The 110,735-nt window shown below is 42.6% G+C and overlaps 2 protein-coding genes across 4 annotated transcripts; one reads left to right on the top strand and one right to left on the bottom strand.

The window, feature by feature from the left end:
• The first annotated feature begins 28,391 nt into the window (after positions 1 to 28,391).
• On the top strand, positions 28,392 to 99,954 carry LOC139423243 (unconventional myosin-VIIa-like). Of its 2 annotated transcripts, XM_071175046.1 has the most exons (47): positions 28,392 to 28,534; positions 30,725 to 30,909; positions 31,124 to 31,245; positions 32,152 to 32,294; positions 32,433 to 32,546; positions 35,275 to 35,428; positions 36,809 to 36,885; positions 37,004 to 37,123; positions 37,346 to 37,488; positions 37,953 to 38,163; positions 38,667 to 38,802; positions 39,174 to 39,280; positions 39,746 to 39,787; positions 45,158 to 45,295; positions 45,474 to 45,632; positions 45,886 to 45,978; positions 46,114 to 46,208; positions 46,565 to 46,649; positions 46,903 to 47,121; positions 49,759 to 49,956; positions 53,479 to 53,598; positions 54,543 to 54,746; positions 57,501 to 57,680; positions 65,812 to 65,910; positions 66,227 to 66,354; positions 67,491 to 67,617; positions 69,441 to 69,560; positions 71,428 to 71,601; positions 71,812 to 72,039; positions 73,760 to 73,930; positions 74,297 to 74,414; positions 74,569 to 74,695; positions 76,264 to 76,433; positions 76,722 to 76,915; positions 77,196 to 77,320; positions 77,418 to 77,575; positions 80,305 to 80,458; positions 80,618 to 80,773; positions 81,179 to 81,284; positions 81,486 to 81,599; positions 82,500 to 82,587; positions 83,767 to 83,873; positions 86,598 to 86,783; positions 93,291 to 93,407; positions 93,862 to 93,945; positions 95,669 to 95,788; positions 96,728 to 99,954. In XM_071175046.1, exons 1-47 carry the CDS (start codon positions 28,424 to 28,426, stop codon positions 96,818 to 96,820), a joined length of 6,420 nt encoding a protein of 2,139 aa, XP_071031147.1. In that variant the 5' UTR covers positions 28,392 to 28,423; the 3' UTR covers positions 96,821 to 99,954. The 2 variants fall into 2 exon arrangements, with proteins under 2 accessions (XP_071031147.1, XP_071031148.1); XM_071175047.1 differs by lacking the exon at positions 39,746 to 39,787.
• A 1,368-nt stretch (positions 99,955 to 101,322) lies between these two features.
• Positions 101,323 to 109,430, bottom strand: LOC139423247 (glycerophosphodiester phosphodiesterase domain-containing protein 5-like). 2 transcript variants are annotated; one of them, XM_071175053.1, is made up of 15 exons: positions 109,196 to 109,430; positions 108,288 to 108,391; positions 107,842 to 107,935; positions 107,541 to 107,600; positions 107,100 to 107,198; positions 106,912 to 107,005; positions 106,301 to 106,446; positions 105,277 to 105,359; positions 104,728 to 104,878; positions 104,122 to 104,346; positions 103,285 to 103,442; positions 103,051 to 103,198; positions 102,622 to 102,704; positions 102,342 to 102,421; positions 101,323 to 101,928 (listed from the first exon to the last, which is right to left on the bottom strand). In XM_071175053.1, the coding sequence occupies exons 1-15, from the start codon at positions 109,376 to 109,378 to the stop codon at positions 101,825 to 101,827; spliced, it is 1,812 nt and encodes a 603-aa protein (XP_071031154.1). In that variant the 5' UTR covers positions 109,379 to 109,430; the 3' UTR covers positions 101,323 to 101,824. The 2 variants fall into 2 exon arrangements, with proteins under 2 accessions (XP_071031154.1, XP_071031155.1); XM_071175054.1 differs by having other exon boundaries at positions 106,301 to 106,443.
• Positions 109,431 to 110,735: the final 1,305 nt, after the last annotated feature.

Here is a 110,735-nt window from a genome sequence, read left to right as displayed (position 1 = left end):
GGAGCGTAATCATCGCCTGACACTAATTAGCATAACGCAATGGACATAAATATCCCTAGAAAATATTTATATTCATGAAAATCACAAATGAAATATATTGAGACACAGCTTAGCCTTTTGTTAATCACCCTGTCATCTCACATTTTCCAAATCTGCTTTACAGCCAAAGCTAGACAAACATTTGTGTAAGTTTATCGATAGCCTAGCATAGCATTTTGTCCAGCTAGCAGCAGGTAACTTGGTCACGGAAATCAGAAAAGCAATCCAATTAAATTGTTTACCTTTGAGCTTCGGATGTTTTCATTCACGAGACTCCCTGTTAGATAGCCAATGTTCCTTTTTTCCAAAAATATTATTTTTGTAGGCGAAATAGCTCCGTTTGTTCTTCACGTTTGGCTGAGAAATCGCCCAGAAATTGCAGTCACGAAAACGGCGAAAAATATTTCAAATTAGCTCCATAATATCGACAGAAACATGGCAAACGTTGTTTATAATCCATCCTCAAGGTGTTTTTCAAATATCTATTCGATAATATATCCATCGGGACAATTCGTTTTTCAGTAGGACCGATTGGAGTAATGGCTACCTCTGTATTTTACTCGAGAGTCACCACTTGCGCAATGTAGCCTCCTACGGCTATTCTTCAACATAAATGCGTAAAACAACGTCACAATGCTGTAGACACCTTGGGGAATATGTAGAAAGCGTAATCTGGTTGATAGCTCATTCACAGCTCAATAGGGACTCATTGGAACGCAGCACTTTCAAAACCTGGGGCACTTCCGGATTGGATTTTTCTCAGGCTTTCGCCTGCAACATCAGTTCTGTTATACTCACAGACAATATCTTTACAGTTTTGGAAACGTTAGAGTGTTTTCTATCATTAGCTGTCAATTATATGCATATTCTAGCATCTTGTCCTGACAAAATATCCCTTTTAAAACGGGAACGTTTTTTTTCCAAAAATGAAAATACTGCCCCTAGAGTCGCAAGAGGTTTTAAGACATGAAGGTAAGTCAATCCAGAACATTTCAAGAACTTTGACAGTTTCTTCAAGTGCAGTCGCAAAAACCATCAAGCGTTATGATGAAAATGGCTCTCTTGAGGACCGCCACAAGAAAGGAGACCCAAAATCTTCTGCAGAGGATAAGTTCATTAGAGTTAGCAGCCTCAGATTGCAACCCAAATAAATGCTTCACAGAGTTCAAGTAACAGACACATCTCAACATCAACTGTTCGGAGGAGACTGCGTGAATCAGGCCTTCATGGTTGAATTGCTGCTTAGAAACCACTACTAAAGGACACCAATATAAAGAAGAGACGTGCTTGGGCCAAGGAACACAATCAATGGACATTGGACCGGTGGAAATCTGTCCTTTGGTCTGTTTAGTCCAAATTTGGGATTTTTGGTTCCAACCGCAGTGTCTTTGTGAGATGCAGAGTAGGTGAACGGATGATGTCCGCATGTGTGGTTCCCACCGTGAAGCATGGGGGAGGTGTTGTGATGTTGAGAGGGTTCTTTGCTGGTGACACTGTCTGTGATTATGCTACCACAGCATAATACAGCGATACACCATCCCATCTGGTTTGAGTTAAGTGGGACTATCATTTCTTTTTCAACAGGACAATGACCCAAAACACACCTCCAGGCTGTGTAAGGGCTATATGACCATGTAGAAAATAGTTTAAAAAAATAAAAACCCTTGAATAAGTACAGTGGGGAGAACAAGTATTTGATACATCAGAAAAGCAGAACTTAATATTTGGTACAGAATCCTTTGTTTGCAATTACAGAGATCATACATTTCCTGTAGTTCTTGACCAGGTTTGCACACACTGCAGCGGGGCTTTTGGCCCACTCCTCCAGATCCTTCAGGTTTCGGGGCTGTCGCTGGGCAATACGGACTTTCAGCTCCCTCCAAAGATTGTCTATTGGGTTCAGGTCTGGAGACTGGCTAGGCCACTCCAGGACCTTGAGATGCTTCTTACGGAGCCACTCCTTAGTTGCCCTGGCTGTGTGTTACGGGTCGTTGTCATGCTGGAAGACCAGGCAATGACCCATCTTCATCTTACTGAGGGAAGGAGGTTGTTGGCCAAGATCTCGCGATACATGGCCCATCCTCCCCTCAATACAGTGCAGTCGGGCCTCCCGGGTGGCGCAGTGGTTAAGGGCGCTGTACTGCAGCGCCAGCTGTGCCATCAGAGTCCCTGGGTTCACGCCCAGGCTCTGTCGTAACCGGCCGCGACCGGGAGGTCCGTGGGGCGACGCACAATTGGCCTAGCGTCGTCCGGGTTAGGGAGGGATTGGTCGGTAGGGATCTCCTTGTCTCATCGCAAACCAGCGACTCCAGTGGCGGGCCGGGCGCAGTGCGCGCTAGCCAAGGTTGCCAGGTGCACGGTGTAGCCTCCGACACATTGGTGCGGCTGGCTTCCGGGTTGGATGCGCGCTGTGTTAAGAAGCAGTACGGCTGGTTGGGTTGTGTATCGGAGGACTCATGACATTCAGCCGTCGTCTCTCCCGAGCCCGTACGGGAGTTGTAGCAATGAGACAAGATAGTAGCTACTACAACAATTGGATACCATGAAATTGGGGAGAAAAAGGGGTAAAAAAAATAAAAATAATAATAATACAGTGCAGTCGTCCTGTCCCCTATGCAGAAAAGCACCCCGAAAGAATGATGTTTCCACATCCATGCTTCACAGTTGGGATGGTGTTCTTGGGGCTGTACTCATCCTTCTTCTTCCTCCAATCACGGCGAATGGAGTTTAAACCAAAAAGCTCTATTTTTGTCTCATCAGACCACATGACCTTCTCCCATTCCTCCTCTGATCATCCAGATGGTCATTGGCAAACTTCAGACGGGCCTGGACATGCGCTGGCATGAGCAGGGGGACCTTGCGTGCGCTGCAGGATTTTAATCTATGACGGCGTAGTGTGTTACTAAAGGTTTTCTGTGAGACTGTGGTCCCAGCTCTCTTCAGGTCATTGACCAGGTAGTAGTGTAGTTCTGGGCTGATCCCTCACCTTCCTCATGATCATTGATGCCTCACAAGGTGAGATCTTGCATGGAGCCCCAGACCGAGGGTGATTGACCGTCCTCTTGAACTTCTTCCATTTTCTAATAATTGCGCCAACAGTTGTTGCCTTCTCACCAAGCTGCTTGCCTATTGTCCTGTAGCCCATCCCAGACTTGTGCAGGTCTACAATTTATCACTGATGTCCTTACACAGCTCTCTGGTCTTGGCCATTGTGGAGAGGTTGGAGTCTGTTTGAGTGTGTGGACAGGTGTCTTTTATACAGGTAACGAGTTCAAACAGGTGCAGTTAATACAGGTAATGAGTGGAGAACAGGTGGGGTTCTTAAAGAAAAACTAACAGGTCTGTGAGAGCCGGAATTCTTACTGGTTGGTAGGTGATCAAATACTTATGTCATGCAATAAAATGCAAATTAATTACTTAAAAATCATACAATGTGATTTTCTGGATTTTTGTTTTAGATTCCGTCTCTCACAGTTGAAGTGTACCTATGATAAAAATGACAGACCTCTACATGCTTTGTAAGTAGGAAAACCTGCAAAATCGGCAGTGTATCAAATACTTGTTCTCCCCACTGTAGGTGTGTCCAAACTTTTGACTGGTACTGTTTGTAAATGAGATATGTCTGTATTTCATTTACAAAAAAATATATATATTCTAAAAACATGTTTTCACTTCGTCATTATGGGGTATTGTGTGTGTAGATGTTATTTTTCACCCATCTATTTAAATTAATTTTGAATTCAGGCTATAAATCAAACGGTATGAATACTTTCTGAGGGCACTATATATTACATTACAATGTGTTTTGTGGGACAATAGGTGCAGGATGGAGGAAGGTATTGGGCGGAGGAGAGCAGATATGTATCTTGCATCTAGCCCTGCGTCTAAGCAGCCAAGTGACCAGCCCTGTCTGTTGCAACTCTGACTAGTCTGGCACCATCTACCACCCCATGACATCTCAGTCCCCAGCCTCTTTCTCTTCCCCCCTCCTTCCCCCTTCTCCCTTCCGACCGACTGGTCACTGTGCCTGTGTGGCGCACTAAGCCCGCCTCCCTGCTAATGGAGATCAGCGGTCTAACTGAATGAGCTAGAGAGGGGCTGTAGTCACTCTTCTACCAGACAGCAACAGGTACCTCAGAGAGAGAGAGAAGGAAAAGGGGAAAGCATGTGACAGCGTGAGAGAGGACAAACAGAGACCGAGACTGCAGCAAGTGGAAAGATTTCAGGAGAGCTTTTCTTTTGGTCACCCTGCTTCTTCCCATTGATTCATCTGCTATCTGGCTGTAACCAGTTACCTGGACTTACCAGAGTGGAAGAGAGGGACAAGGAAAGAGTAACGAAGCGAGGAGACAGAGGAACTGGAGTGTCTTGAGTGGTAAGTAAGGAAGTAAATGACGTAAAGCAGTCAGGGCTGAGGGCTTAGCTGTCCCAGGGCACGGTGTTGGCGCCTTTCTTCAGGCATTAGTTACCCAAATCCTCTTACGGCTTGCTCGCCGCTCAGCCAGCTCAAGCTCACTGCATGCTCCCTCCGTACCAGGCCTCAAAGGGGACCATTTATACTCTGACTTAGAGAAACAGAACGTGACTCTTTCTGTGCGTGTGTGTGTGGTGGTTGGGAGTGTGTATGTTGCCAGAATTTGTGTTCAAGTGGATTTGTACTTTTTTTATTAAATCATGTTGGTAAAATATGATTAAATTACCCTAGTAAAGAATAAACTGGTAGGATTGTGAGTGAGAATGAGAAAAGGTGTTTGACGTTGGTGCTTAGAGGTATCTAAATTCTAGAATTCCTTGTGCATGTTGTTTTTTAACCTCTACAGATCCGTGTCCCTAAACCGGGACGGTTGTTGCTAATGTGCACCAATGTGACTAGAATAACGTTGTAAACAACAGCCAACTTTCCGGGACATAGACATGTCTTATATGGGCAGAAAGCTTAAATTATTTTTTATCTAACTGCAGTGTCCAATTTACAGTAGCTATTACAGTGAAAACATACCATGCTATTGTTTGAGGAGAGTGCACAACAACAAAACACTTATCACAGAAACTGGTTTGATACATTCACCTCTGAATGTCAATAATGTACTTGTATTCAGTAATCTTGCTCTTATTTGTCATCCTGAGGGTCCCAGAGATAAATTGTAGCATAGTTTTGTTTGATGAAATCAATTTTATATTCAAATGTAGGAACTTGGTTCTACAGTTTGAACCACTTTTTGTTTGTAATATATTTTACCAGATCTAATGTGTTAAATTCTTCTACATTAATTTCACATTTCCACAAACTTCAGTGTTTACTTTCAAATGGTATCAAAAATGGAAAAAATGGAAAAATCCTTATTAAGGAGGACATCGGCCATTGATCAGGGAACTTTTTTTTGTAACATCTTTGAAATGCAAGAGAAAGGCCATAATATATTATTCAGCAATTTAGATGTTGGCCAATAGATGGCAGCAGTGTATGTGCAAAGTTTTAGACTGATCCAATCAACCATTGCATATCTGTTCAAACAACAGCATGGTATTCTTTCACTGTAATAGCTACTGTAAATTGGACATTAGCCTACATTAGCTCAACCGTCCCGCGGGAGAGACACCGATCCCATAGTGTTTAAAGAAGGATTCTTAACTTCTTGCGACTAGCAAACCCGTATCCGGGAGCGTAATCATAGCCTCAAACGCATTACCATAACGCAACGTTAACTATTCATGAAAATCGCAAATGAAATAAATATATTCAAACACAAGCTTAGCCTTTTGTTAACAACACTGTCATCTCAGATTTTCAAAATATGCGTTACAGCCAACGCTAGACAAGCATTTGTGTAAGTTTAGCATTGCATAATGCTATGCTAGGCTCTGCTGGCAGCAGGCAACATTTTCACGAAAATAAGAAAAGCAACCAAATTAAATAATTTACCTTTGAAGAACTTCAGATGCTTTCACTCAGGAGACTCCCAGTTAAATAGCAAATGTTCCTTTTTTCCAAAAATATTATTTTTGTAGGCGGAATAGCTCCCGTTTGTTCATCAGTTTTGGCTGAGAAATCGACCGAAAAATACTTAAACTATAACGCCAAACTTTTTTCAAAATTTGCTCCATAATATCGATAGAAACACGGCAAACGTTGTTTAGGATCCATCCTCAAGGTGTTTTTAACATATATATTCGATAATATATCCGTCAAGGCAATTGTTTTCTCATAAGAAGTGATTGGAAAAATGGCTACCTCAGTATTTTACGCGAGATTTTCTCCGGGAGACACCATGTGACCACTCGCCAAATATGGTCCCTTACAGCCATTCTCCAATGGAAATGCCTAAAAAGACGTCACAATGCTGTAGACAGCTTGGGGAATGCGTGGAAAACGTAAGCTCATTCATAGCTCATTCACAGCCATATAAGGAGTCATTGGCATGAGGCGGTTTCAAAAAATGCGTCACTTCCTGATTGGATTTTTATCTGGGTTTCGCCTGTAACATCAGTTCTGTGGCACAGACAATATCTTTGCAGTTTTGGAAACGTCAGAGTGTTTTCTTTCCAAAGCTGTCAATTATATGCATAGTCGAGCATCTTTTCGTGACAAAATATCTTGTTTAAAACGGGAACGTTTTTCATCCAAAAATTAAAATAGCGCCCCCTATATCCAACTGGTTAAGCCTTGAGACAATTTTTTTTTTATTTTTTTTTTATTTCACCTTTATTTAACCAGGTAGGCTAGTTGAGAACAAGTTCTCATTTGCAACTGCGACCTGGCCAAGATAAAGCATAGCAGTGTGAACAGACAACACAGAGTTACACATGGAGTAAACAATTAACAAGTCAATAACACAGTAGAAAAAAGGGGAGTCTATATATACATTGTGTGCAAAAGGCATGAGAAGGTAGGCAAATAATTACAATTATGCAGATTAACACTGGAGTGATAAATGATCAGATGGTTATGTACAGGTAGAGATATTGGTGTGCAAAAGAGCAGAAAAATAAATAAATGAAAACAGTATGGGGATGAGGTAGGTGAAAATGGGTGGGCTATTTACCAATAGACTATGTACAGCTCCACAATTGGATTGTGTTTGTGTACTATTCAGATGTTGAATGGGCAAGACAAAATATTTAAGTGCCATTGAATGGGGTATGGTAGTAGGTGCCAGGCGCACCGGTTTGAGTGTGTGAAGAACTGCAACGCTGCTGGGTTTTTCACGCTTGACAGTTTACCGTGTGTGTCAAGAATGGTCCACCATCCAGTTTCAGACCCCACTGTACAGTGTCTTCAGAAAGTATTCATACCACTTGAATTATTCCACATTTTGTTGTGTTACAGCCTGAATTCAAAATGGATTAACTCGATTTTCTCTCTCACCCATCTTCACACAATACCCCACAATGACAAAGTGAAAACAAATTTCTAGAAATGTTGACAAATGTATTACAAATGAGTGCCCCTGTAGCCTAGTGGTTAGAGCGTTAGACTAGTAACCGGAAGGTTGCAAGTTCAAACCCCCGAGCTGACAAGGTACAAATCTGTCAATCTGCCCCTGAACAGGCAGTTAACCCACTGTTCCTAGGCCGTCATTGAAAATAAGAATTTGTTCTTAATTTAACTGACTTGCCTAGTTAAATAAAGGTTTTAAAAAATATATGTGTTAGAATAACCTTTGGTAGAGATTACAGCTGAGCGTCTTACTGGGTAAGTCTCTAAGAGCTTTGCACACCTGGATTGTACAATATTTGCTTTAAAAATATTCAAGAGCTGTCAAGTTGATTGTTGATCATTGCTAAACAGCCATTTTCAAGTCTTTCCATATATTTTCAAGCCGATTTAAGTAAAAACTGGAACTAGGCCACTCAGGGACATACAATGTCATCTTGGTAAGCAACTCCAGTGTTTATGTCCTGCTGAAAGATTATTTTGTCTCCCAGTGTCTGGTGGAAAGCTGACTGAACCAGGTTTTCCTTAAGGGTTTTGCCTGTGCTAAGCCTTATTTCATTTCTTTTTATCCTAAAAAGCTCCCCAGTCCGTGCCGATGACAAGCATACCCATAACATGATGCAGCTAACACTATGCTTGAAAATATGAAGAATGGTACTTAGTGATGTGTTGTATTTGTCCCAAACATAACACTTTGTATTTAGAACATAAAGTGCATTTCTTTGCCACATTTAAACAAAGTTTTACTTTAGTGCCTTATTGCAAACAGGATGCATGTTTTGGAATATTTGTATTCTATACAGGCTTCCTTCTTTTCACTCTGTCATTTAGGTTAGTATTGCAGAGTAATGTTGTTGATCCATCTTTGTTTTTCTCCTATCACAGCCATTAAGCTCTATAACTGTTTTAAAGTCACCATTGGCCTCATGGTGAAATGCCTGAGCAGTTTCCTTCCTCTCCGGCAACTGAGTAAGGAAGGACGCCTGTATCTATGTAGTAACTGGGTGTATTGATACACAATCCAAAGTGTAATTAGTAACTTCACAATGCTAAAGGGATATTCAATGTGTGCTTTTATTAAACAAATCTACCAATAGGTGCCCTTATTTGCGAGGCATTGGAAAGTCTCCCTGGTCTTTGTGGTTGAATCCGTGTTTGACATTCACATACAGATAATTGTATGTGTGGAGTACAGAGACGAGGTAGTCATTCAAAAATCATGTTAAACACTATTATTGCACACAGAGTCCATGCAACTTATTATGTGACTTGTTAAGCTAATTTTTATTTAGACTTGCCATAACAAAGGAGTTGAATACTTATTGACTCAAGACATTTCATCTTTAAAATGTTATTTAATAAGCAATCATTTCTAAAAACATAATTCCACTTTGACATTATGAGGTATTGTGTGTAGGGCATTGATGCAAAATCTCAATTGAATCCATTTTAATTTCAGGCTGTAACATAACAACATTTTTGAAAAAGCCAAGAGGTGTGAATACTTGCTGGAGGCACTGTACAACAATGCTGGGCAGACCATTATTTTGGCCATTATTTTTGCTAACATGGCTATGCCCCCATAGGATGACAAGGCCCCCATCCATAGGGCACTAGTGGTCACTGAATGGTTTGATGAGCATGAAAACGATGTAAACCATACGACATGGCAGTCTCAGTCACCAGATCTCAACCCAATTCAATTCTTATGGAAGATTCTGGAGTGGCCCCCAAGAAACACCAAATGATGGAATTTCTCGTGGAAGAATGGTATCGCAACCCTCCAATAGAGTTCCAGACACTTGTAGAATCTATACCAAGGTGCATTGAAGCTTTTCTGGCTCATGGTGGCCCTACTCGCTATTAAGACCTGTTCGTGTCTCCTTTATTTTGGGATTATGTGCCTGAAAAATGTACTGAGATGTCTAATTTGACAGAACTTTGTTAGTGTGGGTGGGACAGGTTTTAAGGTCCTGCTCTCTGGTTCTTCCAATGATTTAATGTTCGATTAGGATCAATGCTCCCTCTAATTTCAGGAATGCTGAGCGCAAACTTCAACATTGCTAAAAATCTGTGCAACTTCCAGCACGCATTAACTGAGGCGATACGTAAACTGAGGCGATAAGTAAAACATTAACTGAGGCGATAAGTAACATTTTTAAGAGTGACCAAGTAAGCTACTGTGGCTATTTGATCATAATGTAAGCCTACCAGATTGCCCTACCATCAAAAACAATGGAGAAAATGCATCCCATAACATTTTAACATGCTGTTCTATCATTCAGCCTACAGTAGCAGCCAATGTGTGGTGTTCAGTGTAGGCCTGCATGACACTGGCCCCTGGATAAAGAACTAAGATGGCAATGTAAATCAGTCAACTACACCAGGGCTTTCCTCCTATTCATGGACTAGAGGGTTACTGAGGTTGGAACCAGGCCTCTTTGACTCACAACATTACAATATAAGTCAAAACAAAACCAGAATCTACTTTTAACATTTTGTGATCCTTCCTTCCTCGATAGATTCAGGACAGATCCAGTGAGTTTAAAACAGCTTTTTTAAACAATTAGAAACAGCTAGCTTGGTCTTAGGTCCGTAAGATTCAGCAGTTTCACTGAACAATGTGGGCTAAATCAACAAAGCCACATTTGTTCCACTTAGTCATAATCATTTAGCTTTTTCAACGTGATCCCAGTTTGGTTCGTTTTCCTGTACTCTGACATGGGAAGGACATTCTGCCCAACTACCGTCACTGAGTGTGTCCAAAATTAGTTTAAGAGCTAGGTTGGAACAAAAGCCTTCATAACCACATCCATAGTCCTCCAGAACCAGGGTTGGTGGCCACTGGGTTAAATATGGCAGAAAAAACATCCGTCCTCCGAGAAGAATAGATTGAGTTCCTATTGCTGATGGCTATTGAATTATTTAATATCGGCAAGGGTAGAGGTTAGGCCACTGCATTGACTAAGCGTTTTTTGTCTCACATAATTGGCACGACCAAAACAAAACAAGTTGTGAATACCGTAGATTTGTGCAAAAAGATATTTGTAAGTAAATGCTGCTACAATTGTGGTTTTATTCAAAAAAGCATCTCAGAGTTCTAGTGACGCAACTTAGGAATTGGCTGCCTAGTTCTTCATACTGCACATCGGTTGGGTATTTCCCCCCCTAAATTCAAGTATTTACTCTGAGCATTATAATAACTTACGCAAAATGGAAAAGGGGAAAATAGGAAAAGGTTGCGGAGCTACAACAACAGCCTGTAACAAGACAGCAGAAGATGTAATCGTCGATGAACCCGAAATGGCTAATGCTAACACAAATAAGATAGCAGCAGCAAAAGAACCCTCATTTCGTGAGGTGATAAAAGAGGAATTGCGCGAGGCGCTCAAAGGCTCGCGCAAGGGAGAAGATGTAAGAAAGGAACTAAATGAGTTCAAGAAGGACATTAACCAGAAACTGAAAGAAAACAAATTAGAACTTCACAGCATATCTACAAGAATGGGGGACGCAGAACACTGCATTGGGGAAACGGACACATGGAACTCCGCAGTCAAAGAAATACTTGAACAGTCACTAAAAAGCCAACTCACACTACAGGCAAAAGTGACAGAACTTGAAGGTTTCTCACGTCGAAACAACATTAGACTTTATAACGTAGTAGAGGGCGCAGAAAAAGACTCTATGCCCAACTTCGTGGAGGGTCTATTCAAGGGCATACTTGAAGACGACACTGACCTGGGAATTGAGAGAGCACACCGAGCTCTGGCCTCAACACCCCCCAGCGGCGCCCCACCAAGATCCATAGTAGTACGGTTCCTAAAATTCTCAGTCAAAGAGAGAGTCTTACATGCAACCTGGAAAAAGCCTGTTAACTTCCAAGGCCAACAAGTGTTCTTTGATCATGACTACATGGGAGAGATACTGAAAAGAAGGAAAGAATACACCCCCATTAAGAAAGCACTTAAAGAGAAGGGTATTTGCTTCCAAACACCATACCCGGCAAAAATGCGGGTATTTCTGGAAAATGGCCCGGTTACATACGAGCATACAGATGACTGAGGACCTGAAGTCAAGGGGCTTCCCAGTGGAGTGTACCGTCCTGGCGACATCACCAGCGGAAAGACTCGAGCAAGCTCTGCTCATGGATCATTGTTGACAAGCAGGGTCATGGAGAAAGAGGACGTTCACATCCGAAAGAGACTCAGGCATTTCCAACGGGAAGATGTAAGACACTGAATCGGATTTAACAGAATTAATAGTTACCGCGAGCTGTTAAGACTGTGTTGTTACGGTTGACATTGCAATAGGTAACATGTTTACCCTATTTTCCCCCTATGCTGAACAAGGGTGAGTTGCCAAAAGCATGTGTTCTTTATGTAACGGATGTGAAACAGCTAGCTTAGTTAGCGGTGGTGCGCGCTAAATAACGTTTAAATCGGTTGACATACTATTCTGGCAGGAAACTCACTTATCCACACCTGAACACGAAAACCTGAAAACTCAAGAAAATGGGATACAGGAACACTTTTTTTTTCTTCTTACAAAATGGGTAGAAGGGGAGTTGCAATCTTGATCCGAAATTCAGTTAATTTTGAGTTGATGTCAGAAATAAAAGACAAGGAGGGTAGATTTATACTTGTTAAATGTAAACTGGATAACAAGGAAGTTACATTATTTAATGTGTACGCACCCCCAGGGAGTGATATGGTCTTCTACGGGAAGGTGTTTCATTTAATTGCCACAGAAACCACTGGCACTCTTATCTGTGGAGGGGACTTTAACACAATTCTAAACTCAAAACTGGACAGCACAAACCAAAATAGGAAAATGAGCCTAGTTGCCAAAAATATCAATAGGATACTGCAGGATCTATGACTGCTCGATGTATGGCGTTGACACCCACAAGACCGATAAGGAATATACTTTTTACTCAGCCCGCCACACTGAATACTCCAGGTTAGACTACTTTTTTTATGTACAGTGCAGATAGACACAGGCTTAAGGATTGTAGGATCGGGCAGAGCGACTTATCAGGTCATAATGGAGTTTACCTAACTCTACACTTTGATAGTAAACCAAGATGATGATTGTGGACTTCAGGAAACAGCAGAGGGAACACCCCCCTATCCACATCGATGGAACAGTAGTGGAGAGGGTAGCAAGTTTTAAGTTCCTCGGCATACACATCACAGACAAACTGAATTGGTCCACTCACACAGACAGCATCGTGAAGAAGGCGCAGCAGCGCCTCTTCAACCTCAGGAGGCTGAAGAAATTTGGCTTGTCTCCAAAAGCACTCACAAACTTCTACAGATGCACAATCGAGAGCATCCTGGCGGGCTGTATCACCGCCTGGTATGGCAACTGCACCGCCCTCAACCGTAAGGCTCTCCAGAGGGTAGTGAGGTCTGCACAACGCATCACCGGGGGCAAACTACCTGCCCTCCAGGACACCTACACCACCCGATGTCACAGGAAGGCCATAAAGATCATCAAGGACATCAACCACCCGAGCCACTGCCTGTTCACCCCGCTATCATCCAGAAGGCGAGGTCAGTACAGGTGCATCAAAGCTGGGACCGAGAGACTGAAAAACAGCTTCTATCTCAAGGCCATCAGACTGTTAAACAGCCACCACTAACACTGAGTGGCTGCTGCCAACACACTGACACTGACTCAACTCCAGCCACTTTAATAATGGGAATTGATGGGAAATGATGTAAATATATCACTAGCCACTTTAAACAATGCTACCTTATATAATGTTACTTACCCTACATTATTCATCTCATATGCATACGTATATACTGTACTCTATATCATCGACTGTATCCTTATGTAATACATGTATCACTAGCCACTTTAAACTATGCCACTTTGTTAACATACTCATCTCATTTGTACATACTGTACTCGATACCATCTACTGTATCTTGCCTATGCTGCTCTGTACCATCACTCATTCACATATCCTTATGTACATATTCTTTATCCCCTTACACTGTGTACAAGACAGTAGTTTTGGAATTGTTAGTTAGATTACTTGTTATTACTGCATTGTCGGAACTAGAAGCACAAGCATTTCGCTACACTCGCATTAACATCTGCTAACCATGTGTATGTGACAAATAAAATTTGATTTGATTTGATTTGAAATACTATATGGAGACTTAATACAAGCATGCTGAATCATCCAGCATTTAAGGAATCAATAAAGACATAATTGAACATTATCTGGAGAATAATGATAATGGGGAAGTATCTCCTATATTGTGGGATGCAGTTAAGGCGGTTATTAGAGGGAAGATCATAGCCACATCATCTCTCAAGAAAAAGATTAAAGCACAGAAACTGCTGAAATTACAGGAAACCCTAAGAAACTTAGAATGATCTCATAGTCAATACAAAGACCCTCCTTTATATTACGAGAGATTCAAAAGGTAAAACAGGAAATTGACCAGATTTATAGAGAAGTAGAGAAAAAGCTTTGGTTCCTGAAACAACGATATTATGAAGCAGGCTCAAAGGCAACCAAATTACTAGCATGGAGACTCAGGAAACAACAAGCACAGAATACCATTTTCAAAATAAAAGACCCCAAAACAATAAAGATCACATGCAAATTAGATGAAAGACAGAATGCATTTGAATCATATCACACAAATCTGTACAAGCAACCAGAGAAGGCAGATGCACAGACAATAGAACACTTTTTGAACTCACTTGATCTCCCCTCAATTGGGACAGAGCAAAATGATAGACTAACTTTAGAAATATCCACCGAAGAAATTAATAAAGCAATATCTCAACAAAAAGTCAACAAGTCTCCGGCCACTGATGGCTTCCCTTCAGAATGGTTCAAGACCTTCAGAGAACAATTAGCACCCCTACTTAAGGCCTGTTTTAACTGGACTCTGATGGAGGGAGGTCTCCCACCGTCATGGAGAGAGGCCTTCATATCAGTAATCCCAAAAGAGGGTAAAGATAAGAAAGAATGCAGTTCATATAGACCTATCTCAATTCTTAACACAGATTATAAACTATATGCATCAATAATAGCCAAAAGAATGGAGAACATAATCCCAGAATTGATTGACAGAGATCAAACTGGTTTCATACAAAATAGACAGACACAGGACAATATAAGGAGAACACTACATGTCATGGACCACATTACTCAGAATAAGACAAGTGCAATATTAATCAGCCTAGATGCAGAAAAAGCATTTGATTCAGTGGGTTGGGATTACCTATTCCAAGTTATGGAAAGGTTTGGTTTCAACAAAGAAGTGATACAGTGCATCAAAACACCTGTATTCATGTCTGACCACTAGAATAAAGATAAATGGACATTTGACACGAACAATAAAATTAGAGCGAGGGGCAAGACCAGGCTGTCATCTTTCACCCACGCTCTTCTCCTTGTACCTCGAACCATTAGCACAGGCAATAAGACATTAGCACAGGCAATAAGACAGGACCCAACCTTAGAGGGAATAACAATAAGAGGCAATGAACATAAGATATGCATGTATGCTGATGACGTTCTGTTATTCCTTAAAGACCCAGGCTCAAGTGCACCTAGATTGATGGATGTTTTACAAACATTTGGAACATATTCAGGGTATGTGCTTAACGTACACAAGACCCAAACCCTAGTATATAATTATACCCCACAGGAAGAGCTGAAGAGTAGGTATAACTTCCACTAGACCTCTTCATCCATTAAATATCTGGGAGTAAATTTACCAAAAGATATACCCAAACTTTATTGCATGAATTACGATCACATTAACAAGAAAATATGATGACCTGGACAGGTGGAATTCACTTCCCTTAGATCTTAGTAGTAGAATTGAAACAATCAAAATGAACATCCTGCCAAGGTTACTGTATTTGTTCAAATCACTGCCCATAGAAATCCCACCTAAACAGTTTAGGGAATGGGATAAACTGATATCAAGGTTAATCTGGAACAGTAAGAGACCAAGAACTAGATATTCAAAATTACACTTACCAAAAAACTGTGGGGGTATGGCCTTACCAAACCTAAAATATTATTATGTGTCAGCCCAATTGAGACCTCTGGTGTGTTGGTGCAATTCAGAATACGAATCCAAATGGAAAGACATCGAGACTACTCTGACAGAGATACCCATACAGTCAGTACTGGGAAATAAGGAGATGGTAAAATAAATATACAATAGACAAAACACATCACATCACATCATTCAGTACAATTATAAGGAATGGGAACCTAGATAACTTCCAGGACCTAAGTAAAAAAAAAAACATGGCTTGGATAAACAAGATTTCTACAGATACCTACAAGTTCGACACTGTTTCTTAAGGGAGATAAAAGTGACTGACTCCCTAGCACCTCCAAAATTAATCCAAGTATTCACTAACGCATACAACTTGGGGAGTAATAAAAAAACTATTTAAAATCTCTACTTGGGTATTCAATCCTCAAAGAAACGTTCTACAAACTATATTAAAAAGAAATGGGAGGAACTTAACATTGAAATAACTGATGAAACATGGTTGAACATATTAGAGACTCAACATAGCTCCACCAACTCAAGGTCATGGAGAGAATTCTGTTGGAAGAATGTTATACGTTTCTTCATAACACCTAAACTGAAATCAAAACAGACGGGCTCACTACACCCTTGTTGGAGAGAATGCGATCTATTGTGGGCGGACCACTCTCATATCTTTTGGACTTGCCCCACAATCGAAACTTACTGGGGAGAAATAAGATCTAACATCGGAAAAATAATGGCATTTGACATAGAACAAACATTCATTTCTTTGTACATGGGTGAAATACCTGATAACTTACACAATAGAGAAAAGTACCTCTTGAAGGTCCTACTGGCAGCCAGTAAAAAGGCTATCACTAGGAAATGGCTACAAAAAGACCCTCCCACAGTGACACAATGGATAGACTTTGTAGAAGAAATACACCACATGGAGCGTATGACCTTTGCTTTAAGAAATGGGTTTCGTACTTGGTAAAGGTCTAATTCAAAGATGTCAATGTAACTAATATGATGATATGATGATGATGAAGGTATGAAGTGCACTGTAACTGACAGATCTTTTTTGAATTTTATTTGACTTTATTTGTACTTTCTTTGTGTTCCTACAATAAAAACAAAGTATAAAAAAAGCATCTCAGAGTAAGAGTGCTGATCTCTGATAAGAGAGGATTTGTTTTGCCATTTTGATAATAATGAATAAGATTATATGGACAGATCCTAGATCAGCATTCCTACTCTGAGATGCTTTGAGGAAACCAGCACTGATCCTAGATCAGCACTTCTACACTGTGACACTTCATGAATCTGGGCCCAGATGTTACATTGCAAATAGGAAAGGAAGAGTTTATTGACACCCAGCAGCTGTCTGTGCCTGACCCTGTTGTTGGGATGGATGAAAGCTTCACATTTGGGCCACGTGCTGGAATGGGTTGCCAGATTGAGTTGTGGTGCTGGATAAGAGGCTCTGTCTTGGCATGAGTGTGGTGTGAGGAGCAGTACTTCGATCCAGACTATAAAGCTGGTGATACACAAATGGACTATATATACTACTGTTCAAAAGTTTGGGGTCACTTAGACATTTCCTTGTTTTGTCCATTAAAATATCATCAAATTGATCAGAAATACAGTGTAGACATTGTTAATGTTGTAAATGACAATTGTAGCTGAAAACGGTAGATTTTTTTATGGAATATCTACCTAGCCCCATTATTAGCAAACATCACTCCGGTGTTCCAATGGCATGTTGTGTTAGCTAATCCAAGTTTAGCATTTTAAAAGGCTACTTGATCATTAGAAAACCCTTTTGCAATTATGTTAGCACAGCTAAACACTGTTGTCCTGATTTAAAGAAGCAATAAAACTGTCCTTGTTTAGACTAGTTGAGTATCTGGAGCATCAAATGATTGCATCGCCTGGTTCACCAACTAATTCTCTGATAGAGTTTAGTGTGTCAAATCGGAGGGCCTGTTGTCCGGACCTCTGGCAGTCTCTATGGGGGTGCCACAGGGTTAAATTCTGAGTCCGACTGTCTTCTCTGTATACATCAATGATGTCGCTCTTGCTGCTGGTGATTCTCTGATCCACCTCTACGCAGACGACAACATTCTGTGTACATCTGGCCCCTCTTTGGACACTGTGTTAATTTGAACTAACCTCCAGACAAGCTTCAATGCCATACAACTCTCCTTCCGTGGCCTCCAACTGCTCTTAAATGCAAGTAAAACTAAATGCATGCTATTCAATCGATCACTGCCCGCCCCTGCCCGCCCTCCAGCATCACTACTCTGGACGGCTCCGACTTCGAATACGTGGACAACTACAAATACCTAGGTGTCTGGTCAGACTGTAAACTCTCATTCCAGACTCACATTAAGCATCTCCAATCCAAAATTAAATCTAGAATCAGCTTCCTATATCACAACAAAGCATCCTTAACTCATGCTGCCAAACATACCCTCGTAAAACTGACCATCCTACCGATCCTCGACTTCGGCGATGTCATCTATAAAATAGCCTCCAATACTCTACTCAACTAATTGGATGCAGTCTATCACAGTGCCATCCATTTTGTCACCAAACACCCATACACTACCCAGCACTGCGACTTGTATGCTCTCGTTGGTTGGCACTCGCTTCATACTCGTCGCCAAACCCACTGGTTACAGGTTATCTACAAGTCTCTGCTAGGTAAAGCCCCGCCTTATCTCAGCTCACTGGTCACCATAGCAGCACCCACTCGTAGCACGCGCTCCAGCAGGCATATCTCACTGGTCACCCCCAAAGCCAATTCCTCCTTTGTTCACCTTTCCTTCCAGTTCTCTGCTGCCAATGACTGGAACGAACTGCAAAAATCACTGAAGCTGGAGACTCATATCTCCCTCACTAGCTTTAAGCACCAGCTGTCAGAGCAGCTCAAAGATCACTGCACCTGTACATAGCCCATCTGTAAACAGCCCATCTATCTACCTCATCCCCATACTGTATTTATTTATTTTATCTTGCTCCTTTGCACCCCAGTATCTCTACTTGCACATTCATCTTCTGCACATCTATCATTCCAGTGTTTAATTGCTATATTGTAATTACTTCACCACCATGGCCTATTTATTGCCTTAACTCCCTTACCTCATTTGCAGTCACTGTATATAGACTTTGTTTTCTTTTTTCTACTGTATTATTGACTGTATGTCTTGTTTATTCCATGTGTAACTCGGTGTTGTTGTATGTGTCGAATTGCTATGCTTTATCTTGGCCAGGTTGCAGTTGTAAATGAGAACTTGTTCTCAGCTAGCCTACCTGGTTAAATAAAGGTGAAATAAAAAAATATATATAAAAAAAGTGGGTTCGGTTACAGGCTCAAAATGGCCAGAAACAAAGCCCTTTCTTCTGAAACTCGTCAGTCTATTCTTGTTCTGAGAAATGAAGACTATTCCATGCGAAAAATTGCCAAGAAGCTGAAGATCTCATACAACTCTGTGTACTACTCCCTTCACAGAACAGCGCAAACTGGCTCTAACCAGAATAGAAAGAGGAGTGGGAGGCCCTGGTGCACAACTGAGCAAGAAGACAAGTACATTAGAGTGCCTAGTTTGAGAAACAGACAAGTCCTCAACTGGCAGCTTCATTAAATAGTACCCGCAAAATACCAGTCTCAACGTCAACAGTGAAGAGGCGACTCCAGGATGCTGGTCTTCTAGGCAGAGTTCCTCTGTCCAGTGTCTGTGTTCTTTTGCACGTCTTAATCTTTTATTTTTATTGGCCAGTCTGAGATATGCCAACACAACATGCCATTGGAACACAGGAGTGATGGTTACTGATAAATGGCCTCTGTATGCCTATGTAGATATTCCATTAAAAATCAGACGTTTCCAGCTACAATAGTCATTTACAACATTAACAATGTCTACATTGTATTTCTGCTCAATTTTATGTTATTTTAATGACCAAAAAAAGCCAATACCGATTAATCGGCTGATTTAATTTTTTTTTTTTTTGTAATAATGACAATTACAACAATTGTGAAAGAACACTTATTTGAACTTATATAATACATAAATAAAATCAATTTAGCCTCAAATAAATAATGAAACATGTTCAATTTGGTTGCCTCTTATCCAGCACCACAAGGGACCAATCTGGCAACCCATTCAGCATGTGCCCAAATGTGAAGCTTTCACCCACCCCAACAACAGGGTCAGCTTTCACCCACCCCAACAACAGCGTCTGGGTGTCACAAAGCACTTCCTCTCCTATTTGTAAAATAATATCTGAGCCCATATTCATTCAGATTATCTCTTTCACTTATCTCGTCCTTCACATTCCGTAGAAATCAAAAAGGGTATTGCCTAGGGAAAGGAGCAAGGTACTGAAATGGACCCAGGCCATGCCGCCTATGCCCACTGTAGGTGGCTATGGAGCCAAAATGGCTACCATAAATACAGACGTAAAACAAAGGCTTTGATCCCAAGGCAGCCTATGATTCAGCAGTCAATATTAAATGATTGTTTGTATAAGCGCTGAGATTAGCCCCAGGAATCTGATTAATCACTTAAAGGCCTGACCCTACCCCAACCTCTAGACTTCTTACCTCCTTCTCGTTTCATAACCTCTTTTCCTCATGCCCTCGCTCCCCTGACTACGTTACCAGTTGAGCCACATGGCTAAGGCATGACACTGTGCTTAACCCAGATGCAACTGCGACACTAATAACAAGCGTAAAGATGTCCAATGAAATTGTTCCCTGTATGAGGACGATTATTTGCACTGGTATTACACAAGAGCAAGATGTGACATTCTTGTATATAAGTACCTGTATAGACTTCCTTAGCATTTCCCATTTATTTTTATTATTTTTATTTTTTATTTCACCTTTATTTAACCAGGTAGGCTAGTTGAGAACAAGTTCTCATTTACAACTGCGACCTGGCCAAGATAAAGCAAAGCAGTGCGACACAAACAACAACAGATTTGTTGGAATAAACAAACATACAGTCAATAATACAATAGGAAAAAAAGTCTACATACAGTGTGTGCAAATGAGGTAGGATAAGGGAGGTAAGGCAATAAATAGGCCATAGTGGCAAAATAATTACAATATAACAATTAAACACCTGTCCCATACCTGTACAGGTCATGGTAATTACACGTACAGTTGAAGTCTGATGTTTACATACACCTTAGCCAAACACATTTAAACTCAGTTTTTCACAATTCCTGACATTTAATCAGAGTAAAAAATCCCTGTCTTAGGTAAGTTAAGATCACCACTTTATTTTAAGAATGTGAAATGTCAGAATAATAGTAGAGAGAATGATTAATTTCAGCTTTTATTACTTTCATCACATTCCCAGTGGGTCAGAAGTTTACATACACTCAATTAGTATTTGGTAGCATTGCCTTTAAATGGTTTAACTTGCGTCAAACGTTTTGGGTAGCCTTCCACAAGCTTCCCACAATAAGTTGGGTGAACGTTGGCCCATTCCTCCTGAGAGAGCTGATGTAACCGAATCATGTTTGTAGGCCTCCTTGCTCGCACACTCTTTTTCAGTTCTGCCCAATTTTTTTTTATAGGTTTGAGGTCAGGGCTTTGTGGTTGCCACTCCAATACCTTGACTTTGTTGTCCTTAAGCCATTTTGCCACAACTTTGGAAGTATGCTTGGGGTCATTGACCCATTTGCGACCAAGCTTTAACTTAACTGATGTCTTGAGATGTTGCTTCAATATATCCACGTGATTTTCCTTTCTCATGATGTGATCTATTTTGTGAAGTGCACCAGTACCTCCTGCAGCAAAGCACCCCCACAACATGATGCTGCCACCCCAGTTCTTCACGGTTGGGATGGTGTTCTTCGGCTTGCAAGCATCCCTCTTTTCCTCCAAATATAACGATGGTCATTATGGCCAAACGGTTCTATTTCTGTTTCATCAGACCAGAGGCCATTTCTCCAAAAAGTAAGATATTTGTCCTCATGTGCAGTTGCAAACCGTAGCCTGGCTTTTTTATGGCGGCTTCTTCTTTGCTGAGCTGCCTTTCAGGTTATGTTGATATAGGACTCGTTTTACTGTGAATATAGATACTTTTGTACCTGTTTTCTCCAGCATCTTCACAAGGTCTTTTGCTGTTGTTCTGGGAATGATTTGCACTTTTCGCACCAAAGTACGTTCACCTCTAGGAGACAGAACGCGTCTCCTTCCTGAGCGGTATGACGGCTGCGTGGTCCCATGGTGTTTATACTTGCATACTATTGTTTGTACAGATGAACGTGGTACCTTCAGGCATTTAAAAATTGCTCCCAAGGATGAACTAAACTTGTGGAGGTCTACCATTTATTTTCTGAGGTCTTGGCTGATTTCTTTAGATTTTCCCATGATGTCAAGCAAAGAGACACTGAGTTTGAAGGTAGGCCTTGAAAAACATCCACAGGTACACCTCCAAATGACTCAAATTATGTCAATTAGCCTATCAGAAGCTTCTAAAGCCATGACATAATTTTCTGGAATTTTCCAAGCTGTTTAAAGGCACAGTCAACTTTGTGTATGCAAACTTCTTACCCACTGGAATTGTGATACAGTGAATTATAAGTGAAATAATCTGTCTGTAAACAATTGTTGGAAAAATGACTTGTGTCATGCACAAAGTAGATGTCCTAACCGACTTGCCAAAACTATAGTTTGTTAACAAGAAATTTGTGGAGTGGTTGAAAAACAAGTTTAAATAACTCCAACCTAAGTGCATGTAAACGTCCGACTTCAACTGCATGTGAATGGTGCCTAACGGCACAGTTGCTTCAATGCAATTTTAGACACACATACTTCATGTATCTTTAATGTAAATGTTTTCATGTATTTTAAAGGGGGTTTCATTATGAGCTATATAGATAGACACCACCCTGGTCTCCCGAACAGCAGCAACTGACAATTGAAATGACATGATCAGAATGCCCAGGGTTCAAAGTTGAAGCGTCTCAGAGTAGGTGTGATGATCTGGTACAAGGTCTGTATCTACAAAGCATCTTAGAGTAAAAGTGCTGATCTAAGATCAGTTTAGCATTTTATATCATCACAAATAATATTATATGTACAGATCCTATATAGCCACTCCTACTCTGAGAACCTTTATGAATACAGGCACAAAGCTACTGTGCTGTCTGACAGCCAAATACAGTCATCTCACTCTGTCTCTTTATTCATGAGCCTTTTGAGTGTCGATGTGTCTCTAGCCTGGTCCCAGATCTGTTTGTACTTGCCATGCCAACACACATTAGGACGAGGCTAATGTGTCTCTACATTGAATACTAAAGTCAACACTTGCATTCAGCTGCCTCCTATTTATTTATAACTATTTGCATTGACTATACAGTGAAGGACAGGTTTTAAATTGTGATTGTTTGAAATGTATCCCTTTTTGGACAATCCACTGCATGTAGATTGGCGTGTTTGTTAATTATTTCTTAGTGGGTGCGTCATTCCTTCTTTGTTAGAACCATAATAACCACAATTGGAGGAAGTCCGTACTACTACTAGGGTCTTTGAAAGGTTAACGTCAACGTCTTTGGTGTGTGTGTGTTAGTCAGGTGACAGGTCGGAGTTATGCTCACTGGGATCAGAGAGAGAGGGAGTCTTTTCATTCAGACAACTAACTGTAGTCATGGAGATCTGAAATAATAGCTGCCTGATTAAGCTTTCTCAGCCAGAGCCTAATTTCATTAGACGGTTTACTTGTGGATTACAATCATGGTGTGTGTTTGTTTGGCTGTGCGTGTGTGAGATCAGGGAACTGGTTTTCGTTCCGATTCTCTTGCCTTCTCCATGATGTGCACTTGTTCACTCGTCTACATGGACTTAAAGGTCACAGGTGTAAGATATATGGTGGAAACTCCCTTGTGCCCGTGGAAGCAACAGTGTAGAATTCTAGCAACCAGGAAACGGCAAAGTGATTTCCACTAGATAACATAGTCACAAAGTAAGAACAGCTTTCCCATTTTGAAAACAGATGCCGCTCTGGCAGGAGAAGTCAATAGGCAAATATCACAGCCAATCACAACACTGGTGGGTAAATACTACTGTGAAACACTGTCATTCCACTGTTACTGCATATATGTTATGGATATTTTCTGAAATGACATTGCAAAAAAATAAAACAATTCCTATGTGTTGCACATTTAAACAATACTAGTTATAGACTATGTGTTATGACATTTTTTATCTTGGCTGTGACTTGGTCACAGCCACGATGCGAAGCTATGATAAAAATGTCATAACACATGGAGTGAGTGTATTACTTGAGTGTATTACTGCTTTTATACAATGGGTTACCAGCATTTAAAAGAAAGATTATTTCCTAAACCATACATAAAAAAAAAAAATGTGATGCTACTTTCAAACACTGGTTGTCAAGTGCAATTTCAGATGTTCTATGGTCGTTAGTTCTATTCGTCTTGACTGCCATGTAAAGCAAAACTATCCAAGCGCTGTGGTTGATCGTTCCAGTGCTTTGCAGGTTGCTATGACAAACAAAATGGATGCTATGGAGGCTCTTCCCATCTTGCTTGCTAGCCAACTACACAGCTAACACAATCACTTTAGACTGATGCTGGAAAGACAGCAAACTAGCTGCATTTCATTTGACCTGTTTTTCCATTGACATTTCTTTGTATATATCCATACAAATTATGCTGATTCATGATTTCGACTGGCTAAGAAAAGCTGCCTGTCTGTCTCTTCCTGACTTCCGACACGTTCATTATAATGGGACACAATGTTGCAAATGTCAGAGATAATGTCTAGATGCTTTTTACAGTGGAGATCAAGTTTACAAATTGGCAGATGAGACAGTGGATCTGTAAAAGTAGTAGCAGTAGTAGTGTGTTGCTAGGTAACGATGTAAACAATGCCACTTTTTATGTGGCCATGTGTATGTTGTGTAGTATATCATGGACAGGATAGACTAACAATTTAATTCCTAACCACCCGTTGTATGAAATGCTTTTAAATCCCTAATAAGGAGCGAACGAGTGCACATTTAAAAGAAGGGAAGTGAATCGGACCAGAGCACAGGTCAGAAAGCCCCTGTGCAATGGATGATCAGTCCAGAAGAAAACTGCAGAAGTCATAGCCCGAAATGGCACCCTATTCCCTATTTAGTGCACTACCTCAATGGCTATGGCTATAAGTAATTCACTATATCGGGAATATGGTGCCATACAATTTCAGACAGCCATACCACCCGAGCCACGGCTTGTTCACCCTGTTACCATCCAGAAGGCTAGGTCAGCACAGATGCATCAAAGCTAGGACCGAGAGACTGAAAAACAGCTTCTATCTCAAGGCCATCAGACTGTTAAATAGCCATCACTAGCAGGCTACCACCCGGTTACTCATTCCTGCACCTTAGAGGCTACTGCTCTACAGTGTATACATAGACATGGAATCACTGGTCACTTTAATAATGGAACACTAGTCACTTTAGTAATGTTTACATACTGCTTTACTCATTTTCATATGTATGTACTGTATTCTATTCTACTGTATTTTAGTAAATGCCACTCCGACATTGCCGTCCTAATATTTATATATTTCTTAACTCCATTCTTTTACTTTAGATTTGTGTGTATTGTTGTGAATTGTTAGATATTACTGCACTGTTGGAGCTAGGAACACAAGCATTTCGCTACATGCGCAACAACATCTGATAAACATGGTTATGTGACCAATACGGGTTGATTTGATAGCCATACTACACATTACATCCAATGACAACTGCTTTGGGGACATTTTAATTTATGTAGAGTCATGTCTTTAATCTTGCAATGTAATGGAGGGTCTGACAACAAGCATATATGTGTACCCTCGCTCTCCGTGGGCAGAAAGGTTTATCGTTTTTATACACATTAATTCCAATTGATTAAAGTGGTATTCCTCTAACCATAGACAATGTGGGGTCTGGTCCACCAATCACCACAGGACAATAGACTCTAGCCATCTATCCCGTGAGAACCACAGTATAGAGAGAACCTTGTGGTGAATCTTTACCATTAGTTAGACTGTGCCAGTGGTCAACACAACTGCGTATGGACTACATATGCCCCCCAGCAGTGGTAGTTCAAATCCCATCTGGGCCAGTTTCTACGTGTGCACATGTCCTGTAGGTCTGATATGCATGTCTAGCATTTTTTCCCTTCTATTCCAGGAGCCTCACATGGTGACTTCTAATGTCCTGGAATAAACCGGAAGCTGAACCATGGTCATTCTGCAACAGGTACAGAGTAGAATTCCTTATTTCTCACTCGTTCTCTCTTTCAAACACACACACACACACACACACACCCTGTGGACGACCTTTGCAGGTGAGACTTCATTTAAATGCTAAAAGGATAGGGGCTATGTTGTGTTATCAGCTGGCCCACCAGAGGACACAGTGATATCTGTTGTGACACGTTAAAATACCAAACATAGCATGAGCTAACAGGCACCCTCAGTCTCCCATCATTAGTCAGACAGGGTTTGTGGAACTTTAAACATCACTTTATCCAGGTTTTTTAAAGGGATAGTTCATTGATTACATTTTTTGTTTGACAAAAATTAAGTTGAACAAAAATAAAGTGTGGATTGCTGTCACTTGTTGTCCATAGACTGCTTTCAAGGTAAGGATACAAATATTAAAATATGTCAAATCTCTGAACTATCCCGAGTAGGCTACCTCAATGTCAAGAGCCTAGCCATGAATCATGCATCTCATGCCCTCAGTAAGACATCTGTGATGTCCAGACAGAGGGATGGTGACCTGGGACGTTTCACCTCAATTTGCTTTTGCAATGCAATATTTTAGGTTTTTTTTAGTGCTAACGGCATCTTTTTCTAGCAAAGTTGGTAACCAGGTTTTGGGGAGTCAAAGTAATTCTTAAAGCAATGCACATTTGGTTTCATTTACTCAATGACACTTTGTTTGCAATGATAGAAAAAAAACTTGACTCAATACGAGCATAGACATGTTTTGGTGTAGAGCAAAACTAATATTTTTGACAAAATGAATGGTGCTTTCTTGATTGATTCGGTACTAAATGTGTTGTTGTTTTCCGGTTCATTGGATCTACACGTGGTTGGGTGGTTTGTGAGAGATGGAATAACAGCACGGTCAGTGTGTGTCCAGCATGTTAAAACAGAACAACAGTAAACAAGTCGTCACCCACCCACAATGCCTCCTTGGCCCAATTGAGATATTGCGTGTGACTAACACATTTCTGTTAATTACTATAGCTCCCGCCTTGGGCCCATCAGGGTTATTTTGTAAATGCCAGATCTCTATGGTATCATTCGCCCAAGTTTTGTCAAAATCAGGCCGGTGCTGTCTGAGATATCATATGTCACTAACGTACTAACGGACGGAGACAGATCCACAGTCCCCTCTTCGATTTCAATGTGGGCGACAAAAAAAACAACATGGCAGCTTAACACTAAAATGTGACCAAACCCATTCTCTGACTGGGGCTGATTTCCTAATCTCACCTTGATCGACAGCAGGGATTTATAGTAGGCTGCTCAACCTAGCCCTCTTATAAGGTTCTGTTTATCTGTTTACTGTGCCTCCCAAACATTGAAGTAATCACTGATTTGGCACGGGAGGTTTGTGGCATAGGCCTTGTTTTCACCAATCATAAAGTAGAGTAGTGATAACAAGGACTGAAGGAGGGAAGGATGCATTTTCATAATATTCAAACCTTCTCGAAACAGCCCCACCTCCTCCTAGCAACAAGTGATATGTTACATCACTTCCTATAAAGTCTGCATTTGGACGAGGCTAAGCCTACATCAACCTAATTTCCCTTATTGGAAATTGGCAGTCTTCAAATTAGCCAACGTATTTCATGCAGAACAATACGCAAGACTAAAACATACTTTATTTTATTTGGATTGAACTTCTTGGTTATTTTAGGAAGTGCACAGAAAATAGCTTTGATGTAATAAAAATACTATTGTGTCAGGAGGGATTATGAGGTGCATTGACTCTGTACCGGTACCCCCCCTGTATATAGTCTCACTATTGTTATTTTACTGCTGCTCTTTAATTACTTGTTACTACTATTTCTTATTCTTATCCATATTTTTTTTAAGCTACATTGTTGGTTAGGGGGCTCGTAAAACAAATCTTTGTATGGGTTCAGAGATTTGACATATTTTAATATTTGTATCCTTACCTTGAAAGCAGTCTATGGACAACAAGTGACAGCAATCCACACTTTATTTTTGTTCAACTTAATTTTTGTCAAACAAAAAATGTAATCAATGAACTGCATCTCTCGAAAAGATCTAGCAGATTCAATTGCTGAATGATTTTTCTGAGAATTCCTTCCTGATCACTGGTTGTATTTGTGGTTGCGTTCCAGGGAGACTATGTCTGGTTGGACCTCAAGACGGGCCGGGAGTTCGTCGTTCCGGTGGGAGCTGTGGTCAAGCTCTGTGACTCGGGACAGATCCAGGTTCTGGACGATGAGGGGAGGGTGAGTCCACACAAAAGTTGACAATGACAAGACATGATGAGACATTGACAAGACGTTACAAGACGGTGACAATACTTTAACAAAACATTGACGCGACGTTGATGAAACAAGACTTTGGCCTTGTTCGAATACTCCTGAAATACATCTCATTCCTCCTTTCCTTGAAGTTATCATACCATGAAAAAATTTAAAGTAATGCCATGGAAAGCTTGCTTATACCTATCCAGTCATGTTATATCAGTGATTACTCCAATGAAGGAAGGATTCAACAGGGCCTTTACTTGATCTAACAAACTGACATAGACACACAGTAGCCTATGACACCATAGTTCCTCAATGGCTGTGACTGTTCCCCCATCAGGAGCACTGGATCTTGCCCCAGAATGCCACCAACATTAAGCCCATGCATCCCACTTCCATCCACGGGGTGGAGGACATGATCCGCCTGGGGGACCTCAACGAGGCCGGGATCCTGCGCAATCTGCTCATACGCTACAACGAGTGTGTCATCTATGTGAGTCACCCCTGCAACACTGTCTGCTCGCTTTTGGTACCACTACAGGACCACCATTTTATATTGTATGAGTCCTTCAAACAACAAGGAAGTGTGGTATAGAACGTATTCTATAAAACATAGTGACCTTGTTTAGTGACGTGTAGCTCATGTTGTTGATGTATGATAGACTGTTATAGGATTTGTCTGCTTGGTTATTTGACTTACTTTCTTAAATGGTTATGCTAGCATATTGGTTATGTTCTTCCACTCTTCCCCTGGCCACAACCCCCCACTGGTTCCTTAGCTTACCTGCCTGGTTGTGTCTCAACAGTTTGAAACAATTTCCTCTCCTCATGTTCTTTCCTCCAGTATCACTGCTCTGGCAGGACACATGATGAAAACGTGTCCAGTCCATTGTGGTACTGGGGGTTCTTGGAACTCCCTCTCCCGGATCCGGGAGAATTGTCATGAACTGACACTAATTAGCATAACGCAACGGACACAAAACATTACTAGAAAATATTAATATTCATGAAATCACAAGTGAAATATCTTGAAACACAGCTTAGCCTTTTGTTAATCACCCTGTCATCTCAGATTTTGAAATTATGCTTTACAGCCAAAGCAAGACAAGCATTTGTGTAAGTTTATCGATAGCCTAGCATAGCATTATGCCTAGCTAGCAGCAGGCAGCTTGGTCACGAAAATCAGAAAAGCAATCAAATTAAATCGTTTACCTTTGATGAGCTTTGGATGTTTTCACTCACGAGACTCCCAGTTAGACAGCAAATGTTCATTTTGTCTCATAAAGATTATTTTTATAGTCGAAATACCTCCGTTTGTACTTCACGTTTGGTTGAGAAATCCACCGGAAACTGCGGTCACGACAACGCCGAAAAATATTCAAAATTAGATCCATAATATTCCCAGAAACATGGCAAACGTTTTTTATAATCAATCCTCAAGGTGTTTTTCAAATATCTATTCGATAATATATCAACCGGTACAGGTGGCTTCTTAGTAGGAAAGAGAGAAACAATGGTCACATTTGTCTATTACGCACAAATCACTCTGAGAGCCTCCAGCTGACCACTGACGCAATGTTGTCGTTCACGCTCATTTTTCAAAATAAAAGCCTGAAACTATGTATTGTGACACTAGACACATTAGGGAAGCCATAAAGGAATCTGGTTGATATCCCATTCACTGCTCAATAGGGACGCATAGGAACGCAGAGCTTTCTAAATAAGAGTCCCTTCCTGATTGGATTTTTCTCAGGCTTTCGCTTGCAATATCAGTTCTGTTATACTCACAGACAATATTTTTACAGTTTTGGAAACTTTAGAGTGTTTTCTATCCTAAGCTGTCAATTATATGCATATTCTAGCATCTTGTCCTGACAAAATAGCCTGTTTACTTTGGGAACGTTATTTTTCCAAAAATGAAAATAGTGCCCCCTAGTTCCAAGAGGTTTTTAAGGAAGCTGTTATAGATTATTGAGACCCAGCCCCTGTGTGTGTGTCCCAGTCGGTCCCTCATCAACTATTATGGTTCTTTCTTCTCACTCTTCCTCTTCATCTCCCTCCCTATTTCTCTACATAGACAAATTGTGGGGGAAGGGTAAGTACAAACTACAGAAGAAAACTTTTTTATTTATTTAAGCAACATAGCACTTCTGCTAGCATCAATGAATGGCTATAATCTCTGCTGGGCTGAAGGCTGGCCTCTGCTTCAGGCTTAACCTTTGATCCAGCTTGTTAAGTGTGCTTTGACCACTGAAGCGTAAATGTCAAACACACATGAGCCTTTAGGGCCTTTAGAACGCAACAGAGCTTTGGCCTGGGCTTGGAGGTGCAACAAATCATGGGCTATTATGACTGATTATTATGTCTACATTATGCACATTAAGGTGATTTTCAGCCTAAATTCAGTTCAAGAACTTGAACTTCCAATGACTTTGTAGCTCTAATTTAACGATCAGTTGTCATCAGGCTTACAACACACTATCTCAGTGATCAAAATCCTAGTGACTACCCTAATCACAATCACAGTGAAAGAAAGCGATAAATCATGGCATCGCTAGCAACAAATCGTACTATCACTAGCGACAAATCAAGCGATCACTAAAGCCTCACGGATGACATCGTTGCCCTGATCTTGGCATGACCCTTGACCATTTCACATTTTGACTTTGACCTTTGCCTGCAGACTTACACGGGGTCAATTCTGGTGGCAGTAAACCCTTACCAGCTGCTGCCCATCTACACACCGGACCATATCCGCCTGTACACCAATAAGAAGATTGGGGAGATGCCACCTCACATCTTTGCCATTGCAGACAACTGCTACTTCAACATGCAAAGGAACAACAAGGACCAGTGCTGTATCATCAGGTTAGTGTATTGTATTGATGTGTGTGTGTTGTGTTCCTCTATTTAAGTCTATGTGTGTTTGAGTTTCTGTGTGTGTGTGTGTGTGTGTGTGTGTGTGTGTGTGTGTGTGTGCGCGCGCGCGCGAGCACCTGCGTGCCTGCATGGGTGTTTGCCTGTCTGTCTGCTTGTCTGCCTCTGTACAGAAAAATATTGTATCTCCTCCTGTGTTCCTCAGTGGTGAGTCTGGGGCCGGTAAGACAGAGAGCACCAAGGTGATCCTGCAGTTCCTGGCAGCAATCAGTGGACAACACTCCTGGATAGAGCAACAGGTCCTGGAGGCCAACCCCATACTGGAAGGTCAGACTCAACATAGAGATGAGACACTAGAATGAGCTATTAATGGCAGCCATCTTGGTCAAATTACAAACCAGTCGAATTGAGAGAAAAAAAACAGACCAAGATTGCTGTCTTGTAGTTGTGTTTCTTGGATGACAATGTCCATTCTAGTGTTCTATTGAATTCTGCGAGACTCACTACATGCACTGACATTTAATAGCTAGGGTGCTTGCTGTCTGTCTCTGCCTAGGCCAACTTGTCCTAGTGTTACATGGCAAGGTAAATGTTGTGTAGAATGTAGAGATACACTCGCTCCAAACTGCCCCAGAGGCAGTTTTAGGGTTTGTTTATGGTTTGTAACAAGGCTAGAATCACAGAAGCTGTGTAGGAAAAGCTGAACTTGGAATGCGTTCTTCAAAGACAGCTAGACAGATGTAGGATGTGCGTGCCTTCCCCTGGAACTAGTACATGGGTGAAGTAAACACCTTTCAGGCCATGAGTAGTGATCCTACAGTTTGGTGTACAGCTTAAGCCACGCAGAGCATTAATTCACCTTTCTATGACATCTAGTGTGACCCAGATTTAACACAACAACTGGGCCTCTTATCCAGGTCTAATGTCCTATTTGCACCTTCTAAAGTTTCTATCTGGGTACTCTACATGTGGACTGGGAAAAGGATGCATCGCCCTACAGTATACATCCAGTCTATATCTCTCTTAGCTAATGTGACTGACCAGGGTTCGAAACCCGGGTATACTGCATGCCACAATACTGTTAGCACGGTGTGCTAAAGCCCTAGGCATTCGCTTGGGGTCCCGCCAACACAAGTCTTCAGGGTCTCAGGCAAGGTTATTTATCACGCGAGCATGGTTCACTGAACTGCATCTGTTACGCTAACTCAAACCTTTATTCTTTCATCCATGCAGCATTCGGGAACGCTAAGACTATTCGGAACGACAACTCCAGTCGCTTTGGGAAATACATCGACATTCACTTTAACAAGAGAGGGGCCATCGAGGGGGCCAAGATAGAACAGTACCTTCTGGAGAAGTCCAGAGTCTGCAGACAGGTATGGGTCCAGGGGGAGGGGATATATAGGGGCCAGAATATAACAGTACATAATGGAAGTCTCAAGTTTGCAGACAGATTTCCATTTTCTTCAACTTTGTACCCAATGAACATGACCCTGCTGTTACTTTTCCCACAGGCTGCGGATGAGAGGAACTACCATATTTTCTACTGTATGCTGCGGGGCATGTCCCCAGAGCTGAAGAAAAAGCTTGGCCTGGGACTCGCCACTGACTACCCCTACCTCACCATGGTGAGTAGTGGGTGTGTGAGCGTGTGTGTGAGCGCGTGTGTGAGCGTGCGTGTGCTACAGTATGTGCGTGCACACATCTTGTGTGTGTGTGTGTGTCAAATCAAGTTTTAATTGTCACATTCTTTAAAAAAAACAGGTGTAGATGAACAATGAAATGCTTACATACGGGCCCTTCCAAACAATGCAGAATAGGGAAAATTATAATATGAAAAAAAGATATAGAAAAAAAATTGTAATATGAGGAAAAAATACACAATGAGCAATGATAGCTTGGCTATATACATGGGGTAACAGTACTGAGTCTATGTGCAGGGGGAAGAGGAAATTGAGGTAGATATGTACATATAGGTAGGGGTCATGTGACTAGGCAACAGGATAGATAATCATCAGTAGCAGCAGCGTATGTGATGAGTGTGGAAGTGTGCCAGTATGTGTGTGGCGAATGTGTGCCTGCATGTATGTGCTGTGTGTGTGTGTTGGAGTGTCAGTGTAACTATGTGTGAGTGTGTGGTTAGAGTCCAGTGTGTGCATGGAGTCAAAAAGAGCAAAAAGGGTCAATGTAGATAGTCCGGGTAGCTATTTGGTTAACTATTTAGCAGTCTTATTGCTTGAGGGACTTAGCGCTCAGGTACAGCTTGCCGTGCAGTAGCAGAGAGAACAATCTATGACTTGGGTGGCTGGAGCCTTTGACAATGTTTAGGGCCTTCCTCTGACACCTCCTGGTACTGTATCGAGGTCCTGTGTGCATGTCTATAACTCCCAGTGTACATGTGCATACATTCTGTGGGTACGCAAGTTTGTGTGCATCTAGGGCTGTGGTGGTCATAACATTTTGTCAGCCGGTTATTGTCATGCAAACGACTGCTGGTCTCAAGGTAATTTACCCTAATTAACATAATCATGTTTAGCATCTCCAGGTCTCCACAAATACAAGCTGCTGATGCAGTCCTTCGAAACATCTACATCTAAACACGTCTGATAAATCAATTTAATATACACCCTCACAACCAATCCATTATTTAAGGTCTAAAGAAACATATATTTATGTTATTTATTTAATGTATTATTTAATGTATTATTTTTATTTTATTTAATTAATTAATTTATTTAACATATATTCTGAAATATATTTCAGATGAACAATTTGAGTTGGCCTAATATATGTTATCTGACTATGCGTCAATGCCATAGGCTGTAGGCTTGTTCATTTAGCAGACAAGATATGCTTGCTTATAAATCCTGTGCCATTATTGTATGATTTTATAACTCCATTCCGGAGCGAGTGAGCATATGAAGTGGTGATGTTGAGCATAAAAGTGATCATTTGAAACAGGTCCTATATGCTAAATCTAGAGTTATTTGCCAACATTAGTTGTGAATGACCTTTGGAATGTCTTAGAAATCAAAACATATATGGGCTGCATGATGCGACTACAAGCTATTGATTATTTGAGAAAGTCGCAAAAAAAAAGCTTGGTTCCTTGCCACAGGCTGCACACTCTGTTCTCTTATCAAGTGATCATATTTTCAACCATCAGAGTATTCTCTTTTGAATCTTGTTTGAACTAATATGTCAAATTAGTTTCGCTTTAGAATGGCCCATTATCAAATGGGCAGGAACAGGGAAAAAAATATATGTCATCCGTATGCACTCCAATAGCGAATAGAGGCTGCTTTCCCGCTGGATCACTCATGTCGGGAAGACTACTCTGGTTATTTCACTCCACACATCAACCACTGTTTGATGAGCATGCAGCCTCTCGCCCAAACTCTGTATGCCATGGGTTCTCCAAACCTGTTCCTGCAACTACCCCGTGCTTAATTTGAGAAACCAAGTGAAATCTGTTTGGGAACATCAATAGTAACATGTTTACACAACGAAACACATTTAATGAATAAACTGTTATTGACAGCCCCTCCCTCTGCTTGCTCGAGAAAAGAATGAAGGAGAGGAGTGGAGATGCACAGTGGTGAGATATTCTGTTGTTAAAGGTAATGGTCAACCTATTTATTATGAAAATATACCGCATTTCCTATTACTAGGCTATTCAAAATTAATACAAATGCACAATCATTTTAGGCCAACTCTGTACGTTCTCTCCCAGACTCGTGGATAGAAAGTTTGGCGCGTAGCACAAGGTAACCAGTCCATCCAGTACAATAATACAGTCCACACTCAAAGGCGATTACTATAATTTTTGACATGCGGTAGGTTTTGTATTGTATGACACAATCATTATATTAATTGTTTTTTTTTCATGCTTGGGCTCATACAGTATATAGGCCTATGCATATGTATAAGCCCTAATATGCATATGTGTGTTTTGAATTAATTATCATTACCTTAGAAAGCGCTGTCCATTTCATTGTGTTAGGCTTTGAAACAACATCCACAACGACCATGTTTTCCACGCAGTTTCAACCTGTTGTTGAACTTCTTTTTCAAATTGGTCAATCACAGTGAGGTGATGCTAAGTGTTGGATGTGATTTTCGATTGCATTTGCATTGATATCAGAGTGGTTAGTGACAATTGAGCCCCGAGTACCAGGCCTTTAGCGACCTAATGGTCGTTAAGCGAGTTGGGTACCACCAAGCATGTCCAGAGTGCATACGAGGAGATTACCTGATTCAACGGTTGTGTGGAATTTTACTGGAGTCGTGACTGCTATTGTGGCAGTAAAATGGTCACCGCAACAGCCCTATGCTTATGTGTGTGTCCCTATCCAGGGGAACTGTACGAAGTGTGACAGCCGTGACGACCTGAAGGAGTACTCAAGTATCCTGTCGGCCATGAAGGTGCTGATGTTCACAGAGACCGAGAACTGGGAGATATCCAAACTACTGGCGGCCATCCTGCACATGGGCAAATTGCGCTACGAGGGTGAGCTGAGGCGGCCATTTTGTAAAGAGAGTGTTGTTGCACAATACAATGACTTTCAATTTGGTACAGGAGCTAGACAGAGAAGACCAACTGTAGGGGGAAAAAAGGATTATGTTCATGCACTGTTTGCTGCTCCCACAAGCAGGGCCCTAAAGTGTGACTAATTTGGTCGCATATGCAACAAAATATTTTACTTGTTAGGCCAGGAGTTTTATTTTGGGGGCTTTGTGCAATTATGAAAACAATCAGGAGATCAACGATCATAGCAATGAATGAATGACAGATCTCTTGTATATTGTCATCACAAACCTGACGGTTTTAAAGAGACAGTGTACAATTTTAAATGTAATGCATCTCAATAGGAAAATTGTGTTTTTACACAATGTAAAAACCTAATATTCCACAAATTACTTTGTAATTTCAATGACAGGTATTCGTATCAACATTTTTACTTTTATAATAAGCTAATGTATTTATAGTGTTACATATTAGGTTCCAGAGCACAGCATGTGCTTCAAAAGTAGCAAGAATTCATTTAGGCCCAAAATATGCTGTATCTCAATGAATTCCAAAAATCTCATTTTCTTGTGCTCATAAATTTGATATGGTGATCCTAGCTTTTTATACTTGGGAGCGCCAGTGCCACCAATTACAAATGTTAATTTGGAGCCCTGCCCACAAGTGATTTAAAAAATATATACTTAAAAGTGTTATTGACGATTACTTGTGGGAGAAGCAAACAGTGAGGCGATATTACCGCTGAGTAACCAACACTGGCATGAACACACACTACATAGATCAGGGAAGGGCCTTTGATGTGGGTGGGAGCCACAAAAAATGTGAACTCAGTTGATCTGCGTACCTACGTGTGTACACCTCAACTTTTAGAGTTAATTTCGTTCCATTCTACACATTTTGCCATGGGGCAGAGAGGAACGTTTTCTGTTTTACAGCTAATTTCCTGCAATTCTACAGATTTTGCCATGTTGTGTAGAGAAAATGTTGAAATTGCACCTTGTGTATTTTACTATTCTAACTTGAAACAGTAAGTTGAGACCTCAACTAATTCTTGTTTTTTTAATGGATCTGAAGGCGTCCGGGGGCCGCCAGTTGCCCATCCCTGACATTGATAGTACAGTGTCTAGCTAGAGAAGTGATGCCAAAGAGTCATTGAAATGTTTGTGTTAGTTGTTAAGCCCTGTCTTGTTCTCACCTAGTGAATTTTGCGAGAGGTTTATTGAGGGGTAGTCTTCCTAAACTGGCACCTGACTACACGTTAGCTATTGAGTTAGAAGTTATAAATGCACTTGGCAAAATTTCTTGGCTAATTGACTTGCTTTCCCCCTTTCATCCTCCTTTATAACACATACACTCCAACAGCCCGTTGCTATGACAACCTGGATGCCTGCGTGGTAGTGCGATCTCCAGACCTGTCCACTGCCGCATCTCTGATGGAGGTGGGTAGTAGATTCTTACCTGTATCTCTATGTTGGGCTTGTACTGTAGACTGTATGGTGTTTGTGTATTGTGTTGTTGTTGTACTCTACTACAGTATGTTGTTGTGTTGTTGTTGAGGTGGACATTAAGGACGTGATGTCATGTCTAACCACTCGTACCCTGATCACCCGGGGCGAAAATGTGTCCACCCCCCTCAGCATGGAACAGGGCCTGGATGTCAGGGACGCCTTCGTCAAGGTCAGGACCCTCACATATATTACATACATACATACATACATACATACATACATACATACATGCGTGTGAACACGGACACCTTTTATTATCAAAGTGAGGACACACACACTTCTAAATCGGATTCCTCACAGAAGGTCCCTTCTGTCTAATGAAAGCTGTTCCTCCGAGAGCATCTACGACACCCACTAATGGTGAAAATGAACGTTGTCCCTCCTGTCCCAGGGTATCTATGGGAGGCTGTTTGTGTGGATTGTGGACAAGATCAACGCGGCCATCTTCAGACCTCCGTCCTGTGAGAGTAAGATCATAAGGAGGTCCATTGGCCTGCTCGACATCTTTGGCTTCGAGAACTTCATTGTCAACAGGTGAGTCCTCTGACTGACCCAAGCTTTGGGGATGTTGTAGCCATTTGGTTCAAATTCAAAGGTCTAAAAGCTTTGTTTTCTGTTCAGGGGAAGTTGTATGTGGAACATGAAATGACATAATTGTTATGATTTCCATTCTCTATTGGAAAATTAGATGACAATGGTATGTGCCCGACTAAAGTCAGACAATATCGGCAGCCTCTTTTGTTGATTTGTGCGGTTGATATGCTCACTGAAGGGCTTTATACTCTAACGGCTGTCTAGGGACTGGCTCTCGCTACATTTCTTCCCTGTTGATTTGAGCAGCTGTCCATACATTTTGCCAGCGAGAATCACAGTCATACACACAAATAACCACACACACACACACACACCTGGACAAATTTGACCATCAAAGTAAGGATAGCCACACCCCTAAATTGATTGGCTGTTGAGTAACCGGCTATGTTTCTTCTTCCCTGAAGCTTTGAGCAGCTGTGCATAAACTTTGCCAATGAGAACCTGCAGCAGTTCTTTGTGAGGCATGTGTTCAAGCTGGAGCAGGAGGAGTACAACCTAGAGGACATCAACTGGCAGCACATCGAGTTCACTGACAACCAGGATGCCCTGGACATGATCGGCAATAAACCCATGAACATCATATCTCTCATAGACGAGGAGAGCAAGTTCCCCAAGGTACAGTACCAATTTGGCAATTTAACATTTTAAGTAAATCAATATGCATATTTGTGTTTTGTGAGAGGGGATGGACAGTTGGAGGAACTGAATGTTTGTTATTTAGAACTCTGTACTGAGGGACCGTTTTTTTGTGACAAATTATCTAAGAGACATGCAGAGAGGATCCCCGTATTGCACACCAATACCATGGCGCAACAACTATGCCTTTGCCCCTGAGTGGGTTAAAAAAGTGCCATAGAATTGTTTTTGGTCCAAATTAGCACCCTAATCCTATGCCCCTTTATTATAATACTGTATATGCCATTTAGCAGCTGATTTTACCCAAAGTAACTTAGTCATGCATGCATACAATTTATGTACTGGTGGTCCCGGGAATTGAACCCACTATCTCGCCGTTGCAAGCGCCATGCTCTACCAACTAAGCTACAGCGGACCATATAGTGAATAGGGTATAATTTCAGACACAGCCTAAATGTTTTTTCTCTGTTTGTGTCTCACAGGGAACAGAGTCCACCATGCTATATAAACTCAACTCCCAGCACAAACTCAACACCAACTACCACGCCCCTAAGAACACCTACGAGACCCAGTTTGGCATCCAGCACTTTGCTGGGGTGGTCCACTATGAGACCAGAGGTAGGCCTATTGTAAGGCATTGGCTTCACACTCAACCCAATTCATTGCAATCACATAATAAAGTCCCTGATGCTCCATGTAGTAGGACTTGGTTGGATTCTATAGGTAGGTTCATGGTCAGAAGACCAGGTATTGAACTCCAGCAAGTCTTATTAGTTGTTCATATGCTCCATATCAAATCAACTCCTAGCCCCTACACCCTAGGCACTTGTGAAGATCAGAGAGGATATGCCATGTGTAAGCAATGTGGTAATGGCTCCACCTTGCCCTCTGATGACTTACATCTATCATATCTCCACAAGTGCATAGTGAAGGGGCCGGGGCTAGGGGTTTGTTTGGGATTGGACGTGGCTGACTCCTGTGTGTTTCAGGCTTCCTGGAGAAGAATCGTGACAGCCTCCACACTGACATTATCCAGCTGGTCCACTCCTCCAAGAACAAGTTCATCAAGCAGATCTTCCAGGCTGACGTCACCATGGTGAGAGATGACGTGTCTGGTGGTCACATAGTGAGGATGTTACGATGACACCTTGAATGTATTTTCCCTACTCACTCCACCAGGCTGTGTCCACTAAGCATAAGGACGAAAGGCTTAGAGTAGGTCACGATGGTGGAATTCCAGAGAGGGTTTAGACTATATAAATACAATAACTAGAACGTGCCTCCCCATTCAAGTCAACAGGTTTGTAATGGGTGAACCGGTAGCCATTTTAAAAGTGTACCCACTTATTTTCTATGGTTATGACATCTTTTGTGACCTATAGTCCGAAGTTTTCTCTCCCAGTGATGATGTCATCAAGCGATCACTCTCAATTCGTACTTTTCTTTACTATTCCTACTACTATTTTGTCCCTTAGCATTAGGGGAGCGGTGGTGTTAGGCATGGCTATCTTCATCTCTTTCTCTCATTTTGGTTGTGTTCTCTTCTTCTGTCTGACCCCAGTTTCTGTGTGGCTATCTGCCTCCCACCACTCCTTCTCCGAAGGTAAACAACGGCCATTCCTTCTGTGGTAAAACAATTCTGTATATAAACCCTGGATTGCTGATGCTATGCATTGGCCATTGATAGGCTTTGAAGCAACCGGTTGGCCATATTGGCACTCCCAAGAAATAGCAGTCCTCCATTGGAACGAATGGAATTATATAGCATTTCAATTAAATGTTTCAAGAACAAAATAACATGTATTTAAATATTTTTTCTGTTGTAGTGGGGACAGTAACATTAGTAGTCATCCTCAAAATATATATGTATATATTTGTTTAGCTCGCATGTAATTTAAAAATATGCATTAAAGTGTCTGTAACAGAATAAGTGTCAAAACCGAATGTAGACATTAATAAATGCATTTACAGAGGGGAGAACAAGTATTTGATACACTGCCGATTTTACAGGTTTTCCTACTTACAAAGCATGTAGAGGTCTGTAATTTGTATCATAGGTACACTTCCAAATATTAAGTTCTGCTTTTCTGATTAATTTGTAATACAATGCAAATTAATTACTTAAAAATCTTACAATGTGATTTTCTGGATTTTTGTTTTAGATTCCGTCTCTCACAGTTGAAGTGTACCTATGATAAAAAAGTACAGACCTCTACATGCTTTGTAAGTAGGAAAACCTTTAAAATCGGCAGTGTATCAAATACTTGTTCTCTCCACTGTATACAGTGCCTTGCGAAAGTATTCGGCCCCCTTGAACTTTGCGACCTTTTGCCACATTTCAGGCTTCAAACATAAAGATATAAAACTGTATTTTTTGTGAAGAATCAACAACAAGTGGGACACAATCATGAAGTGGAACGACATTTATTGGATATTTCAAACTTTTTTAACAAATCAAAAACTGAAAAATTGGGAGTGCAAAATTATTCAGCCCCTTTACTTTCAGTGCAGCAAACTCTCTCCAGAAGTTCAGTGAGGATCTCTGAATGATCCAATGTTGACCTAAATGACTAATGATGATAAATACAATCCACCTGTGTGTAATCAAGTCTCCGTATAAATGCACCTGCACTGTGATAGTCTCAGAGGTCCGTTAAAAGCGCAGAGAGCATCATGAAGAACAAGGAACACACCAGGCAGGTCCGAGATACTGTTGTGAAGAAGTTTAAAGCCGGATTTGGATACAAAAATATTTCCCAAGCTTTAAACATCCCAAGGAGCACTGTGCAAGCGATAATATTGAAATGGAAGGAGTATCAGACCACTGCAAATATACCAAGACCTGGCCGTCCCTCTAAACTTTCAGCTCATACAAGGAGAAGACTGATCAGAGATGCAGCCAAGAGGCCCATGATCACTCTGGATGAACTGCAGAGATCTACAGCTGAGGTGGGAGACTCTGTCCATAGGACAACAATCAGTCGTATATTGCACAAATCTGGCCTTTATGGAAGAGTGGCAAGAAGAAAGCCATTTCTTAAAGATATCCATAAAAAGTGTTGTTTAAAGTTTGCCACAAGCCACCTGGGAGACACACCAAACATGTGGAAGAAGGTGCTCTGGTCAGATGAAACCAAAATTGAACTTTTTGGCAACAATGCAAAACGTTATGTTTGGCGTAAAAGCAACACAGCTCATCACCCTGAACACACCATCCCCACTGTCAAACATGGTGGTGGCAGCATCATGGTTTGGGCCTGCTTTTCTTCAGCAGGGACAGGGAAGATGGTTCAAATTGATGGGAAGATGGATGGAGCCAAATACAGGACCATTCTGGAAGAAAACCTGATGGAGTCTGCAAAAGACCTGAGACTGGGATGGAGATTTGTCTTCCAACAAGACAATGATCCAAAACATAAAGCAAAATCTACAATGGAATGGTTCAAAAATAAACATATCCAGGTGTTAGAATGGCCAAGTCAAAGTCCAGACCTGAATCCAATCGAGAATCTGTGAAAAGAACTGAAAACTGCTGTTCACAAATGCTCTCCATCCAACCTCACTGAGCTCGAGCTGTTTTGCAAGGAGGAATGGGAAAAAAATTCAGTCTCTCGATGTGCAAAACTGATACAGACATACCCCAAGCGACTTACAGCTGTAATCACAGCAAAAGGTGGCGCTACAAAGTATTAACTTAAGGGGGCTGAATAATTTTGCACGCCCAATTTTTCAGTTTTTGATTTGTTAAAAAAGTTTGAAATATCCAATAAATGTCGTTCCACTTCATGATTGTGTCCCACTTGTTGTTGATTCTTCACAAAAAAATACAGTTTTATATCTTTATGTTTGAAGCCTGAAATGTGGCAAAAGGTCGCAAAGTTCAAGGGGGCCGAATACTTTCGCAAGGCACTGTATTGCTTCCAAAAACTTTTTTTTGCTATGGAAGAGGAGTACCAAGATGGCTACGCACCCTGTCAGTCATCCAGGGTTTATTCACATCCCTGGGTAACCCAGATCTCACTGCTACCAACACACCTTGTGTATCTTGTGTTTCTCCCAAAACTCCTCTCTATCCATCCATCCATCCTCTGGAACTCAAACCTGTTTCTGTCCCTCTTTCTTTTCAGTCTTCACCCCAGTGGTACTAATATTAAAACAGTGATTCTCAAATATGTTTTTCTTAATCTGACCACGTCATTTGTCACTGCGACCTTGCAGGAACTGGCCACAACCCAGCAGGGGGTCCGAACCCACTATTTGAGAAATACTGTGATTTAGAGTTGTGTTTAGAGTTTACACCAGGGGTCTTCAACCTTTTCTTGCCCAGTGACCCCCGTCCCAGTTAAACCCGGCAACCCAGGGACCCCCATCATATGTTATCAAAAAACTAAATGTACATGTCTTGTCTTATCAGATAATGGCAATGAGATCAAGCCGTCCTTCATGAACTGACCCCTGTAAAATGGTATAGAATCAGCTTGGACCTTCTTTTTAAAAATATTTTCAGTGGTATTGTTAACAAACACGCCCCCATTAAGAAAATGAGAATTAAAAAACAGGTTCAGTCCCTGGTTCGACCGTGATCTGGCAGAGTTACTCCACCTCAAGAATCCCATTTTGCAAAAAGCTCGGCGCATGCATACTCAGACTGACTGGCTCTCGTTCAGGCAAAATGAGAAATGAGTGCACTCAAGCTATCCGGAAGTCGATGTCCGTCCAACATTTCCTCATCTCCCACCCCTTCTAATGCGACTAGTCCCGATGCTCTTCCCTCTTTTTCACTTCTCCCTTCAGGCAGTCACTGAGTCAGAGGTGCTAAAGGAGCTCCTTAAATTTGACCCCAAAAACATCTGGGTCAGATGGTTTAGATCCTTTCTTCTTTAAGGTTGCAGCCCCTATCATCGTCAAGCCTATCTCTGACCTTTTTAACCTGTCTCTCCTATCTGGGGAGGTTCCTATTGCTTGGAAGGCAGCCACTGTGGATTCTTTATATAAAGGGGAAGATCAAGCTGATCTTAACTGTTATAGGCCAATTTCTATTTTGCCCTGTTTATCAAAAGTGTTGGAAAAACAAATAAATGATCAACTGACTGGCTTTCTTGATGTCTGTAGTATTCTCTCTCTCTGGTATGAAATCTGGTTTCCGCTCAGGTTATGGATGTGTCACTGCAACCTTAAAGGTCCTAAATGATGTCACCATTGCCCTTGATTCTAAGCAATGTTGTGCTGCTATTCTTATTGACTTGGCCAAAGCTTTTGATACGGTAGACCATTCCATTCTTGTGGGCCGGCAAAGGAGTATTGGTGTCTCTGAGGGGTCTTTGGCCTGGTTTGCTAACTACCTCTCTCGAAGAGTGCAGTGTATAAAGTCAAAACATCTGCTGTCTTAGCCACTGCCTGTAACCAAGGGATTACCCTAGGCCACACGCGCTTCTCAATTTACATCAACAACATAGCTCAGGCAGTAGAAATCTCTCTCATCCATTTATATACAGATAGTATATATAGTCAAGCGGGCTCATCCCTATATTTTCTGTTAAATGCTCTCTTAGTGTCCAACAAGCTTTCTCTGCCCTTAACCTTGTTCTGAACACCTCCAAAACAAATGTCATGTGGTTTGGTAAGAAAAATGCCCTCTGGGGGTTTAGAGCTTGAGGTAGTCAGCTCATACAAGTACTTGGGAGTGGCTAGAGGGCGTACTGTCCTTCTCTCAAAACACATCAAAGCTGCAGGCTAAGGTTAAATCTAGACTTGGTTTCCTATATCGTAATCGCTCCTCTTTCACCCCAGCTGCCAAACTATCCCTGATTCAGATGACCATCCTACCCATGCTAGATTACGGAGACATAATTTATAGATTGGTAGGTAAGGGTGCTCTAGAGCGGCTAGATGGTCTTTACCATTCGGCCATCAGATTTGCCACCAATGCTCCTTATAGGACACATCACTGCACTCTATACTCGTCTGTAAACTGGTCATCTTTGTATACCCATCGCAAGACCCACTGGTTGATGCATATTTATAAAACCCTCTTAGGTCTCATTCCCCCCTATCTGAGATACCTACTGCAGCCCTTATCCTCCACATACAACACCCGTTCTGCCTGTCACATTCTGTTAAAGGTCCCCAAAGCACACACATCTCTTCAGTCAAAGACTCAATGATGGACACTCTTACTGACAGTTGTGGCAGCTTCGCGTGATGTATTGTTGTCTCTACCTTCTTGCCTTTGTGCTGTTTTCTGTGCCCAATAATGTTTGTACCATGTTTTGTGCTGCTACCATGTTGTTGTCATGTATTGCTGCTATTCTATGTTGTCATCTTAGGTGTCTCTTTATGCAGTGTTGTGGTGTCTCTCTTGTCGTGATGTGTGTTTTGTCCTATATTTTACATTTTTAAGTCCCCGTCCCCGCAGGAGTCCTTTTGCCTTTTGGTAGGCCGTCATTGTGAATGATCATTTGTTCTTAACTGACTTGCCTGGTTAAATAAAAGTTCAAAAATAAAATCAACATTTTTAAAATGAATACATTTGGTAGACAGTTTTTCATTATTTTGACCTCCCCACATTAGAATTGGTAGAGGAAGTGTAATCCTGCAAGTGCATAGCCTATTAGAAAGGTAACTCCAAACACATTTTTGCTAAGAGCAGCTGTTAGCTAGTTAAACAAAGGTTAGCATGTTTTGGAAAAAATGTATGTCCAAGTCAAAAAAGTTTACCAGCAGCCAGTGGCACTTGCCGCACTGGTAGCCAATTTGCGTGTGCTGTTGTTCAATTGTCATTGTCATTCAATTTGTGGTATACATATTGATTCTTGAAGAATATGATACATGGCAATCCTTTCATCCATAGCTCGGTCTATGAATTTTAGAGTGGTTGAATTTTCCCAGCCCCATCCCTCAGATTAGCAAACAAAGTGTCAGGGTCAGGTTGTTAAAATTTCAAATACATTGCTCTGTGTGTGTGTGTTGCCAGGGTATGGAGACCAGGAAGCGATCCCCTACTCTGAGTGGCCAGTTCAAGCTTTCTCTGGAGCTGCTGATGAGAACCCTCAATGTCTGTCAGCCTTTCTTTGTCCGCTGCATCAAACCCAACGAGCTCAAGAAACCCATGGTGAGTTCAACCTGACAAACACACTAGTATAAAAGAGTGTGGGTGGGGGTGTATTTGCCTGTGTGTGCGTGCGATTGTGTGTGTGATTGCGTGCGTGCCTGTGTTTGTGTCACGATGTTCGTTTACCATTCCCTTACAGCTGTTCTCTTTAACTCTGTCTGTGTGTCTGTCCATCTAGCTGTTTGACAGGGAGCTGTGTGTGCGTCAGCTGAGGTACTCTGGGATGATGGAGACCATTCGTATCAGACGCGCCGGTTACCCCATCAGATACACCTTTGGAGAGTTCGTAGACCGCTACCGTGTCCTCATGCCCGGAGTCAAACCTGCCAACAGACAGGTTAGCAGAGCTGGGCCCTGTCCATTAGGCACCAAACGATTAAAAAAAAAACTGAATGAAACAAGGGCCTCCTGGACTTTTCCAATAAGAAACGCTTGTTTTCTGTTCCAAAACGTTTTAGAACATCTGTTTTCTGTCCTAATGAACACAACCCTGCTGTCACTTTCGATTATATTACTATGTTCTGTTACTCTACTTCAGGATGGCTATTAGTTCATTTAGGTGTCATTCATTCCCTGGTGTTTTCTCATAGGATGACCTGAGAGGGACGTGTCAGAAGATAGTGGAGGCTGTTCTTGGACGAGATGACGACTGGGAGATTGGGAAGACCAAGATCTTTCTTAAGGTGACTAGATTTCATTGATTGCAAATCGACATATCATATTTTCACCTACATTGTTACACATATTACTATAAAATAAACCGTGCACTCTCTCTCTCTTTTGCTCCCTCCTCCCACCGCTCTCCCTTTCCGTCTCAGGACCACCATGACATGCAGCTGGAGATAGACAGGGACAAGGCCATCACTGACAAGGCCATCCTCATCCAAAAGGCTGTACGAGGAATGAAGGCGAGGTGAGGAAGGAGGGAGTAGAGGGGAGGGTGAGGCTGGAAGGGACAGAGAAAGAGGGAGAGGAAAGAGGAGGGGCACGAGGCAGGGTGAGAAGGGAGGGAAAGGGGACATGCGGTGTTGGTGGGGTGGGGATTCCTTGAAGGATCCTCTTTAAGTTACGATCTTTGTTTTGTTTATCCATATTGTACTTAGGGACAACGTTTAACTTGTTCCTCATAGATCGAATTCAGATACTACCGTTGAATTGTCTGGACATTTCAATTCACAAATGTTGTGGTTGAGAGCTTCAGTATTATATAATATGTTTCCATATGCACCTCTCCCCACCCCTCCCTCCCTCCCCCTGTGTCTTTTCCAGGACTAACTTCCTGAGGGTGAGGAGGTCAGTGACACTCATTCAGAAGATGTGGCGCGGCTATCGGTGCAGGAAGGACTACAGTGCGGTGAGTTCTTCTATATCCATGATTACTGACATTTCACAACCGTCCATTTCCTGGATGGTTCACTTGGACATATCCCTGGGCAGGAATGACGTTTAGTCCCTTAATGAACACACCTTAAAAGACTGTCCCACAGTTATTGAATTATGGGTTGTAGTTATGTTGCTATAACGTTATAGTTGTGTTATATTGGTGTAGTCATTTTGTTAGAATGTTATATTGGTGTTTGAGAGTTTTGTTGGTGTCTCCTCTCCAGATGAGGGTCGGCTTCCTGCGCCTACAAGCCCTCTATAGATCAAGAAAACTCTTTGCCGCCTACCAATTGGCCAGGACTTGCGTCACTCAAATACAGGCCCGTTGCCGTGGTTTCATGGTGAGGCAGTCTTTTTGGAGGCAGCTGCATGCGGTGATCACCATCCAGGCATACGCCCGGGGCATGATCGCAAGGAGGGTTACCCAGAGACTCAGGGCAGAGGTAAGATGCTACACTACTCATAGGCATATGCATACACACAGAGATAGACACTAAGCAAGGCAACAGGGCTAAAGTAAGGCAATTTAAATCTGATCAAATCAAACTTTATTTGTCACACGTGCTGAATACAACAAGTGTAGACCTTACTGTGAAATGCTTACTTACAAGCCCTTATCCAACAGTGCAGTTCAAGAAGAGTTAAGAAAATATTACCAAATAAACGAAAGTAAAAAATAATAAAAAATTAACAAAATAACATAACTATAGCGAGGCTATAAACAGGGGGTACCGGTACAGAGTCAGTGTGCGGGGATACAGGTTAGTTGAAGTCATTTGTACATGTAGGTAGGGGTGAAGTGACTGCACAGATAAACAGTAAGTAGCAGCAGTGTACAAAACAAATGGGGGGGTGTTAATATAAATAGTTCGTTGGCCATTTTATTAATTGTTCAGCAGTCTTATGGCTTGGGGGTAGAAGCAGTTAAGGAGCCTTTTGGTCCTAGACTTGGCACCCCGGTGCCGCTTGCCGTGCGGTAGCAGAGAAAACAGTCTATGACTTGAGTGACTGGAGTCTCTGACAATTGTATGGGCTTTCCGCCTATAAAGGTACTATATATAGGTACTGGATGGCAGGAAGCTTGGCCCACGTGATGTACTGGGCCGTACACACTACCCTCTGCAGGACCTTACGGTCAGATGCTGAGCAGTTGCCATACCAGGCGATGATGCAACAGGTCAGGATGCTCTCGATGGTGCAGCTGTATAATATTTTGAAGATCTGGGGACCCATGCCAAATGTTTTCAGTCTCCTGAGGGGTTTTGTCGTGCCCTCTTCACGAGTGTCTTGGTTTGTTTGGACCATGATGGTTTGCTGGTGATGTGGACACCAAGGAACTTGAAACTCTCGACCCGCTGCACTACAACCCTGTCGATGTTAATGGGGGCCTGTTCGGCCCACTCTTTCCTGTAGTCCACGATCAGCTCCTTTGTCTTGCTCACATTGAGGGAGAGGTTGTTGTCCTGGCACCAGACTGTCAGTTCTCTGACCTCCTCTCTTTAGGCTGTCTCATCGTTGTCGGTGATCAGACCAACCACTGTTGTGTCGTCAGCAAACTTAATGATGGTGTTGGAGTCGTGTTTGGCCACGTAGTCGTGGGTGAACAGGGAGTACAGGAAGGGACTAAGTACAAACCCATGAGGGGCCCCAGTGTTGAAGATCAGCGTAGCAGACGTGTTGTTGCCTACCCTTAACACCTGGGGGCGACCCGTCAGGAAGTTCAGGATCCAGTTGCGGAGGGAGGTGTTTAGTCCCAGGGTCCTTTGCTTAGTGATGCACTTCGTGGGCACTATGGTGTTGAACGCTGAGCTGTAGTCAATGAACAACATTCTCACATAGGTGTTCCTTTTTTCCAGATGGGAAAGGGCATTGTGGAGTGCGATTGAGATTGCGTCATCTGTGGATCTTTTGGGGCGGTATGCAATCCGTCTGGCCCTGCAGCTTTAAGAATGTTGACCTGTTTAAAGGTCTTGCTCACATCGGCTACCGAGAGCGTTACCACACAGTCACCCAGAACAGCTGGTGCTCTCGTGCATGCTTCGGTGTTGCTTGCCTCGAAGCGAGCGTAAAAGGCATTTCGCTCGTCTGGTAGGCTCATGTCACTGGGCAGCTCGCGTCTGGGTTTCCCTTTGAAGTCCGTAATAGTTTTCAAGCCCTGCCCCATCCGACGGGCGTCAGAGCCGGTGTAGTAGGATTCAATCTTAATCCTGTATTGACGCTTTGCTTGTTTGATGGTTCGTCTGAGGGCATAGCGGGATTTCTTCTAAGCATCCGGATTAGTGTCCCGCTCCTTGAAAGCGACAGTTCTAGCCTTTAGCTCGATGTGGATGTTGCATGTAATCCATGGCTTCTGGTTTGGATATGTACATACAGTCACTGGGGAGGCGACATCGTCGATGCCCTTATTGATGAAGCTGATGACTATTCTCCTCAATGCCATTGGATGAATCCCGGAACATATTCCAGTTTGTGCTAGCAAAACAGTTCTGTAGCGTAGCATCCGCGTCATCTGACCACTTCCGTATTGAGCGAGTCTCTGGTACTTCCTGCTTTAGTTTTTGATTGTAAGCAGGAATCAGGAGAATAGAATTATGGTCAGATTTGCCAAATGGAGGGCGGAGGAGAGCTTTGTATACATCTCTGTGTGTGGAGTAAAGGTGGTCTAGAGTTTTTTTCCCCTCTGGTTGCACATGTGACATGCTGGTAAAAATGTGGCATTAAAGTCCCCGGCCACTAGGAGCGCTATTTCTGGATAAGCCTTTTCTTGTTTGCTTATGGCCTTATATAGTTGGTTGAGTGTGGCGTTAGTGCCAGCATCGGTTTGTGGTGGTAAATAGACGGCTACGGATAATATAGATGAGAATCCTCTAGGTAGATAGTGTGGTCTACAGCTTATCATAAGGTACTCTCCCTCAGGTGAGCAATACCTTGAGACTTCTTTAATATTAGACATCGCGCACCAGCTGTTATTGTCAAAAAGACACACACCCCCACCCCTCGTCTTACCAGCTTCTAGTAACATTGAAGAACATTTATGAGAATTTGTAAGTGATTAAATAACTCTCTCCCCCATTTCTTAGAACCGGCGGCGCCAAAAGGCAGAAGGCCAGCGTCTGGTCGAGGAGGAGCGCCTGAGGAACCAGATGACGGTGCGACGGGCGCGGGCCGAGGCCGAGAGGAGTCACAAGGAGCGCCTGGCCGAGCTGACCCGTCAGGAGGAGGAGAGGGAGAAGGAGGCACGGGAGGAGGCACGACGAAAGAAGGAGATGGTGGAACAGGTTCCTGAAGCACCTAATGGTTTACTTAGGGGCAAATCTTAACTTCCACTTTAGTCAAATTTTCACTTAGTCATGAATTGATGTTAACCTGTTGCGACGACCAAACCCGGATCCGGGATTCTATTTAGACCTAAGCTCATTACCATAACGCAACGTTAACTATTCATGAAAATCGCAAATGAAATGAAATAAATATGCTATCTCTCAAGCTTAGCCTTTTGTTAACAACACTGTCATCTCAGATTTTCAAAATATGCTTTTCAACCATAGGAAAACAATCATTTGTGTAACAGTAGCTAGCTAGCGTAGCATTTAGCGTTAGCATTAGCGTTAGCATTTAGCAGGCAACTATCACAAAAACAAGTAAAGCCTTCAAATAAAATAACTTACCTTTGAAGAACTTCTGATGTTTTCAATGAGGAGACTCTCAGTTAGATAGCAGATGCTCAGTTTTTCAAAAAAGATTCTTTGTGTATTAGAAATAGCTCCGTTTTGTACATCACATTTGGCTACCAAAAAAAAAAAAAAAAAAAAAAACGAAAATTCAGCCCTCAAAACGCGAACTTTTTTCCAAATTAACTCCATAATATCGACTGAAACATGGCAAACGTGGTTTAGAATCAATCCTCAAGGTGTTTTTCCACATATCTCTTCAATGATATATCCTTCGTGGAAGCCTGGTTTCTCCTTGCTCTCAAATGGAAAAATAATTGCACCTGGCTTTACGCTCCAATTTCGACGCAGGGACTCCAGGCGGACACTTGGAAAATGTAGTCTCTTATGGTCAATCTTCCAATGATATGCCTACAAATACGTCACAATGCTGCTAACGCCTTGGGGGAACGACAGAAAGTGTAGGCTCATTCCTTGCGCAATCACAGCCATATAAGGAGACAATGGAAAACAGAGCTTCAGAAATTCTGCTCATTTCCTGGTTGACGCATCATCTTGGTTTCGCCTGTAGAATGAGTTCTGGGGCACTTACAGACAATATCTTTGCAGATTCTGAAACTTCAGAGTGTTTTCTTTCAAAAACTGTCATAATGCATAGTCAAGCATCTTTTCGTGACAAAATATCGCGCTTAAAATGGGAACGTTTTTTATCCAAAAATGAAATAGCGCCCCTAGAGATCAAAGAGGTTAAGTCACAAATTTGACTTAAATGTAAGTTATGATTTGTTCCATAAAGAGGTTATGTGGAGGTTTTGAAAGATTTCAACCAGAAGTAGAGCTCACAAGCTAAAATAGCCTATAAATTTATTTGGGACTGGGGGGCAGTATTGAGTAGTTTGGATAATTAGATGCCTAGAGTAAACTGCCTGCTACTCAGGCTCAAAAGCTAGAATATGCATTTAATTAGTATATTTGGATAGAGGATACTCTGAAGTTTCTAAAACTGTTTGAAGGATGTCTGTGAGTATAACAGAACTCATATGGCAGGCAAAAACCAGAGAAAAAATCCAACCAGGAACTGGGAAATCTGAGGTTTGTAGTTTTCAAGTCATTGCATATGGGGTCTTATTGCACTTCCTAAGGCTTCCACTAAATGTCAACAGTCTTTAGAACCTTGTTTGAGGCTTCTACTGTGAAGGGGGGAAGAATGAGAGCTGTTTCAACCAGGTGTCTGGCAGAGTGCCATGAGCTCTGTCTTGCGCGCACCTGTGAGAGTTAGCTGCGTTCCATTGCATTTCTAAAAGGTAAGTGAATATTTATAATGCTATTTCTGACTTTTGTGACACCGCTCCTTCTTTGGAAAATGGCTGTCTGTTTTTCTGTGGCTAGGTGCTGACCTAACATAATCTCAATGTGTGCTTTTGCCATAAAGCCTTTTTGAAATCTGACACAGCGGTTGCATTAAGGAGAAGTTTATCTATATTTCCATGCATAATTTGGACATAAATTATGGACTTTATCGAACAAAACAAACATTTATTGTGGAATTGGGATTCCTGGGAGTGCATTCTGATGAAGATCATCAAAGGTAAGTGAATATTTATAATGCTATTTCTGACTTCTGTTGACTCCACAACACTGCGGGTACCTGTATGGCTTGTTTTTGTTGCGGTTGCAATAAGGAGAAGTTTATCTAAATTTCCATGTAAAACACTTGTACCTTTTATCAATGTTTATTATGAGTATTTCTGTAATTTGATGTGGCTCTCTACACTTTCACCAGATGTTTGTTTGAGACAATGCATTTCTGAACATAAAACACCAATTTTAAGCAGGGATGTTTTGGGGCTGTTGCTGGGCAACACAGACTTTCAACTCCCTCCAAAGATTTTCTATGGGATTGAGATCTGGAGACTGGCTAGGCCACTCCAGGACTTTGAAATGCTTCTTACGAAGCCACTCCTTCGTTGCCCGGGCGGTGTGTTTGGGATCATTGTCATGCTGAAAGACCCAGCCACGTTTCATCTTCAATGCCCTTGCTGATGGAAGGAGGTTTTCACTCAAAATCTCACGATACATGGCCCCATTCATTCTTTCCTTTACACGGATCAGTCGTCCTGGTCCCTTTGCAGAAAAACAGCCCCAAAGCATGATGTTTCCTCCCCCATGCTTCACAGTAGGTATGGTGTTATTTGGATGCAACTCAGCATTATTTGTCCTCCAAACACAATGAGATGAGTTTTTACCAAAAAGTTATATTTTGGTTTCATCTGACCATATGACATTCTCCCAATCTTCTTCTGGATCATTCAAATGCTCTCTAGCAAACTTCAGACGGGCCTGGACATGTACTGGCTTAAGCAGGGGGACACGTCTGGCACTGCAGGATTTGAGTCCCTGGCGGCGTAGTGTGTTACTGATGTGTGTGTTGCAGCTCTCTGCAGGTCATTCACTAGGTCCCCCCGTGTGGTTCTGGGATTTTTGCTCACCGTTCTTGTGATCATTTTGACCCCACGGGGTGAGATCTTGCATGGAGCCCCAGATCGAGGGAGATTATCAGTGGTCTTGTATGTCTTCCATTTCCTAATAATTGCTCCCACAGTTGATTTCTTCAAACCAAGCTGCTTACCTATTGCACATTCAGTCTTCCCAGCCTGGTGCAGGTCTACAATTTTGTTTCTGGTGTCCTTTGACAGCTCTTTGGTCTTGGCCATAGTGGAGTTTGGAGTGTGAATGTTTGAGGTTGTGGACAGGTGTATTTTATACTGATAACAAGTTCAAACAGGTGCCATTAATACAGGTAACGAGTGGAGGACAGAGCAGCCTCTTAAAGAGGTTACAGGTCTGTGAGAGCCAGAAATCTTGCTTGCTTGTAGGTGACCAAATACTTATTTTACACCATAATTTGCAAATAAATTCATTAAAAATCCTACAATGTGATTTTCTGGATCTCATTTCGTCTGTCATAGTTGAAGTGTACCTATGATGAAAATTACAGGCCTCTCTCATCTTTTTAAGTGGGAGAACATGCACAATTGGTGGCTGACTAAATACTTTTTTGCCCCACTGTATATGTTTGATGTTGTCCTGTTTGTACTCTGTGCCTATAACTCAACCTCAACCCAACAGGTGGAGCGGGAGAGGGAGCAGCCGGTGGACCACTCAGACATGGTGGACCAGATGTTTGGCTTCCTGGGGAACACAGGGGCACTGCCCAACCTGGAGGGACAGGGGCCGGCTGGCTTCGAGGTGAGATGGGGCGTTAGGGGTGGTGGTGGGGAGTAGGGCAGTAGATACTGTCTGTGTAGGTACAGTGGAGTATGTGCAAGGGGTAGGGGTTTAGATGTAGTATGTGTGTGTCTGTGTGCCTTGATGTATATGTCTGTCTGTGTGCGTGGGTGGGTTGGGGGATGCACCTGCCTGTATCCCTGCCTCCATGTGTGCCTCACTGGCACACACACCCGCAGCCTCCGCAAGGACCCCCCTCCCCCAAACAGCTCTCATCAGGGTCAACTACACCCTTATTCATGTCCTCATTACATGTAGTGCCACAAGACCTCTGTTCTGCTACATATGTTTAAACAATGGAAGTATTTCTAGAAAAACATCTAGAAAAAAATGCTGGAGCTCTTAATAGTGCTATAAACCAAAACAATAATACGTTTTGAGATTTGTACTACAGATTTGTTCAAATTAAACAGCAAAGGCCTTTAAACACTTGTTGGAGAATAATTGTAAAAATGAAATGCATTATGGTGTCTGGCAGAGTTGACATAAATCCAGTTAGTTGCACTTTACAATTTAAAAAAAGTATAATTAGGAGGCTGATACTTTGGTCTATCAAAATATATATTTAAAATGTTGTCCATATTTTTGTGGAAAATGTTAAGATTGTCTCATCTTTCCAGAATTACTGAGCTCTAAAACAGCAAAATTTTCTCTCCACCTCACGGCACAATATGTAAAATAACATTCCCTCCAGCTATAAAATGTACATTTCTCTCCCCCATGGCAAAACAAGATCCCTTTCTCAGACCTCAAAAAATGTAAAAACTGTGTGTAATGTGTAAAACTGCACTATGCCACTGGTGTGCCTGTGTGTGTGTGCGCTCATGTGCCTCTTTGCATGCCTGCGACCCTCCTTCTGTGCATGTCTCTGTGTCTCTGGGTCTGTTTACATGGGTGTGTTGTAGGACCTGGAAGTGGCTCTGCGGGCCGAGGATGAGGAGGACTTAGACGAAGCTCTCCCTCTGCCTGACGACGAGGAAGAGGACCTGTCGGAGTACAAGTTCTCCAAGTTCGCCACCATGTACTTCCAGGGCACCACCACACACAAATACGTGCGGCGACCGCTCAAGCAGCCTCTGCTCTTCCATGAGGATGAGGGTGACCAGCTGGTGAGTTGACCTCTGACTTTTGACCTTTTACCAATCGTGTGTGTGTTCGCCAATGTGGTCCTACAGCTTTGCAAATGAGCAAAGTCATGAGTGTCTAACTGAATATTACCTTAACCCCACTAAGGCTACCCCCCACACACACACAATCAATTTCAGATCATTTGGGCACGAAATTAAGAACATGCTAATACCTAACTGAACTTTTGTGTGTGGAGGAGGGGGGGCAAACATACTAAAGTTAACATTTGGTGACTGCAGCCAGTTAAACCAAACCAAAGATGTCTGTCTGTCCAAATACTGCTTACTGGGTCAGGAAACCAATACAGACAGACCTCTTGTTCCCCAATGCTGGAAGGAGGGCCCGAGTGGAAAAAGTTTGGGAACCCCTGTATTAAACTACCAATACACATCAAAGATTAATTGAGCTGCAGGACAGGAATGAAACTGCTCAGGGATGGCCATTGGTGATTTAAAAATGGCTACAGAGTTCAATGGCTGTAATGGGAGAAAACTGAGGACGGATCAACAACATTGTAGTGTCTCCACAATAATGACCTAACGGAGTGAAAACAAAAAAACAAATATACAGAATACAAATATTTGAAAACATGCATTTTGTATGCAACAAGGCACTAACTGCTTCCTTATTTTCAAGCATGGTGGTGTCTGCATCATGGTATGGGTATTCTTGACATCAGCAGATACTGGGTAGTCAGGATGAAAAGAAACGGGATGGAGCTAAGCACAGGCAAAAAATCCTAGAGGAAAATCTGCTTCAGTCGGCTTTACACCAGAGACTGGGAGAGGAATTCACCTTTCAGCACGACAATAACCTAATAACACAAGGCCAAACTTACACTGGAGTTGCTTAACAAGAAGACAGTGAATGTTCCTGAGGGGCCAATTTACACCTTTTACTTAAATCTGCTTGAATATCTATGGCAAGTCTTGAAAATTGCTATCCATGATCAAAAATCTATCCATGATCACCAACATCTGACAGAGCTTGAAGAATTTTGAAAATAATAATGGGCAAATATTGCACAATGCAGGTGTGCAAAGTTCTTGTAGACTTACCCAAGAAGACTCAACAGCTGTAATCGATGCCAAAGTTGTTACTAGTATGTATTGACTCAGGGAGCAAAATACTGTACTTATGCAATTACTATATTTTAGTTATTTAATTTGTGCTAATCTTTTTATATATATGTGTGTATGTGTATAATATATATATGTATGTATGTGTGTAATATATTTGGTCACCTACAAACAAGCAAGATAGGTTTTTAGATTTTTTTGCAAATATATACAAAAATAAAAAATGAGTATAAGTATTCAGACCCTTTACTCAGTACTTTGTTAAAGCATCTTTGGCAGCGATTACAGCCTCAAGTCTTCTTGGGTATGAAGCTGCAAGCTTGGCACACTTGCTTTTGGAGAATTCCTCCCATTCTTCTCAACAGATCCTTTCTGTCAGGTTGGATGGGGAGCGTAGCTGCACAGTTATTTTCAGGTCTCTTTACAGATGTTCGATAAGGTTCAAGTCCGAGCTCTGGCTGGGCCACTCAAGGACAATAGGAGACTTGTCCAGATGCCACTCCTGCATTGTCTTGGCTGTGTGCTTAGGGTCATTGTTTTGTTGGAAGGTAATCCTTCCCTCCAGTCTGTGATCCTGAGCGCTTTGGAGCAGGTTTTCATCAAGGATCTCTCTGTACTTTGCTCCGTTCATCTTTCCCTCGATCCTGACTAGTCTCCCAGTCCCTGCAGCTGAAAAACATCCCCACAGCATAATGCTGCCACTACCATCGCTTCACCGTAGGGATGGTGCCAGGTTTCCTCCGGATGTGACTCTTTGCATTCAGGCCAGAGTTCAATCTTGGTTTCATCAGACCAGAGAGTCTTTAGGTACCTTTTGGCCAACTCCAAGCGGGCTGTCATGTGCCTTTTACTGAGGATTGGCTTCCTTCTGACCACCCTATTATGAAGGCCTGATTGGTGGAGTGCTGCAAAGATGGTTGTCCTTCTGGAAGGTTCTCCCATCTCCACAGATGAACTCTGGAGCTCTGTCAGAGTGACCATCGGGTTCTTGGTCACCTCCCTGACCAGGGTCCTTCTTCTACGATTGCTCAGTTTGGCCGAGTGGCCAAACTTCTTCCATTTAAGAAATATGGAGGCCACTGTGTTCTTGGGGACCTTCGATGTTGCAGAAATGTTTTGGTACCCTTCCCAAGATCTGAGGCTAGACGCAATCCTGTCTCTGAGCTCTACGGACAATTCATTCGACCTCATGGCTTGTTTTTTTCTCTGACATACACTGTCAACTGTGGGACCTTGTATAGACAGATGTGTGCCTTTCCAAATCACGTCCAATCAATTGAATTTACCACAGGTGGACTCCAATCAATTTGTAGAAACATCTCAAGGATGATCAATGGAAACAGGATGCACCTGAACTAAAATGCTAGTTTCATAGCAAAGTGTCTGAATACTTATGTAAATAAATAAAAAATATTTCTGTTTAAAAAATATCAACATTTATCATAAATGTCAGAAACTGTTTTCTCTTTGTTATTATAGGGTATTGTGTGTAGAGTGATGAGCAAAAACATTAATTTAATCAATTTTAGAATAAGGCAGTGACGTAACAAAATGTGTAAAAAGGGAAGGGGTCTAAATACTTTCCGAATGCACTATAATTGAGCAATTTGGCCAAACAATCTCTTGAAAACCAATCCCATTCCCCCCATCCCCCAGGCAGCCCTGGCGGTGTGGATCACGGTGCTAAGGTTCATGGGGGACCTGCCTGAACCGAAGTACCACACCGCCATCAGTGACGGCTCAGAGAAGATCCCCGTCATGACCAAGATCTACGAGACGCTGAGCAAGAGGACATACAAGAGAGAGCTGCAGGAGCTCCAGACTGTGGAGGGAGAGGTGAGGGTGAGCTCCGAAGTGAAACCTCCCCTAGGTACAGATTCAGGTTCAGCTTCCCCTCTCCTAAACATAGTTGAGACAGGGGATAGAATGTGGGTGGGAAGAGTGGGGGAGGGGGTAAAGGGAAGATAAATGAGTGAGAAGAGGAGAGAGAGTGGGGTGGGGTGGGTAGAGAAGGGATGAAAGGGAGGACGTGAGAGAATGTGGGGTTGAGTCGGGGGAGGTGTGCAAAAAGGAGTTTGTGATTTTTTTTTTGCCCAAATTTGAATGTTGTGAAAAGTCTGTGCAACTTCCAGCGCACGTTTACTGTGAACACGAAGGTTGTACTCGCTTTAAGTTACAGTTTTAACAGTGGTCAAGTAGACTACGGTGGCTATTTGATTATACTGCAGGCCTACCAGAGTGGCCTTCCATCAGAAACAATGGAGAAAATGCAGCCCATTACATTTTAACATGGAAATAGCTGTTCTATCATTCAGCCTACAGTAGCATCCAAAGTGTGATTTTCAATATAGGCCTACATTCCATGAGGCCTGTATTGAACACATGGTTTGACATTAACCTGTTTATCCACTTGTCCTTCAGACAAGGAGGTAACTGAAAATGTTGTTCAAATCAAATGTTATTTGTCACATGCGCCGAATACAGGTGTAGATCTCACCATGAAATGCTTACTTACAAGTCCTTAACCAACAATGCAGTTCAAGAAATAGAGTTGAGAAAATATTTCTTAAATAAACTAAAGTAAAAAATAAGATAAAAAGTAACACAATAAAATAACAATAACGAGGCAATATATGGGGGGTACCGGTACCGAGTCAATGTGCGGGGGTACAGGTTAGTCGAGATAATTTGTACATGTAGGTAGGGGTAGAGTGATTAGCAGTCTTATGGCTTGGTGGTAGAAGCTGTTAAGAAGCCTTTTGGACCATGACTTGGCACTCCGGTACCGCTTGCTGTGCGGTAGCAGAGAGAACAGTATATGACTTGGGTGACTGCGATCTTTTAACATGTTTTGAGCTTTCCTCTGATACCGCCTAGTATGTAGGTCCTGGACGGCAGGAAGCTTGGCACTACCCTCTGTAGCGCCTTACGGTCGGATGCCGAGCAGTTGCCATACCAGGCGGTGATGCAACAGGTCAGGATGCTCTCAATGGTGCAGTTGTAGAACTTTTTGAGGATATGGGGACCCATGCCAAATCTTTTCAGTCTGCTGAGGGGGTGTTGGTGTGTTTGGACCATGATAGTTTGTTGGTGATGTGGACACCAACGAACTTTAAACTCTCGACCCGCTCCGCTGTTGGGTTATTTGATGCAAGAAACCACTTTGCAAAATAAAATGCATTATTAATCCCATACCATTATTACACAGAATCAGACAAATTATGCTACTCTCTGCCTTTTGGCTACTTAGATTATTCAAGTCTGTCTCAAAATACAACACTGCCACCTTTAAGAAGAAAAAAAAGATCTATACCTGACTTGCTTTTCAAAGATGTCTAGAAATGTACATGTTTTGTGCTCTTGTAGGAAGCAATTACTCCCCTATTTCTGACTACAAATGATCTATAACTGGGATAATAACTCACTAACTAACAAAGTATATGAACAAAATGTACATATTGGCCTACTGCAGCTCTGATTGTTTATGCCGCACTGGTCTGCATAGAGTACGTGCTGAGTAGTGTGTGCCAATACAATAGAATCCTACTCTGATGCTTTCTGCCTACAACAAATCTCTTGCCTACAGTAGTTTGTTTTGTTTCTGTATGTTGCATTGAAAGTGGTTAATATTGCGTTGATTCGATCACAATTGCCACAGTAGAGGGAAAAGTTGATAGTCTTAACAGGGAAAACTCTAGAACAGTGGTCACAAACCTTTTGAGTCAAAATCACTTTAAGTCAAAGTGCAAGTCGAGATCTACAACTCAGATTTGTTTTTACAATGACTTAAAAAACATACGCCAAATGCAGCATTAACCAATTAAAAACAGTACTGTAGCAATGATGTTTGTAAAGTAGGCTATAGGCCCAAATCATTATTACCGCATATTGGTTTTGCTTGAATTGCCCTGCCAATAAATTGTTGTTCAGGATAAAAAAATATATATATTTCCAAATAATTTGAGGTAGGCTATATGATCACACAGGTAATAGATCTGTTGTTGTATTACTTGTGAACAGTGGCACCCGTCATTCAGGTCAGGTGGGGCTAAGCCTCACCTGTTTTGATCCCTACATTTTTAGCAAAAAAAAATATAAAAAGGTTTTGCATGTCACATATCAGTTGGCAAACAATGTATAAATAAATAATAGATATACAGTGGGGCAAAAAAGTATTTAGTCAGCCACCAATTGTACAAGTTCTCCCACTTAAAAAGATGAGAGAGGCCTGTAATTTTCATCATAGGTACACTTCAACTATGACAGACAAAATGAGAAAATAAATCTAGAAAATCACATTGTAGGATTTTTAATGAATTTATTTACAAATTATGGTGGAAAATAAGTATTTGGTCACCTACAAACAAGCGAGATTTCTGGCTCTCACAGACCTGTAACTTCTTCTTTAAGAGGCTCCTCTGTCCTCCACTCGTTACCTGTATTAATGGCACCTGTTTGAACGTGTTATCAGTATAAAAGACACCTGTCCACAACCTCAAACAGTCACACTCCAAACTCCACTATGGCCAAGACCAAAGAGCTGTCAAAGGACACCAGAAACAAAATTGTAGACCTGCACCAGGCTGGGAAGACTGAATCTGCAATAGGTAAGCAGCTTGGTTTGAAGAAACCAGCTGTGGGAGCAATTATTAGGAAATGGAAGACATACAAGACCACTGATAATCTCCCTCGATCTGGGGCTCCACACAAGATCTCACCCCGTGGGGTCAAAATTATCACAAGAACGAAAAAAATCCCAGAACCACACAGGGGGACCTAGTGAATGACCTGCAGAGAGCTGGGACCAAAGTAACAAAGCCTACCATCAGTAACACACTACGCCGCTAGGGACTCAAATCCTGCAGTGCCAGATGTGTCCCCCTGCTTAAGCCAGTACATGTCCAGGCCCGTCTGAAGTTTGCTAGAGAGCGTTTGGATGATCCAGAAGAAGATTGGGAGAATGTCATATGGTCAGATGAAACCAAAATATAACTTTTTGGTAAAAACTCAACTCGTCGTGTTTGGAGGACAAAGAATGCTGAGTTGCATCCAAAGAACACCATACCTACTGTGAAGCATGGGGGTGGAAACATCATGCTTTGGGGCTGTTTTTCTGCAAAGTGACCAGGACGACTGATCCGTGTAAAGGAAAGAATGAATGGGGCCATGTATCGTGAGATTTTGAGTGAAAACCTCCTTCCATCAGCAAGGGCATTGAACATGAAACGTGGCTGGGTCTTTCAGCATGACAATGATCCCAAACACACCGCCCGGGCATCGAATGAGTGGCTTCGTAAGAAGCATTTCAAGGTCCTGGAGTGGCCTAGCCAGTCTCCAGATCTCAACCCCATAGAAAATCTTTGGAGGGAGTTGAAAGTCCGTTTTGCCCAGCAACAGCCCCAAAACATCACTGCTCTAGAGGAGATCTGCATGGAGGAATGGGCCAAAATACCAGCAACAGTGTGTGGAAACCTTGTGAAGACTTACAGAAAACGTTTGACCTCTGTCATTGCCAACAAAGGGTATATAACAAAGTATTGAGATAAACTTTTGTTATTGACCAAATACTTATTTTCCACCATAATTTGCAAATACATTCATAAAAAATCCTACAATGTGATTTTCTGGATTTTTTTTCTCATTTTGTCTGTCATAGTTGAAGTGTACCTATGATGAAAATTACAGGCCTATCTCATCTTTTTAAGTGGGAGAACTTGCACAATTGGTGGCTGACTAAATACTTTTTTGCCCCACTGTATGTATCCACCACTTTTCAGTTTTTAGACAGTTTTCACTTCACCAATTTGGACTATTTCGTGTATGTCCACTACATGAAATCCAAATAAAAATCTATTTAAATTACAGGTTGCAATGCAATGAAATAGGAAAAATGCCAAGGGGTTTGAATACTTTTGCAAGGCACTGTATGTTTCATATTTCGGTAAAAAAAAAAATTATACATTTGCAAATATTTCTAAAAACCAGTCATTATGGAGTATTGTGTGTAGATTGATGAGGGGGGGAAAAACAATTAAACCCATTTTTAGAAGAAGGCTGTAACATAACAAAATGTGGAAAAAGTCAAGGGGTCTGATACTTTCCGAATGCACTGTAATAGCAGAACACTGCTTGTACAGTATTATGTGATGGATGGTTTATTCTATATCACACTGTTACACTTTGTTTAGAATATCTACAGAAGTTCAGCAATTGCAATCTTCATATATTTCTCTGTATGCTACTTAGTTTGAGAAGAGGGCCCTCCTGCATCTCACATCTGATTGTATTTATTGAACTCTGCCTGCTGGACCCATGAGGCAACCTCTGTCACATCATGTCATGCACTCCACCCCTTCTGCCACCTGACTGCACATGTCCATAATATTCAGTGGTGATTTTAGCATGTAAATCTTACAGGGTCTAACTAAACATATATTTCTTTAATGCAAGCCGCTACACAGCACTAAACAATACATTAATTGCACTATAACGTGACAAACGGTGCCCGCAAACTGAAGGGGCCTACATAAAGCTGTCCCAACAGCAGGGATAGTACATAATTTATGCAGCAGCAGCATTTTTGGACTCACCTTGTTGTTCTGTGTTCACCTGAATAAGAAAGTGCCGCGGCGGTTGCATGACAGTTCAAAATTATTTTCCGTATTTAACCAGTTCCCAGTTGTCTTGAACTCACTGAAGTCTTAGGTTTCCCAGTTCCGAGTTTCCAGTTGTTTTGAACGTGGCAGAAGTCATGCTGGATTGACAGCATGACCAATGTATTAAAACCTTTCTGGCTCATGGCGTTATCCACTTTTTGGTGATATCCAATTGGTTGTTACGATCTTGTCTCATCGCTGCAACTCCCTCACGGACTCGGCGAAGGTCGAGAGCCAAGCCACACTGCTTTTTGACACACTGCTCGCTTAACCCGGAAGCCAGCCTCACCAATGTGTCGGAGGACACTGTCAAACTGACGACCAGGGTCAGCTTGCAGCCGCCCGGCCCACCACAAGGAGTCGCTAGAGCACGATGAAACAAGGACATCCAAACCCTCCCCTAGCCCGGAGGACGCTGGGCCAATTGTGCACCGCCTCATGGGTCTCCCGGTCACAGCAGCAGGATCGAACCCAGGCTGCAGTGGCGCCTTTGTTGTGTAATGTTTATGTCCAAGTTTTTTAGCGGCTTTATTAAGGATCCGCTCCCCCCCCCCCCAATTTTCTCCTAAAATGACATACACAAATCTAACTGCCTGTAGCTTAGGCCCTGAAGCAAGGATATGCATATTCTTGGTACCATTAGAAGAACATTAGAACGTTTGAGGTTTGTGGAAATGTGAAAGGAATGTAGGAGAATATAACACATTAGATCTGGTAAAAGATAATACAAAGAAAAAATCAACCGTATTGAATTTTTTTGTACCATCTTTGAAATGCAAGAGAAAGTCCATAATGTACTATTCCAGCCGGGTGCAATCTATATTTTGGCCACTAGAAGGCAGCAGTGTATGTGCAAAGTTATAGATTAATCCAATGAACCATTATATTTCTGTTCAAAATTGTGTATCAAGACTGCCCAAATGTGCCTAATTTGTTTATTAATAACTTTTCATGTTCAAAATTATGCACTCTCCTCAAACAGTAGCATGGTATTATTTCACTGTAATAACTACTGTAAATTGGACAATGCAGTTAGATTAACAAGAATTTAAGCTTTCTGCCAATATCAGATATGTCTATGTCCTGGGATATTTTCTTGTTACTTTCAACCTCATGCTAATTGCATTAGCCTACATTAGCTCAACCGTCCTGTGGAAGGGACAACGATCCCAAAGAAGTTTTTATGATTCTATATTTTTTACATTGTTTGTAAACTGATATGTGACACATATTAATGCCAAAATAACATGCAAAACAGATGGGGCTCTGCCCCTGAATGACGTTTCACCACTGAATACATGATATAGACAGAAGGGACTTATTCACCCACTGAAGACAGAACCTCACCCAGAGAGCTGTGCATGTCAGTGTGTTAGACAGCCAAATCCTTAGATTAGGGCAAATAGAAATACAAATGCCATTCTAGCTCTGGTTAGACAGCTGAAGTTGTACTCTACACAAAGCTGATTTTGATTTGTTTAGTAAAGTGGAGGCATACTGTCTTTATAAGCACATCAATATGATATCTACAGCCCAAAAATATTTTGTCTTTGTAACACAACTAAAAGAAATGGTTGATGTATCAACACTCAAGGTAGGTGACGTTTGTGCGATGTCCACATGTAATTTACACCTGTAGGGATATTAGTTCTGGAATTTGTCTCCCGGGAAAGATCTAACAGCGGACTTGAGACGAGACACAACGAGCCAGCTATAGAACATTATGTTGTAGAACAGCTGAGCTGACTGAAGACCGAGGTCATTCAACTCACAGTAGTTTATATTGTTTCCACAGTAACATACACTCACAGTGGCCAGTTTATTAGGTACACCATCCCGTTCACGAGAAAAGATTGCTCCTACAGTCAGTGAGTCACGTGGCTGTGGCTTGCTATATAAAGTAGGTAGACATTCAGTTACTGTTCGATTTAACGTTAGAATGGGAAAGACGAGTGACCTAAGCAATTTTGAGCGTTGGGATCCATTATCTAAGAAACGGCCGGCCCTCCTGGGCTTTTAATGCATAATGATTTCTAGTGTTTACCGCGAATGGCGCGACAAACAAAAAACACCCAATCAGCGGCAGTCCTGAGGGGGCGAAAACAGCTTGTTGATGAGAGAGGTGGAAGGAGAATGGCAAGAATCGTGCACAACTCGTCGATCCTTGTCATGAATGGGTTATTGCAGCAGACGACCACACCAGGTTCCACTCCTATCAGCTAAAAATAACAAGAAGCTGCTGCTACAGTGGGCATGCGATCACAAACACTGGACCATTGAGGAGTGGAAAAACATTGCTTGGTCCGTCGAATCACAGTTCCTGTTGCTTCATGCTGATGGCAGAGTCAGGATTTGGTGTAAGCCCATGGTCCCGTCCTGCCTGGTGTCAACAGTACAGGCTGATGGCCGTGGTGTACTGGTGTGGGGAATGTTTTCCTGTCACACGTTAGATCCCTTAATACCAATTGAGCAAAGATTGAACGCCACAGTATATTTGAACATTGTTGCTGACCAAACCCAATAGAACATCTTTGGGATAAGATGGAACGAGCTGTTCACAGCATGAATGTACCTCTGTCCAATCTGCAGCAACTGTGTGATGCCATCGCGTCAGCAAGGACTAACACCCCTGTGGAACGTTTGTGTCACGTTGTAGAATCCATGCTCACAAAAAATTCAGGCTTTTCTGGAGGCAAAGGGGGTCCAACCCGGTACTATACAGAACAAAAATATAAATGCAACAATTTAGAGTTCATATAAGGAAATCAGTCAATTGAAATGAATTAATTAGGCCTTAGTCTATGGGTTTCACATGACTGGGCAGGGTGCAGCCATGGGTGGGCGCCAATCAGACAGAAATACTCCTGTGTAATGATCATGCTGTTTAATCAGCTTCTTGATATACCACATCTCTCAGGTGGCTGGATTATCTTGGCAAAGGAGAAATGCTCACTAATAGGGATGTAAGCAAATTCATGCACAACATTTTGAGAGAAATAAGCTTTTTGGAAGTCATCATCTTCAAATCTTTGTTCTATCCATAGCAACGCTAGCATAGCTTACCTCGCTGTACTCACTACTGCACTTGTTTGTTGTAATTGAATGGCAAAGACCCACATCAAACCCCACCCCCAAGACGACTCTTGTTTGCCTTCAGTCATTGGCCGCTAGTATTTCATAATGAGTATTGAGGAGATGAGAAGGAGGATGTTGGTAGAATGGGTGGATTTTTTTGTGTATGTCATCCAGAACACAGACAGACTTACAGACAACATGAAGCTCAACTACGCCCCTCTCTCTCCCTCTTACAGAACAGCTCGAATGAAGGTGGTGGTGGGCAAAAGAAGAACAGTGTGAGACACAAGCTGGTCTCTCTCACACTGAAGAGGAAGTCCAAGATCACTGAGGAGGTTTGTGTCTCATTATAGCTTTCATAATAATAATAATAGTAAAAAACATAATAATGATAGTATATGCCAGTTAGCATTACCGTGCTCTTACCAACTGAGCCACACAATCCCAAAAATAGTGGGTTGGACCAACATTCTTGTTGCTGTTTATGGATATTCCCATGTTAATATTTGACAGATTATAAGGGTACTCTGATTTGTTATGGGGGTGTTCAGCATCTGTGGGTACCCCTGTAATCCAAACCCCCCGTTGCCAACTCAGCATTTACCAATACCAATGTTCCCTGTTGGCACCGCCTCCTCTTCTCCCCTATAGGTGACCCGGCGTTTGATGGACAGTGATTACAGCCTACAGGGAAACAGCATGTTGGAGGACCGGCCCACCTCCAACCTGGAGAAGCTGCACTTCATCATCGGCAACGGCATCCTAAGGCCCGTCCTCAGGTGACCTACGACCCTTTGACTTATTCTACCAATTACTCAGAAATACTTTTTCTCTGCATTCTTAATCTGTTCTTTCCATGCCTCCCCTCCTTCATTGATGATCTGAGCTTCCACCATAGTGCTTGGATGTTGGTCACCATCTTAAGTGCAACCTCGACAAAATGGAGCTGCTCTTCTTCCCGGGGAAGGCCTGCCCGCTCTGAGACCTTTCCATCACAGTTGATAACTCCACGGTGCCCCTTGGCGTGACCCTGGACAACACCCTGTCGTTCTCTGCATACATCAAAGCAGATACTCGCTCCTGCTGGTTCATGCTCTACAACATCCGTAAAGTACGACCTTTCCTCACACAGGAAGTGGCCAGGTCCTAATCCATGCACTTGTCATCTTCCATCTAGACTAATGCAACTCTCTGTTGGCTCACCGCTTGTGCCATAAAACCGCTGCAACTTATCCAGAATGCCGCATCCCACCTGTTCAACCCATGTCACCTGGCTCCTCCCCACACTCCACTGGCTTCCATTCGAAGCTCGCATCATCTTCAAGACCCTGGTGCTTGATACGGACCAACAAGAGAACTGCCCATCCCTACCTTCAGGCTATGCTCAAACCCTACACCCCAACCCGAACACTCCGTTCTGCCACCTCTGGTCACTTGGCCCTCCCACCGCTACAGGAAGGCAGCTCCCACTCAGCCCAGTCAAAGCTCTTCTCTGTTCTGGTACCCCAATGTTCAGGACAGCGTCAGGACAGCGTCAGGACAGCGGAGTCCCTGCCCATCTTCCAAAAATGTCTGAAACACTACCTCTTTAAAGAGTACACTATCTTAAATAACTCCCACCTAGTTTTTTGCTAGTATCACAGACTTAGCTGATAAATACTTTGTTGAGGGAAAATGTACAACAATTGTCATATGTTATTGTCTCACCTAGCTACAGTATTTTAAGATGAATGCACTAATTGTTAGTCACACTGGATAAGAGCATCTGCTAAATTACGTAAATGTAATTGTTTGCACCTGTCACAAAGAAATGATTAAGTAATATATTGGACCTGTATTCTAAGTGGTATGCTAGTTTGAATATGGGGACCCCTAACCATCACTGTTATTGGCTGGCTGTTGTGTCTATTACCAGGGATGAGATCTACTGTCAGATCTGTAAGCAGATGACCCAGAACCCATCTAAGAGTAGCCATGCACGTGGCTGGATCCTGCTCTCTCTCTGCGCTGGCTGCTTTGCTCCCTCTGAGAAGTTTGTCAAAGTAAGACCCTCGTGTTTTTGCTAACACACACACAGCGCATATACAGTGCCTTGCGAAAGTATTCGGCCCCCTTGAACTTTGTGACCTTTTGCCACATTTCAGGCTTCAAACATAAAGATAGAAAACTGTATTTTTTGTGAAGAATCAACAACAAGTGGGACACAATCATGAAGTGGAACGACATTTATTGGATATTTCAAACTTTTTTAACAAATCAAAAACTGAAAAATTGGGCGTGCAAAATTATTCAGCCCCCTTAAGTTAATACTTTGTAGCGCCACCTTTTGCTGCGATTACAGCTGTAAGTCGCTTGGGGTATGTCTCTATCAGTTTTGCACATCGAGAGACTGACATTTTTTCCCATTCCTCCTTGCAAAACAGCTCGAGCTCAGTGAGGTTGGATGGAGAGCATTTGTGAACAGCAGTTTTCAGTTCTTTCCACAGATTCTCGATTGGATTCAGGTCTGGACTTTGACTTGGCCATTCTAACACCTGGATATGTTTATTTTTGAACCATTCCATTGTAGACTTTGCTTTATGTTTTGGATCATTGTCTTGTTGGAAGACAAATCTCCGTCCCAGTCTCAGGTCTTTTGCAGACTCCATCAGGTTTTCTTCCAGAATGGTCCTGTATTTGGCTCCATCCATCTTCCCATCAATTTTAACCATCTTCCCTGTCCCTGCTGAAGAAAAGCAGGCCCAAACCATGATGCTGCCACCACCATGTTTGACAGTGGGGATGGTGTGTTCAGCTGTGTTGCTTTTACGCCAAACATAACGTTTTGCATTGTTGCCAAAAAGTTCAATTTTGGTTTCATCTGACCAGAGCACCTTCTTCCACATGTTTGGTGTGTCTCCCAGGTGTCTTGTGGCAAATTTTAAACAACACTTTTTATGGATATCTTTAAGAAATGGCTTTCTTCTTGCCACTCTTCCATAAAGGCCAGATTTGTGCAATATACGACTGATTGTTGTCCTATGGACAGAGTCTCCCACCTCAGCTGTAGATCTCTGCAGTTCATCCAGAGTGATCATGGGCCTCTTGGCTGCATCTCTGACCAGTCTTCTCCTTGTATGAGCTGAAAGTTTAGAGGGACGGCCAGGTCTTGGTAGATTTGCAGTGGTCTGATACTCCTTCCATTTCAATATTATCGCTTGCACAGTGCTCCTTGGGATGTTTAAAGCTTGGGAAATATTTTTGTATCCAAATCCGGCTTTAAACTTCTTCACAACAGTATCTCGGACCTGCCTGGTGTGTTCCTTGTTCTTCATGATGCTCTCTGCGCTTTTAACGGACCTCTGAGACTATCACAGTGCAGGTGCATTTATACGGAGACTTGATTACACACAGGTGGATTGTATTTATCATCATTAGTCATTTAGGTCAACATTGGATCATTCAGAGATCCTCACTGAACTTCTGGAGAGAGTTTGCTGCACTGAAAGTAAAGGGGCTGAATAATTTTGCACGCCCAATTTTTCAGTTTTTGATTTGTTAAAAAAGTTTGAAATATCCAATAAATGTCGTTCCACTTCATGATTGTGTCCCACTTGTTGTTGATTCTTCACAAAAAAATACAGTTTTATATCTTTATGTTTGAAGCCTGAAATGTGGCAAAAGGTCGCAAAGTTCAAGGGGGCCGAATACTTTCGCAAGGCACTGTACACATGTATGCATATATGGGTGCGAACACACACACACCAACACTTCTCGTTTGTCTTGGTCTACTCCGGATGAATTGAAAGTGGATCCACTGAATGTGCCCCAGGATGTCTCATTGGTCTTTAACCCCTGAGACCCCCCCCCCTTCTCCCTCCGTCAGTATTTGCGTACGTTCATGATCAGTGGTCCGCCAGGCTACGCTCCATACTGCGAGGAGAGGTTGAGGAGGACATTTGTGAACTGCACCAGGACCCAGCCACCATCTTGGCTCGAGTTGCAGGTACGCACAGATCTAAGATCAGTGAATCATGGGGGAAGTTCTGAACCATATTATTAGGTGGAAAATGCTAAATTGAGATCAGTGTCCAATTGTCATACTAAAAGTAAAGATACCTTCATATAAAATTGCTCAAGTAAAAGTGAACGTTAGCCAGTAAAATACTACTTGAGTAAAAAAGTATTTGGTTTTCAAAAGTAAATGTTATTGCTAAAATATACTTAAGTATCCAAAGTAGAAGTATAAATCATTTCAAATACCTTATATTAAGTAAACCAGACGACACAATGTTCTTGTTTTTAAAATTTAGGGATAGCCAGGAGCACACTCCAACACTCAGACATCATTTACAAACAAAGCATTTGTGTTTATTGAGTCCGCCAGATCAGATGCAATAAGGATGACCAGGGATTTTCTCTTTAAGTGCTTGAATTAGACCATTTTCCTGTCCTGCTAAGCATTCAAAATGTAATGAGTACTTTTGGGTGCCAGGGAAAATGTATGGAGTAGAAAGTACATTGTTTGCTTTAGGAATGTAGTGGAGTAAAAGTAATCAAAAATATAAATAGTAAAGTACAGATACCCCCCCCAAAATACTTAATTAGTACGTTCAAGTATTTTTTACTTAAGTACTTTACACCACTGCAAATATATTGCCATCCTTGCACTTAAATGATTTCCTATTTCTTCAAAAATGTGTTGAAATTTCAACAATTCAACTTTTGGTTACCACACCTTGTTATGGGATTTTCTGCATTGCAGAACCAATACAATTTTTGTTACCTAAGTATAGCATTTTAATTGAGAAAATAAAGACAAATGGCATAGATTAAATTATTTGCACCCCGGAGCTAGGACTTGGTTGCACAGCCTTTGGCCAAGTGTGCTGCTGACAAACACCGACTTTTCAGCAGCAGACTGCTCTAATTCTTCAATGTTTGAGGGGTGCCCTCCGCCAACTGCTGTGCTCAGATCTCTCCATAGGTTTTAGATATGATTCAGATCTGGACTCTACGCTGGCCATTCCAGAACAGTTCAGCATCGCTTCTTGAACCATTCCTGGGTGCTTTTTGATGTGCTGCTGGAAGACACACAACATTCAATGGAGACCCAGTTTTTGGATGCTGGGTTGAACATTCGACACCTGATAATCTTCTGATTTCATGATGCCTTGCACGTGTTCAAGGCCCACAGTACCAGAGGCAGCAAATCAATCTCACAGCATTCTCAAACCTCCCACGTCTTTGATTGTAGGGAGGGTGTTATTATCATTTGGTTTGCTGCTGAAGAGTGGGACAAATTGTCAGTAGTAACGTGCAGCAAGCTTATTGATAGCTACAAGAAGCATTTGTTGGCAGTTATATTGGCCAAATGGGGTGCAACTAAGTACTAGCTCCGGGGTGAAAATCAATTTGTCTATGCCGTTTGTCTTTATTTTCTACATGAAAATGGTAAACTTAAGTTAACAAATATATAATTGGTTCTGCAATGTTGAAAAGTGACGCAGAGTTTTAAGGCACTGCGTCTCAGTGCTAGAGCCGTCGCTACAGACACCCTGGTTTGAATCCAGGCTGTATCACAACCGGCCGTGATTGGGAGTCCCATAGGGCGGCACATAATTGGCTCAGCGTCGTCTGGGTTTGACCGGTGTAGGCCATCATTGTAAATAACAATTTGTTCTTAACTGACTTGCCTAGTTAAAAAAAGGTTAAATTCAATAAAACATCATATCAATTTAAACCAAATTATGTAAAAATATAGAATTATTTAAGAAAAGTGCAAGGGTGCCCATATTTTTACTGTCTGGTTTTAGACATTCAAGCGTAGCCTGGAGTTATTTTTTTATCAAAAATAATCACCCCCCCCCCAGGCCACTAAGTCGAAGAAACCCATCATGTTGCCAGTGACCTTCATGGATGGCACCACTAAGACCCTGCTGACTGACTCAGCCACCACAGCCAACGAGCTGTGTAATTCCCTGGCCGACAAGATCAGCCTCCAAGACCGCTTCGGTTTCTCCCTCTTTATCGCCCTGTTTGACAAGGTACTGGACTGGACTTCACTCGCTTCATCTGAGCGAGAGACTTGTGTAGATGTGCACACACACACACGCATGTATACAAGCAGGGACACACTCACTCTTGCTTACTCAATAACTCACTCAAGCTTACGGTCTCACAAACTTGTTTGAGAAGCTATCGAGTCCACGTTTATTAACGATGTTGAATGTCCATTTTTCCCCCTCTCCCCCCAGGTATCCTCATTGGGCAGCGGCAGCGACCATGTGATGGATGCCGTGTCGCAGTGCGAGCAGTATGCCAAGGAGCAGGGTGCCCAGGAGAGGAATGCTCCCTGGCGCCTTTTCTTCAGGAAGGAGATCTTCACGCCCTGGCACAATCCTGGCGACGACAGTGTGGCCACCAACCTCATCTACCAGCAGACTGTCCGGGGAGTCAAGTTCGGCGAGTACCACTGCGAGAGGGTGAGTGGGGAATGAGGGCAGAGGGATGAAGGCATTTATGAGGAGGGAGGTTAGAGGTGAGAGATTTGGGGAATTGCTCTTTGATTGTGTCTTTTCCACTCTTCTTTGCTCTTTTACAGGTTAATGAATGATGTGAGATGGCGTTTTTATGTTGAATTTAGTTCATGCTGATGTTCATTGAACAAAAATGTCTAAAGTGTTGGTCCCATGTTTCATGAGCTGAAATAAAAGATCCCAGAAATGTTCCCAATGCACAAAAAAACTTATATTTCCCTTAATTCTGTGTACAAATTTGTTTTCATCCCTGTTAGTGAGCATTTCTTATTTGCCAAGATAATCGATCCACCTGAGGTGTGGCATATCAAGAAGCTGATTTAAACAGCATGATCATTACACAGGTGCACCTTGTGCTGGGGACAATAAAAGGCCATACTAAAATGTGCAGTTTTGTAACACGACACACTACCACATATGTCTCAAGTTTTGAGAGAGTGTGCAATTGGCATACTGACAGCAGGAATGTCCAACAGAGCTGTTGCCAGATAATTTAATATTAATTTCTCTGCCATAAACCACCTCCAACAACCTTTTAGAGAATTTGTCAGTACATCCAACTGGTCTCACAACCGCAGACCATGTATAACCACGCCAGCCCAGGACCTCGACATCTGGCTTCTTCACCTGCGGGATCGTCTGAGACCAGCCACCCGGACAGCTGATGTAACTGTGGGCTTGCACAACCAAAGGATTTCTGCACAAACTGTCAGAAACCGTCTGACAGTGCTTGTCATCCTCACCAGGGTTTTGACCTGACCAGTTCGGCGTCGTAACTGACTTCAATGGGAAAATGCTCACCTTCGATGACCACTGGAACGCTGGAGAAGTGTGCTCTTCACGGATGAATTCCGGTTTCATCTGTATTGGGCAGATGGCAGACAGCGTGTATGCCATCATGTGGGCAAGCGGTTTGCTGATGTCAACGTTGTGAACACAGTGCCCCATGGTGACGGTAGGGTTATGGTATGGGCAGGCATAAGCTACAGACAACAAACACAATTGCATGTCATTGATGGCAATTTGAATGCACGAGATCCTGAGGCCCATTGTCGTGCCATTCATCTTCCGCCATCACCTCATATTTCAGCATGATAATGCACGGCCCCATGTCGCAAAGGTTTGTACACAACTCCGGGAAGCTGAAAATGTCCCAGTTCTTCCATGGCCTGCATACTCACCAGACATGTCACCCATTGAGCATGTTTGGGATGTGTACGACAGCATGTTCCAGTTCCTGCCAATATCCAGCAACTTCGCACAGTGGGACAACATTCCACAGGCCACAATCAACAGCCTGATCAACTATGTGAAGGACATGTGTCTTGCTGCATGAGGCAAATGGTGGTCACACCACATTCTGACTGGTTTTCTAATCCACGCTCCTACTTTTTTTTTTTTTAAGGTGTCTGTGACCAACATATACATTTCTGTATTCCCAGTCATGTGAAATCCACAGATTAGGGCCTAATTTATTTATTTCAATTGACTAATTTCCTTATATGAACTGCATCTTTGAAATTGTGCATGTTATCTTTTTATTTTTGTTCAGTGTATATGTGAATGCACATTCATGCCTGTTTTTTTGTAAAATATGAAAGTGTTGAAGCTTCCCCCTCTCTCACACTCCATCTATCCACTCTCAATCTCCCTCTCTCTTGCTCAGGACGAGGATCTGGCGGAGCTGGCGTCTCAGCAGTACTACATAGAATATGGCTCTGAGATCCTCCAAGAGCGCCTCCTCAACCTCATCCCCTCCTACATCCCTGACCGTGAAATCAGCTCAGCCAAGACCACTGACAAGTGGGCCCAGCTAGTTGTCTCTTCCCACAAAAAGGTAGGTGTCCCCCAAGGATCAGTCTCAGTGCCATTCACTTCCTGTCCTAAATCTGTTTCTCGTGCTCTTACAACAGGATTTGTCCTTTGAACTATTTGTCACTATAATCAGGGATGTCGTGGGTAAACACATGTAAGCACTTTTTCCACTGCTTATGCTTTAGTGAATAGCGTTTAAGCGTCTACTACGCCAAATTATTGTTTTCTGAATTAGCATTTGTTAATCGTTGCCATCATATCAATCAGCGTTCAGTGTTTATCCACCTTTGTTTTTACCGCTACAACTTGACTATATTGTCCTATGAACAGTATATACGTTCACACACCCAGTTTTCAAACAGTCTCTTTAACCCCTCCTCTGCCTCAGGGAGTTTACACCCAGAAGAGGTTGGACCCTCAGAAGGTGAAAGAGGACGTGGTTGACTTTGCTCGTTTCAAGTGGCCTTTACTCTTCTCACGCTTCTACGAGGCCTTCAAGTTTTCAGGTAAGTCTACTGTTGATATTTATGGGAGTTTTGGCCAATTTAATACAAGGGATGTAACACTAATGATATTTCTGAGAAAGACCTGTATCGTATCCATGATATCATGACTAAACGTAGGTTGAAATTACCTCTAAGTAAACTTTGAACCCCTCAGGACCCAGCCTGCCTAAGAATGATGTCATTGTAGCAGTGAACTGGACCGGGGTCTACTTTGTGGATGAGCAGGAGCAGGTCCTTTTGGAACTCTCTTTCCCAGAGATCACTTCTGTGTCCAGTAGCAGGTAATGCTGCTACTATTCCTGTCTCTCAATAGACTGTAGTCATTATTCGTCAATGATAATTAGATATGTTTTCATTCAGTTGGTTGGGGGGAGGGGTAATGCAAATAGTCTGGGTAGCCATTTGACTAGATGTTCAGGAGTCTTATGGCTTGGGGGTAGAAGCAGTTTAGAAGCTTCTTTGACCTAGAATTGGTGCTCCCGTACCGCTTGACGTGTGGTAGCAGAGAGAACAGTCTATGACTAGGGTGGCTGGAGTCTTTGACAATTTTTAGGGCTTTCCTCTGACACCACCTGGTATAGAAGTCCTGGATGGCAGGAAGCTTGGCCCCAGTGATGTACTGGGCTGTTCGCACTACCCTCTGAGATGCCTTACGGTCGAAGGCTGAGCAGTTGCCATACCAGGCAGTGATGCAACCAGTCAGGATGCTCTCGATGGTGCAGCTGTAGAACCTTTTGAGGATCTGAGGACCCATGCCAAATATTCTCCTGATGGGGAATAGGTTTTGTCGTACCCGCTTCACGACTGTCATGGTGTGCTTGGACCATGTTAGATTGTTGGTGATGTAGACACCAAAGAACTTGAAGCCCTCAACCTGCTCCACTGCAGCCCCGTCGATGAGAATGGGGGCGTGCACGGTCCTCTTTTTCCTGTAGTCCACAATCATCTTCTTTGTCTTGATCACATTGAGGGAGAGGTTGTTGTCCTGGCACCACACGGCCAGGTATCTGACCTCCTCCCTATAGGCTCTCGTTGTTGTCGGTGATCAGGCCTACCACTGTTGTGTCATTGGCAAATTTAATGATGGTGTTGGAGTCGTGCCTGGATGTGTAGTCATGAGTGAACAGAGAGTACAGGAGGGGGCTGAGCACACAACCCTGAGGGACCCTGTGTTGAGGATCAGGGTGGCGGATGTGTTGTTACCTACCCTGCCCGTCAGGAATTCCAGGATCCAGTTGCAGAGGGAGGTGTTTAGTCCCAGGGTCCTTAGCTTATTGATGAGCTTTGAGGGCAATATGGTGTTGAACGCTGAGCTGTAGTCAATGAATAGCATTCTCACATAGGTGTTCCTTTTTTCCAGGTGGGAAAGTGCAGTGTGGACTGCATCATCTGTGGATCTGTTGGGGCGGTATGCAAATTGGAGTGGGATCTAGGGTTTCTGGGATGATGGTGTTGATGTGAGCCATGAGCCATTCAAAGCGCTTCATGGCTTCAGACGTGAGCGCTACGGGTCGGTAGTCATTTAGGCAGGTTACCTTAGTGTTCTTGGGCAGAGGCACTATGGTGGTCTGCTTGAAACATGTTGCTATTACAGACTCGGACAGGGAGAGGTTGAAAATGTCAGTGAAGACACTTGCCAGTTGGTCAGCGCATGCTCGCAGTAAGGATTGTAAATGATAAAAAATATGTATTTTTTTGTAATATACAAAGCTTGTGATTTTATACAACAAACTAAAATATGGAAAAAAAATAGTATTTTCACATGTTTAGACCCATATAAAATATAAGTACAACAATATTATAATCGGTATCATTGTTTTGATATTGTAAGAATAATTTCCCTTGACAGAGGGGGTAAGCTCCAGGGCCAGAGCTTCTCGCTGGCCACCATCAAAGGAGACGAGTACACGTTCACCTCAAACAATGCAGAGGACATCTGTGAGCTTATTGTGACCTTTTTGGAAGGCCTCAGGAAGAGGTCAAAGTTTGTGGTGGCGCTGCTGGACTGCCCCAACCCCGGTAAGTAACCTACTATCAAAGGAGACGTTATTTGCCTGTACGTTATTTACTTATTAGGTTTATTACCCAGGGGCAATGCACATTGATCAACATTGGAAACCCTTTTTAAGAACAGGTCATGATTTTCAAAGCAAACAAGGGAAAGTATGGTAAATGACTGTGGTTTTGTTGGTGTTTTCTTGTACAGAGGCATGTTTTTCAGCACCACCACACATGACTTTCCCTCACAGGGGACAATAAAGTTATTTGAATGGAATTTCCATTGTATTGAATGTTGTGTTCCCTTAGCGGGCGGCGAGGACTCCACCTTCCTCAGTTTTTCCAAGGGCGACCTGATCCTATTGGACGAGCACTGTGGCGAGCAGGTCATGACCTCGGGGTGGGCTCACGGGGTCAATGACAGGACCAAGCAGCGGGGGGACTTTCCGGCCGACTGCGTCTACGTCCTTCCCACCGTCACCCGGCCGCAGTATGACATTGTGGTGAGTGACCTCATGACTAGGGTTGCAAAATTCTCTGTCTTTTTCCAAAGTTCCAGGAACTTTTAGAAACTGTACTCGTGGGTAATTTTGGAAATCTATGGAAACTTGGGGGATTTATACCGCAATATGACGTTGTGATGATTATGACCTCAGGAATTGCCAAGCTCCATACTGCCTTTACAGCTCCTATTCTGTAGTTTCTCTTTTACTGAAGTTTTTCTTCCTCTCTCTTTTGCTCCCTTCCCTCTGCATCTCTCTCCCCCCTCTCTCGCTTTGCTAGGCTCTGGTAACTATGACTCCAGACCAGAGAAGAGAGTCCATCAACCTGTCCCAGATGGCCCTGGCTGAGATTGAGGACAAGGTCAAGCCTTACACCCTAGAGGAGTTCTCCTACGACTACTTCAGGTAGCCACACTCACATGCACACTCACACGCACATGCACACTCACGCACACTCACTCACCTCTTACACACTCACTCTTCTCCCCCCCCCCCCCTCTAGACCCCCTCCTAAGAGCACTCTGAGCAGGGTGATGATCACTAAGGGCCGGGGGAAGGAGCGTCTGTGGTGTTGCACCAGGGAGCCCCTCAAACAGCCTCTGCTGAAGAAGGTGCTGGCCCAGGAAGAGCTCTCCCAGGAGGCTCAACTGGCCTTCGTTGATATCCTTACTTACTTACTTATGCTTCATGCCCAAATCATCTTAAAGTAACTTTATTGAGCTACACAATCAATTTTAAATACATGTTTATTTTTATTTCACATTTAACCAGGTAGGCCAGTTGAGAACATGTTCTCATTTACAACTGTGACCTGGCCAAGATAAAGCAAAGACAAAAACAACAACACAGAGTTACACGCCAATTCTAGATTTAATTTTGGATTGGAGATGCTTAATGTTAGTCTGGAAGTAGAGTTTACAGTCTAACCAGACACTTAGGTATTTGTAGTTGTCCACATATTCTAGGTCAGAACTGTCAAGAGTAGTGATGCTAGTCGGGCGGGCGAGTGCGGGCAACAATCGGTTGAAGAGCATGCATTTGGTTTTACGAGCTTTTAAAACCAGTTGGAGGCCACGGAAGGAGTGTTGTATGGCATTGACGCTCGTCTGGAGGTTTGTTAACAGTGTCCAAAGAAGGGACAGATGTATACAGAATGGTGTAGTCTGTGTAGAGGTGGATCAGAGAATCACCAGCAGCAAGAGCGACATCGTTGATATATACAGAGAAAAGAGTCAGCCCGAGAATTGAACCCTGTGACACCCCCATAGAGACTGCCAGAGGTCCGGACAACAGGCCCTCCGATTTGACACACTGAATTCTATCTGAGAAATAGTTGGTGAACCAGGCGAGGCAGTCATTTGAGTCTGTCGATAAGAATGCGGTGATTGACACAGTCGAAAGCTTTGGCCAGGTCGATGATGACGGCTGCACAGTACTGTCTTTTATCGATGGTGGTTATGATATCGTTTAGGACTTTGAGCGTGGCTGAGGTGCAGCCGTGACCAGCTCGGAAACCAGATTGCATAGTGGAGAAGGTACGGTGGGATTCGAAATGGTCGGTGATCTGTTTGTTAACTTGGCTTTCGAAGATTTTAGAAAGGCAGGGCAGGATGGATATAGGTCTATAGCAGTTTGGGTCTAGAGTGTCTCACCCTTTGAAGAGGGGTTACATTACGTTTAACATATTGACGTGCATTGATTTTTGGATGCTAAACCGTTAGCATTTGGAGACAATGGCCAGCTATCTAACCTTGCCCATAGACTGCCTACTGGGTAATGAAACCAATCTGTAATTTGGGTGAACTATCCCTTTAAATGTGATGCAAACCTCAACAGGTCATGGTAGCAGGTAGCCTAGTGGTTAGAGCGTTGGACTAGTAACCGAAAGGTTGCAAGATCGAATCCCTGAGCTGATAAGGTAAAAGAAATCTGTCGTTCTGCCCATGAACAAGGCAGTTAACCCACTGTTCCTAGGCCGTCATTGAAAATAAGAATTTGTTCTTAACAGACCTGCCTAGTTAAATAAAAGGTAAAATAAATGATGTACAGTGCCTTCGGAAAGTATTCTGACCCCTTAACTTTTTCCACATTTCTTTACGTTACAGCCTTATTCTAAAATTGATTAAATAAATAAAAATCCTCAGCAATCTATACAAAATACCCCATAATGACAAAGCAAAAACAGGTGTTTTGACATTTTAATACAGAGATACCTTATTTACATAAGTATTCAGACACTTTGCCACGAGACTCGAAATTGAGCTCAGGTGCATCCTGTTTTCATTGATCATCCTTGAGATGTTTCTATACAGAGTCCTTCTGTGGTGAATTTAATTGATTGGATATGATTTGGAAAGGCACACACCTGTCTATACAAGGTCCCACAGTTGATAGTGCATGTCAGAGAAAAACCCAGCCTTGACGTCGATGGAATTGTCTATAGAGCTCTGAGACAGGATTGTGTCGAGGCACAGATATGGGGAAAGGTAGCAAAACATTTCTGCAGCATTGAAGGTCCCCGAAAACACAGTGGCCTCCATCATTGTTAAATGGAAGAAGTTTGGAACCACCAAGACGCTTACTAGAGCTGGCCACCAGGCCAAACTAGGCAATCGGGGGAGAAGGGCCTTGGTCAGGGAGGTGACAGAGAACCCGATGGCCACTCTGACAGAGCTCTGGGAGAACCTTCCAGAAGGACAACCATCTCTGCAGCACTCCACCAATCAGCCCTTTATGGTAGAGTGGCAAGACGGAAGCCATTCCTCAGTAAAAGGCATATGACAGCCTGCTTAGAGTTTGCCAAAAGTTACCTAAACAAGATTCTCTGGTATGATTAAACCAAGATTTGAATAGCCACGCTTCACGTCTGGAGGAAGCTTGGCACCATCCCTGCAGTGAAACATGGTGGTGGCAGCACCATGCTATGGGGATGTTTTTCAGTGGCAGGGACTGGGAGACTATTCAGGATGGAGGCACAGATGAACAGAGCAAAGTACAGAGAGATCCTTGATGAAAACCTGCTCCAGAGCACTCAGGACATCAGACTGGGGAGAAGGTTCACCTTCCAACAGGACAACGACCCAAAGCACACAGCCAAGACAGCGCAGGAGTGACATCGGGACAAGACTCTGAATGTCCCTGAGTCGCCCAGCCAGTTCCCAGACTTGAACCCGATCGAACAACTCTGGAGAGACCTTAAAATAGCTGTGAAGCATCACTCCCCATCCAACCTGACAGAGCTTGAGAGTATCTGCAGAGAAGAATGGGAGAAACTTCTCAAATACAGGTGTGCCAAGCTTGTAGTAATGCATCATGGTTTTATGTCTGTGTTTAGCGTGTGTGGCCTTGTGGTCAATGTTTTGTCATTGTCCTTGACCGCTCCCCTGCACCCCTGATGAAGTATATGGGTGACTACCCGTCCAAGCGAGCACGTTCGGTCAACGAGCTGACCGACCAGATCTTTGAGGGAGCGCTGAAGGCAGAGCCACTCAAAGACGAGATCTACTGTCAGATCCTCAAACAGATCACAGAGAACCACATCAAGTATGTCTGACTGTGCAGTCTACACACACATGTACTCTCTCAGTGATGTTGTGGTCATATGGGGATTGACCATGGTGCGTATGTGGCTGTGGCATGTCTGCCTGCCTGCATGTGTTTGTCTGCCTGCCTGTGTGTGTGTGTGTGTGGGTGGGTGTGCAGGTACAGTGAGGAGAAGGGCTGGGAGCTGCTGTGGCTTTGTACAGGTCTGTTCCCCCCCAGTAACATTCTGCTACCCCACGTCCAGAAGTTCCTCCAGGCTAAGAAGCACCACCACTTCGCCCCCGACTGCATGCAGAGACTCCAGAAGGCCTTACGGTACATCTTACCCGCTTGTAAAGTATATTTACTTTAAGTGTTTTGACATATACACACATTACAGGCTCAACCATTTTGGCAAAAGTATCATTTTCTTTAATTGAGTTTCTCAGCTATGTAAACAGAGGAGAAAAAGACTGATGTATTTACGCAAGGGACAAATCCTAATTTGAGATCCATGCAAGATTTACAAAAACATTTGAGTTATGTGTGTGGATCTCAAGTAAGGATTTGGCTCTTAATTCGAGAGCCACTCAAGATCCATGCCATCTTACTCATATTCCTTCCGTTGTCTTTCTATTGTCTTCCTCTGGGTGAACTAACAGTCCAACAGTAATTGTATCATGATGTACTACAGTACCCATACTGCTCTGTACCCATAATGCTCTCTCTTTACTAATACAGTAATGGATCCAGGAAGTACCCACCTCACCTGGTGGAGGTGGAGGCCATCCAGCACAAGACCACGCAGATCTTTCACAAAGTGTTCTTCCCCGATAACACAGATGAGGTGAGAGGTCAACCTCATCAATGTTGTTACAAAGTCGCAATGGCACAATGAAGCCCAAAACGTGAAGTCAACATTGAGACAATGTTGTGTGTTTGCTGGGTAACAGAGACAAATACAGCACACATGCTGACTTATTCTAACCTGGAACGTATTGTGTGGTCAATTTTATTGCAAATAGTGTAAATGTAGCTTTTTTTACAGGCTTTCAAGGTGGAGTCGAGCACCAAGGCCAAAGAGTTCTCTCTGAACATCTCAGGCAGACTGCTCCTCAAGTCTTCTGAGGGCTTCAGCCTGTTTGTCAAGATCACTGACAAGGTACACTACTAGTATACGACCGATATTACATCTGAAATCCACAGTGGTGAAACTGCCACGTCCATTTGTGATATTACAACAACACAGAAACTACTTCAAACAAAGAACCCCGTTTTTTTTTCTCCCTCGGACATCATTGCAGGTGTGATAAAACAGCAGAATATGTACTGTGACTTTTTTTTTACAGTGATGCTGGATGCGCCTCTCCTCCATTTCATCAACAAAACTAAAATAATAACAAAGGCGCTGGGGTGAGCAGTGCGGCTGTTTCCCCTTTTACTGATAAGCCTCACCAGCAAGAAAAGCTGGTTGCAATGACGTCATTAGGACGTGTTTTTTAAAACTTTGTGGTCAGGTTGTATACTGGTTGTAAAATGATGTTTTTTAAACATGACGTATTTAACTTGTTGTAATCTGTTTATATGACCAGATAACAACCAACATATGACATCTTTCCCTGACTTGTTGATGACTTCATGAAAAAAGACTTCTCCTGTTTGCAATCTGGTCATGTCTGGTTGTAATCCGATGTTTCCACAACTAGAGAACAACTTTACAACCAGAAAATTACGTCATTATGACCCATGCAAAAGTTTGCCCTCTGGATCAGTACAAGACTGTGTTCTTATAACATACAAAAATACACCCAAATAATATATATAATTTCATAATATTTATCCAAATTATATACAGTATATTACAATATGAGTCACAGATCTTAATCATTCAAAACAGGGCTGTTTTGAAAGATTCTATACCTCTCTCTACCTCCACTAGGAGTTTACACCAATTTTATTTTTGTAAGATTTCACTACTGTCCGAATGTGAGGGTGATTCAAATTCTAGATAAACTGTATCAATATTTATGTTTGACCTTTGACCTTTGCTGGTTGTTTCCAGGTCATCAGTGTGCCTGAGGGGGATTTCTTCTTTGACTTTGTAAGGCATCTGACCGACTGGATCAAAAAAGCTAGACCCGCAAAGGACGGTAAAGACATGTCTTGACTGTAGAGGGCCCTAGATTCAGTAGAAAGGTAGCGTAGCCTAGTGGTTAGAGCGTAGCCTAGTGGTTAGAGCGTAGCCTAGTGGTTAGAGCGTAGCCTAGTGGTTAGAGCGTAGCCAAGTGGTTAGAGCGTAGCCAAGTGGTTAGAGCGTAGCCTAGTGGTTAGAGCGTAGCCTAGTGGTTAGAGCGTAGCCTAGTGGTTAGAGCGTAGCCTAGTGGTTAGAGCGTAGCCTAGTGGTTAGAGCGTAGCCTAGTGGTTAGAGCGTAGCCTAGTGGTTAGAGTGTTAGTGTTGGACTAGTAACCGAAAGGCTGCAAGTTCAAATCCCCTAGCTGACAAGGTTCAAATCTGTCGTTCTGCCCCTGAACAAGGCAGTTAACCCACTGTTCCTTGAAAATAAGAATTTGTTCTTAACTGACTTGCCTAGTTAAGTAAAGGTAAACATTTTTTTTTTTATCCATGATTAGATCTGTTCTTTATCACCTTTAAATCTCCAAGACAAAAATGTGCTTTATTCAATAACAACAAGATATTTGGGGTATTTTCTCAGAGAACCAACCATATTTCATCTTAGATCTGTGTCACTGATCAAAATATGAGTTCTCTAAAGCCTCAAAGAAGTTTCCTTTCAACTTTCCTGTAGGCATCTGACATTTGCTTGGTCCACAAGAAAGAAAGACAGAAAGTCAACCATCCTATTAATCCTAAGGATGAATTGATGATCCAACTTTCAGCACCCAGTGCGGCCTTCAGGGTTGGGCAATATAAACATATCATCAAACATGGTGTGTCATGTCAACACGTTGTGGCAAGGGTTGATGCTAGGTGAAGGTTAAGCTTGGGTTTGGGAACTTTCTAGAAGAAAAAGAAACGCACACCTATTTAGGCGAGGTGCTGGCTAGCGGAGTAGAAAACTTGAAAATAAAGGAGAGCCGCACACTCTAGGAGCTCAGATGCAAAAATGTAATTTCCAACGTTTCGACAGTCAAGCTGTCTTCATCATACCCTGGTGAAGACAGCATGGCTGTCGAAACGTTGGATATTACACTTTTGCATCTGAGCTCCTAGAGTGTGCGGCTCTCCTTTCTGGGTTTGGGAACTTGCCATCTATGTAGTATTAAAATGAGAAGTATGTCCTGAATCTCTCTCTCTCGTCCATCTGTAGGTATAGTGCCTTCACTGAGCTATCAGGTGTTCTTCATGAAGAAACTGTGGACCAATACCATGCCAGGGAAAGACTCCATGGCCGACTCCATCTTTCACTACTACCAGGTGTGTGTGTGTGTGTGTGTGTGTAGCGTCATTTAATTGGTCTAAATAAATAAATAATATTTTAATGTGGCATGAACACAACCAGTCAGGATATTTTCATCTGATTGTCAAACAAATCACTTCAAAAAGTTGTTTATCCACTCCAAAATAATTCCAGCATCCAAACTGCATGTATACTCGTGCCATTTGATGAATGTAAATATACATCTGTTACAAAACACCAGAAAGTGTGCCTAATGACATTCAGGGATTGCCAATGATTAAGCCTAGATTAATTGATGGTCTTGCTGACAAATTGACCTTTTTTGAAACATGGAAAGTCGGAACACTTGAAATGGGGCTGAAACTGTCCCAGGAAAAGTGGGATGGTCACCCTTCCACACACGGTCAACTTACTAGACTAGGCTATTTGTATTGCCATGAACTTCAAATAGGCCAGTGATGTAGGCCTAGTAGTAAAATAAAAAGGTGGGTAAACTCTGATTGGTGGTCACAGTAAAAAAAAGTAATGCTCCCATTTAATTTCAATGCATTTAAAAAAAAAAGTGGGTAAACAGCGTTTATTTGCATTTACTCTCCACTAGGCCTACACCACTGCCAATAGCATACCCTCTCAGCCAAGGGAGTTCTACACAATATGAACACATGCAAAACAGGTAGCCTACATTCAATATAATACATTACTTGAATCAAAACATGTTTTACTCCCTACAGTGGCTTGCGAAAGTATTCACCCCACTTAGCATTTTTTCTATTTTGTTGCCTTACAACCTGGAATTAAATTGATTTTTTTTGGGGGGGGGGGGGGGGGGGGGGTTGTATAATTTGTTTTCCACAACATGCCACTTTGATGATAAATACGACAAAAAAACTGAAAACTTGAGCGTGCATAACTATTCACTCCTCCCAAAGTCAATACTTTGTAGAGCCACCTTTTGCAGCAATTACAGCTGCAAGTCTCTTGGGGTATGTCTCTATAAGCTTGGCACATCTAGCCACTGGGATTTTGCCCATTCTTCAAGGCAAAACTGCTCCAGCTCCTTCAAGTTGGATGGGTTCCGCTGGTGTACAGCAATCTTTAAGTCATACCACAGATTCTCAATTGGATTGAGATCTGGGCTTTGACTAGGCCATTCCAAGACATTTAAATGTTTCCCCTTAAACCGCTCAAGTGTTGCTTTAGCAGTATGCTTAGGGCCGTTGTCCTGCTGGAAGGTGAACCTCCATCCCAGTCTCAAATCTCTGAGAGACTGAAACAGGTTTCCCTCAAGAATGTCCCTGTATTTAGCGCCATCCATCATTCCTTCAATTCTGTCCAGTTTCCCAGTCCCTGCCGATGTAATAACATCCCCACAGCATTATGCTGCCACCAACATTCTTCACTGTGGGGATGGTGTTCTCAGGGTGATGAGAGGTTTTGGGTTTGCGCCAGACATAGCGTTTTCCTTGATGGCCAAAATTCTCAATTTTAGTCTCATCTGACCAAAGTACCTTCTTCCATATGTTTGGGGAGTCTCCCACATGCCTTTTGGCGAACACCAAACGTGTTTGCTAATTTTTTTCTTTAAGCAATGGCTTTTTTTCTGGTCTCTCTTCCGTAAAGCCCAGCTCTGTGGAGTGTGTGGCTTAAAGTGGTCCTATGGACAGATACTCCAATCTCCGCTGTGGAGCTTTGCAGCTTCTTCAGTGTTATCTTTGGTCTCTTTGTTGCCTCTCTGGTTAATGCCCTCTTTGCTTGGTCCGTGAGTTTTGGTGGGTGGCCCTCTCTTGGCAGGTTTGTTGTGGTGCCATATTCTTTCCATTTTATAATAATGTATTTAATGGTGCTCTGTGGGATGTTTAAAGTTTTTGATATTTTTTTATAACCCAACCCTGGTCTATACTTCTCCACAACTTTGTACCTAACCTGTTTGGAGAGCTCCTTGGTCTTCATGGTGCCGCTTGCTTGGTGATGCCCCTTGCTTAGTGGTGTTGCAGACTCTGGTACCTTTCAGAACAGGTGTTTGTATATATATATATATACACTGAGATCATGTGACAGATCATGTGACACTTAGATTGCACACAGGTGGACTTTATTTAACTAATTATGTGACTTCTGAAGGTAATAGGTTGCACCAGATCTTATTTAGGGGCTTCATAGCAAAGGGGGTGAATACATATGCACACACCACTTTTCCTTTTTACATTTTTTGAAACAAGTTATTTTTTAAATTTCACTTCACGAATTTGGACTATTTTGTGTGTCCATTACATGAAATCCAAATAAAAATAATTTTAAATTACAGGTTGTAATGCAACAAAATAGGAAAAACGCCAAGGGGGATGAATACTTTTGCAAGGCACTGTAGTTCATGAGTTGTCCATAATTCATGAATTAATGCTTGAAGTCGTCACAGATCGTGTGACATAAAACACCTTTAAGTATCAAAAGTAAAATTCCTTCAACCAGACGGCATCATTTTTAAATGTATTTTTTATTTACGGATAGCCACGGGCACAGTCCAACACTCAGACGAATTTACATAAGAAGCTTTTGTGTTAGTGAGTCTGCCAGATCAGAGTACAAATACCCCTAAAAAACGACTTAGTACTTTAAAATATGTTTGCATAAGTACTTTACACCACAGTGCATGAGAGCATTCTTGTGTGTGTGCTCATATGTGCTTGACTGTCTGCATATTTGTTTAAGTGTATTGACCCTACTCACTGCTCTCTCTTCAGGAGCTTCCCAAATATCTCCGTGGTTACCACAAGTGTTCCCGAGAAGAGGTTTTCCAGCTGGGAGCTCTGATCTACAGGGTGAAGTTCGAGGAAGACAAATCCCAGTTTCCCAACGTTCCCAAGATGCTGAAGGAGCTGATCCCTCAGGACCAGATTAGACACCTCTCGCCTGAGGTCTGGAAACGGGTGAGTTGTAAAATCAGAATTCCAATAGGACTAGTTTATCTGGACCGCATGACCTGACCGAGAAAAACTATACGAGTGCTGATCTAGGATCAGTTTTGCATTTTAGGTCATAAAGAATAAGAGGGGGACCCTGAATGTAGATCCCATTCTTTGTGAATACCCTTACCGCTTCTGGCAAACAGTTGTGGCAAATATTTGTCCAATTTGCCGCAAATATGCAGCAAGCTCAAATTTCCACATGCAAATTGGTTTTGTGGCAAACTATTACGGCAAATATGCGGTGACTTGTGAACTTCTGGCAAACAATTCTAGGAAACATTCTACTGATTATGGAAATTAGATCAAGTTTTTGCTTACTTTATGTATTAAAAACATTGAAATGTTTTATCTACATAAACCAAATCACATCATTTTAAATTAACTTGCTTCTCACAGAGAAAACAAAACTCAACATACAACATTTAGAAAATACACTAAACAACATGTATTCAATTTCTTAACAGATAAAAATAAATCCAATACAACATGAAATCATCAGAATGTTAAATAAATATTTTTTTAAAATATTTTTATGTAGTTCCGACATTTGCATGAGAGAAATGTGAACACCATAGGGATGTTGACTCGTCTCCGCGATTTGGTCTTCTAACCCGTTTTAAACATTGTGTGCCTGAGCTAGAGTGGTGTTTGTGAGGGTGGATCCCGAAGGGGTTCGGAGCCAGTTCTTCTCACAAAAACGTCTGTAAAGTCTGAATGGTTTGAGCTCATCTATGAAAAGCTGAGACTCTCACGAACAAGTAATGCTGTTTTGCTCTGTGACGCTCATAAGCCACACATGAGTAGATAGAAGGTAAGGAGTTCTTCTACATAGAAGATCGCAGGAAATCCCAGGACATAGTGTCTATAATATTGGATATTCATTTCCCGCTGAGCAAACAATTTCTGTACTTACTGAATTCTTTTTTATCAGATTTTTGCTTGGTGAACATAATTTTTTTGTGTTCTGCTTTTAGCCCTGGTTGTCCTGAAAAGAAAATGGTAAAACACTTAATTGTGAGGCAAAATATAAGGACTGGACATGCAGATAAATGAAAGTAGTGAGAGAAAAAATCTGATTTTAGCTGTAGTCTGGCGAACTGTTTGCCACTAGTGGCAATAAGTATTATTATTGCGGCAGATCCACCACTAGTGGCAAACATTTGCAAACTTCTGGCACTATTTATAGCTCCCAGACGAGCTTAATACATTCTATGCTCGTTTGGAGGCAGACAATACCGAGCCATCGGGGAAGACTCTCGCTGCTCCAGACCAGGTGCTTTCACTCTCCGAGGCTGACGTGAGGAACTCTCAAAACAGTGAATAGTCATGAAGCTGCCAGCCCAGATGGCATTCCTGGCCTCGTCCTCAGAGTGTCTGCTGACCAGCTGGCGTGCGTCTTCTTGGACATCTTCAACCTGTCCCTGTCCCAGGCTGTAGTCCCCACCTGCTTCAAGGACACCACCATCGTCCCAGTGTCCAAGAAAAACAAGGTGACATACCAAAATTAATATCGCCCCGTCATCAAATGGTGCTTCGATAGGCTGGTCATGACCCACATCAAGGACAGCATGCCAGGCACACTGGACCCACTTTAATTTGCCTACTGCTCTAACAGATCCACAGAAGATGCCATTTCCATCGCTATTCACACGGCCAATAACCCATCTGGACAAGAGGAACACTTATGTGAGAATGCTGTTCATTGACTACAGTTCAGCATTCAGCACTATTGTTCCCTCCAAGCTCGACACCTAGCTCAGAGCCCTGGTCTGGACACCACTCTCTGCAACTGGATCCTGGACTTCCTGACGGGCAGACCACTGGCTGTGAGGATTGGCAACAACACCTCCACACTGACTCTTAACACAGGGACCCCCCAGGGGTGTGTCCTCAGCCCTCTGCTGTACTCCCTGTTCCCCCACAACTGCATCAAATTTGCTGACAACACCATGGTTGTAGGCCTGATAACCAACAATGACGAGTCAGCCTATACGGAGGAGGTAGGTGAACTTGCATTGTGGTGCCAGGATTGCAAGGCCCAGTGAAGATGGCCCAGTACATCACTGGGACCATGCTCCCACCCATCAGAACATCTACTCAAAACTGCGCATGAGGAAAGCCTGCAACATCATCAAGAAGCCTACACACACCGGTATCGGAGCATGAAGTCTCCGACTTCATTCCGGCGCCGACAGAGATGGCCGCCTCGCTTCGCGTTCCTAGGAAACTATGCAGTTTTTTGTTTTTTTACGTGTTATTTCTTACATTAGTACCCCAGGTCATCTTAGGTTTCATTACATACAGTCGAGAAGAACTACTGAATATAAGATCAGCATCAACTCACCATCAGTACGACCAAGAATATGTTTTTCGCGACGCGGATCCTGTGTTCTGCCTTACAAACAGGACAACGGAGTGGATCCTATGCAGCGACCCAAAAAAACGACTCCGAAAGAGAGGGAAACGAGGCGGTCTTCTGGTCAGACTCCGGAGACGGGCACAGCGCGCACCACTCCCTAGCATTCTTCTTGCCAATGTCCAGTCTCTTGACAACAAGGTTGATGAAATCCGAGCAAGGGTAGCATTCCAGAGGGACATCAGAGACTGTAACGTTCTTTGCTTCACGGAAACGTGGCTTACTGGAGAGACGCAATCCGAAGCGGTGCAGCCAACAGGTTTCTCCACGCATCGCGCAGACAGGAAAAAACATCTTTCTGGTAAAAAGAGGGGCGGGGGCGTATGCCTTATGACTAACGTGACATGGTGCGATGAAAGAAACATACAGGAACTCAAATCCTTCTGTTCACCTGATTTAGAATTCCTCACAATCAAATGTAGACCGCATTATCTACCAAGAGAATTCTCTTCGATTATAATCACAGCCGTATATATCCCCCCCCAAGCAGACACATCGATGGCTCTGAACGAACTTTATTTAACTCTCTGCAAACTGGAAACAATTTATCCGGAGGCTGCATTCATTGTAGCTGGGGATTTTAACAAGGCTAATCTGAAAACAAGACTCCCCAAATTTTATCAGCATATCGATTGCGCAACCAGGGGAGGAAAGACCTTGGACCATTGTTACTCTAACTTCCGCGACGCATATAAGGCCCTGCCCCGCCCCCCTTTCGGAAAAGCTGACCACGACTCCATTTTGTTGATCCCTGCCTACAGACAGAAACTAAAACAAGAGGCTCCCACGCTGAGGTCTGTCCAACGCTGGTCCGACCAAGCTGACTCCACACTCCAAGACTGCTTCCATCACGTGGACTGGGAGATGTTTCGTATTGCGTCAGATAACAACATTGACGAATACGCTGATTCGGTGTGCGAGTTCATTAGAACGTGCGTTGAAGATGTCGTTCCCATAGCAACGATTAAAACATTCCCTAACCAGAAACCGTGGATTGATGGCAGCATTCGTGTGAAACTGAAAGCGCGAACCACTGCTTTTAATCAGGGCAAGGTGTCTGGTAACATGACCGAATACAAACAGTGCAGCTATTCCCTCCGCAAGGCTATCAAACAAGCTAAGCGCCAGTACAGAGACAAAGTAGAATCTCAATTCAACGGCTCAGACACAAGAGGCATGTGGCAGGGTCTACAGTCAATCACGGACTACAGGAAGAAACCCAGCCCAGTCACGGACCAGGATGTCTTGCTCCCAGGCAGACTAAATAACTTTTTTGCCCGCTTTGAGGACAATACAGTGCCACTGACACGGCCTGCAACGAAAACATGCGGTCTCTCCTTCACTGCAGCCGAGGTGAGTAAGACATTTAAACGTGTTAACCCTCGCAAGGCTGCAGGCCCAGATGGCATCCCCAGCCGCGCCCTCAGAGCATGCGCAGACCAGCTGGCCGGTGTGTTTACGGACATATTCAATCAATCCCTATACCAGTCTGCTGTTCCCACATGCTTCAAGAGGGCCACCATTGTTCCTGTTCCCAAGAAAGCTAAGGTAACTGAGCTAAATGACTACCGCCCCGTAGCACTCACATCCGTCATCATGAAGTGCTTTGAGAGACTAGTCAAGGACCATATCACCTCCACCCTACCTGACACCCTAGACCCACTCCAATTTGCTTACCGCCCAAATAGGTCCACAGACGATGCAATCTCAACCACACTGCACACTGCCCTAACCCATCTGGACAAGAGGAATACCTATGTGAGAATGCTGTTCATCGACTACAGCTCTGCATTCAACACCATAGTACCCTCCAAGCTCGTCATCAAGCTCGAGACCCTGGGTCTCGACCCCGCCCTGTGCAACTGGGTACTGGACTTCCTGACGGGCCGCCCCCAGGTGGTGAGGGTAGGCAACAACATCTCCTCCCCGCTGATCCTCAACACTGGGGCCCCACAAGGTTGCGTTCTGAGCCCTCTCCTGTACTCCCTGTTCACCCACGACTGCGTGGCCACGCACGCCTCCAACTCAATCATCAAGTTTGCGGACGACACAACAGTGGTAGGCTTGATTACCAACAGCGATGAGACGGCCTACAGGGAGGAGGTGAGGGCCCTCGGAGTGTGGTGTCAGGAAAACAACCTCACACTCAACGTCAACAAAACTAAGGAGATGATTGTGGACTTCAGGAAACAGCAGAGGGAACACCCCCCTATCCACATCGATGGAACAGTAGTGGAGAGGGTAGCAAGTTTTAAGTTCCTCGGCATACACATCACAGACAAACTGAATTGGTCCACTCACACAGACAGCATCGTGAAGAAGGCGCAGCAGCGCCTCTTCAACCTCAGGAGGCTGAAGAAATTCGGCTTGTCACCAAAAGCACTCACAAACTTCTACAGATGCACAATCGAGAGCATCCTGGCGGGCTGTATCACCGCCTGGTATGGCAACTGCACCGCCCTCAACCGTAAGGCTCTCCAGAGGGTAGTGAGGTCTGCACAACGCATCACCGGGGGCAAACTACCTGCCCTCCAGGACACCTACACCACCCGATGTCACAGGAAGGCCATAAAGATCATCAAGGACATCAACCACCCGAGCCACTGCCTGTTCACCACGCTATCATCCAGAAGGCGAGGTCAGTACAGGTGCATCAAAGCTGGGACCGAGAGACTGAAAAACAGCTTCTATCTCAAGGCCATCAGACTGTTAAACAGCCACCACTAACACTGAGTGGCTGCTGCCAACACACTGACACTGACTCAACTCCAGCCACTTTAATAATGGGAATTGATGGGAAATGATGTAAATATATCACTAGCCACTTTAAACAATGCTACCTTATATAAATGTTACTTACCCTACATTATTCATCTCATACGCATACGTATATACTGTACTCTATATCATCGACGGTATCCTTATGTAATACATGTATCACTAGCCACTTTATACTATACTATGCCACTTTGTTTACATACTCATCTCATTTGTACATACTGTACCCGATACCATCTACTGTATCTTGCCTATGCTGCTCTGTACCATCACTCATTCATATATCCTTATGTACATATTCTTTATCCCCTTACACTGTGTACAAGACAGTAGTTTTGGAATTGTTAGTTAGATTACTTGTTATTACTGCATTGTCGGAACTAGAAGCACAAGCATTTCGCTACACTCGCATTAACATCTGCTAACCATGTGTATGTGACAAATAAAATTTGATTTGATTTGATTTGAAGTCTGATACCAACAGGCTCCGAGACAGTTTCTATCTACAAGTCATCAAACTGCTGAACACTGAACTGGACTGACCACCTGCTCTGATTCTCGTTAATTTAGCACACATGCACACATACAGTACACACACACACACACACACACACATATATACATTCATGCTACACACACATCACAACTGCTGCTACCAGAATCGTATTATGATTGCTAAATATAGCACAATTTAAACACTTGCCCCCCCAATCCCCCCTTCCCCAAAACACGTTTAAATATTGGACTATAATTGTCCCTTTCTGTACTATACTTATGCTTAAAATGTTTATTCTATTCTACTGAGCCATTTACTTTATGTTCATATTCGTATCTTGTATTATTGCTTATTGTTGTTGCATTGTCACGAAGGAACCTACAAGTAAGCATTTCGTTGGACGGTGTACATACGACTAATAAAACTTGAAACTTGATTTTGTTGCACACTATTTACTTGCGGGAAGTTCGCAGCAACAAATACATTTTTGTATCGGGACCATGGTCACCATGTATCGGGACCATGGTCCTAGTCATTGTGCCATCAAAAATATATAAACAACATGCTAATTAAATTGTCTGAGCAAGGATTTTGTGCTAATTTAGGTACAGTAGTTTAGTGAACTACGCTTGCGTGAAGAGTAACCTTGCCCGAGACCTAAATACTTGCTCTAGCTTCTCAAATAAATGCCTAAGCTTTAGGTCAGTGGGAGTGCATAAGAAACCAGGGTTTAAATCATATTTGGTCGCAAACTCTGCTGCTTGTTTTTCTCTCACAGTCTATACTGGCATTCTTCAACAAGCAGTCGGGGAAGACTCGAGAGGAGGCCAAGCTGTCATTCCTCAAAGTCATCTTCAAGTGGCCTACATTTGGCTCGGCCTTCTTTGAAGTCAAGGTAAAGATGTATATAGGAATGCTGTGTAGATTTCTGTATGAATTAAGGTTATGGTGCAGAACCGGGGCAGAATGATCTTTGTTTGTGGGGTTATTCTTTAGTGCATTAGAGTTACCGTGTGCATTTGAGTGCTGTTTGGTACTTTAGGAGGTTTTTGTTCCAATGTGCAACTAACTTTTCTTGATCAATGGTCAGAAAACTCAACTCTATCTCAGGTCATGGACTATTGCTATTGACCTGCTCAGAGAGCTGCTGTGAATTCCTTGCTACTTTATTTTGATGTATTGTTGTTTTCTTTATGTATTATCTTTGTCTGTGTATACAGTGCATTTACCTATTGTCTGCCTCAATCAGAGTATTTATTTATATGATTAATAAAAAATAGTTCACAAACTCAAGTTGTTCGTTATAGATTTATAAGATACCACTTAACAGATGTTCTCCTATTCAACAGCAAACCACTGATCCAAACTTCCCAGAGACCCTCTTGATAGCAATAAACAAACATGGTGTCAGCCTGATCGACCCCAAGTCAAAGGTGTGTGTGTGTGTGTGTGTGCGTGTGCGTGTGCGTGTGTGTCATGGAAGTTATGCACAGTGCCTTGCGAAAGTATTCGGCCCCCTTGAACTTTGCGACCTTTTGCCACATTTCAGGCTTCAAACATAAAGATATAAAACTGTATTTTTTTGTGAAGAATCAACAACAAGTGGGACACAATCATGAAGTTGAACGACATTTATTGGATATTTCAAACTTTTTTAACAAATCAAAAACTGAAAAATTGGGCGTGCAAAATTATTCAGCCCCTTTACTTTCAGTGCAGCAAGCAGTTCAGTGAGGATCTCTGAATGATCCAATGTTGACCTAAATGACCAATGATGATAAATACAATCCACCTGTGTGTAATCAAGTCTCCGTATAAATGCACCTGCACTGTGATAGTCTCAGAGGTCCGTTAAAAGCGCAGAGAGCATCATGAAGAACAAGGAGCACACCAGGCAGGTCCGAGATACTGTTGTGAAGAAGTTTAAAGCCGGATTTGGATACAAAAAGATTTCCCAAGCTTTAAACATCCCAAGGAGCACTGTGCAAGCGATAATATTGAAATGGAAGGAGTATCAGACCACTGCAAATCTACCAAGACCTGGCCGTCCCTCTAAACTTTCAGCTCATACAAGGAGAAGACTGATCAGAGATGCAGCCAAGAGGCCCATAATCACTCTGGATGAACTGCAGAGATCTACAGCTGAGGTGGGAGACTCTGTCCATAGGACAACAATCAGTCGTATATTGCACAAATCTGGTCTTTATGGAAGAGTGGCAAGAAGAAAGCCTTTCTTAAAGATATCCATAAAAAGTATTGTTTAAAGTTTGCCACAAGCCACCTGGGAGACACACCAAACATGTGGAAGAAGGTGCTCTGGTCAGATGAAACCAAAATTGAACTTTTTGGCAACAATGCAAAACGTTATGTTTGGCGTAAAAGCAACACAGCTCATCACCCTGAACACACCATCCCCACTGTCAAACATGGTGGTGGCAGCATCATGGTTTGGGCCTGCTTTTCTTCAGCAGGGACAGGGAAGATGGTTAAAATTGATGGGAAGATGGATGGAGCCAAATACAGGACCATTCTGGAAGAAAACCTGATGGAGTCTGCAAAAGACCTGAGACTGGGACGGAGATTTGTCTTCCAACAAGACAATGATCCATAACATAAAGCAAAATCTACAATGGAATGGTTCAAAAATAAACATATCCAGGTGTTAGAATGGCCAAGTCAAAGTCCAGACCTGAATCCAATCGAGAATCTGTGGAAAGAACTGAAAACTGCTGTTCACAAATGCTCTCCATCCAACCTCACTGAGCTCGAGCTGTTTTGCAAGGAGGAATGGGAAAAAATGTCAGTCTCTCGATGTGCAAAACTGATAGAGACATACCCCAAGCGACTTACAGCTGTAATCACAGCAAAAGGTGGCGCTACAAAGTATTAACTTAAGGGGGCTGAATAATTTTGCAAGCCCAATTTTTCCGTTTTTGATTTGTTAAAAAAGTTTGAAATATCCAATACATGTCGTTCCACTTCATGATTATGTCCCACTTGTTGTTGATTCTTCACAAAAAAATACAGTTTTATATCTTTATGTTTGAAGCCTGAAATGTGGCAAAAGGTCGCAAAGTTCAAGGGGGCCGAATACTTTCGCAAGGCACTGTATGTGTGTGTTCTAAACGTGTATTTCTCCAATTCCCACCCGAACAGGACATCTTAACGACTCACCCGTTCACCAAGATCTCTAACTGGAGTAGTGGAAACACCTACTTCCACATCACCATCGGCAACATGGTCCGAGGCACCAAGCTGCTGTGTGAGACCTCACTGGTGAGCTACTGGACATTTCAACACTCACGATATGACATGACATGAGATGTCAATGGCTCTCAGGCAGTGTTGGTATACAGTATTTAGGGCTAGCCTATTTTAGATTCCTCACCCTCTACACAAACAGTGCCTTCGGAAAGTATTCAGACCCCTTGACTTTGTCCACAGTTTATGTTACAGCCTTATTCTAAAATGTATAACATTCTTTTTTAACCTCATCAATCTACACACAATAACCCATATTGACAAAGCGAAAAAATAAATAAAAAATAAATATAAACAGAAATAGCTTATTTAGTAGCCCTTTGCTATGAGACTTGAACTTGAGCTCAGGTACATCCTGTTTCCATTGATTATCCTTGAGATGTTTCGACAACTTGTCCGCCTGTGGTAAATTCAATTGATTGGACATGATTTGGAAAGGCGCACACACCTGTCTATATCTGTTTGCCCCATAGTTGCACACGAATCGGCTTTGTTGCTAAACAACCAACCCGTCTATTAACCAAAGTCTTCTCAAGATGCTGAAGTGAAAAATAGGGTTTCATTTAAATCACACTTGACTAGACTGTAGGTGTCATGTGGCCAAAAATCATAGTAATTGTCTTAGCCTGAAATTGGCCTATATGCAGATAGAAAAGCCTTTTTATGGTATACATCTGAGGTTCTGTAGCTTTGTGGAACTTGAAATAATGAATGCATAGAAGACCTGGGTTTAAGTGCTGAGTGTTTGATAAGGCCGGCTTGGAGTGACAGCTGACCAGGTTTTCACTTTTGAGACTATTCTGTTGGCTCCATTGCGCCAGGCAAGCTCAATCAAGTGCATGCAATAGTATTTTACAGATACACCTATTTGAACACAGGTCTGATTCATAGGCAACCATGAAATATGGAAAAACATGAATGTACCTTTGACCTTGTTTGTCTGTGTGACCACAGGGCTACAAGATGGACGACCTCCTGACCTCTTACATCAGCCAGATGCTGACCACAATGACCAAACAGCGCGGTTCCCGTGGAAACATCAAGTGAGCTGTAAAGTGATTGATCCCGCTGTTGACCGTAGTAGGCTTCGGGGGCTCTCAGATCTATTACACGTGTCTCATTAAAACAGAGAGGGATACATACAACCTTTCCGCCATAACATGTCAAATCAATGACATGCACACACACACATACACACATAGATTCACTTGACTGATTTTCTCCCAAATATTGTGGATGAAAGAGAGTGGGAAGTGCAAAAGCTTGGGAATCTCTGGTCTACGAGTCTGTTCTACTGATACTGCTCATCTCAGGACTACAGGCACAATGTTGCTACATCGTCTGAATGCAATGTCTGAGACATTGAATGAATATAATGCATCTCCACGCACTTGTGTTAAAGAAATGTACATGGATCGTTGGTTAAGGGGATGGAGGCAAGACAGCGGCGTTGTGACTAGAATTCTCTTTTTGTATTGTCAGTGGGAATTGTGACGATTGACGTTTTGGCCATGACAATGTTTTGGCTGATTGTCCGATGTTGTTTTATATTTTGGGTCCTGTCTTAATTAACAATCACCAAATTGCCTTTACTTGACCTATACTCAAATGCACAACCAACAATTAAATTACAACTTGTAACATGGCTTTGTTTATAAAATGTCTAAGTCCAATTTTGAGATTACAACTAAGGCTTGTCCATACTATATATTCTATAATCGCTATTCTATTTTGGTTTAGAGATTAATTCAACATTTTCCCTTATTGTCATAGGCAGGCTAAATAGTTTCTTTCAATATCTATTCATACCTACAGTAATCAGTGTTATTAGTACACTTCATGTACTGATGAAGTACATTTGATGAGTACAGTCAGATTGACCTCTGGACATTAGCTGTCTCTAGGACTTTGCATACACTATGTATACCACATCACTGTAAAAACCTTATTTAATCATGTGACAATATTTAATCATGTGATATTTCTAACGAGCACAGATTTAGCTGTTTGCCTAATTAATTATTGAAGCAAATTTTTATTATGTAAATAAATTCTGTATCATATGACTCTGCTTTTTATAATTGTGGAGCAGTCAATGATTTTTAAGTATTGAAGGTGAACTCCGGTAAATGACAAAATACAGTATCATATACATACAGATATCAACAACAGAAATGTGTCAAGACTGCCAGTTTTGGCATATTAAAGTTATGTTAGTGTTGATGTCTGTTAGCAGTATGCCATCCCCACAGGCATCGCACACACTCCCGCGCATACGTCATAAGCCATGATTTATTTTTTTTGAATTATACTGAAATATTAACGCAACATGCAACAATTTCAAAGCTTTTCCTGAGTTACAGTTCATACAGAATTAGGAAATCCGTCAATTGAAATGAATTATTAGTCCCTAATCAATGGATTTCACATGACTGGGCAGGGGTGCATCCATGGGTGGGCCTGGGAGGGCATAGGCCCACCCATTTTGCAGCCAGGCCCACCCACTGGGGAGCCAGGCCCAGCCAATCAGAATGAGTTTTTCCCACAAAAGGGCTTTATTACAGACAGAAATAAGCTTTTTGTGTGTGGTTAATATCTGGGATCTTTTTATTTCAGCTCATGAAACATGGGACCAACACACTACAAGTTGCATTTGTATTTTTGTTCAGTGTAGCTTTAAAATGGCTAAATTCTTTCTCAGCCTCATGGCAAAATGTGTAGAATATCAGGAAATTAGCTCAGGGATTGCTGACAGTCGGGACTATCCTTGCCCAGCAGGGAAACGTATTTTTAAAAATACTTTCAATACAATGGCTCTATGCCCTTGTACGGAGCAAAGGATCCTAATTTCAAAACTCCCCAAAAAGATTTACAATTCTAAAAACAGGCAATAATGGATATTAACTGATACATTTTTTTATGTAGTTTCTTGCAATAGCCCTCTGTAACTTTAAAGAGTATTTCTCTCAAAACTGTGATTACCAGAAGATGTGTCTGGAGATTTGGTGAACTCTGTCAGATTTCCTAAATGATTTAGGAATGAGCAGGGTCAACTACACCATAAGGTCCCCTTATTCATGTCCCCTTACACATGTCCTCATTACATGTAGTGAAAAAAAAACATGGTGTTGTTGCACTACATGGTCTGCAAAGTTATGTTTTTGGGAAGGATTTTCAAATTAATTATTTTTTATATTTTACAAATATTTGGATTTAACTTTTGTTTTTAGAGGCAAAAATATGTCTGTTTTGAGTATCTGTTGTCAACTCCAACTCCAGTCTTTCAAGAATCCCCTATATCAACAACAGCAACATTTTCTCTCAGCCTCATGGCAAAATTTGTAAAATAGCTTGAGATTAGCTATACAATTGCTAATTTCTCTCTCTGCCCCATGGCAAAAATCCTAAAACAACATTCATTTTGGGTGATGGTCGGACCTTGCGGGTGAAAATGTGCTACGTCACTGGTCACCCCACTATGTATAGTGAAACATATTGCTTAGTCTACCTTTAGAAGTAATCTTAGACCTAGATTCAATCAGATCAAGTCTTAATCGGCGATAGCAGACTACCGCAGAGCAGAGATTTTAGCGGTGTTGGAGGTGGAACTGCATTGGAGCCATCAAATCGGTGAGCAACTGCTCTTGCGACCTTTGTCACGGAGTCACACCCACCCCACTCACCCCACTCGCATTAGAAGTTCAGAACGAGAAAGTGAAAGTGTAGTTTATATAGAACTTATTACGCTCAAATGTAAAAATCATTCAAAGAAAATAATGAGGATTTCTATCATCCTAATGGAGGTGTAGATTACATCTCACATTCCAGTGTTAGAGCTTGTAAACAAGGCTGCATGGGATTTCTGTTAATGCGACTCCGTGCAGCCAATGGCAATGTCCACTTTAGGTATGATGCCACGAGCCGCTTGTGGATTTGACAGTTCTAATGCAGTTCCACCGGCAAAACAACTGCTATGCAGATGTGGGCAAAGGAGATCTGATTGAATAGAGCCCACATTTACATTGTTGTGTGCCGTTCTGTATAGTGGATATTCAATTAGCTCAAACTGTTCTTGTTTTGTAAATGTTGGTCCATGTAACCAAATATGTTGGTATCAATAAAGAAATTACAAATATTTCCTTTAATGCCTAATGTTCAGCACCCCAAAAGATGAATGAGCCTATTTCAGTATTATGCCATTTGATAAGAAAACAATCAAACCAACTTAAACGAAACAAAATGTTCAGTTCATTTCTGATCATGTTAACGCAAGAAGTCGCGTTCTCCCCTCTCAATAACGCCATTGTTTAAAATGACTTCATAGTGAAATAGGCTCATACTAAATACAATGGCTCTCACTGCCAACTGAGTGTTTTCCTCTCAGCTTAATTTTGGACATTTGTTGCCAGTCTTCTAACTCTGGATTAGCAGGGCCTCTATTTTCTTACATGAGAATTGTTAGGCACTTTGCAAATCTCACACTATGGAACACAAAAATGTCTCACAGAATGGGAAATGAACAAAATGACAACAATGAAACGTTGAGACAATAAAATTACAAATTGGCATGTTTGAAAATGGTCTTTTAACATATGTCATCCTGTTACAATCGGAAGAGTAACTAAAACAACATACAGCTCTTAAATGTCTCTAAATCAGAACGAAGACGATCTTACGACCAAGAGAACACTACAGGTGTCGTACGTAGATGACAAATCAGAATTGTACTGTATCTATACTGTGATTCTTTGGCAGAACATACTTTTCTTTTGTAGGTATTCCTAAGGCTTTGTACGGTGGCTTTTAGAAGCTACTTTGCCCTGTCGGACCACCGTAGCTTTGTGATGAGGTACTCATCAATATGTCGTCAGTCATAAAGGAATCTAACAGGTTCAATAGTAATTATTAGAAAAAACATTCTCTCAGCTACCAGAGCTGAAGTTGGCATTATTCACATTGATTTGAGGCAGAATCAACTGTAGGGAGATGTAAGAGTTCTGCTATAATCTGGCCAAAAGGACTAAACATTGTATAACATTTGTTTTTTTTAATCCTTGCCAGAAGGATTTTCATTTGTGTTGAAAAGACTAAACAAATTTGTTAAAAACAATGAACTCAATATGGCCCATGGAAATACACATAGTCTAATTGTTCTCAGTAGGTCACTGTTATGTTGTTGCAGTGATTATACAGTATATTGCAAGGTTCTCTGGGTGTCACCTCATTACGCCGCCTAATGCTCTAAAAGTGCTTATAAACGTAGACTACAATCAAACACATTAATTTATCTCCAGAAATAAACAGAATCATCGTGTCATATTCAAACCTGGGTTCTAATAGTATTCATTTTTCTTTGCAATACTTTGCCCATTTGATTGGAGTGCCAGATTCCAGATGGGCGGAGTTTGCACTTTTGTGACTACTTCATTAGTTCCCTAAATGCCAGGAAAGCTCAATCAAGCACAGCATAAGTATTCGAAAGAAAACAAGCACGTACTAATTGAACTCCAGCCTGGTCATATACACACATCTTATCAACCACTTAAAGTGTTTGTAATTCACGTAACTCAACACTGCAGTGGCTGCTGAAATGGAAAGGAACCCATGGAGGGCAAAATAAATTGAGAATATCTACAGCGGAAGGTCTCTTTTTTTCTGATATTAATGCAGTGAGTAATCCATTTCCATGGGCCTGGTTCAATAGTGTAGTCATCTCTTCCCAGCATCAGAGGGTGTCTGTCGTGTGAAGAGTTGGTTATGGTCCTTGAGGCTGTGTGAGCTTTAATCTGGGATTTACGGATTCATTTCTATGCACTGAAATCCTTTCTGCAAGTGACACAACATCAGCGCCACTTATAGCTCAGATAGGCCTCACATCATTGAACTATTTCTCATTCTCACTAAAAGTTACAGGGGTTGACAGGTTGAGCTCCGGGTTACCAGGTTGGGTCCTGGTGAGATGCCAGGTTGGGCCCAGGGGTGTTGTGAGAGTGAGGGCGAGGAATGGTTTGTTTGAACTGAGCCTCACAGAGGAGATTGGTTGGTTGGTTCTCAGTGCTCTGAAACGGTCGCCAGGTTAGGCTCCGTGGCTAGAGGGCTTCCAGCAGGCTCTCCCAGGATGTTGACACTGGAGACGGACCACACATCACTCATCTCTGTCAGGGGGATGAGGTTAGGGGTTGGCAATGGTCATTATCATTCATATGTAATAATGATTAAGTAATACATGTAATACATTGTCTTTTTCATTTCAACCCATCTCTGTTCTAAGCCTATATAGCAGGGTTCCCCAACTGGCGACCCACAGGCGGGATTTGGCCCACGAGGGATTTTTATTTGCCCCCCCCCAAATTGACCGCAAGAAGCCCAGGCTACAAATGATTTGTAATTATGTTCCGGCCCCCTGACCATCCGCTCAAGACAAAGATCAGCCAGCGGGTGAATATAATTCATGTTCCCTGCTATATAGGGTTAGTGCGTGCGTGTGTGTGTACATGTATCTCATATGGTACCAAAGCTAGCCATGGAGCAAAGACTGGGTATCTCCTACCGACACCCTCTAACTCACCTGTTCTGAACTTGCTGTAGGTGCCGTGTTCTAGTGTGGATTTGCTGCCCGAACAGAAAGCCAAGCCTCGTTCTCGCCACCTGTCAACCAACACAGTTACAGTCATCACTATAAGCAGTGACACGACAGGAAGTGACATCACCGTTATATCCAAAACAGACCTACCTTCATCCGAAGCTTAAATTTCAATCACATAACCAATCTACATTTTTTTATGTAGGCATATTAAAAGGCACCTTATGACAACCCTTGCTCTCTGTATTCTGGTGGGCTCACTCACCAGTGGAAGATGAAGATGATGAGGATGAGGATGAAGGACACCACATCGGTGAGGACCCACATCAGATTGTACTCATCTGGAGTCTGAGAAAGACAGACAACCATTGTCTCTAGGTGTATTACTTTCACCAATCCAAATAATTTGAGATCTATGATACTTCAAGGAAGGTAGGATATAGGCTGCATTTGGGCCCATTATCCCAATAATCAGTCCTTTCTCTCAAAGTGTGCACGTGTTCACTTCCCTTCATGGATATGGAAGAAAATGACCAGTATAAAATACCAGTATGATGGAAACTCCCTCTAGCTCATACCTACACCAAAATACAATGTTTTTACATTTGTGGAGAGTATTGAACAAGTGCACACTTCTTGTGAAAAGATAGATTATTGGGATGCAGAAGTATTTGTCCCAGGTTGTTTTTCTCACCATGAGGAAAAGGGGTCTGGTGAGTTTGTAGAGGAGCTGTGGGGAATTGGTGGTGACAGACTGAGCCCCAGAGCACCAGGCCAGAGAGTAGAGCCACGGCTGGCTGATCACATACAGGTTGGTGCTGATGTTAGCCGCCGCATACTCACTGGAGGAGGCATCACACACTGACAGATAATGAACAAACACATAGCCAGTTAACGCACAGACATACACACACAAACACAGACACACCTGATCATCTCTGTAGACATGGAGCTGTAGTGCAGGTTGAGTTGGACGATGTGGTTCTGCTGCAGCTCCTCCACTGGACTCCAGGACCCAGAGGTCTGCTGGAGGTCAGGGTCCATCTTCTGGACCAGGCTCCGCAGGTCTGGGGGCAGCCACAGCACCTGACACACACATTCACACAGAGAACACACACACACACACAGAGGTCTTTACGGATCCACCTGTACCCGAATACCTGAGACCCGAGCGGGATCGGATCTAGAATTAGAAAACATTTCACGGGTCTGGGTCAAATCTCCTGTGATTGTCACAGGTCTCGAGTAGGTGTAATTTTAACTGACTATCCTGGAAGGACCCATATAGATCAGAACGTGACTGCTGCAGTAGAGAGAGAGAGAAATTGTATAATTTATGCAACTGCTCTTTGCTTTTCACGAGAGTGCCGCTTGTAGCTTGTTGTTGGCCAATCATAAGTCATCAAAGAGGCAATAGGCAACAGTCATAGAGCCTCCGTGTGGGGCAAAAGTTATATAAAAGTCTATACGGAATGGTTCTAGTTGTCCTCGAGTTTGTTTGGACCGGGTCTCTATATTGTCAACATTTATTTATGCATATCGGGTCCAGATGGGAAAGCCCCAGGTCCATTTTGGAACGGGTCCAACTTTTTGGACCATGAAGACCCCTAACACAGACACAAAGTGAATAAGTTTCCCCTAGGTGCAGATCTAGGATCAGCTTCCCATCCCCTAATCCTAACCTTAACCATTAGTGAGGAAAATGCAAAACTGGGGGCAACTTCACCCTACTTCTCTTTATAACATCGTCCCACAGTGCCCTCACCTGGTGTGAGTGGATGGAGGACTCGTTCTGGATGACCTCGAGGGTGCGTGTGATCCAGGTGTCCCTGTAGGGGTGGCCCCGAGGGGGGCGGTAGAGGTCAAAGATCACCTGTTTGCCCCTCTGGGCTGCCAGTTCCAGGAAGTCCCTGAGGGTGCACACAGACTGGTTCTGTGCCTGCGCCCGGTCCTCGGCGCCCAGAGACCAGGCCGTGCCGAACGGGTCGCGCTGCAGAACCACCAGGGGGAGAGAGACAGTCTGTATACGGAATGCTTTGGCATCATGGCAAATCATATTTCATGGCGCAATGCAGGAGACAATGTAATATTACATTGTATTCCATAAAGTCGTTGGTTGTCCAATTGGAGTTGAGCAATCAATAACCTCCCGACCCCCATCAATAGTACTTTGGTGTAGTGACAAAATGTCTACCTTCACTATCCATCATCTTATTATATTGTTGTAACTACTTCCATTGGTATCCCATCATACCATGTCCATGAAGCGAAATGATCATGATCTTTATTAAAAAGCAGTTCAAGACTAGGCTTATTTTACGTGACCCTGAGTCTTCCTGAGGTACTACCACAGCGGCGGTTGGTGACTCACATAGAGGAACCAGTCCCCGGCGTTGAGGGTCTCCAGCTCTCCCCAGGTGAACATGGCCGCAGGGGCATCCGTCCGGTTGGGGAACACCTTCTGCACGTTGGTAGTCCTCCTCAGGGTGCGGTCGTGCATCAGGAAGGGCACCCCGTCGTAGCTATGACAACGAGAGGAGGACATGGCAGTTACTGAGTTGATGGTTATGGAGTTGACCATTGCAGAGTTGACAGTTACAGAGTTGACTGAAGTGCATCACGATAACTCCGTCAAAGACACCCAGGTACTTTATCAATCTATCTATAATTTATTCAGGTATGTCAGTCTCCTTCAATAAATGTTTTACTCCAATAAAAATGCCCAGGAAAAACATGGGAAAGAACCTGATGGCAATGGCTTGTTGATGATATGAGCTCACCAGCTACAAGTATGTTGAGATAACCTTGCATAGCAAGCTTGTTTCATAATACCCACGACTGGTGAGATAGACGAATGTTGGGACATGCTTCGGTACACAAGATGGACAGGGTGTGAGGAGGGTTGACAACCACCACTGACCTGAGGGTGACGTCAGTCTCCAGACCTTCCCCACCAGCCTCCACTGCCTTCTCAAAGGACATGAGAGTGTTCTCTGGAGCAAGCTGAGATTTAATACACATAAACATGATTCTAACATAGTTATCCCAAACAGAGGCGCTACCAGCACAGATGATAAATAGCAGGCATAAACATCAGTTCAGCAAACTAGTGACCCGGTCACTTCCTGATATGGTCATAGCCACATTCAACATGGCCGCTTGTTAGCATGTTAGCCTTTGTAGTTTTAACGCTGATGCTAACTTGCCCTTACTGTCCATACTACTGTGTGTTATTATCTATAGCCTTAGGCCTACTAGCCCGTGGCCTGCTAACCTAGCATGCTAGCTCCCCCGTACATGTTGTATACTATGCTAGTCACAAATATCATCCTGTTGTATATTGCCTATGCTATTCTAGCCCTCACTACAGTATGCTACCATTTGTGCTATGTAGCCTGTTCGCCTGCATTACTGCTTTGTAGCATGTTAGCTTACTAACCCCTGTGTATTACTGTATATTTATTACCAGCCAATAATATTACCTTGCTACGCTACTACAACCATTACTATTGTGTGCTAACCCATTGCTATGCCATTGCTGATTTGTATATGTTTCATCACTGCTATTACTATTGTATAGCCAACACTCTGTTGTAATGTATATTCGCTGTTCCTTCTGTCATACAGAAAACCACTATACACTATCATTACAGCTAGTCTCCTCTTCTTGCTTGCTGTGTGACTGTCCGTTCGGTGTGGCATTAAAGTGTGAGTTGTATCCCTGTCTCCGGCTAGGCATTATCAGTCCTCTTACCGGGACTCTGGGACAATTGCACCTATAATCGAAACCCGACACCTCTATTCAACTACTACTACCAATACAATGTCACTGCTATGTTGTTCGATGTTATGTAACTTGTATAAAAAGTCGTTTCCAGTCAGTTTTGAAAATAGTTGATAAGAATGGGTTGGCATTAATGTTATTGCTGACAAGGCCTACCCACCATGGGTGCCCCTCTGTGCCCGATGAGGGCTGGAGCGGGGCCCAGAGCACCCTCTTTTTTGAGGCAGGGTGAGTACATGCCCAGGGGCACTAAGTAGAGGGCACACAGAACCGCCAGGTACAGCCCCATGATGAGCGTCCGCCCTACTGGAACACACACACACACACACACACACACACACACACACACACACACACACACACACACACACACAGTTTATTATGGGATACAGATATCCATTTCTGGTTGATTCATTTCCTTAAGACCAAAGAAATTACACCAGACTACACATTTTGTAAAACAAATCATTCAAATTGAACAAAACATGAATATCTACCGCTGTATTGACTATATGCAGACATATTATACGTTTGAGATCAGAGGAGGCTGGTGGAAGGAGCTATAGGTACCATTTCATTGATTCCATTCGAGCCATTACAATGAGCCCGTCCTCCTATAGCTCCTCTCAGCCTCCTCTGATTGAGATAGAAAACCTCCCTGAAGTTTCCGTCCTTGCCCTAGGTATGATGTCAGTATTTGCCTAATTCTACTCTGTAATTTGCATATTATTTATACAGCTGCTCAAACATGCCCCACCTACTCAGTCTCACCTTTCTTATTGATGCGGAAGAAATGTAAGGCTATTGGCCAGGATAGCAGTGTCAGCAACAAGACTCCTCCCACATGCAAATATGGCGCCGTCACCTATTCAAAACATAAACAAATTGCAGAAGGTGGGGGGAAGACAGAGAATAAAGAGATAGTGATGACTATATAGATGAAAGAAGGGAGGCCCCACCTGGAAAGAGAGGAGGAGAGTGGTCCACTCTTTGCTCCATAGGTCAGACAGAACTGCTGTGGCCACAATGGAGAAGGCTAGAGTCACCAGGATGCCAATCTGGCAACACACCCAGAGTTAGAATAACATACAACCATTAGCACCATACCATACTCACACTACTGAGCACTTCATTCACATAACTTTGAACTGAGCTGAGCACAATTAATGTTCACTTCATTTTTCAGGATCTATCCATAAATGTGCAGCATTCAGCATTTATTTGAACTTTTCTTCTACAAGGCAGTCAGCAATTTCTTCTAGGTAAAATCCTTAATTTCATCTTGTCACAGAAGAATGGATGGGATGATTATACAACTTATGGGCCATAAGGACAAAGTGATGGATAGGACACATGAGGTAGAGAAGTAGGCAGGAAGTTCAAAGGAGCGAGGACGTTACCTTGTGGCCCCAGTGTAGGTACAGCTTCTGTCCCTCTGACAGCAGACACACAGCCAACAGCTACAACTCAAACCACACACACCTCATATCAGATGCCAACCACCCCTCAAACATAAAACCACATAAATACACCCCTCAAACAAAAAAACACACAAATACACCCCTCAAACAAAAAAACACACCCCTCAAACAAAAAAACACACCCCTCAAACAAAAAAACACACAAATACACCCCTCAAATAAAAAAACCCCCACACAAATATACCCCTCAAACATAAAAACACACAAATACACCCCTCACCAGCAGCAGAGTGACGTAGCTGAAAAAAGCGGCAGCAATGACCAGCAACACCACAGACCAGGGGAACCAGAATCCTAGGTTCCCAAAGTTAAACCTGGAAAGGTGAGAAAAGGGGAAGAAAGCAAGAGCGAGAGGGGGAGAAAGAGGATGACAAGAGTTGAGAGAGAAAATGTGTGTGTGTGTGTGTGTGTGTGTGTGTGTGTGTGTGTGTGACATGTGAGTGCGAGAGCAGGAGCCACACAGAAAGAAAGCAGAGAGTGCAGCAGTTAGAGAGCGAACAGTCAGCACCAGAGACACCAGTCGTGACTATACAGTATGGTAATGTTGTTTGTGTGTGTGTGTATAATGTCTGTGTGTGTGCCCTTGAGTATTTATATATTTGCGTGCTTGTTAATAAAGATACTTAGATGTGTGTACACATTACGAATACATTCTAGCACACCTACCAGTCAAAATCATTGTAGTCATTCTGAGCTTCACTCCAGAAGTAGAGGAAGACCAGCGTGAGACAGAAAGTCATGATGAGGAGAGCAAAGCTGACACACTCCAACTGCAGGATAGAGAAACACAATAAGTCCCACAGACTTCATATCAAATTCATAACCCATATATACTGTTGGCATGAAAATGTACAATACCAAGAAATTAACAGAGATTGGGATTGGACCGACAACATTTTGGTTGCAAGGCAGCGATTTAGGACAGAGCCAAAACCTCCTCCACACTGATCACTTCTCTTTGTATGTTTGACCCCAACATGAGGTAAACAACTCAAGTCTGGGCTACCATTATTCAATGATTAGAATGTCACACAGCAAGTAGTTGTTTTGCAGCATTGAATAATCTTACAAAACATAGAAGCGTGCCAGTCTTTCACGGGGCTGGGAAATTCAAAACGTGTGAATGTGCATTCGAAGGTATTCAGACCCCTTCAGATTTTTAAAAATGTAATCCATTTTAGAATAAGGATATAACGTAACAAAATGTGGAAAAAGGGAAGGGTTCTGAATACTTTCCGCACTCACTGTATGTATTTATACCCTAGAATGCTTTCCATACAGTTTATGGCGTGGCGTGCCCTTTGAACTCTGAGGAGAGTGAGGAATGCGAGGAAAAAGCTCCCCATTGGCTTAACAATGATTGTAAAACCATGACAGTACAAATGATGTAAGCAATGCTAGAGAGAGATATCGATAGGGAGATAAAGAAAGAGAGTGTGTGTTTGACTCACGTTGTGAGGCTGGGTGTGTGTGAGAGAGAGTACATTGTTATAATGTGTGTGTGTGAGTATAGTCTCTGCACTGTCAAGGTTATTTAACCATCCTGTAAAACCACAGTCCCTGACTTCTCTAACCTTGCTGCAGCAGCAGTCTCCCGGTGTGGCGCGGGTCCTCTGGTAGCGTCTCCATTGACAGCCGTAGAGGCCGGCCAGGCACGAGACATAGGGCTGGTGCTCGTAGCGCTGTAGCAGCCGCCGGCGCACCACACGCAGCTTCCCCAGCTTGAGCTTGGACAGGGTGGTCGGAGAGGGGCCCATGGCTCACACACACAGCACCATCACACACCAGAGAGAGAGAGGAGGAGGAAGAGGTAGAAGAAGTGGATGGGTGAGAGGAGCGTAAGGAGCTTGGAATGGGAAGGGAGAGAGTAAATTAAGAAATAGTGTTAATATTGTAGTGGCCTTAACCCAAGCCCACATAGAGATTTTGTCAAAGGGTTAGGATTTCACAAGGTCCTGGGTTCAAGTCCCGGTTAGAACAATCGCATAACTTCATCACAAAGGTAAAGATAGTGGAGAAGGACAATAGGTAAAAGGAAGTCAAGTCTAACCTTAACCCTGGCCCCCAAACATTACACAACTGCTCTAGGCCTAGATAATGAATTATAAAAACTAACTAGCTTTAGTAAAATGTGAGGCTCCATTTCACTTCCATGTATTCAGAGTCTTTCTTATTATATCCATTAGTAATAGGGGCTAAGACACTACAGCGACAGTCTCTGAATATGGGATTTCTCTATTAGGGATTCCCTACTCGCTAACTTCTATCTTGATTGGTGGGCTAGTGGGCTTCTACAGGAAAGTATTCAGGCCCCTTGATTTTTCCACATTTTGTTACGTTACAGCCTTATTCTAAAAATGATTCAACTATTTTTTTTGCTCTCCTCATCAATCTACACACAATACCCCATAATGACAAAGCAAAAACAGGTTTAGATTTTTTGCACATTTATTACAAATAAAAAAACAAATCACATTTACGTAAGTATTCAGACCCCTTACTCAGTACTTTGTTGAAGCACCTTTGGCAGTGATTACAGCCTTGAGTCTTATTGGGTATAACGCTACAAGCTTAGCACACCTGTATTTGGGGAGTTTCTCCCATTCTTCTCTGCAGATCCTCTCATGCTCTGTCAGGTTGGATGAGGAGCGTCGCTGCACAGCTATTTTCAGGTCTCTCCAGAGATATTCGATCGGGTTCAAGTCCGGGCTCTGGCTGGGCCACTCAAAGACATACAGAGACTTGTCCCGAAGTCACACCTACATTGTCTTGGCTGTGTGCTTAGGGTTGTTGTCCTGTTGCAGTGTGAACCTTCGCCCCAGTCTGAGGTCTTGAGCTCTTTTCATCAAGGACCTTTCTGTACTTTGCTCCGTTCATCTTTCCCTCAATCCTGAATAGTCTTCCAGTCCCTGCCGCTGAAAAACATCCTGACAGCATACTTCACTGCAGGGATGGTGCCAGGTTTTCTCCAGACGTGGCGCTTGGCATTCAGGCCAGTGTTCAATCTTGGTTTCATCAGACCAGAGAATCTTGTTTCTCATGGTCTGAGAGTCTTTTAGGTGCCTTTTGGCAAACTCCAAGAATGCTGTCATGTGCCTTTTACTGAGGAGTGGC

This window comes from Oncorhynchus clarkii, chromosome 12 (assembly GCF_045791955.1).
Source record: "Oncorhynchus clarkii lewisi isolate Uvic-CL-2024 chromosome 12, UVic_Ocla_1.0, whole genome shotgun sequence".
Taxonomy (NCBI): Eukaryota; Metazoa; Chordata; class Actinopteri; order Salmoniformes; family Salmonidae; genus Oncorhynchus; species Oncorhynchus clarkii.
The sequence above is the reverse complement of the archived record's forward strand: the minus strand, read 5'-3'. Positions and strand labels throughout refer to the sequence as shown.

What these genes read in the sequence shown, in the direction of transcription:
- LOC139423243 (XM_071175046.1), top strand. Translation starts at nt 28,424, where the DNA reads ATGCATCCCACTTCCATCCACGGGGTGGAGGACATGATCCGCCTGGGG. An exon ending in TCCAGGCTGACGTCACCATG is followed by an intron (nt 39,281 to 39,745) that starts GTGAGAGATGAC and finishes GTCTGACCCCAG; the next exon opens with TTTCTGTGTGGCTATCTGCC. An exon ending in TCCCCGATAACACAGATGAG is followed by an intron (nt 81,285 to 81,485) that starts GTGAGAGGTCAA and finishes CTTTTTTTACAG; the next exon opens with GCTTTCAAGGTGGAGTCGAG.
- LOC139423247 (XM_071175053.1), bottom strand. Translation starts at nt 109,378, where the DNA reads ATGGGCCCCTCTCCGACCACCCTGTCCAAGCTCAAGCTGGGGAAGCTG. An exon ending in ACCTACACTGGGGCCACAAG is followed by an intron (nt 107,199 to 107,540) that starts GTAACGTCCTCG and finishes GTGTGTTGCCAG; the next exon opens with ATTGGCATCCTGGTGACTCT. An exon ending in ATGTCTACAGAGATGATCAG is followed by an intron (nt 103,199 to 103,284) that starts GTGTGTCTGTGT and finishes TGCCTCCTCCAG; the next exon opens with TGAGTATGCGGCGGCTAACA.